At 38.7% G+C, this 129,532-nt stretch overlaps 2 protein-coding genes across 2 annotated transcripts; one reads left to right on the forward strand and one right to left on the reverse strand.

The window, feature by feature from the left end:
* Positions 1-5,871: 5,871 nt before the first annotated feature.
* On the forward strand, positions 5,872-61,630 carry BMX (BMX non-receptor tyrosine kinase). The gene is made up of 19 exons (XM_003805713.5): positions 5,872-6,005; positions 13,419-13,565; positions 14,403-14,507; positions 16,511-16,592; positions 21,185-21,304; positions 23,001-23,065; positions 27,410-27,651; positions 30,352-30,429; positions 31,096-31,149; positions 35,001-35,055; positions 36,356-36,435; positions 39,235-39,362; positions 41,370-41,444; positions 42,150-42,321; positions 47,019-47,235; positions 48,107-48,171; positions 51,893-52,011; positions 54,933-55,090; positions 61,184-61,630. The coding sequence occupies exons 1-19, from the start codon at positions 6,003-6,005 to the stop codon at positions 61,256-61,258; spliced, it is 2,040 nt and encodes a 679-aa protein (XP_003805761.2). The 5' UTR covers positions 5,872-6,002; the 3' UTR covers positions 61,259-61,630.
* A 1,357-nt stretch (positions 61,631-62,987) lies between these two features.
* ACE2 (angiotensin converting enzyme 2) lies at positions 62,988-106,110 on the reverse strand. The gene is made up of 18 exons (XM_008974180.3): positions 105,778-106,110; positions 99,884-100,042; positions 97,255-97,348; positions 96,739-96,882; positions 94,366-94,478; positions 92,783-92,888; positions 90,509-90,606; positions 86,261-86,430; positions 83,128-83,354; positions 80,709-80,853; positions 78,434-78,532; positions 77,268-77,390; positions 76,691-76,863; positions 75,362-75,420; positions 72,793-72,893; positions 71,316-71,432; positions 69,083-69,277; positions 62,988-67,101 (listed from the first exon to the last, which is right to left on the reverse strand). Exons 1-18 carry the CDS (start codon positions 105,961-105,963, stop codon positions 66,993-66,995), a joined length of 2,418 nt encoding a protein of 805 aa, XP_008972428.3. The 5' UTR covers positions 105,964-106,110; the 3' UTR covers positions 62,988-66,992.
* Positions 106,111-129,532: the final 23,422 nt, after the last annotated feature.

Raw genomic sequence — 129,532 nt, forward strand, 5'->3', positions numbered from 1 at the left:
AGAACAAGTCTGAAAAGGTAGAAGACTTAAAATGAGGAGAAACAAAGGTGAGAGAGGGAAGAATTCTTACAAATGAACAAAGGGTGTGTAATGTTTCACTGTAACAGGGTCCTGTTTTGAGATGAGAAATGTGACCCTGTATATTAAGCTTTGAGCACTTTTCACACCGTCATTGACATCCAGATCAAGATGTGGAGTAGGCGGCTAAATATATGAGTGTGTAGATGGACTGTTGATCACCTTTGGAATCTTGGGAAGCATAAAGAAAACTCATGCTGATATGACAATGAACAAAGCCTTCCCTAAATGATTCCAAATAACACCATTATAATCTTTAAAGACAACCACATTATTTAGGTACCTTGACTCTTTTCTTTTTTATTCACGAATTCCATTTTCCTCCTCTGTAAAACTTATTGAATTTCTTTTCAAATATACATATTATAGAAGTACATGGGGCCAGGCGCGGTGGCCTGTAATCCCAGCACTTTGGGAGGCCCAGGCAGGCAGATCACCTGAGGTCGGGAGTTCAAGACCAGCCTGACCAAAATGGAGAAACCCTGTCTCTACTAAAAGTACAAAATTAGCCAGGCGTGGGGGCGCATGCCTCTAACCCCAGCTACTCGGGAGACTGAGGCAGGAGAATTGCTTGAACCCAGGAGACGGAGGTTGCCGTGAGCCGAGGTCGTGCCATTGCACTCCAGCCTGGGCAACAAGAGTGAAACTCAGTCTCAAAAATGAAAAAAAAAAAAAAAAGTACATGGACATCTTAAACACTTCATTATTTTTGTTTCTTTCTTCTTCAAGCCATCAACTCAAAAATTCTTTCTTGTAGATTTTGTTAATTTGCCCTTCAGGGCAGTGTAGCTGCTATTCATTAGATGACAAATGTCTCTGAAATATTCCATATTATAAAGACTCAGACTCACTGAACCCAGGAAATCAATTGGCTCCAAGTCAAGGACTGATTATTTTATAAATGCTAGTTTACGAAGGCCATAAATACACTGGGTGGTTAAAGACATCCAAAGATATCCAGAAAAGATGAGCACATGTGACTCCCATATCCACCCTCATGAGAGCATTCTGCACAGACACGGTCTGTTCCATCGACCAGTGCTCTGACCAAGAAGCTACATGTGATCAGCTGTTGCATGAAACTCATAATTGTGTTTTTCTCTATCTTTCCCTTGGGTTTTTGGCAGTGTCTCCGAAAAAAAAAAATAGCTTATGACCCTTTCCTTTGAGCCACAGAACTTTCTAGAATCCATCACAAGCAAAATACTCTCAGGCCTGAAAGGCCAATTCATCTCTGAACCAGGAAACTGGAGAAATTTAGATGAATGATTCCCCTGATACTTACCTCAATTACCCTGATAACCTTTCTCAGTTTTCAGCTTTCGTAAAGTTTTGTCTTCTGGCTGAATGGAGGCCGCTTTCTAGATCACAGTATTGGAGTAAAAATTAAAAAATAATTTGAATAACTAACAACCTCTAGTTAATGTTATGTACATTAACTAGTGTTTATGGATTAAGTGTACTGATGTCCGCAACTTACTTTGAATGCACCAAAAAATAACAATAGCAGCAATAATAATAGGAATGACAACAAAGTGAATTAATGGATGAATAGAGAGATGGATAAACAGATTGATATATGACAAAGCAAATACAGCAAAATGTCAATTGTAGAATCCAGATGGTGGTGTATTGGTGCTTTGACTTTTTTTAACTTTTCTATATTTTGAAATGTTTCATGATACAGTCTTAGGAAAAAAATAATTTGAGTCACAGTGGGAATCAGAACTAGAAGGATTCCAAAACGTTATACCCCTTTGTCTACTTTCTTTGCTTCCAACTCTAGCACCTTGTACACAGTAAATGAAGTGACTCTCCTTTGAATGGAGCTGTTAAACTAAATTCCAAGCTACAAGATCACTTCCAAAGCTGGCAGGATGCTTCCAGAGTATGAGTTGGTGATTTATTTTTGTGAAGGCCAGATAGTAAGTATTTGAGACTTTGTGAGCATACAATCTCTGTCTCAACTATTCAACTCTGCCGTTGTAGACTGAAAGCAGACATAGACAACACTTGACAGTTTGCCAAGTAGAGGATACCATCAATGCAAAGGCCGTGGGGCAGGAATAGTGGCTGTGTTCCAATAAATTTTATTCACAAAAACTCATGGGGCTCATAGTTCACCAACTCCATGTAGACCACAAATACTTACCTCCGACTAGAAAAACAGGAGTAAGATTGACAAAATGCCAACAATCTATGTAAAGGTTTCATGGGTGACAGGACAGGACATGGGTGATAACAAAAGGAAACAACAAACATTTTTGTGTCTACCTCCACCTCCTACTCGCCCATTTCCTTTCATTAAAAACAGGGCAGTTTTTCCGGCACTGAGCCTGAGGTTTGATATGCAAGCACCCTTAGGAGAGGTGACATGTTAATCTTCAATTCTAGTAAGTGTGAATAATTCACATCTGATCCCAACTTACAAGCAGATTATTTTAGCACCAGAAGGAATACATGCAGGAGGTAATGGAGTGATGTCCCCAAAGAAGAGATACCCATGAGCAAAGTTCAAACTGCAGAGATAAGCTGTTGGAGCCCTTGTGGTCTCACTCTTTAGTGAGGAGAGACAAATAATAAAGGTAATAAATAATTAAATTATGTATTATGCTATAAGGTGATGAGTCCTGTAGAAGAAAGAAAACACAGAGCAGAGTAAGGGAGATTGGAGTGCTGGGTGGAGGGTACGGCTGTGATATTAAACAGGGTGGTCTGCGTAGGGCTATTAGGAAGATGCCATTAGAAGCAGAACCTGGAAATGAGGACACGAGCCAGTCAGATATCTGGGACAGTTTGCCAAGCAGAGGATACTGCCAATGCAATGGTCCTGGATCAGATGTTGCTCAGAATATTGGAGGAGTAGAAAAGATGCCAGTTTTAGGAGTGGTAAGATGAAGTAGAATAATCATGTGATGATGTTAGAGACAGTCCTAGGGGACCAGAACAGGGGGACAAGCGAAGAGTTCAGACTGGAGAAGTGCTAAGATGTGACTTACATTTAAAGAATCACTCTGGCCACTCAGTGGAGAATAGACTGCAGGGGCAAGAGTGGAAGAAGAACAGTCAGGAGACTAGTACAATATTCCCCCTGGGGGTGGTGGCAACTCAGACCAGTAGGTGGCAGTAGAGGTATTGAAAAGTGGCCAAACAGGGTACATTTGAGGCTAGTGCTAACCTTATTTCATGAAGGATTGAACGTTTGGTGCAAGAGAAGGGTAAAAATTAAGGATGACTCCATATTCTTTAGCCAGAGCAACTGGAGGGGGAGAGTTCCTATTAGCTGAGAAGAAGAAGACTGTAGGAAAAACTAGTTTTGGGGGTGGGGGGGTGGGTGTGAATCAGGAGGTCAGCTTTGGACAAGTTTTGACATATATATCAGATATCCCAAGTACAGATGGACAAGTTGACAGTCAAACATAAGTTTGGAATTCAGGGAAGAGGTCCTGGCTGTCATAAGCATATAGATGGTGTTTAAAGCCATGAGTCAAGTGAATTTTCTAAAGTGAGAGAAAAATACAGGTCAGCCACAAGCCAGAAGGACTCTGATTATCTCATTTTCTTTCTTCCTCTCTCTCTCTCTCTCCCCCCATCCCCCTTTCTCTCTCTCTCTCTGACAATGGATTCTACCAGGTTCTTTTTTATTTTAAAAATGTAAGCACAAGTAAACAGGCTTGTTCACATCATGAAGTCAAATTATCCCATGCCATGTCCCTTTAGCTGTGGCCGGCTAAAGGCTTGCATGAACAAGCTTAGGAGAAAATTCCTAAAATTCTAACTGAGTAAAGATGACAATGCAGAGTATAATTTGAGTAAATGAAGTCATATTATCGTAATAGCAGGTTGCCAAAAGTTAGGATGTAACTAAACTCATGGAAAATACAGAGCCAAAGAAACAGGAGAAGTGGCAGAGGAAGTGAATGAATAGAATAAAGTAAATAAATCTGTGACATTTTGCCTTAGAGGAAACCACTCCTCCCAGCTGCCCTTGGGTGTTTTATGCCCCAAGAAAGGATGGAAATCCCAAGAGATTGTGCCCAGGTGTTTCCACAGTTATACCAACTGTATTAGTCCATTTTCATACTGCTATGAAGAAATACTCAAGACTGGGTAATTTATAAAGGAAAAGAGGTTTAATGGACTCAGAGTTCCATATGACTGGGGAGGCCTCACAATCATGGTGGAGGGTGAAAGAGGAACAAAGACATGCCTTACCTGGTGGCAAGCAAGAGTGCGTGTGCAGGGGAACTGCCCTTTATAAAACCATCAGATCTGGTGAGACTTATTCACTGTCATGAGGACAGCACGGTAAAAACATCCACTCCCGTGATTCAATTACCTCCCACTAGGTCCCTCCCACAACATGTGGGGATTATGGGAACTACAATTCAAGATGAGATTTGGGTGAGGACACAGCCAAACCATATCACCAACTCCTCCTTCCCCTACCCTAAGTTTACTTTTTATTCTAGAATCGAACTTTTGCCATATTACCGTATATAAATTGTGAAGTAAATACAAATCGCCATGTGGAAAAGGAAATTAACTAGCAGAGTGTAGAATTAATTTATTTGGCCAGGTTGTTGTGCCACTCTTGCCCTGCTTCACCCTTAATTTTCTGAATGACTACCTACTATATTCCTAAAGAATGGAGAGCTACTTGGAATCCATCAGTGACTTTAATTTGCTATTAGAATGTAAGTTACAATCTTTTGAATTCTTCTGAAGGACTCCTTTCCCTTCCCAAAATTCTAGTTTCCAAACTGAAATATTAAAAAATATTTCTGCAAGTTATTTTTCCCATACTCTACTGTAATTAAACCACTATTTGTGGTTCCCCACACACACACACACATAAGCCCCTTGAAGATGTGGGCTGCCTCTCTTCTGTTTGCTCTTGTGTCTCCAACCCCTAACGGAATGCTCAGCACATGGCAGGTTCTCAAATAAGACTTGACTGAACGAATTAATAGAAATGATGCTAATTCCATGTACACTCAAAAGAATACCTCTTTGAAAGCCAGTAGCTTCACTCTCCTCTGCCAACCCAAGACTTCTTCACATCATAGATACTTACAAATCAGTTACAGTAAGCAACAATTTATAAGTAAACACAGTGTGTCAATGCATGCCAAAAGGATGATTACTTTTCTTGGCTATCCATAGCAGGACATAAAATATGTCCTTAGATTTGTTACAGATGGCCAGCCAGTATGCACCAGAGAAAATAGTGGAACGGGGGAAGCCAAAAGTTGTGAGTCTGTCATAATGATGTCAAGTGACACACTTTTTCATTGCGATCTAAGTGTACCATACCTTAGCAAAAACAATCTATTTTCCATTTCTGGATTTCTTAATAACTTAAACTATATAAGTAAGCTCCTTTTCCATCATATGAACTGTTCTTACATATTCTCTGGCCTTCCTTTGTCCAAATGTTGAGCTGAAGTTTTCATTGCATATTCTCTGTGCACTTTGCATTACCTAATGGTTTCCTGGCTCATGTGAGAGAAGTCAGCGTCAGCAGTCGGGTTTTGCCGAGATATTTTCTTGTCCTTTCCAGCATAGAGCTCTACAAACAAAGGCAGGGTTATCACATGTACCCGAGAGCTGCCTGGGAAAAGTGGGAGCTATAGTTATCAAAATTGGAAACTTTATGAAGTATGCTTTTGTCTCCGTTTTTGTTGCGTTCAATCAGATCAACAAGTGTTGGCTAAGTGTTGAGCGTGGTTTCCTGTGGGATTGTGTAAGGCTCTGTAGGACAATAAACGTGTTGGGGGCACTGAGTAATGTAGCCATTTCTGACCCGGCAGCCAGGAAAATGTGAAACAATTTGCTTCTGGAAACAGGACAGCCGGGGCTGTGTTCCTGCAAGAGCAGACCAACCACCGCGGCGGACCCAGGCAAGCACGGAACAAGCTGAGATGGTGCGTTTAAGCGGCAGGTGGCTACTCAGTGTCGTATACTATGGGGAAAATAGGTTTGGTTCCCGGTGTTGTGGGGCCTGAAGTTACAAACTTTGGGAAGCTCACTTTAAGAAAAATAGTACAACATTTTTAATATGAAATTGCCAGGGCTTTCTCTGGGACTTTAGATGGGACCAGGTAATTTGGAGGCCAACAGCTGAAACTGCTATAATTTCACTGTAAATTCACTCCTCGCTCAAAATCTCAGTTAGGGAAGCTCTCAGGTTGTTTATGTATCACCACCAGTTCTATCTAGCTTTGTGTGTATTCTCTGCTAATTTTCTCCATCCGCTTCTTTAGGTATTGCCTTTCCATAGCCTTTCATATTGGCCTCATAACTGCTTCCAAAGAGACATAGAAATGTTCCTTATACTTTCTTTAACTGTGTTTTTATGATGTTACTTTAGCTACAAATATTTGCTCTTAGGTTCCTGAGGTCTCCCTAAATCAAGTGCTTTGTGTATTTTAGATGGAGATAGACAGGTGGGAGGGAGGTGAACCATGCAGTTGTACTCATATCCATATAATTTTGAAAGATTTTGTGGGCCACAATGATTTCATTGGATTTGAAAAGGAGTACAACTTTGTGGTCCATGTAAGTGCTTCTCAAGCTTTCCTGTGCACGTGGATCACCTGGGGATCTTGCTAAAATGAAGATTTGGCTGCGCGAGGTCTCGGGTGGGAACTGAGAGTCTGCATGTCTAATGATCGCCCGGATGATGCAAGTGCACGGACCACACTTTGAGTCACATCCAAGTATTTATTTGTAGGAAATATGGTGGCACAAATACACAGTCAATAAGGGGATGGTTTAACCTCATTTTATGGCAACTCGTCTCAGGATGGAAAGTCTGCGACAAACCTACTATGTATGGACTGGTGTTTGTTGACATGGCAATACATGAGGAGGTCTTCCTGCCTCCCATTTTCTCCTATACCCAGGAGCTGGGGACAGAGGGATGAGAAGTAAAATTTTATCATTAAGGATCATTATTATTTCATTGTCTTTAGTTTTTTAACTTTTTATGGTCCTTTTTAAAACTTTGCCTATGGAGTGATCAGAAGGGACATAAGTTTTTAGAATATCTACTAGGGTGTTGGGCATTAGGCTACCATTTTCTCTTGACTACTTATAACCCTTCGAAGTGGTTATTGTTTCACTGCCTTTACAGATGGGGAAGCTGAGGTTTAGCTGGGTTAAGTAACATGACAGATTCCATAGAGACAGAGCAGGGATTCGAACCCAGCTCGGTGCTTTCACTTGCACTAACCGGCATCATGAAAGCAGTGTTACATGTTTAATTCAGCATGAGATGCTAGCTCATGGATTTATTACTTTTTGCTTTTCTCCTAAGGAAGGTGCCCAGAGAGAGTGCCCTAAGCAGAGGAGAGGGAGCAGAAAGAAAGAGGTTACTGAAAAGAAGAAAAGACTTAGAAAAGCTCTATGGGGCACTGAAGATTAATCTCACACCTAAAGCAAAACTTAGCTCCAAAAAGACTAGCATTAAGATTCTTGCCTTCTTTGTGAGAAAATGATCTTCCCAAAGTGTCTGGTTTTTATACACTCATTTTGGACCAATTAAGGTATGATGCTCCAAGATGCTGAGAATTTGACTGTCAATGTTAAAAGATTTCTGTCCATATCATGCCAAGATCAACTTTAACTTTCCCTCTCCTGCATAACATCATGTGAAATAAGGATCTGTCAGGTTCTGTGAAGCCAGTATTTGTCTTTGGCCAGCATCCTAAGACTTTTTGAACCACTTTACTTGATTCTCAGTCAAACTTTTTGTTCTTGTTTAAACCTACCATCACATTTTGTTCAGTTATTTAGCACGAAGATAAGCAGGCCTGGCATTTGGACAAATATTTGAAGATCAAGTTTGTCACAGGGCCCTCCAGTTTCCCTTCCAGATCCCACCCCACTTGGAGCGTCTTCCCTTTCTTTCCCACCCTTCCTGCTCTACTGCCCTCCCACCACATGTATTATTTTAACATCTTGACACCTACCAAAATCTTTAGCTATATGGCATGTAAAGTAAGAGAGGATAACTAAACCAAGTCAAAGGGTAAGGAATTGCTATCCTTATCTGTGAATTTTAAAAGATAAATCTTTAAAGACACCACCCTGAGCCAGTCAGGGAATACACTTCCTGGTTGAGGGAACTATCCAATGGCCACTTAACTAGATAACCCTGTCTCCCTTGGTATCCTGTTTCCTGCTCCCCTTCTGTACCACTGAGAATTTATTCCAACTTTTGAGGTTGTATGTTCTTACCTATTTTCAGAATGTGGTTTCAAATTTTGCTATTTAACACTGCCTTTCAGCAGGAGATTCCTATCGAAAGATTATAGGTAACATCTTTCTGATATTTCCAATAAAATGTCTCTTGCACTGGTCTGTTAAGACTCAGATTTATGGGTAGTTTCACCAAACTATGTCCCTTAGCAAAGCTGTAGTATGTTTGGCTGAACACACAGATATCTCCTACTCTGTTTACTGCCATCATGGAGTGGATGGTGTACAGGTATGACACCTGAAGCTGGCTCCCAGGGCCATGCCTCTTAGGTCACTGGTTAACAGTACTGGCTAAGTCACTTAGGCTGCTGGGGCTCAGTGTTACATCTGTAAAATGACTTCTAGGTTTCCTATAAGATTTGACATCCTATGACTGCCTTCCTGTATTTAGGTTAGAGCAGTCTCTGGTTTAGGAGGGTCACACAGCAGGCATGTCCTTCTCTAGCATTAGTAGCGTGGTCACAAATATGGGATGTGGAGTTAGACTGCCGGGATTCAAATCTAGCTCCACCCACTAGCAGTGTGACCTGGGCAATTTATTTATCTATTGCAGCTCCATAAGCTATAAGCAGGGAATGATGTTACAACTTACTCTATAGGGTGAATGTGTCACAACCTATCCCATGGGCTGGGAGTATCACAAAATATCCCATAGGGTGGGGGTGTTCTGGCCTACCCCATAAGGTGGAGGTGTCATGACCTACCCCATAGAGCAGTTGTGACCAGTAAACTCTAAACAGCCTGGCACATAGTGAGCCCTCCTTAAGCATTGGCTAGGATCATTATCATAAAATCACTCTCATCCTTCAAAGTCTAATTTCAATGTGCTCCCTTCTAAAATACCTTACTTGGCTACCTTAAGAAAAAAACAACTTTTCCTTCCTTGGACCTTTCATAGCAAAGCGAATAGCCTCTACTCTAGCACCTACATTTTTTTCCCCATCTTTTCTTTTTTAAAACATAGTTGGTACCCACAATGTGCCAAATACTTTCACCATAAGGTTTCTCATTTAAGTCCCGTAAAGTAAGAGAGTTGTTACCTATCTCATTTTACAGATCAGAAAACTGAAGGTTAGTGCAGGGAAGGGGCTTGGCCAGGGTGACACAGTTTACAAATGACAGTTCTGTAACCTCCTCCATGCGTTCCGAGTCTGCCACCCCACAGCAATCTTTCATATTAATTAGTTATGCAGCCCATCTCTCAAACTTGTTCATCGTCACTCAGGGCCACGGACAGCTGATCTTTATTTCTGGAACCAGTCACTCAATGTTGGACACACTGTAGGCTCAAAATCAAGCATGCCAAATAGAACTGCCGACTTGAACTTCTTACTCTCATGACATCATTTCCTTATAAATCCTAAAAAACGATAGTGATTACAAGTCATGTTAATTCAACACACACCTTTTATGTATGTAAGAGGTTAACGAATGGCTGCTGGCTTCCTTATAAGAAATACTATATTGATTTCTGCCAGGTTTTTGTGTCTCCTCTGTGCCTTAATCACTTTCTAGTTTCATCTGTTTATGGAAATAGGCAGCCTGGGCTATTTGGTAAGCAAATTGATAGGTCTATTCTATGTGGGTGGTAATATGAGAGTCCACCCAGATCCCACTAGCTCTTCTATGGAAATAGATTTCTTGTTAAGACTGACTGGGTTTAGGATCTCATTTTACTATAAAAGGTTTTTTGTTTCACCTTCCCAACTGAATTTTCCCTAAATAAGCATAAGAAGAGCAGGGTTTGCTAGTTGTTGGACAGGCATTTGACTTAACAGTAAGCCCTGTTTATTTATTGTCAAAATACGAGGGGAGAAGATATTGCATTTCTAAAAATTAATCATCAGCAACTATCCAACTATCTTTCTATATCAAGAGAGACCACAGAAATGTTTTCAAATTAGAATTTAGGCCATGTAGAGGAGAAAGGAGAAGTATAAGGAAGGGACAGAAGTAAATAGAAGGAGAAAGGCAAGTCCAAGCCTGAGCAGAAACCAAATGGTTTATCTTAGAAGAAACTGATCTGGAAATGAAAAAAGCTTGAGTCATCAAGGTGGGGTCCTTCAAGACTGTTAGGAAGGCTCAGTAGCCCAGCTTAGGGAGTGGAGCTTTGAAGGACTGTTCCTCTTGGATGGGTACCTCAAAAACGTGTGGCTTCAGGTGTTTGTTACACGAGAACAACATATTACAGACTCAAGTGCACAGTATGTGAACCCATCTTTGAGAAAATAAGCATATGTACATAAATATTTGAAAAGAAAAACATCTAGAGATGAGCTGTGTTTTTCTTTTCCCTGTCTGTATCTCTTGGCTTTATAGAATAAACATATATTGCATATGAATCTTAAAATGAAAGCAAAAAATGTATAAAGGGCAGGATTTTGAAATGAACAATTATGTTGAAATTTCACAAGTTATATTTCATCAGATGCAACAACGCTTGTAAACCCTTGGAGGTTTACTGGAGAAGGTGCTTGAGGGCTCAATACCTTCCTTTTTACTCAATGTTCTTCCTTTCAATACACAGAGGCAACTTTGTGAATTTGTCAGTGGTCTCTGTGACTCATCTTATTAATTTTTTATATAAAATTCCAAAAATTCTCACCTTTAGTGTGATGCACATAAAAGTTTTATTTTTCTTTTCTTTTTCTTTCTTTATTATTATTAATTTTTTTTGGAAGACAGGGTCTCACTCTATCGCCCAGGCTGGAGTGCAGTGGCGTGATCCTCCTGCCTCAGCCTCCCTAGTAGCTGGGACTACAGGTGCATGCCACCATGTCTGCTAATTTGTCAAAAACATTTTCTAGAGACAGGATCTCACTATGTTTCCCAGGCTGGTCTCAAACTTCTGACCTCAAGCGATTCTCCCTCTTCAGCCTCCTAATGTGCAATATGCTGGGATTACAGGCATGAGACACTGTGCCCTGCCTAGGTGTGAAAGTTCTATAGACAGAAAAATATGTATACCAGCACATAGTACTGGGAAAGACTGAATAGCACCTTGGACATTGGGATTTTTACATTTTTAATACAGTGTTGTTAATGTCACAAATCGATTCAGCATCTAAAAAAATTAAAAAGTAAATTTTCTATTCAACTAATCGGATCTATTTAATTAGCACTCTGCTTTGAGGAATGATGTTTCAGCTGTGGATATAAAAAATTGACAAGAGTTTTCACAGTTTTCTCCTTCTGCTTCATTAGTAAAATACAGAAATATAAAAGGCAAAAGTACCCTACAACTATGTCCAGTGTGATATTGCCTCCCCAAAGGAGGCTTTCACTCAAAAAAAGTAGACCCTCATTGTTTCCATAAGTCTCCGAGCAAATTCTCTTCCGGCCACAGACTTTGGATGTAGAAAATAAGCTTATCTGGGCAGGTGGATATGTAGAGTTTGCAATGGAAGCAAAGATAAAAGGAAGGCATGCTACTCTTACCTCCATAGGCTCTACTCTACCCTGATCTCTGCCCTGTCTTTGATCACTGGGCAAAGAAACCAGTGACCATGGCAAATAGCACCCATTGTACTCAGAAGAAACCCATTATACTTTTGTGAAAGAATTATCCTTTTTAAATAGCTAAAACAATATCCCAGGGAAAAAGTAACTAAGACTTTATTATATTGAATGGATAAGATTTCCACTACTTCTGTCTAAAAATCAAATAATGCCCTTGGAGGACATTTTAGGAATTAATAAATAATCTTTTGTTCTACGTAGTAAATAATAAAAGCTGGTTTTCTTAATTCCACTTTGAGAGTTGTGTGGTCTATGTTAGGAGGAAAGCTGGCTGGAGCCAACCATGGTTAATTCAATGCCAGGCTGTATTTCTTAGTCTCCCTTTCATTTCACTCTTCTGCCATAGTGGGTCCATCATACTCCCAGGCCAGTGAGAAGTGCCCTCTAGTGATTGGATGGGTTCGCTTGGCGCCCGCCTCCATGCAGACAGAGCAATGCCTGTGTGGGTGCTTCCTGATCAAGACTGATGAGTGGGATGCAAATATCTTCTTTTTAATGCATGACCCTGGCATAGCCAGAGGGAATATGAGTGATGGTGCCTCAAAGCAGTAACTTTTTGCTTAGAGCTTGAGAGTCAAAGTTAAGGACCCACACGTATACTTCGGCTCTAGCGAGTCTAAGGTGAGTAAAGCCTTCAGATTATCAATAAAGAAAGATTTTAACTATTGGGCATGTGAATTCAAATAACGATGCAATTTCACAAAGCAAAGAAGAACATAAGAAAGTTTGTTTCTCTGGCCTACTGCTCAACATTGCTACTTTTCATGATCAGACCTGATATTAGACTGAGGGTTGAAGTAACTGTCTTAGTAGAATTAGAAAATTAATGCATTTATTTTTCAGAAATACCTTAAGTTTTAATGTTTTACATGATTTTGGGATAAAAAGGAAGAGTCTTTTTACTTTGTAAATGTACTCATTTTTTCAGTTCTTTTAAATCTCTTTTGATAGCATCTGTTAGTGCACCCTCATACATTTTCCTCATTTTATCTTATCTTAGGCATTTACTTTGATTTTAAATTCTCATAGATATTGAAAATTATACCTGTGTAATTTATGTTAAAGATCTGGCCATGATCAGGGGCTGCAGGTGTTATTTACAATAATGTCAGTGTCTCATAGTGGTTTGGGTAATTTGGTCAAATTACAGGCCGTTACTTCATAAATTGTGAGCTGTCTGGAGTTAAATTTTCTGAAGTTTTATTATATCCAATTCAATTCAACCAACACATATAGAATGTTTAAAAAGTAAGGAGCATTTTGATAAGGTGGTCTGGAGAATGGGGCAAAGATGATGAATTTAATATCCACAGTGGGAGGAGTCAAAAGTATAAAGTGCTTTTTAAAAATCAACATATTTATAAAACCCAAAGCAAAGGCAGCAGAAAAACTGTAGCTATTGTGTAATTTATTCTATAATCCTACATCAGTCTCATTTATTAAAATCAGCATTTATATTATCCCTTAATAGGAAATCGTTGAGGAAAAGATATGAAGGTTAAAGAGAACTTACCTAGATGCTGCAAATACTCATTTTAATTATTTATTTTGTTTAGGATGATAATATGGATACAAAATCTATTCTAGAAGAACTTCTTCTCAAAAGATCACAGCAAAAGAAGAAAATGTCACCAAATAATTACAAAGAACGGCTTTTTGTTTTGACCAAAACAAACCTTTCCTACTATGAATATGACAAAATGGTGAGACATCATGTGTTCCATTATTTTTATACTATTTATTATTTTTCCTAAGTCTCCACAAAGTACTTGATCATAATGAAAGAATATCAGGTTTCTTAACTTACACAGTGAAGATCCTCTTCTATCCACTTATCACATGACCTTTTCTTAATGAAAGTATAATGAATTCAAGATAAAGGATTTTAAAACATTAGTTAACTTTACTAAGGCAAATTATAACTTTAGAACAGTGGTTCTCAACTGAGGGCATTTTTGCTCCCCAGGTGACATTGGGAAAAGACTGGAGATAGTTTGGGTTGTTCCAACTGGGGGATAGGAACAGTAAGTGTTAAAGGCATCTAGTGAGTAGAGGCCAAGAATGCAGCTAACCATCCCGCAGTGCACAGGACAGTCCTCACAACAAAGAATTACCCAGCCTTAAATGGCAATAGTGCCTTAAAACAATGCTAGAAATAAGACTATTCCTGTACAGTTGAGAATTCTACTATAGTAAAAACACTGAAATACTGTCATAAGACTGAGCCAAAATGAAGATGCTTTGCAGAAGTTAAATCTTGATTTTCCTGAGTATATTAACCACATGGTAGGTGATTTGAAACACATTTCAAGATAATCAAACAAGATTATTAACCACTGGAATATATGTGTTTGTGTCCAGACTCAAGGAATAGATTATGTTGTCATTGGATTTTGACTATTACAGGGTAATAGGAAGTGACTCTCCATTGCCCACCCCCCACCCCAATCTCCCTCTCAGGCATAACTTGAGCTTTATGCCTTTCCTTGTGCACCATGATGTATTGCAGGAAGTATCTTACATTTTGTTTTTTAATTCAGAAAAGGGGCAGCAGAAAAGGATCCATTGAAATTAAGAAAATCAGATGTGTGGAGAAAGTAAATCTCGAGGAGCAGACGCCTGTAGAGAGACAGTACCCATTTCAGGTAAAGGGAAGAACGACATTGCATTGGGTGGATAGTTCTTCCTTCAATTTTTCTATTGTGAACTCAGTATATCTAGGAAAAATAATGATATTTCAAAATAATCTAAACAAGGCTTGGAATATTCCCACATGGGAGTTGGGCATTTTGCTAAAATTCTGTCCACCAATCTGCCTTCCCTGGAGGGAAGGGAAGGGAAGCAAGACAGGAGCGTAAGTCACAGTGACCTGACCTGCCTCAGGTCTGATCATCTCTTTTAACAAACATTGCTGAGTATCTCCGATGTGGTACACAGTAGTAGGCATACTATGGGGAACAAAACACTGCCCCTACCCCAAGGCATTTACAGGGAAGTGGCAAAATAGACTAATACACAGACCATTACAAAGCAGTGAGGGTGAGAGTTAAGGTGGAGGTCAGCAGAATGCATCCATGGAGTCCCAGGATGTGGAAGCTTCATTCCTCACTCCAAGAGGCTAGAGAGATATTCTGTTGGAGGTGACACTCAAGTTGAGAAGGACAAGTAAAATTTAACCCAGCAAATATGAGAAGGACAGTGGGACAAAGGAAGCAGCAGGTGTCAAGGCACTGATGAGTGAAACAGTATGACACATTTAGAGAGCACTAAGTAGTCCCTATGAATAAAGAAGCCCATGTGACAGTGAAAGAGATAGCCTGGAGAGGTGACCATGCTAAGGAGTTTTCATTTTACCCTGAAGTATTTTAAACAATGGTATGGTATGTAGTGTATGCTGGTAGTACCTTTTGGAAGTGGCCTAATCTAAGTCATGCCCTACTTTTCTTATAGCATAAAAACTTACATTTCTGATCCAAAGGTAGATGGATTGTCTTTCAGATGGCCTGACTACCCACTGCTAGTATTAGGAACCTGTGGCCAAAAATGAAATACAATAATCCAGTTGATTAACAACCCATACTTCCCATTTGGAAAAAATATTACCAGGCCAGGCACAGTGGTTCATGACTGTAATCCCAGCACTTTGGGAGGCCAAGGAGGGAGGATCACTTAAGGCTGGGAGTTCAAGACTAGCCTGGGCAACGTAGTGAGACCTCATCTCTACATAAACATTGTTTTCATTAAAAAAATTACCCAATTGGGGGAAACCAGGGGAGGGCATGCTCATGGAAGATGCTGCAAACTCACCTCATAGAGGCATAGTGCTCAAAAGATCACAGGCTTTGGAGCCCCCACAGAGTTCCTAGTTCCACCACTTATACTTGTGCAACTGTAAACACGTACTCAACTTCTATTTCTCACAGAGTTGAAATAAGATTAAAATACTGAAGTAGCTAGGAAAGAGCCCAGCAACTAGTAAGTGTTTAACAAATGCTGTGTATATTTACCAACAAGAGTTGAATAAACTAGAGAAGGATCTGGAGAAGATATTGTAATCTTCAAACGTTTAAACATTTGTCTTAAGAAACAGAAAACTATATATTCTGCAGATTCCTGGGGTGCCACATGATGAAACAGATGAAAGTAACAGGGAAACATATTTTTACTCAATGTAAGTATGAACTGTATAATGATCAGAATATATGGATATTGGCAGAGATGACATAGCAGAGTAAAGAACATTCCATCCCTGAAGGTATTTTTAAAGATAGAGCAGTTAAACATTTTCCAGTGGGCTGTAAGGAAATCATGCACTGGGTAGGCAAATGGACCAGAACAATACTAAGACACGTGTAATGTCTAACAAATTAATGTCCATAGTCCAGGGTGTCCCTGATGAGAACTCAGTGTTCACCACTACTATGAGGTACATCATCGCTGTAATTTTCCAAAGTATAGGAGTGTCTGGGATAAAACAAATTGATAACTGGAGGATTTTTTAAGAAAATTTTTTTCATCTAATTCCAGAGCTGATGTATACTGTATAAGCAAACTCAAGGTTTCTTTTGGATGACAAAAAATTTGCAGGTGCACCAAAGTGAAGTATGGTGCAATTATATATAAACACACCAAATATTTTCCTTTCCAGATTGTCTATAAAGATGGGCTTCTCTATGTCTATGCATCAAATGAAGAGAGCCGAAGTCAGTGGTTGAAAGCATTACAAAAAGGTAATTCAAAAAAAGAAATGTTGAAAGAGAAAGGTCAAAAAAAGTCATAAAAGAGAGTCGTTTTTTGAGGCTTGGTGGAGGAAAGACATGGCAGTAAAAAGACTCAATGCCAAGAGACAATCTACTGATTTTCCTACCAACCTCAGGGAATGTGTCAGACTCATCCTCATTTTTGCTTTCTCATTGTTACATACAGGAAGCCTGTGGATTGGATTCCCTGGCCCGCACAGAGCCAGTATTGTGCCTTCCCAGCAGCTTAGGGGAAGCCAGGCCACCTGCTCTCCACTCAGTTTGCTTGCCTTTACCAGGGGGAAAGTCTAGGTCATCATGGGGCTATGTCAAGTCCTGTAGCTACCACACTTTTGATGTTTATAGAAAGTTACATCTAATACTTATACTGAGCATTTACCATTTGCCAGCTACTTTATCAAATGCTTATAAAACATTTTTTTAGGTAACCCTCTTGACAACTCTATTGAAAGGGGTAATATTATTCTCCATTTTTCAGACAAGTAAAGTTTTTAAAACATGGCCACTGTCATAGATACAGTAACGAGGGACTCAGAACTCAATTACCTAAACCTGATTTTTTAACCAATACATTGTAAATGCTAGGCGAAACTGAAGATTTAATGAAGCTTTTATTCAGTGATGTTTAGGCCGCCCTGGTAACAACTTTTAGTAGAAGGGAGAGAATCATTGTTAATGATTTGGCACTATAGTATTTCCCTCTGATATTTTCAAGATGGGTAATGGTGTGAAGACAATATTTAACTCAAATGAATGGCTCCATTTGTGAAATTTCAGGTATTATGCTCCTAGATGGAGGAAGATTTTATTTTATTTTATTTTACTTAAGTTTTAGGTTATGGTTCTTTCTTGGTACACCCCAAATTACACACAGTTACTCCACTTTGATGCAAATACACCCTTCTCACACATAGGGCTTAATTTTTCCTTTGCATAAAAAGGTTTAGCAACCCATTCTGCGGGTAGCAAGTGGTCCATTGGGGGACAGAAGCTTCCCTCTACCCACCACCAGCTAGCTCATTGAAATGAGAAAGGCAACCCCTCTAGAGTTAGACACACCTGCAGCAAAGTCCTGCTTTGCTGTGTCACCTAATAAAATCATCTACCATCTCTGGGTTTAAGTTAATCCTGACCTGTCAAATAGGAGATCACATTTCTTTTCTCCTAGAGCAGTCACGAGCCACAGATGAGACACTCATAAATATATTAAAATATCTTATGCACAAACATGAGTCACTGTGGTTACTGTAGGGCTTCTAGGAGGAGCTCTAAGATTCGGCTTCCCATTTAGTCTCCTTTGGTGGAATTTCCTGAGCGGTAGGTGCTATGTCCTATGTACAGCTCTTGGTCATGCCCTGCTAGATCTCATGTGTCTGAGCAGCTCATGTGAAGACATATGAAATGTAAAGGAAGAGCAGAGGAAGAAGCAAAAACACATCTCCTAGCCCCTCATAAAACTGCAGAGAGTCCCCATCACTACAGCTGCCATATGCACAATAAGTGGTTTGTCTCTATGCACAGTAAGTGGTTTGTATCAGTTAGTGATGTTTTGGGCTGCAGGTAAAAAGACATCAAACAGTTGCTGAAACAAATCCACTTTTGTTCTTCTCTCACAGTAACAAATGCAAAGATAGGCAGTCAGTCAAGGGCTAGTGCAGCAACTCAGTGAAGTCAGTAGGGATGCAGGCTCCTCCTAGCTTTCTGCTCTGTTATCCTTAGAAGCTGCAGGAGAGATTCCAAGCCTTCCCAGAAGCCTCCCTGCAAACTTGTGCTTATGTCACATCATCCAGAACTATATCTGATGGCCATTGATGTGTACAAAGGAGGCAAGAAGACAGTATCTTTTTTTTCCAGTCTCTGTGCTGGAAGATAGTGAGAAAGAAGGTGCGTGGGATTTGCTGTCAAGTTGGCCAACCAACCTGCTGCAGGAAAACAAAGAGGTTCTCCTGCTCAAATATTCTCCCCTACAAAGTTTCATTGTGCTATAATGGCTCCTCCTGCCTTTTGTGTCTATTATTTGGCTCAAGCATTATAAACTGAGGTAGACATTTAAGACAGAATTTTCCAGATATTAACCTACACTTGGAAGGTTTGGGCTGATTCAGTGGTAGCATAGGAGTGTGTGTCAATTATCATGGTTCTGAATTCAGCTAACCAGATGTGGAAAAAATGTGCTCTTCCTTCCAAAAATTAAAACAGAAGGGGGTTTTGCAGAGGAGTTGGCACCTGTACATCGTAATGTAGTAGAAAAAGCCTGAGGCTGAGTCTCAGGTCTGCTATTTATTAAGCTTGTGAACTTGAGCAATTGTACTACCTCTCTGCACTTCAGTTTACCTAACTCTGTGAGAGATGTAATAACAATAGCTACCCCTCAGGTTCTTGAATCAATTAAATTAGAGGACATATGTAAAGGAAAATACATAAATGTAAAGTCCTATGGATATATGAATATATGAGTTCCTCTTATTGTCGTTATTAGGTGGTGAGACTGTTGCAATGTAGACTTTTGGATTTGGTTGGAAAAAGAATTAGTTACCCAGGAAACCAAATCCATGTAGTAAGGAAATAATAGGAATCCCAACACGTGGAGGCCAGAAGCTTAGAGAGCAGGAAGGCAAGTAATGTGCCCAAGAGATTGCAATGGCCATTTGGAACCAAAATCAGAAACTTACGTTTTATAATTTTAACTCTTTTTGCCTTTTGTGATTTCTGTTATAATTTCCCTTTAATTCTCATTAGTAAAGTTTTTTAATGCCAGCATTTTCAGCTAAACTGAGCTAAGTTAAATTAAGGGAATGATATCACTAAAGCCTACTGTTTATTGAACACCTACTTACTCTGGGCCAAACACTGCTGGGTGCTTTACATACATTATCTAACAGCCTCCCAATGACCCAGCAAAGTAATTATTATCTCCATACGCTTCCTTGAGTCAGGACTGTAAGGATAAGCATAACTCTCCTGGGATCAACATAAGGAAATCTCAAGATGAACATAAGGTCAAGAGAGAAAGAGTTAAAGGCACATATAGAACCAGCCCTTCTCACCTAGATACTCTTCTTAAAATATACTAAGATCTTGTAGGTTTCTCTGTTGTATTTCAAAAGAGGCTAATTTGTTATAGATTACAGTTTCATTTATTTGAATTATACATTGCCCTATTCCCGTGGCTTTTTAAAATATGCACATATTCCTAGGAAAGTAGCCCCATAAACCATTCATTCCTTAGTATAAACATGTCAAAGTCACAGAAGTCAAGGAAGGGATGAGAAGCAGTTCTAAATTAAGGGAAACTAAGTGCCATGTTTGATTTTGAATTGGATCCTTGATCAGAAAAAAAGTGAGTGATTATAAAGGCCATTATTGGAATAATTAGAAAAATTTTAAAGATGAAATATATTTTAAATAATAAATGCAGCCATAAAAAAGAATGAGTTCATGTCCTTTGCAGGGACATGGATGAAGCTGGAAGCCATCATTCTCAGCAAACTAACACAGGAACAGAAAACCAATCACCGCATGTTCTCACTGATAAGTGACAGTTGAACAATGAGAACACATGGACACAGGGAGGGGAACATCACACACCAGGGCCTGTTGGGGGATGAGGGGCAAGGGGTGGGAGAGCATTAGGACAGATACCTAATGCATGGGGGGCTTAAAACCTAGATGATGGGTTGATGGGTGCAGCAAACCACCATGGCACATGTATCCCTATGTAACAAACCTGCACGTTCTGCACATGTATCCCAGAACTTAAAGTAAAATAAAAATTAAAAAATTTAAAAAATTAATAATAATAATAATATTGTATCAGTGTTAAATTTCTTGAGTTTGATAATCGTATTACAGTTATATAAGGGAACATCCTTGTTAATATAAGTTATGTGCTGAAGCATTTATGGATGACATTATTTAGGTCATACCATCTACTACTTCCTCATAAATTATTAAGCACAATATAATAATGATTTTAAAATTTAAAGAATAATACATATGTACAGAGAGAAAGAGATACAGCAGATGTGGAAATCAGTTAATAATTGGTGAATCTAGGTAAAAGGCATATGGATGCTCATTGTATTAATCTTATTCTTGCAACTTTTCTGTACATTTGAAAATTTTCACAATAAAAAGTAGATGGAAGTGTATGTTTATCCAGGCCTTTTTCTTTAGAACCTTTTGCTAAAATTTAGCCCCACCCTTCCCCTTCTGCCACAAGAAAACACCATGTGTTGTAACCCACTCACTTTCTTTACAGATATATCTCTAAAATCCTAACATCAAGCTGATCTGTATATGCATTTTACTAGTTATTTTTTCTTCAAAAATGATATGTAATTGTGTTGTTCTCAACATACTCATGGTTAGACTTTTCTTTTTTCTTTTTGGCTTATTAACTGTTGAGTGAAAGACCTATATCCTTCCGGAACCATTTGCTCTTACCTTGGTTGCTGGCCAAATGGGGTTGTTATTGTTCTGTGATAACAGCACTTACTGAATGTTTCTCCTCTTGGATCAACGTTTGCTAACGTCTTGTTTTCTTCCTGTCTGCTCCTCAGAGATAAGGGGTAACCCCCACCTGCTGGTCAAGTACCATAGTGGGTTCTTCGTGGATGGGAAGTTCCTGTGTTGCCAGCAGAGTTGTAAAGCAGCCCCAGGATGTACCCTCTGGGAAGCATGTAATGTGTGATTCCTCTGTTGGACTGGACGTTGGGTGGATAGTGCTCCATTAGGCTAAACCTGCCAGAGGCCAGAAGAGCTTGCCAGAAAACAAGATGTGCCAGATTGGTTGGCATCATGAAAATTCAGCCTTGCAGATGCTATGTGACAAATGAAATCTCATTCTAGGGTCAATTGAGTCATGGCCATTAAGATAATAACAATATTAACATCTGCCATTCTTTCATTTCATGAGAAACATTTTAAAAATTTGAATCATTAATCAAGCAATGAGCGGTTATTTCCTCCCATAATTTTTCTTGGTTCAAGATAAACTCCAAAAAGGTAGAATATGTTAGATATGTCATCATAGTTTAAACAGCTAGGTTTCCAGTTTGGTAAGAAAACCAGCTCGCTCTTCGTATAAATAACGAAAATCACAAACTGAAAAAACAACATTATTTTTAAAAAAAAGATATAATTTAAGTAACACTTTTCATCACCATATATACTAAAATGATGGTCAAATTTTAAAATATATATTTAAAGCAGTTTGCCATTCTCTATATGTGTGTTAATTTCTTAATGACATGAGAGAAGGGGCTGCTTTACGTAAAATCAGATTCTATCCAGAGTTGTACTCCCAGGGAAACAAGAGGGACTTATATGTATTTAAAGTTTATAATTATTTAACATAAAGTTGTTGATAAATACAAAATAGGATAACTTATTTTGGTAACAGTTTTACCAGCCTGGACAAAATATGCCTGGATTACAATGGCTTTAAAGAATTGAATGAGATCAGCTACAAAATAGAACTTCATGAACTGGAAAAGATACAGGCACATAAAATATTTTTTAAATTCACTTCATAACAGTATTGATACCCAACAATCATGTTAATGTTAATACTGGTCATTTTACCCCCAAAAAATCAATTAATAAATATTCATTGTGTTTTCCATCTTAATTAGACTATACAGTGAATATTTATTAATCTCAACTACATCACATTGCTCTATATACTCATGAATTATAGTTATTTAATGAACTATACAGATTGGTTGCACATGGGTCTTCGCTCCACTGTAAGGGACTGAGGAGTAATGTCTCCTTATGGTATTAATCATTTTCCCCAGTGGTTTTGTCTATGGTCTATTTGGTCTATTATCATTACCTAGCAGGTCAGATTCCAGCTTTGACAATGCCCTAACTTTCTGGAAGGAGCAGGAAAAAGGCCAGAGAGAGCACTGCCTTGGGATTGCCTTCCTAGGCTCTGTCTGGATGACACTCACCATGTGTTCTGGGTGCCACAGGTGCTGTGCCTCTGAGGAAAACTACAGAGTGTAGAGGTGTTGCAGCTCCTGAGCAGCTGTAATACTGTCTATCTGTCCAAGTATAATTTATTCCCTTGGCTTCTTCTGCTGAGCTACTGGGAAGTCCATGGGCATAACAACTAAAAGAGAAAAAGTTAGGTGTCTTTATTTCTTTTTGTCCAAGATGCCTTGATCCATCCTCTTTCCAGGATACATGGCCTACATAGGAGTTGGGCCTTATATAGGAAAGCTACAGAATCACTCCAGATGTTGTGTCTGGATTCACTTAATCTGGAGTATTGCTCACACAAGCTGGTTCATTCTTTTAATTCATAACATTGAGTGTTTCTCTTTGTTTTGTTTAAAGTTCCTTCTGATATTACTTTGTTTTAATGTTCAGATGCTAATCTGCATACTGCAGTCAATGAAGAGAAACACAGAGTTCCCACCTTCCCAGACAGAGTGGTAAGTCAACATTTTAAAAATGTTTTTCATGGTCAGGCTATATTAAATAAACCAAGAGTTGCCAGATTCAAGACTAGAAAATGTGGAATTCATTTAGACTTCTCAGCAAAGAGAGAAAAACCATGAGCTCTAGATAATAGCTATGGGTGGTATTGAATAGTGGATTCAAATATGGAACCATTGTAATATCTCATATTTTTGCATTTCATTGTTGTGTCTTTTCCTAGCCAGTAAGCCCATAAATAGTCACCAAAAAAAAAAAAAAGAAAAAAATGGGTGCATGCGGGAGATGTCCTTAAGATGGCATCACACATAACAGGCAGCTGTTATTAGCTGTCATTCTTTCCTTACCATCAACATGGCCAAGACTGCTTTGTGGAAGTATCCTGGTGTTGAAATGAAACTCAATAGGACAAAAGCAGAAAACAACATAATTCTTTCCCTCCATTATCCCTTCAAAGCTATTCAATGGGCTTTCTTCCCTGCTTCCAAATAAAGTCTTTGCCAGATTCCATAGTTTTGCAGTCACTCTCAAATGATAAAAATGTCCCCATTACTTGTAATCATGAGAACAGCCTCTGAATTGTTCCATCCAGTGTTATTATCACATGACTGCAAACATCATTCTAAGTTAAACATCCGTCACCTAGCTTGGGCCTGCATCACCTGGCAGCATGCTTTTGGGGAGGGATTTTGGGGGGGCTGAGATTCATGGCCCTTTCAGAGTTAGTTCCAAGGAAGATGAGGTCTAATTAAAAAAAGACACACATAGCTGTTTCTATCACGATTTGGTGGTGGTGGTATCGGAGTGAGTTTTCCAGCACTGATTCTTTATCTCATGGGGGACTTTTAGGAATTTCCTACTGAAGGGCAGATCCATATGTAGTTTTATGACAGGGGAGAGATCTTGATCCTCAGCTCTTGGATTTTCAGCCCTCAATCTTTCAAGATGGCTGTCAGCCAACTTTTTCCCAAGAGTGGAGTTGGCCTATAAGAAAACAAACAAAACCTTGATTGCTCTGGTTAATTAAGCTGTATGTAGCTCTCTCTCGAAGTACAGGCTACTGCTGTCTTTTTGCTCTACTCTCTTGGGTTCATAGCCACAGCCTTCTGTTTTTAGGGTTCCCAGGCAGGTGTGAGCCTCCTCAAATGCCAGGATACACAAAAAATGGCTTCCCATTGGTTCTCTGGAAGTTCACCTGAAAGCAAGGGGACATCTCCACCCATCTATTGGATCTATGGTGTCTTGGGTACTTATTTTCAGCTACACACATTCGCACACACTTCTCTCTTTCTAAGTAAAAGCCACATAATTTTCGTGAATCAACATGAAAGACAAAAATAATCCATTATTGTAGTAGACTGAATAATGTCCCCCAAATTTCATATCCATGCAGAACCTCAGAATGTGACCTTATTGGAACTAGGATCTTTGCAGACGTAATTAGTTAAAGATCAAGATGAAATCACGTGAAAGATGAGAGTGGGCCATAAATCCAATGACTAGTAAGATGAGAGGACACAGAGACATACACAGAGGAGAAGGCCATGTGAAGACCTAGGAAGAGATTGAAGTTATGTTACCACAGGCCAAGGAACACCTGTTTCTTAGTCCATTTGTGTTCTACTAAGGAATACCTGAGGCTGGGTAATTGATAAAGAAAAGAGGTTTATTTAGCTCACCGTTCTGCAGGCTGTACAAGTAGCATAGCACTGGCATCTGCATCTGATGAGGGCCTTAGGCTGCTTCCACTCATGGCAGAAGGGAAGGGGAGCTAGTGTATGCAGAAATTGTATGGTGAGAGAGAAGAAACAAGAGAGAGGGAAGGGAGATAGCAGGCTCTTTTCAACAACCAGCTCTCATGGGAAATCATAGAGTGAGAACTCATTCACTACCATGAGAATGGCACTAGGCCATTAATGAGGGATTCGCCCCTATGATCCAAATACCTTCCATTAAGCTCTACCTCCAACACTGGAGATCACACGTCAACATAAAATTTGGAGGGGTCGAATATCCAAACCATAGCAACTTGGAACCACCAGAAGCTGGAAGAGGTAAGGAAAGATTTTATCCTAGAGGCTTCAGAATAAGTATGGCAATGCTGAAATGTTGATTTTGACTTCTAGCCTCTAGAACTGTGAAATAATAAATTTTTGTGGTTCTAATCCACCAAACTTGTAGCAATTTGTCATGGTAGCCCTAGGAAACAATTATAATGGTTAGGAGTTTTTACTTTGTTATTAGCAACATTGCTGTTTGGGTTTGAAAATATGTTTCAGTCCTGAAGCTTGAAAAGTATGGCCCTCTAAAACACCTAGGAGAAACGCCCAGATTAGGCAAATCTATAGAAACAAAGGGTGATCAGTGGTTGCCTGGGACCAGAGTAGGGATGAGAATTGACTGCAAATAGGTATGAAGGATCTTATTGGAGTGATGGAAAGACTGGGCTGTGGTGATGGTTATACAAGTTGATAAATTTACAAAAGTCACTGAATTCTGCACTTTAAAAAGGATGAATTACCAATAAAGTTTGTTTTTGACAACTCTAAGAGCAGAAGATAATTAAGAGCCAGAAACCATTGCATCTAGTCTCCAGCAGGGAACTTTTTGGCCAATATATTGAAAATTATCAGCTAGGCAAATCAGTGGCTAAGGGTTCATAAGCCTGTTTTGATTATAAGCTTCCCAAATGAACCAGGGATCAGAGGGTATCATGTAAAGTATGTTTTTCTTTGTTTTGTTTTTTACCAGAGTATTCAGTAGAGGGCTTATTTTCTGAATGGAGGAAATAAAAATCAGCTCTCTAGTTGTTCTGTTCAAAGAGATTTCCTTAAATGATTTCCATTTAAGGAACTTCCCAGTGCATTTTTCTTTGGACATAGCCCACTTCACAGCTCATAAATAACACTGTCCTGCATAATTAAAATTTCCAGAATGTCAAAGCCTTAACTCCAAGTAAATGAAATTTCTGAAAAACTAAAATATAGCATGAAAAAATATTAAATGCATCTCTTTCTGTCACACATGCACACACAGACACACACACACATATTGTGAATTTTTAACTGAAATATAACATTAACATAGAAGAGCACACAAATCCTAAGTGTTCAGCTTGATGAATTTTCACAAACTGAACAATTCTGTATAATCCACCCTCAGATAAAGAAACACAACATCACAGAACACCAGGGACACCCTGATGTTCCCTTTCAGTCACTACTACCCTCCAAAAGTAGTTGCTAACCTGATTTATAACATCATAGATTGTTTGCCTGATTTTGACTTTTATATGACTGGAATTATAAAGTGTATAGTCATTTATTGTGTGTCTTCTTTTCTTCAATTTGTGAGATTCGCTTATTTTTTTAGTATGTGATTATATTTACCGTCATCATTGTATAGAATTCAGTTGTGTGAATATACAACTGTTTTGGTTTCTTATTACTGTTCTAACAAATTACTACACAAATTTAGTGGCTTAAAGCAACATACATTTATTCTCTTATAGTTTGGAAGATCATATGTCTAAAATGGGTCTGCACAGCTGTGTTTCCTCTGGAAGCTTTAGGGAAGATTCTGTTTCCTTGCATTTTCCAGTTCCTAAGGGGTACTTACATTTATTGGTTCCTGGTTCCTTCCCCTGTCTGCAGAACCAGAAGGCTGCAGCACCTCTGCTCTCTAACCTCTGCTTCCATCCTCACAGCTCTCTAATCTCTGACCACCTTATCTCCCTTTTATAAAGGCCATTTTGATTACATCAGGCCCACCCCCACAAAATCCAGAATAGTTGCCCCATCTCGAAATCCTTAATTACAATCTGCAGAGTCTCTTTTACCACGTAAGGTATTCACAGATTCTGGGAATTAGGACATGAACATATTCGGGAGACCATTTTTCAGCCTTCAACAACCACAACATGTTTATTATTTTATCCTCTTGATGGGCATGTCGGCAGTTTCTAGTTTTTATCTAATTAAAATAATTCTGCTATGAACATTCTTTTACAGGTCTTTTGGTTTCCCTGTTGTGTATATATACGTAAAATTTATGAGTCGTAGGGTATGACCAGATGCACATCCAGATTTACTAGATTCTGCAAACAAATTTCCAATGTTGTTGTACCACTTCATACTCCAACCAGCAAAAGTATGAGTTCCAGTTGCTCCATATCCTTGCTCATACCTTTCTTCTTTCCTTGCCTCTTTCCTTCCTCCCTTCCTCCCTCCCTTCTCTCCTTCCTTTCTCTCTCTTTCAAGAACTGATATACTTAATTGTCAGTTCCCGGTACCTGAATCTGTGCCTCACTGTGATGTATTAAAATCTCTTCCCCTCCAAAGCTGAAGATACCTCGGGCAGTTCCTGTTCTCAAAATGGATGCACCATCTTCAAGTACCACTCTAGCCCAATATGACAACGAATCAAAGAAAAACTATGGCTCCCAGCCACCATCTTCAAGTACCAGTCTAGCCCAATATGACAGCAACTCAAAGAAAATCTATGGCTCCCAGCCAAACTTCAACATGCAGTATATTCCAAGGGAAGACTTCCCTGACTGGTGGCAAGTAAGAAAACTGAAAAGGTAATCCCCAGCTTTCAGATGGGCTGCCCAGCATGTAGAGTAAACACTACCCCACTGCCCTGGACCTCAGCCTCAAAGCTGTTGATCCAGGTCTTAGGCTGTCCTCTCAGAAAATGTTCAGTGCTTGAGCCAGAAGCCTGGGGAAGCAGTGGCCCCACTGGGGCTGAGAAGCATAGATTTTCCATTTAGATTATCTAATCTAATGATCTCAGTAATGCCTGATCATTGTATTCCCTTCCCTTTCTCCTCCTTCTCCCCCCAAATATCTCCACATTCCAGAATACAGAATCTTTAAAAATCTATCCTTTATATGAAAGAGCTTAGGATGGGCTTACTTTTGTAATGTGCTCCAGTATCACTAGCCAAATGGCAAATAGCATTTCAAGCAAGGCCATGGCCTGTCTTCTTGGAATGTACAACCTCACCTCTCCTGACCTGATTAGTCTTCTCACAGTTTTTAGCCTAAAGATTCTATCTAAAGCCAGAATTGAAAATTCCTTGAAGGCAACATGTAAATTGTGTATGTATGTATCTCTTGGTATGGCACTGAATTTGCCCTACACTTGATGCCCAATAAATGTTTAATTGAATTGCAAGATGACCATATGGAAAGGGTCAAGTGACTCCGCTTCCTTATTTCCTGTCTCAGACCTCCTTCCTATCATGTTGTCTACTCTCTGCCATCTTCTCACTCAGTTATCAGCATCCCTGCAGGGAAGTCATGTCTGCCTTTCCCCACGATGGATACAGAGCATCTCTCTGACTCACCATGTATCTCTTTTCTTAGTTATTTTTCCCATGTCCTTTTGTTCCTTTGTTCTTTCCATCCTCATCGTTTTTGTCTAAAGCCAATTACTCAAAGTTTCAATAATACAGAGCCATACGGAATTTGAAATAATGTAAGTGTGTTCTTCTTGATTTTTTTTTCAATATACTAAGCCATGGTCCCTTTCATTCCAAAGTGGAGCTAGAATCCTAGTGTATTAATCTATACCTGGTGCCCAAGGCATGGGGTTACATTTGTGTGCCTGCAGCCCACCATTCTTGTGGAAGGAGAGGATCAGTAAACCCAGTTGCAAGGAGAGTGAAAGTCATGTTAATTGTGTTCCAGGTCCCCTTCCTGACAGAAACTCCAGTGATTCATCGAGAGAGGTGTGAGGTGAAACTGACTGCCCTGTTTTCAAATAACCAGGAAGAACTGTCGATTCACATGGGGTTGCTGCCATTATAGAGTTTTTGACACTCCTTTAGATTCGCACCTCCTTAGGTTTAGTCCCAACTGTGGATTTTCCCTAGAACTTCAGGAAGCTAGTTATTTTAACAAAGGATTGATTGATCACCTCTTAGCATGAGCAGCATTGCATCTGCAAGTGAATTATAATAATTGCTAAAAGGTCTTCACGGAGCTTGACTTTTTAAAGTGCAGCCATGATTCTTATCTCATATATGGGATAATACTTTTTATCAACTTTCTGTCATTCTTACAATCTTCCCTGAGCTTCTTTTTAATCTACTTTCTGTTTAGTAAGATAATCTATGCCCCCATTAAATCATTCAAATATTACAGAATATTCCATTTACATTCCCCTAAAATGTTTTCTATGCACATGTGGCCATGTGCATACAAAAGCAAGTAAGTTCTCATGATACAGTCTTTGTCATTTGTTCTTTTCACTTGACATCTTCAGCATTTTTCCTATTTGAATACATGAGGATACACCTGACTTTTAAAATTTCATTTTCATTTAATTTTGGTGAAATATACATAACATAAAGTTTACCATCTTAATTATTTTTGAGCATACAGTTCAGTAGTGTTAAGTACATTTACATTGTTGTGCAAATTGCCTGATTATTTTTAATGTCTGTAAGTACCAGTTGTATAGATACTAGGTAAACCTAAGTGATGCACTATTGATGGACATTCTCTAAGTGTTTTTAGAAACAACAAGGCTAAATAAAAGCTATTCTAGTGGGCAAGGCTCTTTGGGAAGGTGGAGAGAGAGGCATTTTAGAGTTTAAGGGCTTTATCTAGGCATTCCTTGAAATAGAGCCAGGGGAGCATTTCCTTGCTAAGGAAGCTTGTTTCTATGAACTGTGGTTTTGAAAAAAGTCTGCACTATGAAGGCAAACAGGAAATAGGTTCCACATTCCAGATAAAACAGCCTTTAGACTTTGAGAGGTAGGCACTTCTTCATGCTCTGCTTAATACCCCAAATAAAAGAGATAAAATGATCTATGGCAGAGGATGATGAAAATCCTCCTTATCCATCTGTGTCCAGAAGGAGTAAAAAGATCAGCATTTTCAAGAATTTTAATTGTAGTCACAATAGCTAAGAGGAAAATAAGTTATTTTAAAATATATAAGTGACAGAATGCTTGCATATATATAAGAAAATCAGGGCAAATCCAGTCAAGATGATTTATTAGTCTAGATTTTCCATTGTTTGGGGTAATTATGAGCCATTATTAACAATTTTCTTTTGTTTAGAAATGTTGCCAGACTACTGCTTTTATTGGAATGCCTGAAAGAACCAAAATGTGAAAGTAACTCATTAGCTTAAATTTCCCAAACAAGTGAAATGTGTGGGTCAAAATGTCAAATAAAGATAAAACATATCTGAACAAAATTACTTTTGTCATTTAAAATTTATAAGTAGACATATGTTTATAAACTTATAAAATGTCTCTTTTTTGCAGTAGCAGCAGCAGTGAAGATGCTGCAAGCAGTAACCAAAAAGAAAGAAATGTAAATCACACCACCTCAAAGATTTCATGGTAAATCAAATTCAGATATTCTTCTACATCCAGAATATGCTTCCATTTTCAGGAAAACTAACCAAACTTGCAATAATTTTGCAGCTAGGCTTTCTACTTAAGGTAAATATAAACCAAAAAAGTCTATGTAGTTTGCCTCTCTGAACCCTGAATGGATGGCTTTTGGGTTCTAGTTTTTCTTGCACTGACTATTCCTAGCCAGCATCCAGTAGTAGCACAAACATTAGTATACCTGACCCAGGCATCTCTAGCAGGGAAGAAAAGCAACCTAGAGTTGAATAACTCTTCCATAAGAATAGCTATATACACAACCCAATTTTTTTTTAACTTTATACTACAGCCATCTCTGAAGGAGTCTTCATCTATTTCATGAGCCCACTCTTTGGAAAAAGTCAAAGAAATATAAGTTCTTCTGGGGGCCTCCTGGGGATCTCCTGTATCAAAGAACCATTCTTTCATTAAAACTTGGCATAAGCCCAACTTTTGAGTGACTCTCTCTTTACTGTTGCTGTGTTGATACCTTGCCAGGTGCAGAAGGAGAAACCTAACAATCTAAATGTTATTTAGGTGGATAAAATCAGGGTGGGATTTGATATTGCATGGCTATGCACTTGGATTATTTCTTGGTGCTTTTTTGCACTCACGTGTTTCTCAACTCTTCTTAAGGGAATTCCCTGAGTCAAGTTCATCTGAAGAAGAGGAAAACCTGGATGATTATGAGTGAGTATTGAAAGTCTTCTGGGTTCTTCTAAAATTAGACATAGATACTTCTACTCTCTTCCTCAAAGACATTAAAACAGATGGCTGAGACCGTCTCAGGAGGCTGTATTTACATGGGTAAACTCACGTAATGTTCTGGGTCATTTATCTAGATGACAGGTGACAATGAGCTGGGTTGTTACCAATGAAAATATTTTCCCCAAAACTGGATTATCTAAATTGGATGCAAATACTCATTGGATTTATCATATGTCCAGCGTCACCTTCATTTCACTTTATCTTTGTAGATGTAACATATAATGTTTCTGCTCATTATTTCTTTCCTGGAGACCTCTAATTAAGGTGATGTTTGAAAGCTCTTATTAACATTGAGTAATATTTTTGGAGAAGTTGTTAATGATGCAGTAATTTTACAGGGTAGCACAAATGAGACCTTGAACATGGCAATATTTATGTCGACAGATCTCTATTCTTAGGATGACCTTGTCATTTTTTTTTTTTTTTTTTGGAGACAGAGTTTTGCTCTTGTTGCCCAGGCTGGAGTGCAATGGCATGATCTCGGCTCATTGCAACCTCCACCTCCTAGGTTCAAGCAATTCTCCTGCCTCAGCCTCCCGAGTAGCTAAGATTACAGGCGCCTGCCACCACGCCCAGCTAATTTTTGTATTTTTAGTAGAGACAGGGTTTCGCCATGTTTGCCAGGCTGGTCTTGAACTCCTGACCTCAGGTGATCCATCTGCCTCGGCCACCCAAAGTGCTGGGATTACAGGCGTCAGCCACCTCACCCAGCCAACCTTTTCATTTAACATCAAAATTGGGATACTTTTGAAAGAGAAAAAGTGCACTATTAAAAATTATACCCGTTAATAATAACTTAATTATACATTTTAAAATAACTTAAAGAGTATAATTAATTGTTTGTAACTCAAAGGATAAATGCTTGAGGGGATGGATACCCCATAATCCATGATGTGATTATTATGCATTGCATGTCTGTATCAAAATATCTCATGTACCCCATAAATATATATACCTGCTATGGTGAGCCGAGATGGCGCCACTGCACTCCAGCCTGGGCGACAGAGCAAGACTCTGTCTCAAAAAAAAAAAAAAAACAAACACAAACACATACACACACACAAATATATATATATATACACACACACACACATATATATATACCTGCTATGTACTCACAAAAATTAAAATAAAAATTACACCTGAACATTTGACATAAACTGGACTTCTGGGCAAATAAGAACGTGTGGTCACCCCAAATATGCTGAGAAGGTTGGCCTAAGTGGCTATTAAGGTTCTTTCCAAAATCTAAGGGTCTATCATTCTACAAATAGGGACAAATAATTGTCTCCTAGATGTAAAGATTACTGTTAAGAAGAGGTGGGAATAATTGAGCATATTGCATTTCTCAGACACTTGATACCAAATGGCACAGAATTCACTTGGACACTAGGATTATGCATATTTCCAGTTCTGTTTTTGTACAAGTGTTATATTATTGATTTATTGGTTACATGTGAAACAAGAGCTTTTACAAAGTACATGCTACTGTTTTCACTCCTCCTCTCATCTCTAACCCAGCCTGGTCCTAGCCATACCTGTTGCATTGGGGAAGATGTGCTGTACCCTCCACATCTTTGTGGCATGGTCTCTTTATCACCTTCTAGCTCTCTTTCGGCTTTACTTTCTTCCCTAACATCTATTCTCAGGAAAGCATTGATGGAATAATTCATACTAAGACATAAAAGACTGAGAATGACCAACGCATGGTCATTTCCAAAGATAATTGCCCTTTAATGAAACACAAAGACTTAAACCAATGGGAGTGAACCTCTAATTTTGGATTGTACTCTTTAGCATTTAAATAAATTAGAAGTCTTTCTCTGATTGGGTAAGCCCAGATATGACCATTTAAACAGTCTCTATTCCCATCTTTTCTGAATGCAAGTGGTGTGTGAGAGACAGACATTGAGGAAATTCTCAGGGAAGACTTGTCCTCTTCAAAATCAAAAAGATACCAAAAGGAGCTCGGGATTATAGGGCTATAGGATCTGGGACTCAGTCACCTCACGTTGTGCTTAATGCTCCCAGCTTCCTATTCTATCAGTGTCATGGGAGTTTTTGTTTTATGGCCATAACTTCACGAGCAATTCCAGTCAATTCCATTAAAGACAGAAGCACTAAGCCCTGAGATTTAGATAGAAAATCGTGTGTTAAGACTAGGCCTGGCCAGGTACAGTGGCACATGCCTATAATCCCAGCACTTTGAGAGGCTGAGCTAGGCAGATCGCTTGAGCTCAGAAGTTTGAGACCAGCCGGGGCAACATGACAAAACCTCATCTCTACGAAAATACAAAAATTAGCCAGGTGTGGTTGCCCATTCCTGTAGTCCCAACTACTTGGGAGGCTGAGGTGGGAGGATCACTTGAGCCCGGGAGGTCGAGGCTGTAGTGAGCCGAGATCATACCACTGCACTCCAGCCTATGTGACAGAGTGAGACCCTGTCAAAAAAAAAAAAAAAAAAAAAAAAAAACAAAAAACCTTAGGCCTAGGACTCTGCTGCTCTGTCATTGAATACTGAAATATTATTTAAAACAATAAGAGGCAGGCCTCAGCAAAATTATGACACAGGCAACGTTTGTATGTGTGTGGGAGGTATAATGTATAGGGTACATAGGTTATATCACCTTGCCTCTCCAGGCCTCTCTCCTGATTCTTGATTTTCTTCCGCCTATTCCCCTGTAGGTATATATCCTGTATCACAGCCCCTGAAGGGCCTTTTGATTAGCTAGTATTACCTTAAAATGTTGACTAATAAGAAAAACGATCAGTTAAAATTTCAAGTGTTAGTTATACAGTATCCATAATGGTAGAGTTAAAAGAGACTTTCAAACTTATCAAGATCAACCCTCTCCCTAGTTTTATAGGTAGGGAAGTCCAAGGTCAAACAAGGCCAAATGGCTTGTTCAAAGTCATACAATTACACATAGGGAAGTTATGCCTAGAACCCAGACCTCCAAGCTGGGTGACCTAAGGCTCTTTCTATTTTATTGAGCTGTCCACCAGCTGACATCCCTTCCCAAAACTCATACAGAGATTATACAAAGAACCACTTCCCATCCATTCCTGCCAAGTTCTGAGCTACCTTCTACATTGAATTTCTCCTATAACTCCTCCCTTCTACCCTCACCCCCCTCTTGTACTTCTTTCCTCTGCAGATGTTATCTTCTAGCCAGTGGGTCCTCCCACTCACCCAAACCCATGCTACATCCCACCTCATGCCCTACTTTTACTCATTTCCTAAGTAGGACATTCTGTCTAAAGCCCAAAGGCCACAGACATTATTGCCCTCACATGAGAAACAGCTCTTGGCCTGTTGAGCTCCACATATAAAGTAAAAGCATTTGATGTGAAAATAGATGTTATAATCAGATTATTACAAGGAAATTATATGATTGGAAGACAAGGGCTTTCATCCTTGGCAGCCCTGACTTTCCTCTTGGAATATTCTTCATAGGTCTAATCTCTAGCCCTTACTCAAAATGGTAAAATGTAGGAAAACTTAGAAGTCACCTAGAAGAAAACCAAAGATTCCTAAATGCCAGCCCATTTAAAAATTAGATGTGCAGACTCCACCCCAACATCAGAATTTGGTAGTGGGGACTTAAGCATTTGTATTTCTGAAAAGCTCCTCAAATCATTCTCTGGAGCAGTTAGGCTTGGAAACCCCTGAGGTAAGCCAATGCCTCATTTCACAGATTAGAAAGTTGAGTGTCAAGCTATACAATCTAAAACTTATTGATTCTCACATATAATTTTTTTTCCTTTTGCAGCTGGTTTGCTGGTAACATCTCCAGATCACAATCTGAACAGTTACTCAGACAAAAGGTAAATAGTCTTGTCTTTAAAACAGCCTCACAGAATCTCTTTGCATTTTGGGGTCCAGAGGTTGATGCATTTCTCATAGAAACCTTCCTGCTAATTATATAGTCAAGTCATTGTAGTGTTGCTTGTCCAGTCTGTGGGTTGCCTGACTCTTCATGTCTAGCCACTACTTCTGTGTCCATTATCTATTGCTGCATAATAAACCACTCCTAAATTTGGTGGCTTGAAACAGTGGGATTTATGATGTCTCATGATTCTGTGAGTCAGCTGGGCCAGCAGTTCTTAAGCAGGTTTTGCTTAGGGGCACTCCTGTGGCTGCATTTGGGTCGTGGATTGACTGGGGGCTTGGGTTTAGCTGAGGCAGTCAACTGGAGTTCCACAGTTCTTCCCCAAGCAGTCTCTCCATGTGCCTTACTTGGGCCTCCTCACAGCATGGTGATCTCAAGGCAGTAGTTGAAGAGGACGAGCCCCACAGTGCAAGCACTTTTCAAGTCTCTGCTTTTGTTGTGTTTGCTAAGGTCCCATTGGTCATAGCAAGTCACATGGCTCAGCCTAGAGTCAGTATGGGAGGGGACTGCTCACAGCATGAATAAGAGAGATGATTTATCGGAGGCCGTCAATGTAGCCATTAACCTCAGCTCTGTCACTGCTCGTTAGCACCTAGACCAGAGTATAGCAGATGTGATACAGAACATGTTTATCTGACTTTATTACTAATTGATATGGAATGCCAGTAGCAAACTCTTTTGATTTCTAAAAATGACACTTTGATATAGCTTAACCTGATAAAAACACTAAACATTACACTTATTTCTTTGAGGGGTGCTAGTGAGAATGTAGTGACTTCATTTGGTGTTTTGTCACATTCATAGTTTATAATCTGCTGTTTCTGAACTTTGATCTGCTTAGAATTAGCACAAATCATTAAGAAAGACAACTTGAGTATAGAACTTTATCAACTGATTTTTTCTTGATCTTTGGTTTTCTAAAACCTTCCAAAGGCATGATACGGTGATACACGGTTCTAAATTGTATTTCTTAAAGATGAAAACATTAGGCTTGCATAAGCACAACACCGAGAAAAGTAAGTGATAGGGTTAAATATTAATTGGAGAGGAAGAGTTCATACACATACACATACACATAGAGCAGATCTATAAAGAGACTGAGTGAGAAACCTGTGCCCTTTGTGATATATAAAGTCAATCTAAAAGATTTGTTTTCCAACTACCTACCATGCAAAATCATTTTCAAGAATGATGAAAATATTTTCTATTCCTTCTATATTTTCCTTCCTTTTCAGGGAAAAGAAGGAGCATTTATGGTTAGAAATTCGAGCCAAGTGGGAATGTACACAGTGTCCTTATTTAGTAAGGCTGTGAAGTAAGTATGATAAGGATTAATTTCTTTTCTCTTTCTGCATATATTCTTTGAATATGCTGGTCACAATCACATTTTGGGATAAGACTGATGGAATTTTAAATCAAAGTATTTCTATTGAATGTGACCATTTGTAGTTGCCTCCACCACTCTCACCCCACTGCCCCACCATCCTTGCCCCACTACTTTCAAGAGGCCATTCTCTGGCTAATCCTCTCCTGCCCCCCTCCAGGCAGTAACAGAGTGCCCAGAGCACAGCATGCCTCAGTAAATGTTTATTAAGAGACTCTCGGGTGATTCCCTTTCATTCAGGTCTAAGCCTGGAAAGAAAAAAAAATAGCAATGGAGCGTCTATACTCTCAGCCCTAGCCACCTGCTGAGCAAAGATGCCTACTCCAGTGTCCAGTTCTTAGTAAGCCCTTCCACTGGGTGCAGAGTTAGCAGAAGGTTGACTCAGTGCTGCTGTGTTCTCTACACAGCTTCCTTCCAGGGCTCTGTCCTCTTTGTGTGACTAAAAGTTCTTGTTTGAAGCCAAACTTCTAGATCCAAATCCTGGCTCTACTATTTCAATAGGGCTTTGTGACATTGAGCAAGTTTCTCAGCCTGTGTGCCTCAACTTCTTCATTTGAAAGGGGAACATAATGATTGTTACGTTCTATGAGTGGAGTGAGTTAATTAATCTATTATATCCAGAACAGTGCCTGACACATAGTAAGCACTTAATAAACTAATAGTACTTACTATTATTGTTGTTGTTGTTGCTGGGGAAGAGTAGTTCTACCTGCTCCACTCCCTGTATCCTAACACTTGGGCATAAAAGACACCCCACAGTCATCTCATGCAAATCATCATCAAAATCCTCCTCCAGAGTTTTACAAGCCACTTTCTTATTGGTAGTTAGCTCTTTTTTTTTCCTTCTAATCATCCTCCAAAGCAAATGGGAAAGCTGTTTTAATTTATACCATATTGCAGATGAGAGGATTGAGGTTCAAAAAGAGCTTATAAAGACCTACCTGGAGCTACTAAGTGACTAATTTGAAGCTGGGCTTCCAATAGCCAAGTCATGTTTCTTTATCTACACCTCTGTGTTTACACTGAACCCCCAATGTTTTGAAATGAGAATCTGGTCAAATATTGATTTGGATCTTCTTTTAAATTTCTATGTGTGCAACTCTTTTTTAGCAGCTAGATTGAATGATTGTCTGCCTTGGTGCCTTCCCCATGTGCCCTACCCCACAGTGCATATATGTATATTTATAATAATTAAGTAATAAAAACGTTATTTTATTTTGAAATTTTTTACAGAGTGCCTACCTACACTTGAGATAATAGGATATACCTGAATTGTCCCACAGCACTTTCCAGTGCCAGAATCCATGTCCCCAGTGTATCTCATATATTATTTTGCACATGGTAACACCTGGATGCTGGCTAAAGCCAACCCAATAAGAATCAGGAGAATACTTTGTTGACTGAGTATCAAAAGTTTTGTGGCCTTCTGGCCCTGCAGTTTCAGCCAAACCTGGTATCAGATGTCCTCGTAGTTGAGTTTCTTGACTACAGATTCATTTTTTAAGGTAGCCAAGTAGATAAATCAGCAAATAGATAAAGAATCAAATGAATACAGAAGCCCTCTTTTATGAAACTTCATCAATGGCCTTGAGTGAATTGTATGCTGACACCAAAAGCTGATTAAACATTTGCAGCAAAGAGAAGAACCATTTCTCCTTTTGTACTTGCAATTTTTACTCGGTTGATGCTACAGCAACAATTTTTTAATTTTTTTAGCTTTTATTTTAAGTTGATGGGTACATGTGACAGGTTTGTTATATAGGTAAACTCTTGTCATGCGGCTTTCTTGTAGAGATTATTTCATCACCCAACTACTAAGCCTAGTATTCAATAGTTGTTTTTTCTGCTCTTCTCCCTCCTCCCACCCTCCACCCTCAAGTAAGCCTCAGTGTCTACTATTTTCCTCTATGTGTCCATGTGTTGTCATCATTTATCTCCCACTTACAAGTAAAAATATGTGGTATTTGGTTTTCTGTTCCTGTGTTAGTTTGCTATACAGCAACAATTTATTAACTGTTTCTTATATGCCAGGCATAACCATACAGTGTAGCTAGCAAGTGATAGAACTACACTCAAAGCCTGGTTCTGGACCACTATGTCATTGTCTACAATCTAAGACAGGTGTATTATTCCCGATTAGCTTAAATCAACGTGCATCAATTCAGCATTATTGTATAAAAGCAGAGGAAAATAAAAAAGTGTTTTATGTGGAGAAGGTACAAGTTCACATGAGGAATTAAAGGACATCCTCACCTACTTCATTCTGCATGCCCCAAAAAAGCCTCCTCCCATGTTTTGGGGTGAGGATACCCAACAGCCTAATCACCTTTATCTCTCTCATTTCCACCTCCATTATTATCCTATAAGATAATTTATGTTCAGAATAATGATCCTGAAGAACTACAAGCCTCTCTCGATCATCAAAGGAAGATTCCAGTTTTATACACTTACTAAGGGAGGAGAAGCCTGGAAAGTTGGAATTTTACTGTACATGAAATCTATATGTGCACCAAAAGATACATTGAGTTCAGAGAAGAACTCTCTTCCATAATTATTTTATAGTTACAGCAGATGTCAAGACTGAGAAAAACACCAGATGCCAAGCCTGAGAAAACCTCCCTGACTTCCCTCTCCAAAATTTGCAAATGCATCTAAAATAATTATTTAACCCTTGCTTAATCAAGCTTTAATTGTTTATTTTAAATGTTCTAACATTCTTTCTGTTACTAGTGATAAAAAAGGAACTGTCAAACATTACCACGTGCATACAAATGCTGAGAACAAATTATACCTGGCAGAAAACTACTGTTTTGATTCCATTCCAAAGCTTATTCATTATCATCAACACAATTCAGCAGGTAACTTATTTTAGTTTTTCTTTTATGGGCCCTTGTTGTAAAATAGCAATTTTCCTGGATACTACTGATCCTCCTAATATTCTTAATTATATAGGGAACCATGAAAGTAGGAAAAAATCCTCTCAAGTCTTTTGCCTATCATAATTTTTAGCTTACATTCCCAGGAATATAACATGATTCTCTCCTTAATGCCAGAAAGAATGAAATTGAGTAAACTGGGTGACTTAGAAAGAGAAATTCTCTTTATAAAAATATTTGTAGGGTTTTTCTGTGTATAGAAGCAAGAGGATTATAAATTTAAAATATTATAGAAATATATACATATCGTTGGATCATGGACCAGTTGTCTATTATGACAGGGTTTTTTGCATGCTGACACTAGCACTTACTAATCATTACATATATAAATAGAAATTATATATTATGTATATACATTACATTTTTACAGAGATGAGATCATTCTACACATATTGCTCAGCTTGCTTTCTTTACTCAACATGTCTTAGAAGTCTTTCCACGCAAACACAAAGAGCTTACTTTGGTCTATTTAACAGCTGTGTAGAATTCTATCATAGTTACCCCATAATTTATTCACCTAGCCCTCTGTTGATTAGCAGTTGGATCATGTCCAGTATTTTCACATTATAATGGATGTTTCAGTGCACAATTCTGCATGCATAGCTCTGTCCATCTATATGAGGGGTTCTATAGCCAAATCCCTAGAAATGGAATTTCTGAGACAAAGGCTAAGAATACTTAAAATGTACAGATTGCCAACTGCTTTTCAGAAATGTACAATCCTACTAACAACATTTTCTTTCATCCTCACCAACACTGGGTGCTATTAGTCTTCTAAATTTTTGCCTAATCAACTGGTGGAAATACATCTAGAAATACCCTCTGTTTTCTAGAATAGTGCCACTTAAGAGCAGTGACTGGATGAATTTCCAACAGTGAGTAAAAATAAGCCATAAGCTCAGCACTTAATTTGTGCTACTTTATATGACTTGATTGCATGCATGTAGGTGAATTGGCCTCACTTCTGGCTTTCATTTTGGCTCTTACTGATGTTTTTCCTTTGCCCCAATTTCCTCAATTGTTTATTTTAACCTGTAGTACCTCAGAAGTACCTTTTGTAAAAGGTATTGCACAAAGAGATGCACAGGAAACTTCACAGGATATCAGAAGGAAATATTAAGATGTTTGTTTATATTTGGATTTTTATCTCATTCTCTTACATTTTCTGTTTGTGAGTTTATTTTTATAATTCACACCAAATATATATTTTATAGAAATGTACTAATTTTTACATTTTAATTAATTAATTTAGTTGATTAAAGGTAAAGGATTTTAAAAGTTTGGAGACCACTCATATAAAAACCAGACAAATATATAGAAAAAGGAAGGAGGGGAAAAGTACATGTGTGATAGGTCCCTTGACTTGGAGAGCATTCCACATTTAAAGCAAAAAACATATATACATATATTTTAATGGGTTCTTTCAAGCCACTATTAAATTTCATAATTACTTTAACCCAGTTTTACCATAACTAAATATAAACAATTAAAATGGCTTGACTACTTAATGAAACTTAGTAATAGGTTCAGTTTTTAAAAATTCAGATGGCTTATTATTTTTACCCTTCTGTATTGTTTGAATTTTTTGTCAAATGTATGTGCTGTGAGTATACATATTTTAAGCATAAGATTGTAAAGAGATAGCAAAAAAGAAGGGGGAGAATTTTAAAAGATTACATCATGCAATTAATTTCTATGGGATTTTCAAAAATCACATACAGTGTTTTATTCATTTAATTTTCGCTTTACATTAAGCTAATTAGTCAAGTTAAGCACAACTACAACTGAATGGATTCTCTCTCTGCATTACAACATTCTGAACTCTGCTTTTTCAGCCACTTTGGAGAGAGACTAGTTGTGAACCAATGTTACATAATGTGATGGGATATGATATAATGATGTGATGATATGATCCTGATTCCATTGCAGGCATGATCACACGGCTCCGCCACCCTGTGTCAACAAAGGCCAACAAGGTCCCCGACTCTGTGTCCCTGGGAAATGGTATGGATACATACTTGGGTTCTTAAACTCCATTTTCCATCATTTTTTATTGAAATATATGGTTAATTTACTGGCAAAAAAAAAAAAGGAGGAAAGACAGGAAGGAGGCCTCTGTTCAGATTGTATCAGGAAGGATTTTCTTTAAAAAAAAAAAAAAAGTCTGTCCTCTCAACCTAAATCTGTAAGCTTCTAGAATCACCAAGAAGATCATCAATTTGTTTTCTTATCAGACCCCATTATTAGCCTCCAGCACACCATTGTCTGTCTTATCTTTTTCCTGGATTTTGTGCCCACTGAGCAGAGCCAGTATTCAACCTTGTGTGTTAGGACGATCACATCCACTGCGATCACAGTTTAATTTTTTTATTAAAAAAAATCTGACAATGTTTCACCAATCTAAGGACATCGAGTACATTTTGATGCTGAGCCTCTCCAAGATGCCTCTGATTGGCAAATTGTTTTTACTCTGAGCCTTCTTGTTAAATAACTGTAGCTACTTCAAGAATAGTGTTGCCCTGGTGCCATTATCACGTAGCCACAAGACCACATCACTAAGGGTTTTTTTTTTAATTTATCAACTTAAAATAAAAAGTCTTGTTTATATTGTCACTGTGAAACTCCCATTGGAGAAGAAATCACTTGGGAAGCTGTTAGCCCCAAAGCTTTCTATGCTCGTCCTAAAGAATGTCCGTCTTGCCTTGTTAGGAATCTGGGAACTGAAAAGAGAAGAGATTACCTTGTTGAAGGAGCTGGGAAGTGGCCAGTTTGGAGTGGTCCAGCTGGGCAAGTGGAAGGGGCAGTATGATGTTGCTGTTAAGATGATCAAGGAGGGCTCCATGTCAGAAGATGAATTCTTTCAGGAGGCCCAGACTATGATGTAAGTTTTTCCCAAGGAATGGCTGTTTAGCCCTCATCATGGGAGGGCATTAGCACTAATAGGCCTGCTGTTAACTTTGCAAGGCCTAGAGCAAAAGTCCACATACTGTATCATAGACATAAATATTTAGAAGTTATACATTGAACTAACAGACTATTAAATCAAATCAGTCTTATGCTCCTACTTTGACAAATATACCTTCATAACAACCTGAAAGGCCATATTCAAATTGAGAATTCCCAAGACTCTACAAAGAAACCAGCCTCTGGCCTGTGGTCTTCCAAACTCCACCCCTCCTGCTTCTCCCCTCACACCCAACTCCGTCCTGCAGTATAAGGGGCCTCAGTAGTTATGTACAGACACAGCATTCAGTACACACAAGCTCCCTCTTTGTCTCCCGCAAACAATTATCTAGTGGCTAATGATCTTGGCTAGGGGTAGTGTGCTTTACCCTTAAGCGGACAGACCCCTTAAGGAAGAGTCAGCACAGGTCCTGAAAGAGGCCTCAGGACTATATGGTCGGGTGATTTCAGAGTCCTGGTGCTCTAAGGGTGGCAGAGAAAGGGACATATAGGGTCGGAGTAGGCATGTCTCCTTGGCCCTGTGGCCTCCTTGCCCTGTGGGGAGGTGCATGGTGGGATGAAGAACAGAGTGGGGCTACCACCCAGAACTAATGCAGTACTGAAAACTAATGCTCTACCAACAATATCCTTTTCCTTCTTGGTACCTTCAATACAGTCTAATACTCTTCCTAATGTGTCTCAGCTCCCAGCACAACAGCCTTCAATTATTGGCAATACATATGTATTCTCTTTCCCTCTGTGTCTTCTCTCTCTCTCTCTCTTCCCCCTCTCTCTCTTTCTCTCTCCCTCTCTCTCCCTCTTCCTCTCTCTCCTTCTCTCTCCCTCCCTCTCTCTCTCTCTCCCTCTCTCTCCCTCTCTCAGTTGTATATAATTCTCCCTCTTCTTGTCAACATAGTAAATCAGACTTTGTAGAGTGACCACCATTCAGGTTTGCTGAGGTCTGGGAGGTTTTAGCACTGAAAGTCCTGTGTCCTAGGAAACCTCCCAGCCCCAGGCAAACCAGGACAGTTGGTCACTCTACTTTTAGAGAATCAATCAGTATGGTATGAAAAATGATGTTATAGTAGGTCTCTGGTCAAAAATAGTTGAAATAAAAAAAATTCCTAGCCTGCTAGAGATTGAGAGCACTTTTTAAATTTTTACTTAAACAGTTATACTGTACAGTGTTTACAGGCATTTCTCTAAGCACTTTACAAATATTAACTCACTTAATCCCCATAAGAAACCTATGAGGGTTGTACCATCGTTATCTTAGATTTACAGGAAACCGAAGCACAGAAATGTTGAATAACTTGTCCAGAGTCGGCAAGCTAGTAAAAGTCGAAAAGCAGAGATACAAACTCAGGCAGACATTCTAGGGTCCATTTCTTTAGTTATTCTTTTATGAAGACCAAAGGAATTAGGAAAGTCAGAACAATCACTTTTACCATAATTGCAAAATTATTTGGAAGCAGAGATGCTATGTGAATATAGGCCTTTGGCCCTAGCTGGCTTCATGCGCATATGAGATCTGCACAGTTGCAAGGGCCTAGAAGTACCTAGTACCTAGAAGGTACCTAGAAGGGCACAGTACCTAGAAGGGCCCTGTGCTTGGTTTAATGCTCTGCTGTTGCCATCTTGAAGTAATACTTCATGATTTTTAAACAAGGATTCCTGCATTTTCATTTTGCATTGGTGCCTGCAATTATGTAACTGGTTCTGCCTTCAGCGATTGGACTGTCATAAAACTGGGAAGGGGGCCCCTGATATTCTCCTCTTGTAAGACAGGAAAATCTGGCAGAAACTTTCTGCCAGATTTTTCTCATGGTTACAGGCTCATGATGTAACCTCTGTGTCTTGGTGTAACTTTAAAACATATTTTTGCCATTACCAAGCTGGTATCCATAAAAAAATCACAAGAAGTCATTTAAAAACATCACCTAATCATAAAGAAAAATGTCAAACTGTGCCACAATGGGAAAAAGTCTAATCCCAAATGTAGGGGTCAAGCTGAAGCCTATCATGTGGGGAATATCAGTTAATATGGCGCCCTCACCTTGAGCCACCTGGGCAGTGACTGAATTTGTTCAAAGAATATTTCTTTATTGGGTGATGGACCTTTGTGCCATCACAAGCTTTCCCTTTGAAGGGAGCAGGGTTGAGTACCATGCAGGTCTCCAAAACTGCTAAAAGATGAATACTCCCAAGCTCATCAACTTAAGTGACATGATAAGCATTGTCCCTATAGTTAAACTAAGAAGGAAGAAAATAACTAAAAATTTAATAAATTCTTATTAAAATATTTAAAACTTCACATGTTAAATTTAGATTTCTTTACACATTTGAACATTACAGAAAAATCCTGTAAATTGTTAAAATTAGATTAATCATATAAGAACAAGTTAATGAGCTTGTAAAAACTGAGTGTCCCTTCTCAAAAGAAGACATTTATGCGGACAACAAACATATGAAAAAAAGCTCATCATCACTTGTCATTAGAAAAATGCAAATCAAAACGACAATGAGATACCATTTCACGCCATTTAGAATGGCAATCATTAAAAAGCCAGGAAACAACAGATGCTGGAGAGGATGTGGAGAGAAATAGGAACGCTTTTACACTGTTGGTGGGAGTGTAAATTAGTTCAACCACTGTGGAAGACAGTGTGGTGATTCCTCAAGGATCTAGAACCAGAAATATCATTTGACCCAGCAATCCCAGTACTGGGTATATATTCAAAGGATTATAAATCATTCTACTATAAAGACACATGCACACATATGTGTATTGCAGCACTATTCACAATAGCAAAGCCTTGGAACCAACTCAAATGCCCATCAATGTTAGACTGGATAAAGAAAATGTGGCACATATACACCATGGAATACTATGCAGCCATAAAAAAGAATGAGTTCATGTCCTTTGCAAGGACATGGATGAAGCTGGAAACCATCATTCTCAGCAAACTAACACAGGAACAGAAAACCGAACACCGCATGTTCTCACTCATAAGTGGAAGTTGAACAATGAGAACACATGGACACAGGGAGGGGAATATCACACACTGGGGCTTGTTGGGGGGTGGGGGATAGGGGAAAGATAGCATTAGGAGAAATACCTAATGAAGATGACGGGTTGACGGGTGCAGCAAACCACCATGGCACATGTATATATATGTAACAAACCTGCACGTTCTGCACATATATCCCAGAACTCAAAGTATAATTAAAAAAAATAAAATTTAAAAATCAACTTCTGCGTGGCAACAAAACAAAATAAAAACCCTATGCAAACTAAAAGACAAATGACAAACTGGGCAAAATTATTTGTAATTCATATTATGGACAAAAGACTAATCTCCCCAAAAAGGCTAATACCTCCAAACTCATTAACAACTACACTAATGCACTGTTTGTTTGTACAATGGATCACTCAGAGTCAGCTCAGAATCTAAGAGTAAAGTACATGTCAATCCAAAAATGTGTCCAAATTCACTGAAATACAATGTAGAACAGAAAAGAAAGAGTAATTGGAGTTGCTAAGTACTTTCAAAAGGCTTTATGCTTAACCGTGAAGACAGTAAAGAGAGTAAAGCAGCAGTTCGGGAGCCTGTCTGGAGAAGTAAAGGTGATATGGCAGCACACTGCTAGAGACTCCGCTAGACATTTAGCTTAACCTATGCATCTCACAAATGGAAAAAAAAAAAAAGATAGGTGAGAAAAGATATCATGAGAAAGGTAATTAAGGTAGAAGAATCACACTTTACAAGAAGGTTTGCTTGATTTCTTTTAAGCTCTAGGCTAGTACAAAATTTAAGATTGGTATTACTTAAATTAGTAAGAAACACTAAAGGACTCTTCAATTCGCAAGATTAAACACTTCCATCTGGAACATCTGATTACTAAATAAATAGCCCATAGCTACATTACGCTCCATTTTCTTCTACTTAACTTTATCATTTTAAAAAGGGTGCTGGGAAGAGGTACGGTAAAACCATCTGCCATAATAAAATGAAAATTATCTCATTAAAAAAAAATCTGAGTGTCCATGCCATCATGACCTACCAGAAGTGCTACCTCATATGGTTAGTATTTTATAAATTTGTTATTCAAAAATAATGAAAACAATAATGTAAAATAATTTTTTTAAAAAAGAAAAAAAATCAAACCTCATCTAACTTCATTTAGCCTACATTCTTCGTATTCTAATATACTTTTTTAGAATGAAATATTTAGATGTGAAAGTTAATAAAAGAGAAATGATTGTTCTTAGGGTGTGGCTTCCTCTAAATAAGTCATGGACGTTCCCAGGATGCCATGAGACTAAACAGGGTTTCCAGTGCAACAGACCATTGCTACCCTGATTCTCTGTAGGAAAGTTGAATACAGCATTCACAAACTGCTAAACTGCTGCTGAAGTCACCAATGTCTGATATGAGATAGAAATTTTTTTTGCCTCCAAAGATAATTGTGCTTGAAATATAAGATCCTAAACTTTTCCCTCTCTTTCTCTGTTCAAGTGAAAGAGGGTAGGGGTGGGAATTAAAACAAACAGAAATCTGAGAGCAACTCTTTTTCAGTACATGTAGAAAATGGAGTGTGGAGCATTGAACTTTGAAAATCTGTTATTTCCAGGAAACTCAGCCATCCCAAGCTGGTTAAATTCTATGGAGTGTGTTCAAAGGAATACCCCATATACATAGTGACTGAATATATAAGCAATGGCTGCTTGCTGAATTACCTGAGGAGTCACGGAAAAGGACTTGAACCTTCCCAGCTCTTAGAAATGTGCTACGATGTCTGTGAAGGCATGGCCTTCTTGGAGAGTCACCAATTCATACACCGGGACTTGGTAAGCAAAGCCATTGGAATTTCAAAGAAAAGAAAGCAGTCCATGGCTCCCACTTCTGGAGATGGGGTCACTGGTAGGGAAGGCAAGAAGGGCACCATCACTTCTACTTTGCTCACTTGTGACTTGTTTAAGCAAATGACATTTTTACAGAAATCAATGTAAAAATATTTGAAGTATGGAAAGAACAATGAGAATAAAATAAGCTGTTAAGGTCTACATAGCTGTGTTGTCGTACGAAGGAGAACAGATGGAAAGGAAAGACTTTTGCCAATTTAGTGTCTCTCAAAACCATTAAACCCAAATTGACCTTTATTTCAGGAAGGGCTTAGTGTTAAAGCAGCCATTTGATACAATAACTGAAAATGAAAAAAAAAAAGGAAATAGAATTTATGTGTCTTTGGATCAGAATGAGAGTGGGGAATGCTGTGTTTGGTATTCACTGGGATTTATCTTTAGAGATTTTCTTGGGCTCAACAGTAGACCTGCATTCACACTAGGCCAGCACGTTCCCTAAGTCACAGGTGCAGCGTTTATGCCTTCAAAGCATCTGTGAATGCACGGTATCTGGTGGTGGAAAGGGAGATTCTAGAAATTTCTCATCTTTCCTTGATAAGCTAAGGTTCTGTGTTTAAAGTGTAATATCTTTTCATGTTGTTTGACAAGGATGGATGCTTGGTTGAAAGTACTCATGGGAGAACATTTTTATTTTGAAAAATTGAAAATTGCAAAGGAAAGAAAAGACAACTTTAGAGCACTTGGGGGTTGTGCTAGGTAATCTTAGATTTTGCTGAGAATTCTACTGAAAAGGAGGAAAATGTCAGGAGATTCTTGGTCACTTTCACTACTTGGTGATTTTGTTTTTCCTTTAAAGGCTGCTCGTAACTGCTTGGTGGACAGAGATCTCTGTGTGAAAGTATCTGACTTTGGAATGACAAGGTAAGCCAATTCCAAAAGGGCAACCAGTGAAAGGGGGATTTCCATTCACATTTGAACACCATCATAATTGAAGGCTTTGTGGGGATATAGAAGGTGCTCTGAATTGGGGGCTTAGAAACCTAAGTCCCTCCCATATTGCCTCTAACTACCTGTGAAACATGTTTCACCTCATTCCTTTACTTATAAGATGGGATTGTTCTTCAGAAATTATCTGACATCACTTTTAGTTCTTTCAACAATCTGATACCTTCTAAACTTCTAAATAAATTCCATGAAAGATCCTAAATTTAAATACAATATGTTACAGCCACATTATTGGATTTTTTTACTTTCTTTTAAATTTTTTTATTTTTAATTTTTGTGGGTACATAGTAGGTATACATATTTATGGGGTACATGTGATGTTTTGATACAGGCGTGCAATGTGAAATAATCGCATCATGGAGAATGGGGTATCCATCCCCTCAAGCATTTTGGAGTACTACTCAGCCATTAAAAAAGAATGGATAAATACTTATAATTTTTTAACTCAATCAAGGATCTGCTAGCTGTTTTTGTCTGTCATTAAAAAAAAAAACCTGATGTTCAAATGGGTAGAGCACTCACACTAGGAAAATTTTTGTTGTCACATCATTAGATTTTCTGCATCACAAAGTAAGGCATAAAACTAAACTCTGAGATTCTCTTGATGGGCATTCTACCACCACTTAATGATGTGGAACAATTATTTTGATTACGATCGTTTTTTTAAAGTCTTCTTTTACCTTAATCCTGTATCCTAATACTATTTAAGCCTCAGAGCAAATTTTCATAGTTTTGCAAAGAAAACGAAGACATACACATTAACCTTTCTATTCAACATTTATTGAGTGCCTACTGAATACCTCAGTCCTGCAGGAGATACTGAAATGAATAGGATAGTCCCTGCTCTCAAAATGACCACAGTTTAGTCTAGAGGGTAAGTAGATATCCCTGACATTGAGACAAAATATAACTATAAAGTTGTGCTGACTCAATATGTAATTCTGAAGGTGAATAATGCAGTTTAAAAGAGATCTGAAGAGTTGACAAAGGCCAGGTTAATATTTAGCAAACATTGCCCTAAAATGCCATAGGAGGATCTGTTTTTTTAATGTCTTCTCCAAAATTCAGTGTTAGGGGATGCTTTTTGACCCTTGTGGCACATACCGTGGAAGCTATGGTAATTCCTCTGGGAGCCCTAAATATTGGCAAGATGTCCTTTTAGCTGTGTACTAGCTACCGTCACTCCAACCACCATACACTGAGTCCCCTACACTGACCCTCCAAACATGTAGCTTTCTCAAGAGCAAGAAAAAAAAAATCTGCTGACAGGTTCTTAAAGCAGGGAGAAGCTCCCAGGTCAAGGGAACTGATCCCCACCTTTACTCTAAAAGCAAGAATATTGGCTGTTATGCCAGCATCCAGGGAACATGCTTTCACGTTCTCTGTAGCTTTGGAAAAGGGAGACTTTTCCAAAAAAAGATCCAAAGAAAAAAGAGATCTTGCTCTGAGTAAGAGATCCTGGAAGCCATGTACCAGCCCTGTTGGTTATGAAGCTCTGTGGCCACATCAATTAGATGCCTGTGACTTCATTTGCTCCTACTAGCTTGAAGGAAGGTTTAAGCCACGAGCATCCCCAAACCAGGAGTGCCAGGGTAGTGTCTGGGTATCTGGTAGTGTCTGGGGAGCTGAGGGGTTCTGGGGAGAAAAGTATGGAATGTACTGTATGTAATCCTATGAAAGTGTAGTTTATTAATATTATTGTTAATATTTAGAAGGATGATCTTCCCAGCCAGCTATTTTAAATTACAGTGAGATCTCTAAAACATTTGGTGTGTAAATTATATCCAAAATTCCAATTGCCATAACTCCTGTTGTTCTATTTTCTCTAATTAAGAGTCATTATGTGTTTGTTTTTGTTGTGGTTTTTGTGGGCAAATATATGATGTTCTCTTTTATTAATACTATAAATAATATGTACTTATTATAAGAAAAATAGCATTAGTGTAGAAAGTAAAAAGTAGAATTGTTAGCAGCAGTGAATCCGTAAAGGTCTGCAGCAACTCAATTCTTGCCTCCTCAAAGGAAAGGATTCATCTGAGGGGCATAAGGCAGAGAGAGAGACTGAGGCAAGTTTTTGAGCAGGAGTGAGAGTTTATTAAAAAATTTTAGAGCAGGAAGGAAAGGAAGTAAAGCACACTTGGAAGAGGGCCAAGAGGGCAACTTGAGAGATCCAAGTGCCCTACTTGGCCCTTGACTTAGGGTTTCATACATTGGCATAATTCCAAAGTTTGCATCTTTTCTCCCCTGATTCTTCCCTTGGGGTGGGCTGTCTGCATGAGCAGTAGCCTGCCAGCACTTGGGAGGGGCCGCACGCAGTGTGTTTACTTAGGTTGTGCGCATGCTCATTTGAGGCATTTTTCTTTTACCAGTCGAGTATTCTTAGAGGAAGGTCATATACCAGTTAAACTCCATTATTTTGCCTCTTATTGCGCATGTTTGACCCCAGTTGCCCAACTCCTGAGATCATATCAGGAAGCTGTTGATCATCAGCTTCAAGTATTTTCTATCTATTGGGAGACTGCCGTTCCCTGGCACCAGCTGCGACCAATTATTATTTTAGAGAGACGGTTAACAACTGCCTGACTATTACCTGACGGTCACCTAATATTCCTGGGTTGGGGGTGGGGGATCTCTCCTGCCCTGCTCATGTCTGCCTAGCTACCTATTCTGACAGAATCTGTCCCTCATTTTCAGTGCTAGGAGTAACCACTGCTCAGATGTTTGGTGGGTATCCTTTCAGACCTCATTCTTAAGTGTATCCAATCATATACACAAATATGCACATTTACTACTTGTTCCCACACACAAAAAATGGAATCACATTATACACACTTTCTTTTGCACATAACCATATACCATGAGCACCTTTTTATTTTGGTGAAGAGTTATCTCATTTTTGAAGGGCTATGTGCTATTCTATTGTATGAGTGTGCCATAATATATTTAATTACTCCTCAACATTGGGAACATTGAGGTTGCTTTCATTTTATCATTATTACAAACAAAGAGTTTAGTGAACAATCTTCAACATGTATTTTGGTCTTGATATCTCCATAGGATATTTTTGTTCATCATTATTCATAACAGCAGAAGATTAGTAGCAATTTACCTGGTTAAATAAATTATGTTTAATTCCTTCCATAAGAAGAAATAATAAGAGGGAATGGTATTCAGCCATTAAACATGATGCTGCAGTAGAAATGTAACCGTATGGGGAAATGCTCATGATATACTATTAAAGGAAAAATAAAAGCAAATCTCAATATAACAGAAACCCTATTTTGTTCAACTTATATATGTGGGAAATAAGATCAGAAAGTACAAAGAAAAATGTATTTTGAGTGATAGAATTACAGGTTATCTTTAGGGTGGGTTTCTGAGTAATTTTATCTTTACTTTTTTGTGTTTTTCTATATTTACCAAACATTTTGCATTGAGGTTTTGCTATATTCAGTTAGATATTATTTTTTAAATGCTTACAAACCATAAGCAGCCTCCAGCTAAGCCCACACATTGAAAGGAAGCAAAAGTTCCAGAAAACTGAGGTAATCGACTGAGACTCTGGGTGGCTTCCGTGTCCTTCATCAGCCTGTACCACCACGGCTTAAGGTCTGTGTTGATGTGTTTTCCCTGGCAGGTATGTTCTTGATGACCAGTATGTCAGTTCAGTCGGAACAAAGTTTCCAGTCAAGTGGTCAGCTCCAGAGGTGTTTCATTACTTCAAATACAGCAGCAAGTCAGACGTATGGGCATTTGGTAAGGATGTGGCCACATACGACCTGGCCCTGTTTCATAAGCTTACTTCCACAACAGGAAACCACAAGAGTAGCAACGTCCATTTTAAAAGGGCCCTTGAACACTTACGAAGTTACACATATAGCCTGAGAGAAGCAAGCTGTTGAAGAAGGTGATTTATGTTCTTGGGTTTGGTATTAGGATGTCTTCTACACATCTTGTAATTTACATCCTGCTAGCACTTTCTCATAAAATCAAAAGGGATAAATCTACTCAGAGGTTGAGGTGGAAGGATTGTTTGAGCCCAGGAGTTCAAGTCCAGCTGGGGCAACACAGTTAAGACCCTGTCTTTAGAAACATCAAAGGGGATGAAAGTTTTTCCAGTGAAGATTTCAAATAGTTTTTTAAAAGGAGTCATTGAAAGCTAAATCTGAGTTTTTGCTGAGCCCCAAACGTTGAAAAGACATCAATTTTCTGCATGAAAATAATGGGATAGCCATTCCCTTCTGCGCTGACCAATTCTTAGTGTAAACACCACACATGACTTGGTACTTTCTTTGACTCGTGCCTAGTTTCAAGTAGTCTCCTCTCTGTTAAAATTTATATTTTAGATTGGGATTGGCAAACCACAGCCCAGGACCAGGTCAGTTGGTTTTTGTAAATAAAGTTTTATTGGAACACAGTCATGCCCATTCATTTATGTATTATCTATGGCTCATTTTGTGCTACAACAGCAGAGTAGAGTAGTTGCCACAGATACTGCATGTCCCAAAAAGTCTAAAATGCTATGTGGCCCTTTATAGGATAAGTTTGCTGACTCTTATTTTACTAAAATATCTATATTAAAATTTAGTAAAGGTCATTAGAAAAGGGAAACAATTCTTAAATTGTGACTACATTTTCTGATATTTTTTCTATGTTGTGAGAATATCAAGGCTATTTTCAATCACTGTTGGATGGACCCAGGATAAGTAATCCAAATGTGACTGAGACCTATTTCATGCCTTAGTTCATAAGTGTAATTTGATTTACTGCTTGTCACCTACAAGACTGCCTTTGAAAAGGGGAAAATTTAGTTATTTATTTCTCTATGTGACACAATTTTTAAAACTAACTATTCCCTTTGTAAAAGTGTCATTGTTCGTTGTTTTAAAAAAAGATAATCAAATACACACAGAAAAAGAAAAAAAAATCACAAAGATAGCATTTTGGTGAATACTTGATGCCATGTTGTACTGATTAACTTTTGTACCTTGTTGTCAAAATTAGTTTTGAGGCTGAGTGCGGTGGCTCATGCCTGTAATCCCAGCACTTCGAGAGGCCGAGGCGGGCAGATCACTTGAGGCCAGGAGTTCAAGACCAGCCCAGCCAACATGGCAAAAACTCGTCTCTACTAAAAACACAAAAATTAGCCAGGCATGGTGGTGCACGCCTGTAACCCCAGCTACTCGAGAGGCTGAGGCACGAGAATCGCTTAAACCTGGGAGGCAGAGTTTACAGTGAGCTGAGATTGTGCCACTGCACTCCAGCCTTGGCGACACAGCAAGAGGCTGTCTTAAAAAAAAAAAAAATTAGTTTTGATAATCATGCATCAATTATAAGTGATAGCAAAAAATCAATGCCCTAATTTAATAATTACAGCTTGTTTTTGACCAAAAAATAGTATTACCCAGCTTGATTATTTACCGTAAGCCATAGAAGTTGGCCCCAGATATTTTCCAGCTGTTTATAAACACTAAATTCATTCTTAAACAATACATCCCAGTGAGGATACCCAAAATGAATCAGGGCCTCTGATAGCAATTCCCAAAAAAGAACCCCACAGATATTTTGAAATAAGTGTGTAGCCTTCCAAAGAGAAAGTTATGAGGAAACTGCATTCTTTTGGATTGTTGTTTTAGACTGTGTGATTTAAAAGAAAAAAGCAGCCATAAAATTTATAAGGTTGCTTTATTATAAATATTTGAAACTGGCTGACTGTTGAAATTTTCTGACCTTGGCCAGCACAGCACAACTGCCACCATTTAGAGAGCACTTGAAACATCTCAGTGCTCTTTTAAGTGCTTTACGTGTTTTATCCTATTTAATCCTCACAGCAAGTCCATGAGGTGCAAATACCCCATTTTATAGACGGAGAACCTGAGGCTGAGAGGGGTTGAGAAACTTATCCCACCTGTAAGTGACAGAAGTCAACTTCAAAGGCCATGTCTAACTGATCCCAAATGCCATCCTCCTGACCACCATGACCAGAACCGAGATTTCTTAACCTGGGGACTGCAATTTCCTGGATGAGTTTTGGGGGACTGTGAACATCCTGAAACTGAACACAAAAATGCTGTGTATTCACTTTCCCAAAGGCGGCCAGTGGCTTTCATCAGATTCCCAAAAGGGTGCCTGGCCCATATGAGATTAGGAACCACTGCAGCAATAGAAAGGAGAATGTTGTCAATGATTTTATCTCGAAATTTCCACTGAAGTGTAATCTGATTGTGCAATGAAATTGTTGCACGCAGCTGCCAAAGCCGAGAGACGGAATGGGTGAGGACATCAACCACTCATTCATAAGGGTTGGGGCAGGGGCTCGCTACACAGGTAGTTGTCACTGTGAGGCTGACAACTCACACTTCACAGGACTAGCGCAAGAATTGTGTCTTGGCCCCAAGAGGTTCCTCCGTGGCTGCCCTTGCCATTCACCCACTTTCCAGCAAGCACAGATGTACAGGTATCAGGGAACATGGGGAAGAAACCCCAGGCTCCAGAAGCAATGGCACAGGCTCACCTTCCAAGCTCTGCTCATTTTGCTGGGACTCATTTCCCAGGGATCCCTCACTCTGACCCATAGCCTTCCTGACCTGTTGTGTGAAACTCACTCCACAAACCCTGTACTTTCTGATAACAGCTCTCTTCCTTTTTTATCTGGGCCACCTCTTGGTGTGGTGCAGGGATCCTGATGTGGGAGGTGTTCAGCCTGGGGAAGCAGCCCTATGACTTGTATGACAACTCCCAGGTGGTTCTGAAGGTCTCCCAGGGCCACAGGCTTTACCGGCCCCACCTGGCATCAGACACCATCTACCAGATCATGTACAGCTGCTGGCACGAGGCAAGTGTATTCTCTGGGTGGGCTGGAAGGGGTCTCAGGCACATCTGGGGTGATTACTGCATCACCACTGGGACAAAGCTTTTTTGAGGGAAAGCAACTGGTACAGAGCAGGAGAGAATGGTCCTCAGCCCCTGCCCTAAAATGTTTGTAATCTAAAACATGCGGGTGCCAAACAATTTACTGAACAACTTACATACAGCAGTGTTCTAAGAACACTACAAATATTAACTTACTTATGCATCAGGAAACACACTGAGGTAAGTACTATCATTGCTGAAACTAACAGAAGAGTAAACAAGGACTCAGAAAGGTTAAGTGACTTGTCCAAGGTCACATAGCTAGTAAGAAGTAGACTAGCTAGTGCCAGCGTCCCTGTTCTTAACTGCAACACTATGGAGCTCCTCAAGTAGAAAATAAGTAGCAGAAAACATCTAACCACACGTAGAGAACACATAATGGACACTATCCCGTCTTCTCTCCCCCTGCCTCCCAAACACTGAATAAAAGCATTCCATGCAGGTAGAAGATAAGGGTATCTTATGGGGAAGACATGGAGCTGAAGCTTCAGGGGATTAATTTGCAAAGCATCCACTAAGTTCATAGAACTAATGGAGGTTGTTAAGGAAGTATGAGGCTCCATTTGTGCCCTCACTGAACTCAAAGTCTTAACACACACACACACACACACACACACACACACACACACACACACACACACACAAATAGGACTGAAAACACCAAGCAGTTTATAATTATGTGCCCAAATTAGAAAGACAAGGTTTTTGCCATAACTTTCAATGGCAAAAAACGTGATTACTTTTGCACCAACCTAATACAAGAAGCGCTCAGAGGAAAGAGAAACCAGCTTCCTGAGAGAAAGCAGCTTCTTGAATGCATTGGTACCTGAGCTGAAGCAGGAAATCTCTACAAAATTTCCTAAGTATGTGAGTGGAGACATTGTAAAAGGGTGTCCAGGTGAGAACAGCACAAGCAAAGGTGTGGAGGCAGGAACGAGCATGGCACGCTAGGCTGGTGCTATCGTTGGAAGGGCTGGAGATAAGTTTGGAAGAGTAGGTCTGGTTCAGGTTCTGCAAGGTGAATAACAAGGAGACAAGTGAGAGTTTTGGTTTTTGTAGGCGATGAGGAGCCACTGAAGACTTTTGAGCAGTAACATGATAAAAGGAGGCTTTTGAGAACATTATTCTAAGAGCCCATGTTCATAATCATTATATGGTACTTCCTCAATGGCAAAGGGCCTAATGCTGCATTCATTTATTCACTAGTAAAAGGCAAATTGGTGTAATGGTTAAGCCTGTGGGTTCTGGCATCAGAATACCTGGGTTGAATCCTGTCGTGATCACTTACTAGTTATATGACCTTGTACAAACCTCCTATTATTATCTCTGTGCTTCACTGTAATGTAATGCTTACCTCATAGAATTTTTGGGTGGATTGAATGAATTAACATTATAAAGGCCTTAGGACAATGCCTGGTACACAGTGCTGTTTTTCTGTTATTAATATTGTGTGTGTGTGTATATATATATATATATATATTTTTTTTTTTTTTTACAAAGCACCTATGCACCAGGCAGTACGCTTGGTGTTAAGAATAAATTGACGCACACAACTTAAATAGTTTCTAAACTCTTGTACCGGAGCCTAGAGTCCCACTTTGGAAGAGTTGCTGATTGCATCACATAACAATATTTTTCGTTTAGCCTTAAATTATCACCTGGAATATGAGCACTCTGTAATTTCCCACCCTATGGCATTTGGAACAGTATATAAGGTTTCCACACCTTTTTCTACCCCAAATGTTGACTATGGGAACTATGGATATGGACAGAGATATGCAGACTACAGTGGCCAACAGAGCACTTATGGCAAGGCATCTCGAGGGGGTGGCAATCACCAAAACAATTACCAGCCATACTAAAGGAGAACATTGTAGAAAACAGGATGAGATGTTAAAGTAACCCATCTTGCAGGATGACATAGAAGATTGGTCTTCTGTTGATCTAAGATGATTATTTTGTAAAAGACTTTCTAGTGTACAAGACACAGTTGTGTCCAACTGTATATGGCTGCCAATTAGTTTTCTTTGTTTTTACTTTGTCCTTTGCTATCTGTGTTATGACTCAATATGGATTTGTTTATACACATTTTATTTGTATGATTTCATGTTAAACTTCAAATAAATGCTTCCTTATGTGATTGCTTTTCTGTATCAGGTACTACATAGCTCTGTAAAAATTTAAAGTAAGCAATAATTAAGGCACAGTTGATTTTGTAGAGAGTATTGGTCCATAGGGAGAAACTGTGGTCCTTTATAAATAGCCAGCCAGGGTCACCCTCTTCCCCAATTTGTAGATGTATTCTATGCTCTTAAGGTTTCATCTTCTCCCTGTTAACTGAGGTTTCTACCACATTTTTGAATAATGTTCTTTCCCCTCTGGTTATCTGAAGACTGTCCTGAGAGGAAGACATAAGTGTTGTGATTAGTAGAAACTTTCTAGTAGACCATGTTTCTTCTGGATTGTAATAAAATTGTTAGTAGCTCCTTTTGCTTTGTTCCTGTCTCTAGAAAGCCATCTTTGAATCATTAATTACTTTGGCTTTAATCAGTGGTCACCTAGAAAAAGCTTTGTAATCATAACACCATGACTTTAATTCTTGATAAAAATTCAGATGCACACAGGAAGGAGCACTGTAAAACTGGTAGAAGCTATGGTTTAAGAGCATTGAAAGTAGTTATAACTCAAGGATTTTGGCAGAAAGGTATGAGTTTGGTCAAAAGTTAGATTAAAATTTGAAATAGCGGCAAAATAAGATTTAGTTGTATTTTGTTTTCTCACAGCCACCACAAGACTGAACAAAATATTTTCTGTTTGGGCATTCTGAGGAAGCTGTATTACAGTTAACTGTTAATGCTGTGTGAGTTTAGAAAAAGTCTTGATAGTAAATCTAATTTTTAACACAGTTAGTGCATGAACTGAGTAGTTAAACATTTCCATATTCAGAGAGGAATAGTGGAAAAGGTATCTTAGGTGCGTTACTCAATCCAAATGTGACTGAATCATTACAGTGGACCCTCATGGTGCATTGAAAAGAAACCGTTTTATATCCAGGTTTCAGAGGACCTGGATAAATAAAAGCTTTGGATTTTGCATTCAGTGTAGTTAGTTGGATTTTGGGACCTTTGCCTCAATGTTAGCTACTGGGATTGGCATATGTGTTCACAGGCAGAGTAGTTGATCTCACACAACGGGTGCTCTCACAAAACTGGTGTAAGTTTCTTATGCTGATGAGCCCCCGCTTTTTTTTAATTTGGTGCCTACAACTTTGTTACAATGATTGTACTTGCTGGGCTATCAAGTTAACAATGCTGTTGGTCTTTTTTGCTGCTGTTTCGCTATTTGTCCTTACACCTAGGCCAAGTACCAATGTTAGCTGTTGGAAGGGATTCTGTTTATTCATTCAACATGCAACTATCTAACTTTAGGGAATGGAAGGAAGTTCATTTTTAAGTTGTGTTGTCAGTAGGTGCAGTGTCTAGGATAGCGAATCCTGTAAGTTCAAATTTATGATTAGGTGACAAATTGACATTGAGATTGTCCTTTTCCCTGATTAAAAAATGAATAAAGGCTTTTTAAAGAAACAAACAAACAAAAATATTGTGTCTAAGATTATCAGGCAGCACTAGAGGGTCAGACTAGGTCTGGGTAGAGTTGGTCACAACCAGGCTGACTTAATGCTGTCACCTGTCAGATGAAGAAGAGCAGACAAGGGTTTTTCAGTTGAAGCCCAGAACCTCCCTGGCCCTCCCTACTCTAGCTCCTGGGAATATGACTGCACCATAGGATGGACAGGGGCCCTGAGTCGGGAGGAACTGCCTTCTTCTCATGGTTGGTTCATAAAAGCATGTGAATTGTGGCAGAATCTGTGAAGAGGGGTTTGCACTGAGACGACAATATCCAGTTAAAACATTGCACCTAATGAGCAGAGCTTATAGATTTGGGTTTTCCCTCCTTTTTTAGATTTCATTTTGTGACTTTCTCAATTCATAAAGAGATTGAAAGAACATTCACAATTTTCATTAGATTTTGATTCATCCTTCTGGTATTTCTGTACGCAAAAACAAGCATATGTATAGATGTGTGTTTTCTTGCTTCCCTTTCTCTCTTACAAAGAAAAAGTAGCAGATGAACTTCTCCTCTCCATAGGCGTTGCCTCACTAGCAATGTAAGAGGGTACCTATTTTCTTACAACCTCACCAATGGAGTGCATTGTCAAGCTTTTGAAGAATTCTTGCCAATCTGATAAGTGAAAGCTTGATAGCATCTTAGTGCAGCTTTAATATATATATCTTTCATTATGAGGTTGAGCCTCTTTTCATGTTTTTAAGGGTCATTTTGTATCTTTCTGAACTATCTGTCATGTCTTTTTTCTTTTTTTCTATCAGGTTTTAAAGATCTCTTTACAAATTAGGGAGAGTAATACTTTAAGTTATCAGCATTATTTGATTGAGGGTGGGTGGGGTTTTTTTTCTTTTTTTGACCATGCAGAAGTTTTTCTTAATATAGCTGAATATATCAATATTTGTTTTCACTGCTTCTGGAAATTGTCATAGATAGGCTTTCTCATGCCCAAATTATAATGACTTTTGCCTGGATTTTCCTCTAGTACTTTTATGATTGCATTATTTTCCATTTATGTTTCTGATATAGTTTGTGTTTGTTATGGTATATGGTATTAAATATGGCTCTAAATATATAATTTTATGTGACTATTCTGTTGTTGGCAGCCCTATTTATTAAAAGACCATCTTATCATCAGGAATGAGATACCACCTTAATGGTGGTGAAATGCCACCCTAATATTATACTAAATTTCCATATGTACTTGAATCTATTTGGAGACTTCCTCTTCTGTTCTTTGGTCTCTTTGTTCATGTGCTAGCACCACACTGCTCTGATTCTGTAGAGACTTTATGATATGTTTGAATACTAGGTAGGCTAGCACCCCTCATTGCTCACCTTATTGTATAATTTCTTAGCCATTTTTACATATTTTTTAATTCTATAAACCAAAGAATCAATTTATTTAGCTTGAAACAAACTCATTCATATTTTTGAGGAGATTGTATCTAGTTTGTATTTTAAGTTGGGAAATTTGACATCTTTATGATACTGACTTGTCCTAGTCTAGAACGAGGGAAGCTTTTTTTTTTTTTTTTTTTTTTTTAAGACAGAATCTTGCTCTATCACTCAGGCTGGAATGCAGTGGTATGATCTAGGCCTACTGCAACCTCCACCTTCCAGACTTAAGTGATTTTCATGTCCCACCCTCCCGAGTAGCTTGGACTACACTTGTGCACAACCACAGCTGGCTAATTTTTGTATTTTTAGTAGAGACAGGGTTTCGCCATGTTGTTCAGGATGGTCTCGAACTCCTGGCCTCAAGTGATCCACCCACCTCAGCCTCCCAGAGTGCTGGGATTACAGGCGTGAGCCACTGCGCCTGGCCAGGGATGCTTTTTTATATAGTCAAGTCTACATTTGCATTTTTCAGCAGTGTTTTAAAGTCGTCCCCATTTTAGAGGGGCAGACTTTTTTAGTGTTTTATTTTGGTGGTGTTGCTATTATAAATGGGGTTTTCTCTTCCATGATAACTTCTAAGTGGTTACTGTAGGTATATGTGAAGGCTATTGATTTTGTATGTTAATTTTATATCCTGCTCTCCTAGTGAATTCCTTTATTCTTTAAGTCTGTTCTAACATTGATACTCTCAGATTTTCCAGGTATACACTAAAATGCTTGCAAATAAAGAGACTTTTTCTTTTCCAATTATTGGGGCTCTAATTGTTCTTGCTTTCCAATTGCATTGGTTAACACCTTCAACATAATGTTAAGAGTGATTATTATAGTGAGCGTCCTTGCCTTATTTCTGACCTCAATTGAAATGTCTGTTGTGTTTCCACATTTTAAAAGTTGCTAGCTTTAGGACTTAGATGTAAATATTTTATATATTTTATCATTGATCATAACTCTCATCATCTAAAACATTGGGTTTCTTGTTGTTTTTGTTTAGCTTCCAGAAAAGCGTCCCACATTTCAGCAACTCCTGTCTTCCATTGAACCACTTCGGGAAAAAGACAAGCATTGAAGAAGAAATTAGGAGTGCTGATAAGAATGAATATAGATGCTGACCAGCATTTTCATTCATTTTAAGGAAAGTAGCAAGGCATAATGTAATTTAGCTAGTTTTTAATAGTGTTCTCTGTATTGTCTATTATTTAGAAATGAACAAGGCAGGAAACAAAAGATTCCCTTGAAATTTAGATCAAATTAGTAATTTTGTTTATGCTGCTCCTGATATAACACTTTCCAGCCTATAGCAGAAGCACATTTTCAGACTGCAATATAGAGACTGTGTTCATGTGTAAAGACTGAGCAGAACTGAAAAATTACTTATTGGATATTCATTCTTTTCTTTATATTGTCATTGTCACAACAATTAAATATACTACCAAGTACAGAAATGTGGACATTTGTCTTAATATTTCAATGTTTTCAAACTTCAGTAGGCATGATAATCAAATGCAGAGTTTATGAAAAGATTCCTAGAAACTACCTCCATAAAACCTGGCGGAGGAGGTCTGAGTGCAGCCTGTGAATTTGTATTTTTAGCAAACTCCCAGATGTTACTGAAGAAGTTGTTCTGAACTGCCCTAGGGGACCTCATTATATGGTGGGGTATCATTAGGTGGTCCATTACCCAATCCAAATGGCACAATTCCCGTCTAATATCCAGATTAGTACAATGACTCTTTATGTCATGTATAAAACTAAAGTTAAATAATATTAAACAATACATTAAATATGTTCACATAAAGCAAATTTTTTAAGATGCTAAGGTACAATTTCTAGAATTAATTACATTGTTGCTTTCTAATCATCTTTTTTATTTTATAAGTAGACAGTTTATTTGGGTCAAGTTTAAGGATTATAACCTGGGAGCAAAGACTCAAGTTGCCTGGAATCTACACTTTGATTAGCAGCAGTTGCAAGAGGAGTTGTAAAGACAAAAACAAAGGGACAGAGAGTGGGCTGATACAGAGTTGTTTGTCAGAAATTTTTATTTATTTAAAGAAATAACATTGGTTATTGATTAGATATATATCATTATGGTTTAGGGTATGAGATATAGTGTCCAATGTGGTATTATTAGTTTAATATATATCTACTTGTGGCAATAGTGAACAGTTTCAAGAGATGAATACATAATTTAAAGGGGGAGAATGACATAACTGCACGTTCATTTCAATGTCTGAGTTTGATAACCAAAAGTACTTTCATTTTTTAGATAAAAATTTTCTATTTCCCAAGTCTCAAGACCTGGATACAAAATGTAGAGCTGCAGATTTAAGGCCTGAATGGCTGGAGTAGCAGGTGTTACCTGCACATTTGTGAACATTTTACCAAGAGAAAAAAGGGGAAAGTGGAGATTCTCATGTCTACATGTGTACTCAATGAACACATGTTACTCTGATTAGGTTTGTGGGCCCCATGGTCTCCGAATCAGTTTCAGGTCTGAAGATAACAAGAGTCATTGAGGGAGATAAAACGACTGATTGTTGCCCAGTGAAGTTGGTAGAAATTAGGATGAACTATGTATGACATGGTGCTGTAAATTCTTCTACTTGTGGACTAATTTTGGTGACCATCTGTCTAATCATCTTAAATCCTTGAGTTTGGGGATCTGGGGCTTCTGGCTAGTTTGATAACTGAAGTTTCTATTTCAGTCTGCTATCTTAACACAAAAATACAGAAGTACTATTTTAGCTTCTCATGCCTATTACTAAATAGTATTCCACCTTTAAAACAGTACCTGCGGATGCCCTTCTTCACGGCCTGCTACTGAACCCACAGGTTTTAACCTCTTTCTGAGTATTCCATTGTCTTTTCTATAATGTCAAGAAGGGAGAGACAGATTCTGTAGAGGGCACCATTACAATGAAGAGACACCCCAATTAAACCCTGCTGCTATTTTCCAGAGATCAGTCAATAATCTCTCAGAGACACTTATATCCTCTCTCATCCCACTCTGTCCTTCAGCCACCAGCTAGTTTCAATGCTCCCTCTTGCTTGTTTCTTGACATTTCATTAATAATTCCTTCATTTCAACACAGAATTGACACTCGTTAACAGTCTTCTATTTTTTACAGAGGTACACAAATCTCAATTTATAATTAAATGTAACTCAAAATAATCACCAGGGCATTTGTATATTTTATTTTTGTGGGTTTTTTTTTTTGTAGTGTTGACTGTATGCTAGGTTCTTTCCTACCCAAGAGAAAAGAAAGAATAGGTGACCCAAACCCTCTTTCTCAATGGACCCACAGTCCGATGGGGGTGCCAGCCTTTCGTGCACCAAAGACTGTTTCCCCACTCAGAGGATGAGCTCATGCACAAGCTGCATCTTTCTGGTCTCCCTCTTGAAGATTTTTTTTCCTTTCTTCTTCTTATTTTTGTATATTTACCTTTTAAAAATAATCCTCTTTATAATAAAATACACGCTTGTTGCAAAAATTGTTTACTATGAAAAGAGGCCAAAGCCCTGCTTAGAAGCCTAGCTGCAAAAATCAAGTCAGGCAGCAATTTAAGGTACCACTAGAGGTTTATCAGAAAACAAGTCCAGTGATGCTAGGAGGAGCCAAGTAAAAGAACACTATTCATAGTATTTCAAACGTGCACAATGATTTTTTAATGCTGTATAACTGTGTTTAGTGGTGATATGCAGAATTTATTGTTGTTATCTTAAACCAAGTGTCTGCCTACACTCTTTTGGCAGTGAAGAAAAAGGAAGACTATGTGGTAAGAAACTTTCCCAAAGGGCAGGCTGCAGAGCAAGTTCAGATAAATCACTTGCTAGGTAAAATCCAACAGATGCTCCCTTGTCTTGCTGAGCATTTTCTGACCTACCAGAAGTCAAACACAAAGTCAAGAGGGTCTGGCAAAACTCACCTCATATCTACTTGAGTTCATTAAGATTCCAACACAGTAGATTTAGCAAGTTGAGTTTCTCAGTTTTTATTCTATCTTGAGAGTGGGTTTATGAGGAGGAGAGATTGGACCTAAGGCCCCATCTTTACCTAAATGTGGAGGGAGGAGGGTCTCAAATTAGGAAGAATAGTTCATTGAGAGACACCAGAGAAGAGGAAGCTAGCACCTGCCCTTTCTGGCCTGATCACTATGTTTCTCTGGTCTGTGAGCTCCACAATGCCCCTTTTGCATTTGCAGTTTCATTTAATCCTTGCTTCCGTATAGCCCAGGGTTTGGCAAAGTTTGTCTGTAAATGGCTTTGTGGGCCATGCCGTGTCTACTTCAACTACTCAGCTCTGCTCTGTAGCATGAAAGCAGCCCTAGACAATATGAAAATGAATGGGTGTGGCTGGGTTCCAATAAAACTTTATTTATGGACACTGAAATTTGAATTTCATATCATTTTCATTTATCATGAAATCTTATTCTAATTTTTTTCAACCACTTAAAAATGTAAAAATCACTCTTAGTTCACAGGCCAGACAAAAACAGGTGGTGGGGTGGCCGGGCGCAATGACTCAGGCCTGTAATCCCAGCACTTTGGGAGGCCAAGTCAGGCAGATCACCTGAGGTCAGGAGTTTGAGACCAGCCTGGCCAAATGGTGAAACTGCATCTCTACTAAAAAATACAAAAAATTAGCTGCGTGTGGTGGCTCACACTTGTAGTCCCAGCTACTCGGGAGGCTGAGGCAGGAGAATCACTTGAACCCAGGGGGCAGAGGTTGCAGTGAGCCAAGATCGCGCCACTGCACTCCAGCCTGGGCGACCAAGCAAGACTCCATCTCAAAACAGAACAGAATAAAACAAAACAAAAAAATGTGGTGGGCAGGATTTGGCCCATGGGCCATTGTTTGCCAGCTTCCGTCCTAGGCCCAGGCACCGGTCCCTCTTTGTAGAGTCTCCATCCTTTCAGAGGATGCTGCTACACAGGAGAAGGACCACAAGCGTTACCTGGTGGGCACAGTGAGGACTGTTCTGGAGAAAACCCCAAAATTAAGTTACGGAAATAAGCAGGTTTTTCTTTCTGTGTTACAGTTGGACACTATGTCACATGCACATGGGTCCTTTGCCATGTCTGGGGAGGCTCTTTTGAAGGTGTTAGATGATGAAATTGGTTCCTGCAGAAATTATTCTTGCACTGTGTTGAACCACTTCATAAAGATCTTGTGGCAACTACAAAGGATGTTTAGATAGCAGTAGCTTGACAGAAGATTTTCATGATGTATTAGAGAAGATGGGACATATGCAAGATAAAAGAAAAAACTGTCTATGAAATGGTTGCTTAGCCAAGGAGTAAATTATATTGTATGTTGCCCCAAGCTGTGGGCCCAGTGAATGGCAGGATGATGCAGATGGTGATGTGAAATGTTGATTGTATCTCGTAAAATAACAAAGAACTCTATCTCTGCTACCTGGGTATCAGATAATTAAGACATCAAAGAGCCTCAAGTGACCCTTATTTTGAGGTTATTTTATAGATTATGAAAGTCATCTTCCCTTCACTTGGCTAATTGATCCACCATTACCATAGAGAATTTATGAAGTACAAAGTCATTGTAACATTATGCTGGTCACCACATAGAATGAGTTAATGCGTAGAGTTTAGATATGTTAATCTATTTAATCTAGTTTTAACCAATCTTCACGTATCTAAGAAATGCTGTGCTCACACTGGGGTAGTGACTGAGAAATATAAAAGCAGCATCAGGTTTGGTTCCTAACCTGATGGTGTATACACTCTGTACACAACTTTTTTGGGACTAGTTTTACAATTGCTTTGTACAATAAAGCAATCTGAGGATTTGCAATATATCACGAGACATTTGGAAGGCCAGGAGCCCCAGACACTCAGATGATAACTTTGTTCATAGAACTGAAAAGCAGACAAAATGTAAAGAAGCCCCAGCACATAAGTAAGCATAAGGAGTGTGTAAATCTAGCATTTATTGAGTGTCTGCTTTGTGCTCAGCACTACTCAAACACTGTGAGCAAATACAAAAGATTTAAGAGACTGGGTACCCACTTCAGAGGGTGAACATACAGTTGGAATTTCCATTCACTCCACAGTTAGAGAACAGTAGAAATGAGTTTCTATCAGGCATGCTCTGGGAGTTCACGGAGGCCCCTGGCTCTAGTTTTGTGTTGTCAGGGAGATGTTGATCAAGCAGCTTGGAAGTGAAAAAGCAATGTCCTCTACCTGTTCCCTGGATTCTTCTCTCTTTAGACCTGTCACCTTGAAGAAAGCATGATCGATTCCAAACATAACTGTAGGCAAATCACCATAGTACTTGAACTGAGTTACTGTGAAGAAAGCATGTCATCCTTGACAATGGATTAAATGAAAGTGAGCTAATGCATGCCATTCTCAATCCTTGCAGCTACACCAGTTCCCAGGCACTGTCCTTACAAGTGATCCATCCATATTCCATACAAGGTCCAACACTTGCTCCAATGATATATCCTTGTTTTCAACTTCAGAAATTCAACGACATTTACATTTAGATTATCCCTGAACAGCCTGTGAGACCAAATACACACTTTCCCTAATATACTCTAATACAAAATCCTTATTAAGAAACAGAACAGAAGTCAAATCCAGAGACAGAAATAAATACTGAAAGCAATGTCAATGAAGATGCTCTCTCCTTGGCCATGTTGTCTTTGGACAATTTTTTTTCTGAACAGAGTCATAGTTTTGACATTTAATGATATCTTTATCATCTTATATTTTCTATACCATGAAATTAACATTTACATACAACAAAATCACCTCAAGAGGAAAAACATAGATTTTTCTAAAAGGAAGTCTGAACATCATCAGTGTTTTGGAATCCTGGATTATTTTCTCCTTTGCTAGTATCGACGGAGGCATAAGGATTTTCTTCACTTCTTGCTTTATTTTTCCTGTTAAATAGAGCAAGGTTGCCTTAATATACTTATGTTAAAATCAATCGGACTGATGAAAATCAAAACGTTTCAGGGCAATCTGTGTTAAGGAGGCTGGGAGGGAGGAACAGGAAGTTTCATAAACTGTTGATGTGAGTATAAATTGGTACAGCCGCTATTGAGGGCAATTTGGCAATATTTATCAAAATTAGCAATTGCACGTATGCTTTCACCCAGCTTTCCCACTGCTAGGATTCATCTTAAGGGTATATTGGCATACTCAGGAAATTACCTATATTAAGCCATCACTTTTTTTAAGTAAACACAAATATTTGGAAACAACATAAAAGTTCATCAATAGATGACTGTTTATCAAAATTACAATCCATTCGTGAAATGGGAAATTATACTGCCAGAAAAAAGGAGAAGTTTTTTGTGCAACTAATGTGTAATGATCTCTAAAACACATTAAGTGGGCTGGGTGTGGTGGATCACACCTATATAAATAAAAATTAAAAAAAAAATCAAGTGGAAAACAAAATATGCAGAACATTGTTTATAGCCTGCTAACATTTGTATACTAAAAAATGAGATATACATATGCACATACACACATATATACACACTAAAAAAGTATATATTTGTATACGAAAAAGGAGATATATATATGTCCGAGAAAAAAGAAAAAAAGACTATATATATGTGTGGTGTGTGTGTGTGTGTGTGTATCTCCAAGGAAGTGATAATTTTGTTTGGCTTTGGGAAGAGAACTTGGAGGCAAAAAGTGATAAGGAAGACTCTTCATGTTCACCTTTGTATTTTTTAATTTTAACCATATGAATGTATTACATATTGAATGCCTAATATTTTAGATGGAGCTATTTTGGAGAAACGAAAAATCTCTATAGTGAAGAAAATCGAGCAAAATAGACTAGCAAATATAGAGATTCAATCAAGAATATGTTTAAACAACCTGAGGTGTGCATAGAGTTTTGTTAGGTGCTATAAAATATTAACCTTCATTCCATAAGCCCAGCAAGAGTCAATTTCTTAAGGACAGAAGAAAAACATCTAGTAGCAAAGCAAGACTAGAAATCAGGTCTCTAGTAATTTAAATCCTCAATGAACTTTGATCTTCAGTTCAGGAACAAATTAGAACGTGCCTAACCATGAACTAAGAGAATGACATAGAGTCTGAGCTACCCCATGAGAAATAAAGCTGAGTAAAGAGTAGCAGTTTGGGCAGGGCATGGTGGCTCACGCCTGTAATCCCAGCACTGGAGGGCGAGGCAGGCAGATTGCTTGAACTCAGGAGTTCAAGAAAAGCTTGGGCAACATGACAAAACCCTGTCTCCACAAAAAATACAAAAATTAGCTGGGTGTGGTGGCACACCCCTGTAGTCCCAGCTACTCAGGAAGCTGAGGTGGGACGATCACTTGAGCCTGGGAGATCGAGGTTGCAGTGAACTATGATTGCACCACTGCACTCCAGCCTGGGTGACAGAGCAAGACTCTGTCTCAAAAAAACAAACAAACAAAAAAACCAAGAGTAGCAGTTTCAAAGAAATCTCACAGCCCATTCTTGAACAATTTCACGGTTCAAACCCATCAGCAATCCAGTCTCCAGCAATCCAGTCCCCACTTTTAGACTGAAAAGGATTCAGCAGTGAGAGCAGTGAAAACCATTCCCTGAGCCCACCCATACCTGCTGAGTTTGCAGTGCCTCTTTGTAGGAGGGAAATGACACTGTGGCTGGGATGGAGTTTACTAGGGCATGCTAATAAATCCCAGGCCAGATACTTACTGTGTGGGCTTACTAGGAAGATGAACTGCTGATGACATCTAGTAAATTTCTAGGGAATGCATCAGAGTATTTAGTTGCAAAATTGTCCAACTAAGTAATTGGTCTATACAATCTACCACTTACTGAAAATTTTCCAGTTACTGTTCTCTAAATCTTTCTATTTTTGGATAGTTAAGTCTAGGAAAGGCCACTTACTTCTTTCGATCTCTGATCCCAGTGAAGATCAGGATGACAATGCCAACCACTATCACTCCCATCACAACTCCAAAAACAATCAGCCATATGGAAACAGGGGGCTGGTTAGGAGGTCCAAGTGTTGGCTGTATCCCCAGAAACTCCAGGCTGTTGTCATTCAGACGGAAAGCATCATTGATACGGCTCCGGGACTTCCTATTTGCAAAAGCAAAAAACAGCAAAGGGGACACTTAGACAAAATAAAATTGCATGTAGTTATTTGCTGTTTATATCATTGTTCCTGAAAGGATATAATAGAGCTTATCATAAGAATATACACCTAGCCAGGCATGGTGGCGCATGTCTGTAGTCCCAGCTACTTGGGAGGCTGAGGCAGGAGAATCGCTTGAACCTGGGAGGCAGAGGTTGCAGTGAGCCGAGATTGTGCCACTGCCCTCTAGCCTGGGTGACAGAGCAAGACTTCATTTCAAAAAAAAAAAAAAAAGGAATATACACCTAAAATCATAATAAGAGCAAAGTAAATAGGTCTAATTAAAGATATAAGTCTTTGACAATTATGCATCTTTCATGCCTTGCAACCTAGATTAGGTTCATCAACAGCTCCACTGGAAAATTGAGTTGCAAGTGTGGAAATGTATAAATGGTTGGCATTTATTCATTTGTGACTGCTGTGTTTAAGGGCAAAGTTAACATATTTGGCAAGAATTTCCCTTCTGTCAGAGTACATCTACAATGACTTTATATCAAATAATGGAAACGGATAATTGGATACACCTCTTCTATTATACAAATGAATCAGGTCCTATAACCAAGTCTCTATAGTAATATTTTCCAAATAAAAGGTATTGGCATTTGGAGGTAGCACTGGGGAGGCACATAAGAAAGGGACCTTTGCCAGTTTCTTCAGCACTGGGATGGGAAATGGCTTACTTTTATGGAGGCAAAAGGATAAAGATTGTTTAAAGAAAAAAAAAAACCAATGATATGGAGAACATTCTGGATCAAAGACCAAAGTGTCTGGCATCTCATCTTCCTACCCTTGGGTATAGCCCAGGTCAGGAGGTCAGAGTCCACCAGAGAGAGAGAGAGATCAACGCAGAATTAGTCAGGTAACCCCTGGCAACCTCAGCCAGAAAAGATCTGAAAAGAGTCATCCTGGAAGCAGAGAGTCTGAGGTCCCCTGTAGCTTGCAGCTGAGTATCCAGGAAGGCTGAGCTTTTTCATAAAGATCTCAGCCAGAAGTTTTTCCCAAGACAGACACAAGTCTTCTGGAGGAAGTGAGTGAGTCTCTGGGCACAGTTGGGTCATACACTCCAACCAAGCCAGATTTTCTAGGCACACCCTGCCCAGCAGGTCTTAGATCTGCTTCCAAAGTTAAACAGGACTCTGATGCAGCTCGAGAGGGCCACCTAGTGAGCTGCCCAGAAGCAGTAGGTATATTAAGCCTTTTTATAATGACAGGAAACCATCTGCAAGGTCAATCCATTCTTCACTCCTGCTGTCTGTTGTGGGAAACAATTGAGGCAAATTGGACAAACTGTTTCTTCTAAACATTCATTGCAAGTCCCTCACCTAGCGTAGAGGCCAAGCAATATGTAAGGAATCCTGTACTTGCCTACGTTGTTTCAGGATTTGGGCAGTTAAATGAATCCTACATCAAAGTCCTGAGAGCAAATGATGGCAATACCTGTCCATGTCCCTTCTGCACTTACTATTTTCCATGCGTTCTAGCCAGACTTTCTTCAACCAGCACCTGCTCCCCTTTACCAGAGAGCATTCTCAGACCACAAGATCTGCCCTGCCTACAGGGCTGAAATGCTGGGGAATTAATGCCACCTGGAAGCAGTTCTCAGCCAATAACTGATGGGAGGTGGTAAATAAATACCCCAGCTTCCTCAGCCCTCTGATGGGACGATTCAGGTGCACATTCTACACAGTCTCTCCACATTTCCCAGCAGGACTGAGCTCTAGTTGCCCATAGTGGTAACTTGCTTGATAACATGTAATCTATAGTTTTCCTTCCCTTTTGTAAGGGCCTACATCTGGCGGAACTCAAATCAAGATTATTCCCTTGCTGTGGGATCCTTCTGGAATTACGTGGAGTTTGTAGCATGAGGTAACACATGTAAATGACTCAGAATAATGCTTGGCACACAGGAAGAACACACAAAATACTGGTTATTGTTGTTGTATTTGGTAACCCCCTCACCCTTAGATGAAAGTAAAATGTCACCTGATGGCCTTTTCAACTTCAGTTCTAGGAATGATGTCAGACACATTTTTAGGTGCAGTGACAAAGAAATTAAAGGAGATTCTTGGTTTCAAATTAGCCACTCGCACATCCTCCTCCCTGTTGAGAAACAAAACAAACATCTTCACTTGTGGCACAGAGGACACAATAAAGAGAATGAAGACTTCCCCTGCTGGTGAAAAGGAGATTAGAGAGAGGATCACAGGAAAGAGAGACATGGGGGAGGGCAAACAATGAGAGGATGTAACTGTCAAAAAAAACATTAATGCTGCCCAAAGCACATGAAATCAACTACATAAAAATTGTGATATCAAGTTTTGGCACTATTTGTTCTGCCTTTATATAAAACCCACATCTTTTTCAATGATAGAAAATTTCCAAACTGAAAACAGCAGGAGAATCAACAAGGAATAATCGGTGGCCCAGGACTGTGGCAAACAATGTGGTGGGCAGAGATGGCTGAGTACCACACACAGATTTACACCCACAACCTGGTCCTACCCAGCAGAAAACGTCGTGTTGCACCCATGGATGAAGGTAATGAGTGGGGTCTACCATATGATGTGACAGGACTGTGCTCTCACAGCTGTCAAGCGATCCTAGCACAAAATAAGGTAGATCATGTGGCTCATAGCCCTTGAGTGACTACCCATCTAACTCAGAATAAAAGCCAAAGTCCTTAGAATGGCCTTCAAGGCCCACATGACCTTTTGTCTCTCCCTCCTTCCTCTATGCCCTAACATCGTCCTGGCCATGTCTCCACTTGTCTTCTAATCTGTTCCAGCCACACTGGCCTCCTTGCTGTTCCTTTAACAGGCTGAGGATAGTCCTTCCTCAGGGTCTGCACCTGCTGTTTCCCCCAGCTGAGACACTTTCCCCATTGTCTGCATTGCTGGCTCTCGCTCTCGCTCTCGCTCTCTCGCTCTCTCGCTCTCTCTCTCCTGCTTCATATACTTGTTCAAATATTAGTGACATCTTTTCTGACCATTTTGGTTAAAATTGACCTACCCCCTGCCCAACACACACACACACACACACACACCAGCCCTCCCCAGACCCTTTTATATTTTTCTCCTAGCACTTAGTACCTTGTAACTCTATATTTCACTTACATATTACACACATAGACACATACACAACATACATACTAGAATATAGGTCAATGAAGGCAGGAAGTTCTGCCTTTTTTTTCTTTCAGTGCTGAGGGTGTATGAGAGCATTCTGAGAAGAGAGTGACAGCTGTTTAGTAAGAACAATACTCTTGCAATTTACCAGTCAAATAAGGCACGATCAGCCCTCTATGGAGTCACCCAAATTCCACAATACCAAAGAAGTATAAGTTACTAGGAGATTTTTATCAATTTCACTTGAAGAAAAGTTTAGGCACAGTATCTCCTCAGACTCAAGAGTAAGAGAAATCCTAGTTGGAGTAATTTGAGAACCCAGCAAATCAACTCACCCAAAAAGAATCATCTGATTTTTTACTTTTAAAAAGTACTGCCTCATAGCATATGCAACAGATGATCGGAACAGGTACATTTCATTGTCGTTCCATTCATACTGCAAATTCAGAAGAAAGACACTGCTCAGAGGGACTCGTAAGACACATTTATAATCTGATACTCCTCAAGAATTATTCTTAATATTCCAGAGATTCTTGCTATTCATTAAGCCAGTGACCTTCAATGTAAGTGTGCATCCGTATCACCTGAAGGGTTAGTTAAAACACTGCGTGCTGGGTCCACCCCTAGAGCGTCTGATTCAGGAAGCCTGAGATGAAACCCAATAATTTACATCTCTAACAAACTCCCAGGTGGTGGTAATGCTGCTGGTCAGGCAACCATGCTTTAGGAACCATTGGGTTCACGGGTCCTTTTACTTTAGTTTGATGTAAACTGAAATTAACACCTTGAGTGTAGGTTTACCGATGGGAGTCAAACAAAAGTTGTGGGTTTTGTAGCAAAATGTCTGTACCTTGTGGACAAAATCAGTTTTTACTATTTTTATGGTACGTTCTCAGAAATGTACTTATCTATAAGTGTAAAAGAAAAACTTGACGTTCAAATGAAAAATAACACTTTGTAAACAGCAAGCTAATCTGTTTGTTCTTGTTTTCCAGTGCTAAACAAATAGCTTATGTTTGCATAGCTTTTAAAGACTTAAAAGAAAGCATTCACTCTTTCCTCCAGTAGCTGGCAGTAGGAATCAATGAATGGCACTAGTTGTATGTTTCTCCTTTCCCTTTAAAAAATTATAATATTTCACAAAAGAATTGTTACATTCACTTCAGCTTGGTTTCACCGAGGTTTAGAGGAGTTCCTTTAATAGTAATAATATTATTAATATTGTTACTAATAACAGTCTGGCTACTATCTCTATAAATATAAAATATAAAAGATTTTAAAGGCTGAGTTCTCAAAATAATGCCATAGATCCATTGGAATTCACCATGAAATAGTTTGAACTGAGCAGATATTCTGACCCTGTTGTGTAGATGCACTAAATATATGATCTCATTTCATCAAAACAGATTGTTGCTCAGTGAATTGGCCTCAGAACATTACAGAATCAAACTCCCTGAACACTATTTACCAACCCTCACTGCATGGAAAGAGGATGAGTATAAATGTCAAGAAAAAAGATAATTGAAAATATCCTGATCTGCCGAGACTAATTAAAATGTATTAAGCCAAGGAAGAGCTAATAAAAATATGACAGAGAAATAGTCCCACAATCACCCAATGATTATTATGAAATAGGAACTTGAACTCTTAATGATTGGAAAGAAATGCACTTCCATTTTCATTTTTTCTTTCTTGAATGTTAATCTTTTTACTCCTGAGTTATTTATGTTTTGATGTCTTAACTATGAAAATTATACTAAAAGTGTTATTGAATCTTGGACAATGTTTAACTTTTCAGGAAAGGTAAGGGGGTAGAAACACAATCTTTGGATCTATCCAATGCAGACAACAATTTGCTGTAGCATCTTGGACCATTTTATCCAATAGTCCCAGATTGACTTCTAACCCGGCAAAGCCTTCAGGGTGTCATACCCACTCTCAGGCTTTTGAGCCCCATCTACCCGAGACTACTCTTTCCTCTCCTCTTTCCCAATCAAAGCTACCACTTCCTCAGACTGGATCATCTGAGACAGGTGTTAACGACAGAGCAATAGCTAAGTAAATAATTCACATTAAGGTGTAAATAACATAATTTCCTGTAAAATATTTTGTTACCCCCAAAATGCATTTCCCTAAATAAGTGGTTCTCAAACTTTGCTGTGACTAGAATCACCTGGGGAGCTTTAAACACTCTTGATGCCCAACTCTTGACTCCATACCCCAGAACAATTAAATCAGAATCTCTGGAGGTGTATAACCTAGGCATTAATATTTTTTAAACTTCCCATGTGATTCCACTGTGCAGCCAAGTTTGAGAAGCAGTGTTCTAAATTAGAGCTTCCCAGTCTTGATTGTACGTACAAATCACCTGGAGGCTTGCTAAAATGCAGATTCTGATTAAGTGGTCCAGGGCTAGGCTTGAAATTACGCATTTTTAACAAGCTTCCAGGTGATTCAAATGCTGCTGGTCCATGGGCCACACTCTGAGTGAAGCCAGGATACAGGTGATTGACTAAAACAAAACAAACTAAAAAAACCTAACTGTACTGCTTCTAAAAACAAACTACCTTTCAAAATATAACCATATTCTCTTTCTAGAATAAAAGTAATGGTGACAAGAGTCAATTGAAAGGATTGGTATCTGATATTTAAGGATTGATACAGATATTTTCTCATTGAAGTTCATAACACCTTCAAGGCAATAAGAAGTAGGAATAGCTTATCCAATAAGGAATAGGTTACTTTAAAAACCCAAAGCCAAAGGCCAGAATCTGGAACTTATAGTTTTGAAAAGAACCACATGGCCTCTCTTCTTTCAGTTCACACTGAAATGGGTTTATTGTGTCCTATTTAAGTGAAGACTGTGCACTCAAAAATAACCAATTCACTGTCCAGAATACTCACTGCTTTATCTCCAAGAGCTGATTTTAGGCTTATCCTCACTTTGATGCTTTGGTCTGCATCTGATTAAAGAGAAATAGCAGACTGCTGGTTACAGACGACAGATTGCCCACATGTGCTTATTTCCTTTTCCTCCAAAGATCCCACTAAAGTGATAGTAAAGGGATCTTTTAAAGGTATCAACAGGCTTTTGGAAAACGAGAAATGATGAGACAGGGGTAACTGCTTTCTCAGGGACAGGAAGCCATGACCTAATTTGTACACAGAGGAGGCACAGACCCACAAAGAGCCAAAAAATCCAAAAGAGGTTTGGAATTCAAGCACAGGTGAGGGTGGGAAAATAATACTGGGCTGAAAAGAAGAGGAATGGAAGTCAGGGTGTGGTTAAAACCACTTTGGAGAACAGTTGATCCTCCTACCCCTTGTGCCCCTGCTTGGACAGTCTGTTGGAGGCTATGCTCCAGAAAAACAAGAGGTAATCCAAGAAAGAAGACATGGAATCTAGGAAGCAGGGATTCAACCCAGGAGAACAACAAATGTTGGGAAAGGAGAATATAAGACTCCAAGAGGGAAGTCTCTAGGGGAAAAAAATGAGACTGAAAAGAATAGATATGTTGAAATATTTGGGAGAAAAACAAATACAACGTAGATAGCAAATTAGGTAAGCCGAAAAATTCAGGCAAGTAGAAACTTTGAGACAAACAACAAGCCACATAAGAAAGGACCCAAAATAATACATTACTTGGCTCTTCAGGCATAGTGATGTAAACATGGATAACTGTTTTACTAAAAATCATTATAAGGCCTTATTGGAAGAGCAAGAAATGGAAGTGGAAGAGTAGACCAAAACGAAGGTTTAAAACTGAGCAATAACAAAATAGCAGTATAAAAAAATTATTTAGAAATATGAAAGTGACTGCCAGAAAGAAGAGATAATAGCATTAAAATTGTTTTAAAAAAAAGTATTTGTCTTTGGAAAGCAGGATTCGAGTACAGTTGGTTGGAGACAGTTATAATATGTATTTTAAAGATGAGACTAATAAAACAGACTTGAAAGAGTACACACTCTTGTATGTGTATGCACACATGTGCATGCATCTGTGTGTGTTTGTCTGTACAGTTGCTTTCACTATGTCTCATACATAGGTGCTCAACAGTTGTGATTTTTCTCCCATAAAATGGCAGCTGTCACCATAGCAGAGAAAGAAGCAGGTACTATAGAGAAAGAAACATTCTCAGCTGTGTCACAAGTCCTCATGAGACTGGGGCCAAAGGAGACTAGACGAAGTAGACAAGGAATGGGTGTGAAACTTGTCAACTGGGTGTACTCACATGGACTCCAGTCGGTACTCCATCCCACAAAAGAATTCTTGTTCTGGTCTTTCAGCCAGGTAAATAAGGGCTCAAAGTAGTTGAGCAGTGGCCTTACATTCATGTTCTTTGCTCCTACAACATTTTCCAATGCTAGGGTCCAGGGTTCTGATTTTCCAAGCCTCAGCATATTGCTACACAAAAAAAGGGGGTTCAGGGCCTTTTGAGGGGTTCCAGATGTACATTTATTTACATCTATGATCTATGGTTTCTTCTCTTTGACTTGGCTAAATTTGCTTCTGGCAGATAAGAAAAGAATGCATATTAACAGATATATTCCTCCCTAAACCGCTCTTTCCTTCCAATTACCAGGAAGAGAGGGCTGTAGTTATGATAGGGAGAAAAGAGGTGGCCCACCCAATTGTTGTATGGTCTAGGTTCCTGTCTGACCACAGATTAAATGTTTGGTTTGTAAATGAGGACATTTTGAGGCCATAAAATTTTCTTTTTAGAACAAAGAAATCAAATTCAAACCTAGGCATGGAAATGAGTAATACTGAATACTAGGAGAGGTTCAACATTTTGAGGTATTTCTTACAACAGTTTCTGTCCAGCTTCTGTAGAGTTTGAGATGTCACATTTGTGCAGAGGGCCTTCATGTTTAGCTGCTTGACAAAGTGCTTCTTGAAACTGGAATTGGTAAAGGGTCCTTGTGTAATATCTGCACAGGAGACAAAGAAACAAAAAAGCAGTCCCGTGTTTACTTACTGTCTTAGAGTTATAGATTAGGGCATATATTTAAATCTGGAGCCCAAGTAACCAAAGAGATACTGATCAAATCTCTGAAATCTCTTTCTCCAGACATGAACTCTACACTCATCATAACCTATTTGCGTTTTATGTATCTGTTGATAAACATGGCAATATTACTCTGTTAAATGTTAGCTAACATTTGTTTTGTGTTTTACAGATTAATAGCCCTTTCACATAAATGATGCAAATCCATCCTTATAACAGGTCAATAATATTATTTTCATTTTACAAATAAACTGAGCTCCAGCAAATTCAAGGACTGGGGTTACTAGGTGAAGAACATATGTTTTTGGACTTCAAGTTAAAAATTCTCTATCACAATGTACAATAAACTGCCAGTAACAAGAAGACAAAACTACTTTTTATTTCTCCCAATGATACTATTGATTGCTGATGACGGGGACAAGATCTTACACAAGTTTAATTTAACCCAATAAATTGTGTTAGTTTAAATTGAATTGAAATTGATCATCTATACAGACAGTTCCCAACTTACAACGGTTGGACTTTTGATTTTTCGACTTTACAATAGCGCTTTCAGCTGTATATGTTAATGGTAAGTACCCAAAGTTTTTCACTTTCAGCACAGTATTAAATAATTACATGAGATATTGAACACTTTATTATAAAATAAGGTTTGTGTTAGATGATTTTGCCCAACAGTAGGCTAATGTGAGTGTTCTGAGCATGTTTAAGGTAGACTAGGCTATGCTTTGGTGTACCATAGGTTAGGTGTATTCAGCGCATTCTTAAGGTATTTTCAACTTATGATGAGTTTATTGGGATGTAACCCCATTGTAAAGCAAGGAGCATCTGTATTGAGCTTGGTAGTTATGGGTGGAAATAGAAAAATTATAATTATCACTTCATTTATCCCTACTTTTTGTCGTTATTAGCACAGCTGTCCACAAACCCTAGAAGTTAAACAGAAACAAGAAAACTGTAATTTACCGAATGAATGAGTAATCATTAGAAACATGGAACAGAGATGCGGGGTCACAGTATGTTTCATCATGGGGCACAGGTTCCACCACCCCAACTATCTCTCGCCTTTGGGGAGAAAAGAAAACAATACATTAGCTATGGATCACCCATCACAAGCATCACAAACAGGTGGGCATAACTAGTGCAGTTTCATCAATCAAAATTTTTTTTTTTTTTTTGAGACAGGGTCTCACTCCGTCACCCAGGCTGTAGTGCAGTGGCATGATCTTGGCTCACTGCAACCTCCGCCTCCCAGGTTCAAGCGATTCTCCCATCTCAGCCTCCCAAGTAGCTTGGTTTATAGGTGTGCACCACCACATCTAACTAATTTGTGTATTTTTAATAGAGACAGGGTTTCACCATGTTGGCCAGGCTGGTCTCGAACTCCTGGCCTCAAGTGATCTGCCCACCTCGGCCTCCCAAAATGCTGGAATTACAGGTGCCACCATGTCCAGCCAATCAATGGTATTTATATTAGAAATGGTTGTTGGGTGAAATAGAAACAATGTAAAAAAAAATCACCTACAAAAATAAAAAATAAATAAAAATTTTTTAAAAATCAGACAGTAAAGCTCATTATGTAGTTATCTCTTAGTTTTAATTAATTCAGCCAGAATATACCCTTGGAAAATAGCTATGTCTTCAAAAGGCTAATTTAATAACATTCATAAAGTGCATTGCATGGCCAAAAATGTACAGTGAAAGCCCTAATAATTCCTCTCAGGCACCACACTTCATGTACTCCTGGCAGAGAGAATTTAATAAAATTGAAATCTTACTTATTCTCCACGCCCACCTAGCTCAAGTGTTCCCTCCTCTGTGAAGCCTGGCCCTGATCCCATCCACCTTCTGGCAGAATTAACCCCTCAATCTCCTTTGCCATTTATCTCCCCGTTTTGTAGTTATTCAACTATAGTAACTTCCTGCCCTAGAGACTTGAGCTCCTAGAGGGTGGGGCTGTGTCTTGGTCTTCTCTCTAATTCCAGTGTCAAAGATGGTGCCTGACACTACGGAAAGAATTAATTTATATTTATTGAACAAAGGAACAATTGATGCATTAACGAATCACTCTAAGGATCTGATTCCATGTGCCTTTAAAATAAGCTAAGAGGGATCAAAAGATTAATCCAACCAGAAAAAAAGGTATCAAAATCATGTATTTGGCTTTGATTAAATGGAATACATTTTTCCTTTAAAATTGCAGGATCATTGTAGACATAACTTCAGTAATATTTAAACACTGGCAACAGTTCTTATAGGTGCTGCGTCTTTCCTCCCAAGTACGATTTATGTTAACAGAGAGAATCTTGACAGAAGAAGTGTACTGTTTTAAACCTGTGCATGTGGAACTGCTTGTTACACATGAGTTCTTCACTTCAAAAAGAAAATATAAGAAAAATAAAGAAAGAAATAATTGACCAGGGTCTATGATGGTAAAAAGAAGATAGATTTCTTTCTTTTTTCCATTCTCTCCCTCCCTCTCTCCTTTCTTTTTTTCCTTCTTTTTCTTTTTATCTTATAATTCCTTCATCCAAAAACCTATTTATTTCATACTTGCATGTGACAGGCACAGTGTGAGGCACTTGTGACACAGCAATGAGTAACGTAGTGCTGCAACCATGGAAATGGTCACTGTTGCCCAAATGTGTCAGGTTCTCTCTAGCTTGGAATTCTCTGTGTTCCCCTCTACACCCACACCTTTCTCAGGGCTTAAATGCCTCTCCTCATCTGACACCCCCAGTTGGGCTTTGGATCTCCCCTGGACACTAACGGACCCTGTACCCTCCCATCACAACACTACAAATTGCAGTGGTTTAATTTTCCACATCCTGCCATAAACTAAACGTTTTTTGGGGTTGAGGACCATACCTGAAATTATTAACATTGGATCCCCAGTGCTTTGCCTAAAATGTGGGGTCACCGTTTTGTTTAAAAGGCTGGATAAAAGAATATGTAAAATGAATAAATTGATCACTTTCAACATAATATCATAGTTTAATGAGTAAGCCAATACTTAAGAATATAGAGTATGAAGTAGTGTCACCTGACCCAAGGAAATTTTATCTGAGGAGATGGTATCCAAATGGAGACTAAAATATAAAATATAACAAACTAAAAATACAAAAAGTAGTTAGTTAATGTGTGCCTCTGTGTGTGTGTGTGTACACGCCAGTCAAATGCTTTTAAATACACAGCAAACTCATTAGAAAACATTTTACTGATTGCATATTCATTGACTTACTTCATCTCCCACCACTTTTTCATCCACTGGTCTTTGGGAATTTCCCCTTTAAAGACCATCCACCTCCACTTCTCTAACATGTAAGTAAATGGCAGAGTCCCAACAATCGTGAGTGCTTGTTTGAGCAGGAAGTTTATTTCTGTTTCTGAAAGTAAAATAGAAAAGGATAAATATTACGATGAAGATGACAGTGGATGTTTTGTGTTAAAGAGAATTTTCCTAACCTCAAAATATTATTCCTCAAGATGTACTTACTATAAGGATACATGAGAAAAATTGACAGTATTCATAATGATATGTATATATTTATTTTCTCAGCTAAGGGATTTGGAGTAGGTTGAAGCCCTGGAACAGAACAGGTAAATAAAACCCAAAGTTACTTCTAATCCTCATTTTCTTCATTAGTTTCGGTTTCCTCCCTTAAATACCTCTGATCAGAGTCCATTAGAGCTATTTCATCCACTTTCCCAGTCACACTGTTTATTCTGGAAAGCTCCATGAAGTCAGTGACTGTTAATGTCTCATTTAAGACTGTATAACTTAGTCCCATGTCTGCTACGTGATGCCTTCTGTGAGTCTTTGTTAAATAAGCAAATACTAAACAGATTCAGTGAAAAGCCTGTAAACCAGGGAGGGGAAATAAAACAAAAGAGCCCTCCTGGAGGGCACTATCCACTGGATGGTGAAAAGTACAATGTACTTTAAATGTAAGGATATCTTCCTTACCAAGAATTTAAAATGCTTTAACAAATCATGTTATTTCATTTTATCCTTTATTAGTGACATAAAGAGGCAGTGGAGTTCATCTCTAGTGTACGAAGGAAATGCATTGAAATGTAAGCAGGGGATGTTATCTACTTTTCACATCACTGTGTCTCCAGTGTCTAGAAAAATGTCTTGCACACAGTATGTGCTCAACAAATATGTTTGGAAGAAGAAAGAAAGAGAAAGAGGGAGGGAGGAATGGAAGGAATAAAGGAATTTATTTAATATTATTCACAAATCGGGCAGAGTCAAGAAAAAAAGCAGGAGTTTTCCAAACCGGTGGTTTAACCATGTCTAATACCATCTTTTAAAAAAAAAAAAAAACTTTTATTTTAGGTTTAGGGGTATGTGTCCAGGTTTATTATATAGGTAAACTCGTGTCATGGGGTTTGTTGTACAGATTATTTCATCACTGATCTAATACCATCTTAAGAAACATAGTCATCAACCATTTTTACCTGCTGTCAGGGAATATTTAAAAATAATAAAATATCTGTTCATTGACTTGAATTAATGATATTTTAAAATTAGGAAGCAGGTATGGTTACTGTTAACTACCTTTGTTTGTTACTGTCTTCATGGGAGGATGCTGCTACTGGTCTGTAATCCACTAGGACTGTGCTTACAGTAACTATTTCAAACATGATGATAGGCTTTACGCTGGCTCACTCCCAGGCCCTTGTGGGATCACCAAGTATCTGGAACCAGAGATCAAGGCAAAGTGAATTGTCTACTCAAGGATGGAGCTCATGACCTTGACCTCATCGACCAAATGCTCCAGACAGAGGAGCTGATCTTTATGTCACAAATAACTAAAAATAGGGGAGAGAATATACGGAAGAGAAGAAGGTATTAGGCTCTATTTGTCCTCCATTTATGAGGAAGAATCAAAAGCCATGGCATCCTCACTGAAGAAATTGGATCTCCTGAACATTTGTCATGTTCCATCAAGTCCAAGGCATCTAAAAGGAAATGGGCTGCCTCAGGCAGAAATGTTGAAGGATAGCACAGATCTAAGGGGATGTTACAGGGGAAATTCACGCTTCAGCAGGATGAACAAAATGTTTCAATCCCTTCTAATCTTGATATTAAACACCTGTTCTTTAAGAATTCCAAAATTTAAAGCTACACTTTGCTTTGCATAATATTATGGAAAAGACTTTAGATTAGGGCTCTTGTTCTGGTTCCGCCACTACATTGCGTTTTGACTTCAGGCTACTTTCCCTCTCTTGTCTTCAGTTTACTCCTCTATAAAATGGTTTTTAGAATCTATTCCAACTCTAAAGTTTTGGGAAGTTTTTACCTAGAACCAGAGGGGTCTAGTTAGAATGCTGACACTAATTGGACAAGCCATTTCAGTTCTGTGAGACTGTTTCATCATCTTTAAGAAAAAAACTTCTGTTAGATATTTCACAGGATCCCAAGTCCATTCATTCAGTTACCTCTCTTATTCCCTTTTCAATAATACAAAACCAAAAGTTGACATGTTCTGATATATACTTAAATTTTTTCACCAGTAGTAATTTCCAGTTACCCATAAATACCTCATACCTTATGTGGCAAAAAGTAAATATTTCCTACATAAGATAATAAATACCTTTTCCCATATCAGGTTAAAGAACCTCCAAAACAAGCCATGAGAAAATGTCCATACCATTGTCTTCTTGAAAATCGGGTGACAGAAGACCAATGGATTTTAAATGCTTAGGTGTGGCTGCAGAAAGTGACATGATTTCCCCAACAGCTTCATGGAATCCTTCATTAGCTCCATTTCTTAGCAGAAAAGGTTGTGCAGCATATGCCATATCATACTGGATATGCCCCATCTCATGATGAGCTGTCAGGAAGTCGTCCATTGTCACCTTTGTGCACATAAGGATCCTGCATGAAAATGGACAAGATGAAAATGAATCTCACTGACTTTCATTTAACCATTACAGTGGAGTTGTATGGGGTTTTGGTAGCATGAATCATCTTTCCAAGATTTATTCACCAGTGAATCTTGAGTACCCACCTCTTATGTCCTAGAGACAGTACTAGTTGCTCGGTATAAAGCAATGGGCACGGCGGAATCCTGTTCTCTTGCTCATAGACTAACAGGAAGACAGATAAGCAGAGTTCTCCGCTACAAGAACTCTGAGGCAAGTACTCTATAAGTGATCAGTACACACAGCCTTGAGCATAAAAATGAGTGAATGTAGGCACAGTTCCCTAGAAGCACCAAGAAGGGCATGACTGAGGATACAATGAGCAATTTGGACCTTAATCAATGTGCAGGAGTTTGCCCGGTAGATGACATGGAAGTTGACGTTCTAGTGCTCAATGAGAAAGGCTTAGGGGCAGGGGGGTGGAAATGTGGCATTCAGGACACTGCACGCTGTTTGGTATTGTCAGGATAGAGAAATAGTAGAAGGGGCTGCAAATTGAAACTTGGGAATCATTAGCATGTAAGTTGGGAAATAGATATGATGGGCCATGGAACAGGAATAGAATGCAAGAAAAGAGCACCAAAGATAAACCTTTAGAAGGTTCAAGTCCTAAGGAGTGGGGAGAGGAATATTATTCAGGGGAGACGGAGAAAGTACAATCAGAGAGGTCAAGGAAATCTGGAAAAGAATGACAATGTGGAAGTCGGTTAAAAAAAAAAAAAGCATTTGAAAGACAACTTGTAAATCTTGTCTAATGCTGCTATAGCCCAGTGGGATAAGAACTGCATTTGGCAATGAGATGGTGGTCCTTTTTAACTTAGCAAGAGCATTTTCATTCAGGTGGGTGTAGGGGTCATACATCAGTAGATTCCTAAATGTATTTCATACCACTTGGATCATGTCACCACCCCCTCCAATATCCTGCGAGGCCTCCTCATTGCTCAAGAATAAACTCAGCCACCTTTTATACACCAATATGACCCTGTAAACCAAAAACTATTTGAGATAGGTCTCAATCAATTCACAAGTTTATTTTGCCAAGGTTAAGAACATGCCCAGAAGAAAAGAACACAGAATTCATAGAAACAGTCTGTGGTTTGTGCCTTTCTCCAAAAATAATTTTGAGGGCTTCAACATTTATAGGAGAAAAGTGAGCTGGAGGGGATAATGGGAGGGCATGGTAATCCACACATTGCAAGAGAAAGGGGGAAGGTAAGGAAATATTCAGTTATGTATTCATCTCATGCTCAGTAAATCTATTTTCCTTTCACAACCCCAACCTACTTTTCTAATTTGGTTTCTCTCTATTCTCTTTTGAAATAATTATAAAAATAACTACTATATATTTACTGCCTACTGTATGTAAGATTCTGTGCTTGAAAACTTACTTATACTTTCTCATTTTTAAGCCTCATTCTAGTACTGGCATCAGTAAACTATGGCCTGCTGGCCAGCCATTGTTTTTATAAATAAATTTTTATTGGCACACAGCCACATCCATTTGTTTGTGTATTGTCTATGGCTCTTTTCATGTCACAAGGGCAGAGCTGAGTAGTTGTAACAGAGATCTGCAAAGCTTAAACTATTTACTATCTGGCCCTTTACAGAAAAGGACTGTAGATCCAATCCCTACCCTAGTCAATGCTGGTGCGGGCCTGCCAAGACTTTATCCACCATCCCCTAGCTGCCTGAGTCACAGCTGATAAGGGCCTACAGCTGCTCCCTTCACTGCCTTTGGCTAAATGGGGGTTATGCTCTCCCATACTCTGGGGCAGTCCACAGCCAAAGACTGCCTAATATAAAAGGCTAGCCCCCTTGTCTTGAGGTGTGGCCTAGTCTGTGGCTCAAGTTATGCTCCAGAGAGCTTCATGGGATAAGGATGAGGCCAAGTTTCCAGTAAAGATCACATCCTTACTTACCTCCCTCCTTTGTCCCAGCCTGCTTCCCTCATTCCCCTCTGCCTCAGAGCTCTCCTCAATGAAGCACTTGTAAAACGATCTCCTTTTCAAGCTAGGGAATCCAACCTAAGGCTCTCACAAGCCTGCAACCTGGGAATTACTGTTCTACTTTATAAAATAAGGAAACTGAAACCAAAGAAAGTTAAATACCGTGTCCAAGGTTGCATAGTCATTAAGTGACACACCTAGGATTCTGAAGCCTGCGCTCATTCTGCCACATTACACAAACTCTCCTTCACTTATTTCTCATTCTAGCCTAACTTGCCGACTTCAGTATGCAGGTCAGGTCCTGCCTCTCTGTATTTGATCCTGCTGTTCTCACAGCTTGGGTCCTCCTCCCGACTCTGTGTATCTGAATCCTTCTTGTCTTTCCAAACCTAATTCAAATCCCACTTGTAAAGCACGGTCTGATCCTATCTCCTATTGCAAATGTGGTCAGTTTTCTTCCAGTTCTCCATAGAGCATGCCCTGTGTCTCTCTTACGACATGTACCACTTTCTCCCTTCGATCCAAGCTTATTTATTCACCTATTCTGTCTCATTCACAAGAGTGAAACATGGAGGGGAAGATCAATGTGTGATTCATATGTCCATCTTCCAAAAATCTTAGCACCAAATCTTTCCTGATATGGGTGCAACCATCCCCACTACCATACAACGCCAATGGATGCATGATATTTCAAAGAAAGCAGATTGTCCACAGGTTCAAGATAGAGCCTGCTGGCAATCCTCTTTTCCTGGGAAAACCCAAATGTGCTCTCCTGGACTCCCAGCCTTAGTTCAAGGAGAATTAACTTATCTTTTCTGTGCTCAGAAAAGCAGAGAAAGAATTCAAGTTAAACTTCAGCCTGCCTCTGTTGTCTCCCATTTAGTATTAGTTGTGTAAGTATCAGCCCCACTACCTGAAGTCGCCCTTCCCCAGGTCCCAAGCTGTGGGATGGCAGACTGCTTTCTGAACATTTCCTGGGTCCGTTAGCATGGAATTTTCCCAGAATCCTTGAGTCATATTAGGAAGACCAACAGATACAAAGAACTTCTCGGCCTCCTTGAATATTCTCTGTGCATCCCAGGCCTGGGAAAAGAGAACAGTATTAATTCCAGCATCAAAACAACAGCATTCTTAAATTAAATAAGCCAGGCACCGAAAAACAAATACCACATGTTCTCACTTATGTGTGGAATCTAAAACAATGGAACTGGTAGAAGCAGAGAGTAGAATGGTGGTTACAGAGGCTATGGGGTGGGGGCAACGGGGAGATGATGGTCAAAGCGTACAAAGTCTCAAACAGGATGAATAAGTTGGTTTTATTTTTTTGAGATCTACTGCACAGCATAGTAAATATAGTTAATAATAGAATATTGTACATTTTGAAATTGCTAAGAGAGTAAATTTCAAATGTTCTCACTGCAAAAAAAGTATGTGAAGTAATTGATATGTTAATTAGCTTTATTTAATTATTTTTCATTGTATTCATAAATCATGAAATCACCGTGTACCCCATAAATATATACAATAATAAATGTCAATTTACAATAAAATTTTAAAATGGAAAAAAGTGCTAATGTCATTTTTAAAATAGCAGCATTATTTCTGTTGGATATATACATTGGCATAACCTTTCCAAAAGGTAATTTGATAACACACACGGATAGCATTTGAAATTCTTCTCTTTGTCTCAGTAATGCTGTCTCTAAGGAACTAACCTAAAAAATTATCAGAAATTAGATTCAACAATTACATTGAGAATTATTTTTAATAGAGAAAAAAGTTGAAACGACCATCAGAATGGTTAAATAAATAATGATACCTTTGAAAAATAGAATAATGTGCAGCCACCCAAATTATATTTATGAAAAATTTTTTGGTTTATATCCAAAAGACAGGCAATAACAAATGCTGATGAGGGTGTGGAGAAAAGGGAACCCTCCTACACTGTTGGAAGGAATGTAAGTTAGTACAACCACTATGGAAAACAGTTTGGAGGTTCCTCAAAAAAGTAAAAATAGAGCTACCATATGATCCAACAATTCCACTGCTGGGTATATACCCAAAAGTAAGGAAATCAGTATTTTGAAGAGATATCTGCACTCCCATGTTTGTTGCAGCACTATTCACAATAACCAAGATTTGGAAACAACCTAAGTGTCCATCAGTAGATGAATGGATAAAGAAAATGTGGTACACATACAAATTGGAATACTATTCAGCCATAAAAAAATGAAATCCTGCCATTTGCAACAACATAGATGGAACTGAAGGTCATTATATTAAGTGAAATAAGCCAGGCACAGAAAGGCAAACATTACATGTTCTCACTTATTTATGGCATCTAAAAATCAAAAGAGTTGAACTCATGGACATACAGAGTGGAAGGATGGTTACCAGAGGCTGGAAAGAGTAGTGGGAAGGTGGCAGGGGCAGGTGAGGATGGTTAATTGGTACAAAAAAAAAACAGAAAGAATGAGGCTGTGTGATTTGTGACTTTGGGCAAATCATTTACCTGAGCCTCAGTTTCCTCACCTATAGCATGGAGCTGTCACAATACCTATCCTGAGTCAGAGATGACAATAGAAGAGACGGGTGTAAAAACCCTTTAGAAAGACTAAAAATCTACATCAAGATGGCCCTATACTGCTGCTCAACTTCAAAGTGGAGCTAGAGCAGCTACAAGAGTTTAGAGGCCCTTGCAGTTTCACTTTTTATTCTGCAGTGGACTTTTCCCAGGAGTATGTTATGTATGTGAAGATGTTCATTGCATTGCTTCTTACAGATGTAAAACTATTAACAAGCAAAGGTTCAACAATGCACAAATAGTAAATTATGGTGCAATTATCTGAAGAAATTTTATAAGGCAAATAGAAATATGATTAGATATTCTACTCAGAAACGCAGAATTTTAGTTGAATGAACAAATATACATAATTATAACTATAATACCATTTCATCAACAGAAGGGAACACAGATAATTTTTTTTTTTTGAGACAGAGTCTCACTTTGTCACCCAGGCTGGAGTGCAGTGGCATGATCTCGGCTCACTGCAACCTCTGCCTCCCGAGTTTAAGTGATTCTCCTGCCTCAGCCTCCTAAATAGCTGAGACTACAGGCGCACACCACTATGCCCAGCTAATTTTTTTTTTTTTTTGTATTTTTAGTAGAGACGGGGTTTCACCATGTTGGCCAGGCTGGTCTCGATCTCCTGACCTCGTGATCCACCCACCTCGGCCTCCCAAAGTGCTGGGATTACAGTTGTGAGCCACCGTGCCCGGCCTGATAATTTTTTAATTTTAATTTTAAATTCAGGGAGTACATGTGCAGGTTTGTTACAAGGGTATATTGTGTGATACTGATGTTGGGTTTCTATTGGTCCTATCAACCAGATATGAACATAGTACTCAATAGGAAGGTTTGTATTTCTGTGGGATCAGTTGCAATGTCACCTTTGTCATTTCTGATTGTGCTTATTTGGATCTTCTCTCTTTCTCTGTTAATCTAGCTAGAGGTCTTTCCATCTTGTTTATCCTTTTAAAAAACTGACTTTTCATTTTGTTGATCCTTTGTATGATTTTTTAGGTCTCAATTTCATTAATTCTGCCCTGATTTTAGTTATCTCTTTTTTTCTAGCTTTGGAACTAGTTTGTTCTTGTTTTTCTAGTTCCTTTAAGTGTGGTGTTAGATTATTAATTTGATATCTTTCTAGGTTCTTGATGTAGGCATTTAGCACTATAAACATTCCTCTTAACATTGCTTTTGCCACATCCCAGATATGTTGTTGGTATGCTGTGTCTCTGTTTTCATTTGTTTCAAAGAATTTTTTGATATCTGCCTTAATTTCATTGTTTACTCAAAAGTCATTCTGAAATAAGTTGTTCAGTTTCCAGGTTATTTCATGGTTTTGAGAGTTCCTCCTGGTATTGATTTCTATTTTTATTCTACTGTGGTCTGAGAATATGTTTGGTATAATTTTAATTTTTTGAATTTATTAAGACTTGCTTTATGACTGAGCATGTTGCCAGTCTTAGAATATGTTTCGTATACAGATGAGAAGAATGTATATTCCATAGCTGTTAGGTGGAATATTCTATAGATGTCTCTTAGGTTCAATTGGTCAAGTGTCAAGTTTAAGTCCAGAATTTCCAGAATTTCTTTGTTAGTTTTCTGCCTCAATGATCTGTATAACACTGTCAGTGGGGTGATGAAGTCCCCCACTATTATTTTCTGGATGTCTAAGTCTTTTCCTAGGTCTAAAAGTGCTATGTTTATGAATCTGGATACTCCGATGTTGGGTGCATATATATTTAGGATAATTAAGTCTTCTTGTTAAATTGAACACTTTATCATTATGTAATGACCCTCTTTGTCCTTTTTTACTGTTGTTGGTTTAAAGTCTGTTTTATCTGATACAAGAATAGCAGCCCCTGCTCTTTTTTGTTTTCTATTTGCATGATAGATCTTTCTGCATCACTTTACTTTGAACCCATGGGTGTCATTACACGTGAGATGAATCTCGAAGACAGTAGAAGGTTAGGTTTTGTTTTTCTCTCCAATTTGCCACTCTCTGTCTGTTAGGTGAAGCGTTGCTGTCATGCTGTTGTTAGCTGGTTGCTTTGTAGTCTCGATTGTGTAGTTGCTTTATTGGATCTACGGGCTATGTACTTACTTGTGTTTTGAGGAACCTAGCACATTTAAATAATTAAACCAAAGTAGTAATAAAGATGTTACTTAAAATTGTTTTAAAGATTCTTGTAATATTTTTAACACTAATAATTTTTTAAATATGCAAAAATCCCCTCATAATATTCTTGTTTTTACTATCCATAGAGATTACTGGCTGGTTACTTAGCAATGACAAACTTTGGAACGAGTGATACCAACCAGTTGACAATTCTACATCTTACCGCTTAATGGAAAACTCAGGTAATCTCCATTTCAAATACCTTTCAATGAGATCAATACTACACCTGCAATTCAAGGTATCTGAGGCCATTGTAAACTGCTTTTCCATGAAAATATAGCTACATAAGAAATAAATTTCAATTAGCTTAAATTTTTTATTTACATGGCTTCACATAAAAATAAAAATAGAAGGATGACATAAAAATAAATAAAGTTGAGAATTTAGATTTAGTTTTTAAGGGCTCTTTTTCCTACCTGGTCCACCATTGCATCAGTAACATCTATGTTTGGTTTCTGTCCAAAGGGAACTGTCAAAGAGTACAGATTTGTCCAAAATCTACCCCACATATCACCTATTTTTAAAAAAGAATCTGTTAGTATATGACAACACAGCAGAAATGTAGACATAATTTATTAAATATATGGACCATCATTGACACTGTAAATTAGAAAGAGATTTCTATAATCTACCATCCATGGTACAAAATATTACAAATTAAGCTGTTAGTAATTCCTAGTGTTGGCTTCAAAAGAGATCATATAAGATCATCATTCAGGAACTTCTACTAACTGGTAACTAAATTCCACTTTTATTCCTATATTCGTGTACTTAACTTGGTGACTTTGTAAACATCTCAAACAAATGTTAAGTTGTATTCCAAGGCCAGGGACCATAAAAAAGAAGATGTATCTAGAAAAAGTCAATCTAAGAGCAGGACCAGAATCCTGGTGCCAAAAAAATGGGGCAACAAACTTCATGAAGAGTACTCCTGTAATCCCAGCACTTTGCAGAGCTGAAGCAGGCAGATCACTTGAGATCAGGAGTTCGAAACCAGCCTGGCCAACATGGTGAAGCCCTGTCTCTACTAAAAATACAAAAATTAGCTGGGCATGGCAGCTTGAGCCTGTAATCCCAGCTACTCAGGAGGCTGAAGCAGGAGAATCGCTTGAACCCAGGAGGCAGAGGTTGCGGTGAGCTGAGATCAGCCACTGCACTCCAGCCTAGGCGACAGAGCGAGACTCTGAAAAAAAAAAAAGTACTCCCTAAACTTATATTTTAAAACATAAAATTTAGTAGTGATACATGTGAAGTCCTATGCTTAAATTTTAAAGAAAAACCTATCCATCATAAAAACATATATGTGACATCAGGCTAAAGCACAGTCCACATGTAAAAGACCAAAAATGAGCCAACAAACAGTATGACCTGGCTTCTAAAGCATAAATGTGAACCTGAGCGAAATCAATAGAAGTATAGTGTCTAGAACAAAGGTAGTCATGGTACCATGTCTTTCTTTATGCTGGTCAAACCTCATCTGGAGTAACTGTTCATCTCTGAGCATGATAATTGAGGAAGGACATTGACAAAGTATAGCTCATCGAAGGGAGAACAATTATAGAAAAGTGAGGTTTTAAGGAATGGTTGATAATGTATAAGATATTTAACTTGACAAAAGAAAATAGGGTAAACATGACAATAACAATAATAGTCACTAAAATGTATTGCACCAGGTACTATGCTGTATCTTATATGATGGTTCTTTATGAATATCTGGAAGGTCATCTTGTAGAACAGGAATTGACATTCTGGGTAACCTCATAGCATGGAAATAGGACTAATGAATGGAAGGCATCAGAGGGGTGTTGCTTAAGTTCCACATAAGGTAGAATTGTATTACATTGGTTCCATGTAGCAGTAAATTAGTCTATATTGGAATGAAGAAATTATCCCATCACACCAGACAGGTTTAAGCAGAAACTGAATTACTAAATAATGCTTGCCATTGACATTGTAGGAAGGATTTCCATATTACTTTAGAGTTAAAAGCCTCCACAGGTCCTTTCTCCACATTCTCTCCTGCTGACAGACACGAGGTTTGGCTGTGGAGATTAGCTTCCAGCAACTTAGTTTGACTACAGTAGAAATGCTTTGTATGCATGGCATGAAATTTTCAAATATTTATATTTTATTTGGCCTCAGCTGCTGCGGTGGGAGAGGTGAAGATGGTCACTTTCATTCATTCTTCACTTATACGATTCCAAGCCAAGCACTTTTCAGCAAGAGTAATTGGTGAAGTCTAGAATGAACTTAGGAAGCTTTCGCCCAAGCTATAACCTTCTGTTACCCCTGACCACCCCCAGCCAACCAAGCTCTGACAATATGATACTAAAATCTCAAATTCCACCTTAAGAGCTTAGCCAACCAACTTGAATACTAAAAATTATTTTCCCCATTTCCACTCTCATTTGAGCCTGTAATTCTTTCTCTAGTTATCTTAAATAACCCCTTTATCATTTGAATTGCAGCCAAAATAATAACTCTTTATGTACAAAAAAGTAATACAATAGAGAATTGTTTAAAATAGACTTTTGGTTGAAGAAAATGCTTTCAAAATGCGATTTCTACAATGTTACTAACCACTTACAGAATTTTTCAAAAATTTTATGTTAAGGCTCACTCATAAAGGCAATTTTATTGTTAGAAATAACAAAGAGCCAAGTACACGAAGAATTCATGGGGCTTCTTACCAAGCAAATGAGCAGGGAGGCATCCAATTGGACTGATATAGGATGGATAGGCATTCATCAACTTTGCCCTCACATAGGCATGAAGATGTTCATATAATGGTTTAATCTGAAAAGCCCAGGAAGAAAGTTTAAGACAAAGAGTAACCAATTCTAATTTCCATTCCACAACACTAGAAATAGGAAATTCTTTAAACAAGTAGAATTTCCCCAAATTATAATTCTTCTTCTCTCAAATTTCTGGAAAATTTAAAAGTATTCCTTCTTCCTAGAACTTGATGATAACTCCACTGCATAAACCAATAAACATACTTGGGAGAACACAGGTCCCAAAATAAAAGCAGATGCAAAAAATATATATTCATTTTTAAGATTGTTACCTACTTCCTTTGTTTTTACATTGAGGTATAATTTACATACTATAAAAGTCACCCATTTTCAAGTGTGTAGTTCCATGACTTTCAATAAATTAAAACTACCGGGAAACCATCACCACTATCTAGTTTTTTAATATTTCTATAACCACAAAAGGTTTCTTGTAGTCAGTTCCACTCCTATCTCTGGCTACTCTGAGTATATCAGAGTCTGTTTATTCATTCACTAGTTGAAGGACAGCTGGGTTTTCCAGTTTGGGGCTATTATGAATATTGCTGCTATGAACATTTGTGTATGTCTTTCTATGGATAAGGACGTATGTTTTCATTTATTTCATATAGAAACCTAAGAGTCATGGTAAGTGTGTGTTTAACTTTTTAAGAAATCGCCAAACTGCTTTCCAAAGTGACTGCCCCATTTTACATTTCTTCCTGCACTGTAAGAGGGCTCCAGCGTCTCCACATTCTCCCCAATACTTGGTATTGTCTATCTTTTTAATCATAGCTATCCTGGTGGGTGTGGAGTGGATTTTCATCATAGCTTTAATTTTCATTTCCCTAATAACTTTTTATTTGCCATTTGTGTAATTTCTTTGATGATGTACTTATTCAAGTCTTCTCCCCATTTCCTTTTTGGGGAGTTGTTTGTCTTACTTCCATTTTTGATAGCTCTGCCAAACTATGGCTGTGACAAGGTAACTCACATCAGAAGTTTGAAGGTTCAGGTAAAGGGGAGGCATGGCGCCAAAATGAAGGAAAAACATCCATGGGACATTTCTGTTCACAAAACTCTCTCTTCCCTATGAAGACTAGCTTACTCAAAGTAATAGTATCAATTGTCCTGAGGAAGAAAGCAAAGTCTATAGCTCTGCTAACACAGGAAGACAGTGCCAGCCCCAGGTAGCTCAAGAAGATCATTCCTACTTATAATCTAAAGGACCATTTCTTCTTATAATACTTCATTCTTATAGTCTTTCTATTGGTAATTAATGGTCAGTGACTGAAAGAAGGAGGAAAGCAGCGCAATTCTGATCATCTGTAGGGGCTGTCTTATTATTCTCTAAAATCTTTCAAACTCTAATATTCCATAACTTTATGAGGCCTGGGAATGGCTGACCAATGTGTTAAGAATGAGCCAGAATGCCTTTAGTCACTGTCCCTCTTTCCCATACACTGCGCCACAACTGTTTCTGTGTACAGTTCCTTGCTTACCTCTTCAAAGGTATGTTCCACATCTTCAATCAACTGGCCGCGGCTGTAGTCATAGCCATCTACCCCATTTACTTCATAGTCTCCTCTCCAATAATCTCCATAGTCCTCATAATCTGTTTGTTTTTTTTTTTTTTTTAAAGAGAAAGGGAAGAACATAAGGGAAAGAAAGAGAGAAAGCACAATATACATAGATTAGCCTTGCTGGGAGGTTAAAATAAATTTAAAGGCTTATCACATTTTTATTGTGATAAACATCAACTCAAAGGGATGCAAATGAATAATAACAGTAAGTAATCTCTGTTTAAGCACTTGCTCTGTGCCAGGAGTTTAAATGTATTATTTTATTTAATAAGCACAAGAACCATACAAGATTGTCATTATTATAATTCCCACTGTGCAGAGTAACAGCCTATGTTTATTTTTAAATAAATTTTATTGTGTATATTTAAGGTGTACAACATGATGTTATGAGATACTTATATAATAAAATGGTTACTATAGTAAAACAAATTAACATATCCATCATCTCACATAGTTAAGCATTATCACCCCCATGGAAGAGCAGCTAAAATCTACTCATTTTGCAAAAATCCTGAATACAAAACATTATTACTAACTACAGTCCTTATGTTGTACATTAGATCTTTAGACTTGTTCATCCTGCATATCTGCTACTTTGTATCCTTTAACCCACTTCTCCCCATATCCCACCCCGCTCCACCTCACGCCTGGTAATTACTATTACTCTACCTCTGTATATTTGATTTTTTTGTAGAATCCACTTTTGAGTGAGATGATGCCATATTTTTCTTTTTATGTCTGGATTATTTCACTTAGCATAATGTCCTCCAGGTCTATCTATGTTGAGGCAAATGACAGGATCTCCTCTTTTTTAAGGCTGAATAATATCCCATTCCATATACCTAACACAGTTTCTTTATTCATTCATCCCTTGACAAACACTTAGGTTGTTTCCCTATCTTGGCTATTGCGAATAATGCTGCAGTGAACATGGCAGTGTAGATATCTTTATGAAGTGGTAATTTCATCTAATTTAGGTATATACCCAGAAGAGGGATTGCTGGATCATATGGTAATTCTATTTTTAATTTATTTAGGAATCCTCATACTATTTTTCCATAACAGCTTCACCAGTTTATATTCCCACCAACAACCTGTGCTTAGAGTGGTTAAATCACTTGTCCAAGATCACACAGCTGGTAAGCGAAAGAAGCACACTCCTAGTCTCTTAACCCTGGGTGTGTACTCTCTTGATACATCAGTTTGTATCTTTAGCTTTAAAATATGTGACTGGATCTCTAAGTTTTTAAATTCTTCTTTTGTTCAGGGCCTTTTATTTTTAGATCAGACCCGACTCATCTTAGACTTTGCCACAGTGAACCTGTGTTTGTTTGCAAATTATATGTATCAATAGCATGTTTCTATGTGCTTCCTTTAGTATCTCACCATCAGAAAACACAAGCTTGTGTTAGGATATTAGCTAATAAAGTTTGTAAACATAATTTAATAATTTTTATTTTTATATTCACATTGGCAATTAATGATCAGGAAGATGAGGAGAGAAATAAATATTTGGATGAAAGGACATGCAGGATATTGTTTTAAAAATGGTGATAAGCTATTGTCTCCAGCTTGCCTAAGGCTTAAGAATACTGAATTTAAGTGGCAGTGAAAGAAATGTTAAAACAACAAATGCGGGAAAAAAATTCTTCCTTACTCAACCTCAGTGGGCAGTAAATCATCAAAGCAAAATGTGAATCATGATTCCATGACTTCAGCTCACTATTCAGGGAAGAGAATAAGTTAAGAGATATGGAAATTCCTTCCTATGTTAAGATTTTTTATGACCGCATAATTTGAGATATAATTACAACTGCAGAAAATAATACATTTCCAGCCTAAACTAATCTGATATTTTTTCTTTCTGGGGTATCACCCTAAGGTAGACACACAAATGACCTTTGAAAGTGAACTGTGGGGGCTTTAGACAAAACACAGTGACTCTGTCTTTCATCCTGAGAAATGGGATCCCCCCCTTAATCCCCAGACTCCCTCAGGAACTTTTAGGGGCCTGAGATCTTCCTAGATTACTTATAATTCATAATTCCTGGATAATTTATTTTAGGCCTTGTAGTTGAGTCTCATTCTTGAACTTCTTGAATTGTAGAATGCCAGTGTACCTTTTCTTTTTCCCCAGTAATTTCTTTTGAAAACAGGTAATCTGAATTGTTGAGGACATGATTGTTAATTGAGGGGTATCCCTGATATCAAAGGGCAGGCTTGGTAATGCAGAAGAAATAGCCCTGCGGCCACACAGAGAGCTTCAGGACCTCTACAGATCAGCAAACTTACGATTTGCTCTTGCCATCTCATTTTTCAAGACCACATACTCTTCATATAATGGCCTCAGCTGCTTGCCGACCTCAGATCTCCAGCTTTCCCAAGCCCAGAGCCTCTCATTGTAGTCTAAACTGTTTGCCATTATTTCATTCAAACCTGTTATCCCAAAGCACACAAAGACAAGAAAAGATGCCTTTGTAAAAATTTTATTTGTAAAGAACTACATGAACTTTAAAGAATTAAAAGTAAGGTTGGAAGACATCAGGTCATAAAGTGGTTAAATAAAATCTCATGATTCATTCATGCCCTTGCCCTTATAGTTCCAAAATATGTCTGCAGAGAAAATAAACCACTGAAATGACTTACTTATTGACTTGATCAAATTAAGTAAATGTGATACAATTTACAAGAAAGTTTTACTAAAAGTTAAAAGAGCATCTATGTGTTGAAACACACATATCTGCAATCATTTTTAAAATTTGAGAGAAAAGTAAATTTCATAATCACTACTCAAAATTAGTAGCCTACCTGGTTCAAGTAATAAGCATTCTTGTGGATTATTTGGGTTACAAACTTTTCCAGTACTGTAGATGGCGCTCATTGTATTTAGAATTGTGTTCAACTGCAAATTTAAGATAATAAACAATGTTAACAATGGAAATTTTGCTGAAGAGAATGCTAATATAAAGATATCCTTTTGACCACATGATTTTTTGATTACTCAAAATACAGTAATTTACTTCTTTGCCGTGTATCTTTCTGTATGTGGAGAAGGAATAGCCCAGTTAAGTTTCCCCACTGTCAACTAGCACAAAGTGCTATAAGCACATAATAAATATATATGGAGTAATTGAAATAACCAGATCTACCAAAACCCAAAGAAGTTTTCTTATCTACACATACACAGAGAAGTGCATTTTTTGTTTCATTCAGCATTTATTGAACCTGTAATATGTCCTACACTCTGACAATTCTGAAGTGAACAAGTCAAAGACCATAAAGTCATAGGACAGTGAGGCAGCCATGAAATCAATAACTATTAATACATAACAGAATGACAAGTGCTATAACTGTCACCAAAAAGTGATGCGGTAGTATAGGAGCAGGGAGAAATTAATAACTAATAACCTGGAGATTCAAGAATGGGTCCAAAGAGAAGGGAAGATAAGAGCTGTGTCTTGGAGAAGAAGTAGGCACTGGTCATGTAGAGAAGGGAGGTAGAGGGAAGAGTCTAAAAGATGGAAGGAGGTTGGAAAAGACAAGGCATTCCCAGGGGACAGTGAGATGTTGAATGAAACTGGAGCAATGGTGTTCATTAGGGGAAATGAAAGACATGAGAATGGAGAGACGAGCAGGGGCCAGATCACGAGGGACCGTCTATGCCATACCAAAGTTTTTAAACTTTACCCTGCAGATAAAGTGAAGGTGATAAAGTGAAGCAGTGCTACTCCAGGTGTAATCCGTGGACCAGTGCAAGTGACAAATAGTTTGTTTCCATTCTGTGATAAGTACAGGAATTAAGAGAATAAAAGTTTATAAACTTTGGAGAACAATTTGATATTTCCATGACATCTAAGCATGTAATCAATGAACTTAAGCAAGTATTGATCTGCAATGTATTGGAAATAAAGGAATAAAGGAGGGAGAAAGGAAAGACGGGAGGGAGGAGAGAAGGAGGGAAGGAAGAAGAGAAAGAAGGAAGGAAGGAAGGAAGGAAGGAAGGAAATGGTTCTCTCCCTCAGATTGATTTAAGAAGCACTGGATTAAAGGATCTGTTTCTCCTTCTCCTATTTCCCTTTGGTTCTGCCTTGAGAGTCATCCTAAAACATGAAATAGATCCTATGTTTAAAACTTCCACACGATCCCATAGTCCAAAGGAACAAACCTAAATTCCTTACCATGGCACAAAACCCCTCATGGTCTCTCTCTACCTCTTCTTCAATCTCCACTGCTTCCTCTCCATCGAATCTAAGCAACCTCGAGTCCCTCCTCTTCCCAAACACTTTAAGCTCTTACATGCACTTCAGTGGTTTTCGGTCCTGGCTACACATTAGAATTATCTGGGGATTTTTAAAAAAATAGAATTTCTAGGTTCCACCTAGGCTAGACCAGACTGTCTATATGCGAATGGGCAAGGTTTCCTATAGTGTCCTTGTTGGGGGAAAAAAATGGAGAAACATAGAATGGATAAAGTAAAGTGCATTGATAATTAGTTGGATAATTGGACCCAAAGAATGCAGAAAAATAAATGTTAACTTGTAGAAAGATACATTTCACATGGTTTTATCTTTGCCTTTTTGATGCACTTTTATTTTTATATTCACAGATTAGAACATACAAAGTTCCAGAGGACAAGCAACTGAGAAAGAAGACTTTCTTTTTAAATAGCTAAATATTTTAGGTTAAAAACATTTCAATAGGCTATATCAGAGGTCTGCAAACTGTGTTCTGCAGACCAAATCCTGTCTGCTGCCTGTTTTTGTAAAGTTTTATTTGAACACAGCCATACTTGTTCATTTATATATTAGCTACAGCTGATTTCCTGATACAACAGCACAGTTGACTAGTTGCAACACAGACAATACCTAAATACACAAAACCTAAAATATTTACTGTCATCTGTTCCTTTACAGAAAAAAAAGTTTGCTGTTGACATTGTGGACAAGATCATTCTTTGTTGTTGGGGGCCATCCCATGCATTGTGAAATGTTCTGCAGCATCCCTACCCACTAGATGTCAACAGTATCCCCATTTGTGGCAACCAAAAACATCTCCAGACATTGTCAAATATCCCCGGAGGGCTAAATCACCCCCAGTTGAGAACCACTGACATAAACTAACTGTATTCTTCAGGCTGCCTGATCCTTCAGGAAGGTGACCTAACACTAGGGGGTGTCCATACACACCACAGTGCCAGGGACAATCTCAGTTTAACTCTGTGTTTGAATACAATTATTACCAGTGTCTTTCACTCTCAAAGATTCCAGTTTGAATAATAAATTATATGGGCACCTTACCTAGGCATAGAGAGAGATTTTTCTAACATCAGCATTACTATTTTTTCAAATAAAGGCAGCTGCTGTGGGTGATATTAATGTTTAATATTTCCCAAATATTTCAACTCTTGGGATCAATGCTAAAATGTTCACAAACGTACCCGTTTGCTCTTGTCTTCTGAGAGCACTGAAGACCCATTTTGCTGAAGAGCCTGCAGCTGAAGCTTGACTGTGAGATTCTGAATTTCTTGTAGTGGATACATTTGGGCAAGTGTGGACTGTTCCTTTAAAAAGGCAGACCATTTGTCCCCAGCATTATTCTGAAATGACAGAAAAGAAAATTGAAGTTGGAATGGCAAAGCTTGAAGAGATAGAACAGAAGATATAGTCCAAATAATATCTGGTGAAACATTTAATATTTCCTGAGTGATTTAGTCCTCTACTCCGCTGAAGGTCAAGGTTTAGGTTAAGAGTGACCAGGCCACTTTTGACCACTCTCTCTCTCTCTCTCTCTCTGGCCTATTGCCTGGTTTTCCCAAGGGTCTTGTCCCCAGAACTGGAAATGAATTCTCACAGATAATCCACATTGTGGGGCCCTGGAATTTATAGCCTTAGTGCTGTGACATAGATGAGTTGGCCAAGAATTCAAAGACGAGTGCTCTAAAAAGAGAATCCAGTAGAGCTCAGAGTGGACTTAATGAGAATACAGCCCCCTAATAACAATGGAAACCATAAGAAATGAGAACCGGTTCACAGTAACCTCCTAGCTGCCATGACTTAGCCCAGGGATTTTGATCTTAAGTTAGGATTCCCAAAAAAGGCTTCCCAGAAAATGGCCATTGGTAGCCATGGTGATTTTCTACCAGCAAAAGAAATCATCAAGCAAGTGATGATGCCAGGACACATTTCCCCCCCTCCTGAATCTTGAACATCAGTTGGAAAGTGGACTTCTCCAAACTACTGTAGTGTAGTCTTTTCTCAACGTACAAATTCATTTCCATTTACCAAAGATCAAAATGAGCAACTACTTGGTATATTGTACTGCCCTAGACCACACAAAAGAGATAACATTTGAGGAAAGTAAGAATTCTGCTCCTGGACTCAAGTACCTTAGCCTCTCTGAGCCACAGTTGTCTTATCTGCAAAATGAAAGTAATAATAGGACTTACCTCCAAGGACTGTTGTAAGGATTCGAAGAAGTAACAAAAAAATGAAATGCTTACAAGAGTGCCTAACACATCCTAATCATTCAACAAATGTTAGTTATTTTATTATTTATTTATTATTTATTATTATGTTATGATTTATTTTATATTTTGTTATGTATAGGGGAAAAGTCATTGTCCTTAGATTGCTTTCCATTTTATCAGACAGATAAGATATGCATTATAAATGTTTCATTAATGAAACATAAGAGTATATAATAATGTATAAATTATGAGTGGGCCAAGCAGTTTCTGTTACAAGAAAGAGGAAATTCATGCAGGTGACCATACTTGGCCAAGCCCTCATGCAGAAGTTGCAACTTAAGACAGACCTGAAAGTAGGTAGCAGTCAGATGAGTAGAGAATACTTTGCAAAATAATTTACCTCATTTGATTTTCTTAACAACACTATGAGGTAGAAAATCACTCTCTCTCCTTTTTTGTACACACAGAAAGCGGCTGAGAGAAATAAACAGTGGAGCTGGCAATCAGCCACCAGCATTTGATCCTGGCCCTGTGGCAGACAGACTCTAAGAATGCTCCCATGATCTCTGCCTTTGGTGGTCACACCCTTGTGTGATCCCCTCCCCATAAGTATGAGCAGACCTGTGATTTACTTTCAACCAATAGCATACAACACAGGTGACAGGATGTTCATGTTTACATTACATAAGATTTTAACTTTAATCTTGATAGAAGACTCTCTCCTTTGCTGACTTGTTGCAGCAAGATGCCACGTTGTGAGCTACCCTATGGAAAAGGCCACATGGCAAATAATTAAAGATGGCCTCTGAGTAATTGCATTGGCTTGGAAGTATATCCATCCCCAGCCAAGCCTCAGAAGAGACCATAGCTCTAGCCAGCACCTTGAATGCAACCATATGAGACTTAGAAGCAGAAGAGCCAGCTGAACTGTGCCTGGACTCCTAGCCCACAGATACGGTGGGATATTAAATATGTGTTGTTTTAATCTGCTAAGCTTGTGGTAACTTTTTACACAATAGATAACTAGTACAGCTCCCACAGGTAGAACTTCAGGCATGATTGCACTTTCCAGGCCAAGGAATTTCACTTTTACCCTCTGAGAATTAGGCAGTCACTGAGGGTTTTGACTACGCATGTGACATGACGGAAATGGTGCACGGAAGTGGCAGTAATGAGCCACACAAGAGACAGAGAAAATAATGGCAGTGAAAATGGAAAATAGGCTGTGTGTAGTGGTTCATGCCTGTAATCCCAGCACTTTGGGAGGTTGAGGTGGGAAGATCGCTTGAGCCCAGAAGTTTGAGACAAGCCTGGGCAACAAGGCGAGACCCCATCTCTGCAAATAATACAAAAACTAGCCAGGTGTGGTGGCTCGCACCTGTAGTCCCAGCTACTCAGGAGGCTGAGGTGGGAAGATTGCCTGAGCTTGGGGAAGTCGAGGCGCAGTGAGCCATGATCGCGCCACTGCACTCCAGCCTGAATGACAGAATGAGAATCTGTCTCAAAAAAAAAAAAAAAAAAAAAAAGGAAAGCAATTTCTTTCTTTACTGAACACTCACAATCTCTCAGAAACTGCTTTTTGATTAATCTTCACAACAACCTTGTGAGGGAGTTGTTATTGTCTCAACTTTACAAATAAGGGAAATGAGGCACACAGCAGGTAACTTTCCCTAGGTCACACAGCTAGAAATTAGAAGAACCAGGGCATCAACCCAGTGTTTACTTCCGAAGCTAATGCTCTGAACTATTATCCTACAGGTTGTATTTGACACATTCTAGTCTTCTCTCTAACATGCAGGAGTGGGAAGAAGTGAGCTATGGGAAGAGGAGTTTGGTCTGCAGCACAAACTCATCTATGCAACCCACCTGACTCACTTCTCAATCCCTACCTGGCTTCACCCAATCCAGATGATTTACTGTGAAGCAAAATTTCTGGTAAAACTTTCATACCAAATTATAGGAATAATTTTACTCTCTATCTATAGGAAATAACTCACTACCTCCCAAAGGCCTCAGTCTTAGAACATTGTTTATCATACTACATGTAGGAATTTTGAGGCTATCCAATTTTATTTTAGTTATCATTACCATCCTACATGTGTTATAATTATATCACCAAAAAAAATCACTTTGTGTTGCCTTGCATTTTGGCCCCTGAGGAGGTATTATTCCTTGCCAAGCTATTCTTTTAATATCATTTACAATTTATTCTGTATCCTTACCCTAGGGCTCCCAAGCCTAAATAAAACAGATAGCTTAGTAGTTATGCAAAGAATCAGTCAGTTCATGCATACCTATCAGATAATTTAGTGGTTGATAGCTATATTTAGACTGAATGATGAATGGAATGAAGCATATATAGCAGCTTACATAGCCCCAGGCTTGAAAGGAACCATTACAGATAAAATTGGTGGCATTCCACACTACCTCTGGGCAAAGGCAGGAGAGAAGCAACTAAAACTGCAACAGTTTCTGTAGCCATACAAGGGAGTTTTGGGAGTAAGGAACACGTTGTTTGAGATAATCACAAGAAATTAAAACAGTCTCTAAATCCCATCCGTAACTGCAATGGATAGCATATTCCCAACTTGAGAGAGATCCTTTGTAATTTCAAGGACTGTAGGCGTAAAATCCTAGATTATATTTTAAAACATTCAAAAAGATACTCTGCTCTTTTTGGCCCTAACTATATGCATAAATTAAATACATGATTTATCAGGCCATAGGTCTGGTGGTCTTTACCCAACTTGTGATAATTGTATTTAAACTATTAAAATCCTTTTGTAAGAAGTTGTTTGAGATTTAAAGTATTGACAACTTATTTTCTCTTTTTCTATAGCTCACTATCACCTAAACCAGGCTATATACTTTTAGTAACCTTTAAACCATTTCTTCCCCTGTAGGTGTGAGAGTTCCATGAAGACAGAAAATGAAAAACTGAATGGAATCTTTAGCATCTATCCAGTACCTTGGAGCCCAAATCTCCCAGGAAAACTTTCACCCTTGGCTCCCATATGCTGGCTCAATTTCCAGATAGAGCTGTCAAAACCACATCAGGTTCAAAGACAAAAGCTGCCTTGGTTACTTTCTAAATATGCCCAGGTACTTGCATATTAAAAAAAAAAAAGTCTTCCATTTAACAAAATAGGTAATGTAAATTATAAGAATGTGAATTCCATAACTCAAGCTTAGGATTTAAGAAATTATTTTTTCTTTATTTTAGATTGGGGGTTTAATATTTTAACATTTAAAATTTTTAATCTGTATGAACATTTTTATTTTTTCCTAACTTTATCTCATGGGAAAAAAAAGTGCTCGCCCCTGAATTTTATTTTATGTGCTGCACAGTGATCTTCCCCGACTTGTACCTGTGTGTAGGTGTTCATGTGTATTAAGGGGCATGGGACAGACTCATTAGAGACAGGGATGAAATTTCCTTGGGTATATACAGAATAGCAGTTTAGAATTACCCTGGTCTGAGTTCACTGTGACTCTATCCCTGGAGACAGGAATAGGTTCAGAAATGGGGCATGCCCAAGACCCTAGGGACCCTGGCAGCAGGGGGGCTGAAGAAGCTCTAGAGACCACGCAAAGAGTAAGTGTGGTAGGCTAGGTGCAGTGGCTCATGCCTGTCATCCCAGCACTTTGGGAGCCTGAGGCAAGAGGATCGCTTGAGCCCAGGAGTTCAAGACCAGCCTGGGAGACAAAGTGAGATCTCATCTCTACAAAAAAAAATGTTAAATGATGCGAGAGGATCATTTGAGCCCAGGAGGTCAAGCTGCAATGAATCATGATCATGCCACTCCATTCCAGCCTGGGCAACAGAGCGAGACCCTTCAAAAAAAACAAAAGTATAGGCCTCATGCTCTCTCTTCACAGCTTCTGGTAACTCACCAAGAAATAGCTACAACGTGTCCTTGCTTTTGTTTTTTGGCCAGGAATTGCTTGATCCTGAAAGTCTTGTAAGAAAACATGATGAGAAATGGTCAACCACACATACCACAATGGCAGAGAAAGGGAGAGAGCTTTGGAAACCTGTTTTAACCAAGCTTTTTTTTCCATATCTCTATCTGATGGACCTCTCCACACTTCTACATCAGCAGCTTTATGACACTATACTGATCAAGTTTGGATGCCTTCTATTATTTTGAGGTATATTCTCACAGCTTGACATAAGGATCACCACTTAAGGATACTGTTTTGGGATCTGTGAGAGAAGAAATTCCTAAATCCTTGCATTTGTTAAAGCATCTGGCTTTCCCAGAGCATTCTGATATTTGTCAGAACTGGTTTAATCATAGTTTTTTTGTTGTTTGTTTTTGCTTTTGTTTTGGAGGGCTCTGCCTGGATTCTGTGACCTTTTGGAGTCCCTTGGAGGTCTGTGACAAAGAGGAAAGGAATTCCCAAGTCCAGCCTCACCCAAGCCCTGATTAGCTTAATTACTAGTTCTTTCACTAAGCCTCCAGTTGCATTTTTCAGTTAATATATCATTTGTAGAGAATCTTTAGATATTCCTATTGATATTGTAGGCTAAAGGAAATTATTAACTCAATAACTTATGGCATTTCCATGAAATGCTTTGAAATCCTAACTGTGATGAGAATTATGGTGGTAACTTTATAAAGAATATTCTCTTGTTTCCAAGCATCTGGATTGAGACCAGTGAATTATTTTGTAACGATTTTCTGAATGAACCCCAGGGTCAATTAAGTTTAGTTATCTGGGACTCCAAAATCCGGGATATGGAGGCAAACATCCAATCTCACAACTCAGAGCATTTTTTTTTATTTCCCTTTTCAGTTTCATGGGCAGTAATCTAATCTTTAAGAGGCAACAAATAGCCCAATAGAGCCATGAGAACTCACCATGTTTTGGACATTCTCTTCAGTAATATTGGTGTTATAATTCCAAGAAGCAAGTGAACTTTGATAGAACAGGTCTTCGGCTTCGTGGTTAAACTTGTCCAAAAATGTCTTGGCCTGTTCCTCAATGGTGGACTGAGCAGCAGTTACAGCAACAAGGCTGAGAAGGAGCCAGGAAGAGACTGACATCGTCCTCTGTGAGCCAAGATCACATCCACTGAATGACTTTCCCTAGACTAAAACCTCCTCATGAGATTTTCTCTCTTATCAGCCTTTGAACTTGGGTTGGGCGCTGAGCAGGAAAGACCAAAAAAAGAAAAAGAAGAAGAACACAGTAAACAATCTGCTGAGCCAATATAAAGTTCATCCTGGAGAGGACAGATATGTAACAGATTTTAGAATAATTTTTTAAAGTGAATCAAATAAGAATACGTTATTCTTTAATCCTAGAGAACCTTACCTCTCCTGTCACTTTATGGCCAAATCAAAACCGGTACTTTTGGTTAATATTTTCCTAGAAAGCTGTTAAAGATACACGGAAAATGTTATAATTTTACAGTGACCAAAGAGGTCTAGAACTAGGGATCATGAAGATAATGTTGGTGTTTGTATGGTTTTCAGACAATTTCATTAATAGGTTATCTCACATTTATTTTTATTTCAAGATCATATTCCCAGAAACTCTCTACTTGGGCAACATTTTCCCTTCCAAATACATGACTTTGCCCTTGTCTTTATGGAATTCATATTTCTGATCAGTTTTTGTTTTTTTTGTTTTTTGTTTTTTTTTTGAGACTGAGTCTCGGTCTGTCGCCCAGGCTGGAGCACAGTGGCGCGATCTCGGCTCACTGCAGGCTCCGCCCCCTGGGGTTCACGCCATTCTCCTGCCTCAGCCTCCCGAGTAGCTGGGACTACAGGTGCCCACCACCACGCCCGGCTAAGTTTTTGTATTTTTAATAGAGACGGGGTTTCACCGTGTTAGCCAGGACGGTCTCTATCTCCTGACCTTGTGATCTGCCCAACTCGGCCTCCCAAAGTGCTAGGATTACAGGCGTGAGCCACTGTGCCCAGCCATTTCTGATCAGTTTTAATTTCCATGGCCATTTTTTAAAATTATGACTACTCTCCACTCCACAGGTCAACTCTCCTGATCTGCCTTTGCAAAACTTAAAAAAGCTCATTTCCTATTTCTCACACTGGTTCTGTGGCTGACTTATTTGAGTGCCTCCTTCTCCTTCACTTACCTATTCAAAACTCAGTCAAGGTCACGTGGAAGTAAGAAAGCCTCCACATGGTATGAAATCCAAAGAGTATCTATGTCAACTCCTGATCCTCTGTAGCCATGGGATCACAACAACATAAAATTCAAAGAGATTTTAGTGGTTATCTTGTCAAATTTCAGAAGCGAGCTCAGTGTCCTCATTGCCAGAGTGTATGTATGAGTGCCACAGATCAAAGAGAGGAGCACTTTAAATGGCAGGGTTCAAGGGCCTACTTGACGATGATTGTGAAACTCTGACACAGAGAAAATATTTCTTCACCCAGAAAAGCAAGTCTTCCAGGTTCAGGTGACATTGCAATAATCAAGCCTTTAAAAAAATGTCCGCTGCTTTTCCTTATTCCAAAGTTGTGTATATTATTGTAGAATAGGAAAAAAACAATTATAAGTAACTATTCAAAGTGCTTTGTGTTATAATATCTCATTTGAGCATCACAAGAAACCTATAGGCAAATATTTTCTCACCATTTTATGAATTATGAAACTAAGTTTAAGTAAATTGCTATATCTCACTCAGCTAACAAATGATGGAATCAGAACATGGATCTATGTATTCTGATTCTAGAGTATAGGCTCTTAACTAACTTGTAGTCAACAGTCTAAAAGCAATAGTGGAGGCATAGATAAAATGTGACAGAGGGCCTTGTGCCTCAGTGAAGATGACAGATTTAGTTACACTGCATCAAAAAGAGGTGGACTCTTACTTCCCTTGATGTGAATCAAAATATACTCTCCTTTTAAAAAATAAAGCAGCTCACAAATATAAGTAATAATAATAAAGAATTTTAAATGAAAGTGAGATGAGGGTAAAAAAAAAATCAGTGCAGAAATTTCAGAAAAGCTCCTCCCACATTCCAGGAAACCTAGATCCACTCACTCCTTGCACACAATAGGAGAAAAAACAGGCAAGAAAGAGGACAGCACACGAGTATCTGAAGAAAAGGTTGAAATGTTACTGTAATAAAAGCGGAAATAAATTTCTACACAGGTAAGTTCCTAAATGAAACACGTGGGTTTAGTGGAAAAAATGGGAGTAGTCCAAATTCAATTCGCTGAGGCAGAAAATACGATTAACTTGATCAAACTGAAATGGAGAAAGCAAGATATAAAATCTGAAAGCTAAGAATAAATGAACAAGGAGCCTGGGACAGCAGTGAGGCAGGCAGGAAAATGCTAGAAGCCAAGAAACTTTGAGAAGCAAGGGAAAAGGGAGAATAGTCTACAGTGATTCTGTAGAAAAACTAGCCCAGAATGGCCAACTGCAAGCACTGACTGAATTATTGGAATTTTTGTTCACACTTTTTTGAGAAGATATCAATGTTCTGATAGTTCCCCAGAAGCGTTCTCTCTGAGCCCATTCCGAGAATGGAAAGAATTCACTGAAGACTCAGGAGATGAGACCCAGAAAAACAATTGGTCTAAAGGAATGTATTGTCTTTGAGAAAAATTGGAGAATCAGAAAAAATTAGAAGACCAAAGATGCAGGAAAGATGTTCTATGTTTCAAAAAGATTGGGGGAGGGGGTGGATTTCATAATGGTAAAGGGAAGTTTGACCTTAACACCTAGTAAAGCTATAAAGTAAATTTTTTTTTTTTTTGAGACGGAGTCTCGCTTTGTCACCCAGGCTGGAGTGCAGTGGCGCGATCTCCGCTCACTGCAACCTCCGCCTCCCAGGTTCACGCCATTCTCCTGCCTCGGCCTCCCGAGTAGCTGGGACTACAGGCGCCCGCCACCATGCGCAGCTAATATTTTTGTATTTTTAGTAGAGACGGGGTTTCACTGTGTTAGCCAGGATGGTCTCGATCTTCTGACCTCGTGATCTGCCCGCCTCGGCCTCCCAAAGTGCTGGGATTACAGGCATGAGCCACCGCACCCGGCCTAAAGTAAAATTTTTAGAATGTGATTTGCACTTGGAAAAATATATCTCTGGTCCATTAGGAATTCACTAGGAATAAGTCAGATGCTGCCTGCCCTATCTCCTCTCTGATAGAATACAATAGTAAAAAAATATATCCAAAGATGTAGTGTATCTTCCTTTTCAATAAGGGATTTAACAAAATGTAAAATGCTATGACTAGACCCAAATGTCCCCTGAAACAATTACACAGTACAGGATTAGGCAGTCCTCTGGTAAACAACAATTCATGTCCAAAACAACAAGAATCTTGCTTCAATCATTGTTTATTGAATACCTACTATATGCCAAACACTATTCTAGATATTGAATGTAAGCTAATAAATATTGTATTATATGAGGTGAGAATAGAGGGAAGACAAAAATAGTGATAAATGTCATGACTTATAATAAGCAAGAAATGGAGGATAGAGAATTATGGGGTGGGGAGAGGGATTTTCTATAAGGAGGGCCTCTCTGAGAAGGTGACGTTTGAGCAAAGACCGGAAAGAAGTGATGAAAGGTGTGCGGATCTCTGGGTGAAGAAGTTTTCCTAGGGAGAGGGAGCAGCAAGTGTAAAGGATGTAGGCAGATTTCAAGAACATCAGAGGTCTTTGTGACTGGAGCTCAGTGTGCAGGGGAAAGTGGCGGGAGGTGAAGTCAAGGAAGAAGCTAGGGTCACACCAGGGGGGTCTTAAAGACAATTAACTGTGAGACTTCAGCTTTACTCTCAGCAACATGGGAAGACACTGGAAGGCTTCAAGCAGAGAAGTGATCTAGTAGAAGCTTTAGCAGGGTCACTTTGGCTGCTGCTTAGAGAATGGACACTAAAGGGGTAAGGATGGAAGCAGGGAGGCTAGTTAATGAGCTACTGCAGCAGCCCAGTCAAGCTGGTTGAATAAAAGCTTAGTATGAGCTTCAAGATCCAACTAGGAGGCCCAGTAAAAATTACTGGGCCTATAATTACATCTTATACTATATTAGACTTTGCTAATATAAGCATTAGATACAAAATAATCTAGACTATAACATTCATTTCTGTGAACCACAATTTTAGAGACACACAAGAGAGCATCCAGAGGAAAATAAATAGGAGAGCAGATGGATCTAAAATAATATAATTTGGAGAATGGTTTAGATATAGAAGAGAAGACAGGGTGGACAGCTTTCTTCCATCATGGTACTGCCATTTAGAAGAAGACTTAGCATAGTGGATTTACTCTGCCACTTGTTAGCTGTGTGACCTTAGGCAGGTAATATCCTCCCTGCACCTAATTTATTTCAAAGCCAATGATAGTTTTATATCCATTTCATAGGGATGTCATATTACTTGAATTAATACATAAGAACACAGAGAGTAATGCTGTAAGCCTAGTAATAAAAGCCACAGAAAATGAAAGGAGCTGTGTAATAATTAGAGAACTTCCACACTGGAATGTTTAATCAAACCATCTGAAGGTCATCTTTCAAAGACACTGCAGCAGACAGAGACTGGCTGGGAGTTTGACTCAAAGGTCTGTTTGGACTATAGGACCCTGCATTGTAGGAGAAGTCTGCTAGTTTGTGCTGAAACAGCAGGATGGAGGAGCTCACCAATGGAATGAGTAGAGTCATATATGAAAGGAAAGGGGAGTCAGCCAGTAGTCTACATGAGCCCAGCCATAGAGAACCTCTCAGCGTGCTTTCATCACCCAGTCATGGTCAGGTCCTGGTATAAAACTTCCTACATACAGAGAAGAGAAAACTTGAGTCTGTCACGCTATCTTGAGGAAGAAGGGGAAAGTCATAAATGTAAATGACTCCCTCTCAATATTTACAGATGTTGTATTTGTTGGTTGCATATGCTTTGTACCTGGTCCTGTATATAAACTCTTCACAACAACTTTACAGGTAGAAATAGTGAGATCCATTTTATAATTAAGGAAACCAAATGTTCCCATGATTAATTCAAACTTCCACAACTGATAGGCAATGGGGCTACATTTTGATCCCAGATTGCTTAAGAGACCTTTTCTCTCCACAGAGTCATGGGTTCAGTTATCTGCTAACTTCATGCATGTCTAATAAGTCCTCATCAATCTGTCATATTCTGAGTATAAGCAGGTCCCCATAAGCAAAATTAAAATGTACTGCTTTGATTACACCAGTTATACATTTTTAAACCGTTTTAGTTAGAAATTTTTCTTCAATATATTCCATCCCGATCGCGATGCTGCCTGGACATTAGTTTAGGGTTATATTTCAGATGACTCAGTGTCATCATCTTAAATAATATTTACTGGCTAAGCTATAATGTGACAATGTCTTCAAGGCTTTACATTAAATGACTCAACAGCTTTATTGCTATTAATTCTGCTGTTTCTGCACATTCTGAGTTCACAGTCACAGTATCAACTTTCAGTAGCCCTGCTCTCCACAAGTCCCCTCCCTGTTTCTGATCTGCTATCTGCTAAAACCTAAATGGAAACTAGATAACCATGGAGTTCAACTAGAAACCTCCCTTTTCATAGGCTGAAATCTGAGGGTGGGTCTTTATTCTGCTAGAGCAAAGTACATAGACTTTGAAATCCATATTTCCCTTACTGTTCAACTTTTTATATCCTTCCAACTGAGTCACAAATGCTGAGGTTGCCAAATAGCTATAGGAGAAACCTCTTCCAGTTCCCCAAGTTGGGTGGATAACTTTGGTAAACATCAGAAAAGAAAGGATGTTTTGTTCAATTTCTTATTGATTAATACTGCTGACAGAACAAGGAAGGGTATCAGGAACACAATGCATAGAGAAATTCAAAACTTTGCATGGTCAAGAACTATTTGCATTCAGTACAATTGATTTTGACCACATGTTTATCACACAAAGTGAATTTATAAGTGCTTTATAGAAAATAAATAACTAGTTGGGCTTTCAGCCCAAAGGAAAAGCTAAAGCTCTTTCCTGTTTACATTTTTAGTTGCATAGCAGTCCCTTTTTTCCTAAGTGTAAAAAGTAAAGTAGAGGTTCCTCTTCAAAGACTTTCCTCCCTGTCTAATTACGAATAAATAATAGCTTCTCTTAGAAGCAAAATTCATTCAAAAACCTGTGCTAACATTCTTAAATATCTGCTAGCCATAATAAAAAAAAATCAATGTACTTTATGTTCTTAGCTCCCACAATTTAACCTAAATATTTGCCCTGGCATCCTTAATACTGGCCCAAGCAAGCATTAGGTCATAGCCTGTTCCTCTTCCTTATTTGAAGGGGTTTTTACCTTTCTCAACATTCCACAAGTTACTTCCTCCTTCCTTTGTTCTCCTCTGCCTTTCCCTCTTTTAGAAAGTTCTAAGTTGCTAGCCAGTCAAGACAAATACAAAATGTGAGGTCCCGTTCCAGCCAATAAGAACCAGACACAACAGTAGGGTAGACGCGTCAAGTTATAAATAACCATATCTCCTTTGTTCGGTATATTCTCGTAACAAAACTACTGGCAAGTGGACCCTTTCTACAGAAAGTATAAAAATAGCCTTACTAAAAAAAATAAATCTATGTTCAAATACTATTTATTTATGGCACCAGAAAACAAACATTTCAAACACTAAAGATACAGCAAAGATAATCTTCATTAACCAAACTGATAAACAGTTTCAATAGACAGAGTTCAAATTTGTGAGAATAAACATTGGATTCCAAGAAGGTTATACTGATTGTTACTGGCCTGAATTTATGATAGTACAGTGCTTGCCACAGTAACCGTAATTTATTTTGATACCTATACTGTACAAAATATCAGATAGCACTAGAGCAAGGAACTCACTAGTATAAATTTACATCTAAGACTTTAGAAGCAAAACATGAGCATTTATCCTAAGTGAGATGGGATGCATGGTAGAATTTGAACAGAAGAGTTACACGATATCACTTACATTTAAAAGAAATCCTGGGCCTGGCACAGTGGCTCACACCTGTAATCCCAACACTTTGGGAGGCCACGGCGGGAGGAGCTCTTGAACCCGAGAGTTCAAGACCAGCCTGGGCAACATGGCGAAACACTGTCTCTACTAAAACTACAAAAAATTAGCCAGGTGTGGTGGTGTGTGCCTGTAGCCCCAGCTACTTGGGAGGCTGAGGTGGTAGCATCATGTGAAACCAGGAAGTTGAGGCTGCAGTGAGCCGTGATCGCACCATGGCACCGCAGCCTGGGCGACAGGAGTGAGACCCTGCCTCAAAAAAAAAAAAAAAAAAAAGGAATCCCTGTGGCCACTACATGAAGAACAAACCACATATGGGGCAAGACTACAGTCAGAGAGACCACTGAGGAAGCTGTTGCAATAATCCAGATGAAATATAATGGTGGCTTGGTGGTAACAGTAGAGTTGATGAGACGTGATTGGATTTTTAATACATTTTAAAAGTAAAGCAAACAAGCTTTGCTGGTGAATTGGATGTAGGCTATGAAAGAAAGAGTCAAAGATCACTCCGGGTTTTTGGATTAAACAGCTAGAAGGATGAAATTAACATCAATTTAGATGAGAAAGATTGCTGGTAAAATAGGCTTAAAGGGAAGACTGAAAGTTTAGTTAAGTTTATGATATCTATTAGCAACCCAAGTGTAGATGTTGAGAAGGCAATTGGATATACAAATCTGGAGTTTGGCAGAGAGGTCAAGGATGGAGATACAAATTTGAGAATTGTCAGCTAGAGATGGTTAGTCAAATATTGTCTTTCAGCTAAAACTAAAAAGAAAACATCTTACCTCTTCAAAATCCCAGTGTACTGAAAAGTATTAAAGTCTAGACCTCAGGAGGGAAATTGGAAGGATAAATAGTGGGGGAAAGTTACTTGAAACAACTCTCCTTAAAAGAGACATCTGTGAACAGAGACCTCAGAAATAAAACCACACATCTACAACCATCTGATCTTTGACAAATCTGACAAAAACAAGCAATGGGGAAAGGATTCCCTATTTAATAAATGGTGCTGGGAAAACTGACTAGCCATATGCAGAAAACAGAAAGCCAACCCCTTCCTTACACCTTATACAAAAATTAACTCATGATGGATTAAAGACTTAAATGCAAAACCCAAAACCATAAAAACCCTAGAAGAAAAACTAGGCAATACAATTCAGGACTTAGGCATGGCAAAATATTTCATGACTAAAACACCAAAAGCAATTGCAACAAAAGCCAAAATTAACAAATGGGATCTTTTTTTTTTTTTTTTTTTTTTGAGATGGAGTTTCACCCTTGTTGCCCAGGCTGGAGTCCAATGACTCGATCTCGACTCACTGCAACCTCCGCCTCCCAGGTTCAAGCGATTCTTCTGCCTCAGCCTCCCTAGTAGCTGGGATTACAGGTGCCCACCACCATGCCCAGCTAACTTTTTGTATGTTTTTAGTAGAGACGGGGTTTCACTATGTTGGCCAGGCTGGTCTCAAACTCCTAATCTCAGGTGATCCACCCACCTCAGCCTACCAAAGTGCTGGGATTACAAGCGTGAGCCACCATGCCCAGCTCAACAAATGGGAACTAATTAAACTAAAGAGCTTCTGCACAGCAAAAGAAACCATCATCAGAGTGAACAGGCAATCTACAGAATGGGAGAAAATTTTTGCAATCTATTCATCTGACAAAGGTCTAATATCCAGAATCTACAAGGAACTTAAATTTACAAGAAAAAAACAAACAACCCCATCAAAAAGTAGGTGAAGGATATGAACAGACAATTCTCGAAAGAAGACATTTATGTGGCCAACAAACATGAAAAAATGCTCATTATCACTGGTCATTAGAGAAATGCGAATCAAAACCACAATACGATACCATTTCACACCAGATAGAATGGCAGTTATTAAAAAGTCAGGAAACAATAGATGCTGGCTAAGCTGTGGAGAAATAGGAACGCTTTTACACGCTGGTGGGAGTGTAAATTAGTTCAACCATTGTGGAAGACAGTGTGGCGATTCCTCAAGGATCTAGAACCAGAAATACCATTTGACCCAGCAATCCCATTACTGGGTATATACCCAGAGGATTATAAATCATTCTACTATAAAGACACATGCACACGTATGTTTATTGCAGCACTATTCACAATAGCAAAGACTTGGAACCAACCCAAATTCCCAACAATGATAGAATAGATAAAGAAAATGTGGCACATATACACCATGGAATACTATGCAGCTATAAAAAAGAATGAGTTCATGTCCTTTGCAGGGACATGGATGAAGCTGGAAGCCATCATTCTCAGAAAACTAACACAGGAACAAAAAAACAAACACCACATGTTCTCACTCATAAGTGGGAGTTGAACAATGAGAACACATGGACACAGGGAGGGGAGCATCACACATTGGGGTCTGTCGGGAGGTGGGGGGTAAGGGGAGGGAGAGCATTAAGACAAATACCTAATGCATGCAGGCCTTAAAAACTAGATAATGGGTCGATAGGTGCAGCAAACCACCATGGAATATGTACACCTATGTAACAAACCTGCACGTTCTGCACATGTATCCCAGGACAAAAAAAAAAAAAAAAGCCATCTGTGGAATGAACAGGAAGGAGAAACGGGAGTTTCAGGATCTTGGCCAGAGCATTGTAGTCCTCACTGGTTTATGGCAAAGTAGAAATATCTCAGAAGAACAGGGTGGTTAAGTTGAGGCAAGGTGCCAGTTCAGGAAAGTCAGCTGACATGACAGATAGTCAAAGTCAAGGGCTTAGACGCAATCCAGGTCAAGGCTGCAACACTGGTGGGCATTTAAGGCATAGAAGACTTATTGTGGAACCAGCTCTGGCATCTCAGCTAGAGTCTGAGGGTGACCGAAGAATTTTATACTTTGGTCAATGCTTCCTAATTGACTCTAAATATCTTAGAAAACCCCTTTATTTTATTGGCCTCCACCTCAGTCTATGGATTGTGTATAAGAGTCATGTTTTCTGATCCAACTGGAAATGTTCAACAGTAGTTGTCTTCTTGAGGTCTAGCAGGCTCATCTTGGACACCTCATTGTATTCCTCCCTCCTCGTCTTCTAAGGGATTTGTCTGGTCTGAGCCATCAGTGGAGCTTGGTCAAGGTTAGTTACAGACTCCAACCTCAACCTTCCTATTCACTCGTAGAGTCCCTTCTATCAAGTTGGAAGAAGAGACCTCACAGAGAACTAACAGAACAATAACTCAATAGAGCCAGTTTTACTAAGTCCAGCATTGGTCCCAGGAATGCTGGTCAAGGCTATAAAGTCCCAATTTTACTAAACACTGTTTTTGCCTCCTGTCAATCTGACGACTTGAATTTTTTTAAATATTATGATTCTCTTTTTTAATGAGTCAAGAGTAAAGTTCAAGCTACCCAATCAACTAATTAAAATTTATCCTCCCTATCACCACTACATACACATATAGTGGCACTATTTATACAACTTCCATCCTTTATTTTTTTTCATGACACTTACCACCATCTGCTACACGGTACTCATAATTACATGTTTTACTAATGTATTCCTTTATTATCTGTCTCTCCCCACTAAAATATAAGCTCCAAGAGGGCAGAAACTTTTCTCTATTTTGTTCACTGCTATATCTTCAGCTGCTTAGAAAAGTGGCTGGTGCATTATAGGTACACACAATAAATATTTATTGAATACAGACATTGTTCAGCAACTCAGTAGTAAGGAGGAAGAAGAGGGAAAGCTCAGTTGTCTACCCTGTGTGTAGCATAATTCATTTTCATATGGCATATTTCATCTGTTTCTTTGCCCATCCACAGAATGTGATGGATAGAGATTAGTATCAACTGAAAAAAAGGTGGAAAAATTTTCTGGAACAAAATGAGATTTGGAAGCTATGATTCAAGTTACTATGGTAAAAGACGTGAGAGAAAAACAGCATGATTACTGTAAGTCAGGCATTGGGCTAAATGCCTTACATGTGTTGTCACTGAATCCACCAAATGACCCTGTAAAAATGGTATTGTTACTACCTTCTTATAGATGAAGAAAATGAAAGGCCCAGGCGCGGTGGCTCAGGCCTGTAATCCCAGCACTTTGGGAGGCTGAGGAGGGTGGATCACCTGAGGTCAGGAGTTTGAGACCAGCCTGGACAATGTGGTGAAACCCTGTCTCTACTAAACATACAAAAATTAGCCGGACATGGTGGTGTGTGCCCGTAGTTCCAGCTACTCAGGAGGCTGAGGCAGAAGAATCGCTTGTACCCAGGAGGTGGAGGTTACAGTGAGCCAAGATAGTGCCACTGGACTCCAGCCTGGGTGGCAGAGCGAGACTCCATCTCAAAAAAAAAGCGGGGGTGGTGAGAGCATAAATGAAGTTTACCTCAATCAAGCTGCTGCTTCTCCCAAGGTCATACTATTATTTACTAAGTAGCCAAGCCAAGTGTTGAACACTGGTTAGTCTTTTCCCTGAGCCAGATATCTCAGCCCACAATTAATGTTTTAGGCAACAAGAGAAATGAGGACACTCCAGCATTGTATGAAAAGAACCATATTTATGTTGCAACTACCATGATGCCAAAGCTCACTGATGACTGAAAGTGGGTGTCAAGGAATGAGGTAACAGCAATGGAAATCCCTCCAGTTGGTTTCATTAATAATTTTTATTTTATAAAAATGTATTCTGAAATTTATTCACCTACTTTTTATTTTAATATGACATTAATTCTTCACTCCTACCCAATGCTGGCCCATCTGTGGCCATAAACTAGAACTGATTTTCCCATAGTTGTGGTTATCAGAATCCCTAGATGGTGAGATGTGGGATATTGTTCTAATTGGGATATCAAAGTGGAATATTCCATAAAATAATAGTATTGTAGGATATAAATATAAAATGGCCTATAAAAATAAGTATTGTAGATCAAGATTCAGGACATGTAAACACTCTTTAAAGTGGGTCAGCAAAACATAGGGCTGGTAATTCTAGCACTGCTAATTTATTCCACAATCTGGAGGGCTCTGAACTCAAGAGGTTAGAATGCTATCAAGAGTCCATGCCATTCCTTGAGGAGCTGCTATTTATTAAGTGTGGTCCTAATAACCAGCCATTAACTTCAGCAAAGATGAGATAGTCAAGTAGTCACAGACACATGCAAAGAGGCCAGAATAGTGGCTAAACCGAGAAGCTGTTTTGGCAGCCATGGTGGATGCATTTTTTTCCCAAACAATGTATCAAGAGAATTAGGATAAGATGATTATGACTTGGAGTTCTCAGACATGCCACTCCTGTTAACAAATTGTTATATTAGTACATCACAAAAATAATATGCCAAAAGTCCTGAGAGAGAGAAAAAAATAATGATTGCAAAGACAGAATGGCATGGCAGAATATATGATAATTATTCTACAAAGTATAAAATTCTCTTTCCATTTGTGCCCCTCTATGACACACAATGTCCCAGATAAGAACTTATTAACACCAGTGGTGCATGAGAAATTGTAAGCTTCAAGGCTGGGAACTACTTTGGAGACATCAGATCTCTGGAAAGGTAGAAGGACCCGGGTGAGGCTCAGAGGGAAGCTTGCTGGTCTGGTCTATAGTAAGAGAAGGGATCTTAATTGGGGCTTTGAAGTTTTGCTCTAGATTATTCTATAAGACGGGTCCCCTGCCCAAGGATGCTATTGTTTATTTGATTGAAGGACTCCTTTGTTTTCCCTGTATATAGAACCTAAGCAAGTGGTTAGTGAGGGAGATGTGGGGGAAGATATCAGAGGTCATAGAACCATCTCATTTCCAAAAATTACAGACATAGGGAATGCGTAAGTTACTTTGTAAATTTTCAGGTGCTTAATATCTGAACTTCAAAGAGGACCAATCTGAAAGTCAAAAGTCAAAGGGTAAGGGCTTTAATTTTATGCCACATGAATACATGCACTTGAAATTATAAGAACTTTTCTGAGGTCTTATCGTGTATCATATTTTAAATAAAAATCCCTTGGTTTTTGATGATGCCAGAGATGTAATGTCACAATGATAATGTCACAATGAATATATAAAAACTAGAAGCTAAGTTGTGTAAGAGCTTTACTCCTACTTCATTCTTTGCCACCAAAGACCCTCCTAAGATTTACCAACTTGTCTTCAATCCCATCAGGAGTGTTCTTTGGCTGCAAAATATGTTCAGTGCCTAGAAATTACACAGTGCAAATTCTAGGGAAGCCTTTCATCTTTTCTGGGGACAGTCAAAATGTGGTAGGTCTTAATAATATTAATTTGGATTCAATGCAGAAAGGAATTGGGGCCCTGTTGCCTTGAAATTTGGATATTGCCATCATGCTACAAGATGTTATTTTTAGATCTTGGTGATTACCAGTGTTTTTCAACATTGGTTGAAAGGCAAACAAGGACTGAGCAACCTCTACAAGGATGAAGTAATGAAGCAATTATAAAAATTGGAAATTTGAGAACATAGCTGGAGGAACTCTCATGGTGAGTGTCTTTCTGTGCTTAGCCTTTTCACTGGATTTGGTAGTTGGTATTGTGCAAAGCTTTTTTGACCTTCCTAGATCATCTTTATGAATTTTGCCTCAGTCTTCAGGGGAGCTTCCATGTTAGTACCAATATCATGCTGATGTCTCTACCTACTGACTACATATGAAATAACCAGATAAGAGAGGACAAGAGGAGGAGGAAATTCTGATAAGAGAGGAGAGAGTTCCCCAAACCACTATCCAATTTTGTATAGGTATATAGACCCCCCCAAGTGGTGTTAACAACTATTTACCCAATTTATGAGGTGGATGAGAAAATGCAAATCATGTAGAACATGTAATTTATGGCTCACACATCCTTGTGCTATTGGGAAATTTTATTCAGATGGCCCAGATAAAAGATAATGTGAATAAGCTTTGATCTATAAAATTATAAGACCTTTTATGATTTCAGAGATAAAAGAGGTCAAAGTGGGCTCAAGGAGTCCAGCAGGCTTTCTGACGGAGATGAGACTCTGAATTATAGAGACTACTACTACCTCTAGCAATAATAATATCCAAACTTTGTTGAGTGATTATGTGCCAAACAGAGTTTAACTGCTTTACATGTGCTCCCTTATTAAATCCTCACAAAACCCTATGAGGTGAGTAATAGCATCATTCCCATTTTTTAGACGAGGAAACCGTAGCACAGAATCAAGGTCACACAGCTGGAAATCAATGGAACTGGGATTTGAACCTTAGCAATCTGTCCTCAGGCCCAGAATCTTTGTAGTCAGAAAGGGCTTTTTGAGAGAATTCTTATCAGAGACATGAAGGAGAGGGACAGTTAAAGCATAAGGAAGCATAAAAATCTTTGGTTCCATGATAACATCAAACTTGCATGAATTACAAATATAGTTTGTCCTTGCATTTCTTATACTGCATTTTTTCTTTTTGATTTTCACTGAAAGGAGACAACTGGTGCTCTATTCTATCTTGGTAATAGGCTATGTTTTTCTCAGTAGGGTCAGAATATTCAGGATAGAGAGTAATTAGAGATCACAGACTCACAGATGACAACCTCAGTTGGTATGGCAGTAATTTGTGCTCTTCAAAGCACTATATCAGAGATATAGAACAGGGGTTCTCAACCAGGGTGATTTTGCCTCCCAGGAGACATGTTTGGTTATCACACTGAGGGGAGAGTACTACTGCATCTAGTTGGTAGAGACCAGGGATACTACTTAACATTATACAACATGCACGACAGCCTCTCACAACCAAGAATTATTTGGCCCCAAATGTCAAGTACCAAGATTGAGGAGCTCTGATCTACATAGTGGTAGAAACATAGTGTTCTCAGGAACTAACGTGTGTGCATGATTCCAGCTCCCCACATCTCAGTCAGGGCCAAGGAGAATAGTAAATCACCTATTCCTAGTAGCAAAGCTCCCAAGGCATTCAAGCACGAAATAGCTAATCCTTTTGGACACGTATACATATGTATAAGCTGTGGTCTCCATAACAAGTAGAAGAAATCAGAAATAGGCCAGGCACGGTGGCTCACACCTGTAATCCCAGCACTTTGGGAGGCTGAGGTGGGCAGATCACTTGAGGTCAAGAGTTCGAAACCAGCCTGGCCAATATGGTGAAACCCTGTTTCTACTAAAAATACAAAAATTAGCCGGGCTTGGTGGCACATGCCTGTAATCCCAGCTACTTGGGAGGCTGAGGCACGAGAATCGCTTGAACCTGGGAGGCAGAGGTTGCAGTGAGCTGAGATTGCACCACTGCACTCCAGCCTGGGTGACAGAGTGAGACTCCATCTCAAAAAAAAAAAAAAAAAAAAAAGAAAGAAAGAAAGAAAGAAATCAGAAATAACTAAATAAAACATAAAATATCAGTCCAGGTAATTAGCCCTGACTAGAACAACACAGTGGGGATAACTAAAACTTCAAGTATTTACTACATTCAGGGCACAAATGTACCTTACCTCACTGAGTGTTCACAACCACCTTAGAGGAAGTTGTTATTTTTCAAATCCTCAGCAAGGTTAGTAACTAGCTCTGTGTCATCCAGTAAGAGAACTGGGGTTTAATCTGTCAGTGTGTTTTCAATTGCAACCCCTGCCTCTTTCTATGGGATGTGGTAAAGGTTCCGAAGAGCTAGTAAGGTTATTAAAGAAGAAAATAATTATCATTTTAAAAAATAGATGAAAATGACAGAGTACTTTTGCCTTGAAATTTGTTGACGTCAGTACATAGGAGATATTGCCCAGATAGCTGTTTCTTGCAAGAAAAGAACAGGAGGAAATGTACTGAAAGAACACAGTGAAACCCCATGTTTAGTCTTCAGGGAGAATCACTTCACAGTTTGAAACATTGACGCAGACTATTGAAGGATGTTGTGTAATCTGCATCTCTGGAGGGTTTATAGAATAGATGCTCTGCTGGGGAGGGTTTGAGTGTGGCCCTGACCAAGGGCAAGGACATGGGCTGCCAGGGCTCCACTCAACTGCTTCTCTGGTAATAATCCCTGACCACAGCCCAGTGTGGCCTCTTCCCCCGCCCCTCCACCATGCCCACTCCCACTTTGTGAGGAACTCAGTTCAATAGGCAGTCTAGCCCACCTTGCATTCCATCTCTAACAGTCTGATCTGGTAGGTCCTCTCTCTTTTCATTCCCAACCCTCCCAGGACTCCATCTCTCCAAGCCCTTTATAATGTTAGTTTTGAAGTGTTAGATCAAATTGGTAGATATATGGGTGTTCATTGTACTGTTCATCCAACTTCTCTTTATGTATGACAACTTTTATAATGAAAAATAGTAGGGGGTTCACAGGGGTTGAGAAAAGATTGTGTGGGGCCTGGTTACCATTTAAAGACTTTGGCTTCTACCCTGGGAGAGATGAGGAGATATGGAGAAGTTTGAGTAAAGGAATGATATGGTCTGGTTTTCTGTTTTAACATATGTCAGGGCTTTCTTTCTCTACTTAAACCTGGCTCAATACCAGGAGGATGAGGAGTGTTGTAGTTCTCGACATAGTCTTGCCAGAGTCTCTGAAATATGTCCTGCATTACTCACAAGAAAAGCATAAACAGCCGGGCACAGTGGCTCACGCCTGTAATCCCAGCACTTTGGCAGGCCGAGGTGGGTGGATCACCTGAGGTCAGGAGTTCAAGACCAGCCCGGCCAACATGGTGAAACCCCATCTCTACTAAAAATACAAAAATTAGCCAGGCATAGTGGCATGTGCCTGTAATCCCAGCTACTCAGGAGGCTGAGGCAGGAGAATCACTTGAACCCGAGAAGCGGAGGTTGCAGTGAGCTGAGATTGCGCCATTGCACTCTAGCCTGGGCAACCAGAGCGAAACTCTGACTCAAATAAAAAATGAAAGAAAAGACAAAAAGAAAAGAAAAGCATAAACAAGAAATGGCTTCAATCAAGGTATAGCACAGGAATAGCCAACAAACAATTGACCAGAGTGCTATGTAAATGCTAAGGCACAACTATAATCTGCATTTTAAAATGTCCAGTTGTGAAATACACCCAAATTGTCTAAGATTCTGATTTCTCTCTATGCCACTGCCCATGGTTCTGTGTTTGGTTTGGATCAATACTCACTCTGGCAACCACACTGCACATTATTCAGTCATGAGTTTGCAGACATTCCAATCCCAGTTCTTATTCTCCATTGAGTATACACCTGGTATGGTGAAGATGATATCTTCAAGTTATTCCAGGAAGAGGAGTTGATGACTGCCTTAGTCCATTTTGTATGTCTATAAAGGAATACCTGAGGTGGGGTAATTTATAAAGAAAAGAGGTTTTGTTGGCTCATGGTTCTGCAGACTATGCAAGCATGGCAACAGCATCTGCTTCTGGCCAGGATCTCAGGAAGTAAAAGCTTTTTGGATCCCGACCCAAATGGTGGAAGGGGAAGGGTGAGCAGGAGTGTCACATGGCAAGAGAGGGAGCAAGAAAGAGGAGGAGGAGAGGTGCCAGGCTCTTTTTAATAACCAGATCTTGCGTGAATTCATTACCATGCGGGAAGGCACCAAGCCATTCATGAGGGATCTGACCCCATGACCCAAACACCTCCTACTAAGCCCCACTTCCAACATTGAGGATCATATTTCAACATGATATTTGGAAGGGACAAGCATCCAAATCATGTCAATGACAAAGTATTTTTTAAATGGGCATAAGGTAAAAATAGAACAATAATAATTTAAAATAGAAACAAAAACAATCAATCACTATGAATCCTATAACACAACCTATGAACATTTTTAAATGCTGTATGATTTCAGGCAACATATTTAAATTCGCTTAGCCTCTGTTTCTTCTTTTGTTGAATGCAATTAGTAATACTTGCCTTATCCCTTTGGATGGAGATCCAAAGAGATATGATATCCATCCAAAGGGATAAGGCAAGTATTACTAATTGTAGTTAGAGTTAAATGAAATAATGAAAAACAGTAAGAATTAATGAATAAAATGAGGCCTGTGAACAATACAAAGTAATATTGAAACTACTCAAGTCCACAAACTAAAGGAAAAAAAAGATTTATTTAGGAAACATATTTTACTTTATATATAAATATTCATATCCTCAATGACTAAACCTTGGAAGTTAGATAACCTATCCATCTGGAAAGACACATAGATCTCGCAGGAAGGTGGTAGAAGGGAATACGTAGATTTATCAGGTATCTATTTGAATTCTTAGCACAAAGATAAAAAGAACTATGAAACTATGAAAAAAACTGCCAAGTACATTGATTTCTAACCCCCCACAATACCCTCAACTTCCCACCTCTCTCCCCACAAAAGGACTCTAGCATAATCCTTGGGGAGGTTTTGTAAATTGTGTTTTGTTTGCTGATCTATTGAAATGTGCTGTGTCAAAGCAATGCGTTCAAAACTGTAACCTGAGGCTTTCTGCAACCATTGCACTACTAAAATGAACCTTGGTATTCCCCCTTTATAGCTGTACAGATGATAATCTAGTAAATAAATATAATATGTGATGGGAATTTAATAAGGGCCTCGATCGCTCTTGCAATGATGGCAGAGACATTAACATTGGGAAACCTCTATCACTTTTGAGCAAGCAGATTTTAGTTCTTACATTCATTGGTTTAAATTTCCTTTAGCTCTAAAAAGAGCACATTATATCACCTGGAATTGTCCCAAATGAAAGCCAAAAGGCTTGTCATAGCAATAAATTGTTCCCCTGCTGGCTTATGGCTCTGTCCTCTCAAGGACCTTTGAGTTCTTGCTTACAGGAGCCCCAAGCAATGAAGAAATAGAACAGGTGAGTCATCCCCCACATACCTGGCAGATAAGTCAGAGGCACCAATCCTCAGTATAAGAGAGTCTAAGTAGCATTAGAATTTGACCAATCCACAAAGTTTTACCATATTGACTAGTTAATTTAACAAAATAGCTTGTCCATCCATCAGATAAACTTTTTTTTAACTGAATTGATTGGGAAGCCAGTTGATTCAATAAATGTCAACTGGTGCAATGATAGTCATGGTCAGAAAAAAAAGTAATCATTTTAAAACATGGTCATCATTACCTGATTGGATGGAAGTTAATACTGGTGTAATTAGCTTTTCAATCTCTCTTGCACGTGCTCTCTCTCTCTCTCTCTGCAGTTTGTTTTTTGCAACTATACTAGTAGAGTTTTGCAGTGTCTTGTTTAATTTCTTTGTGTTGAAAATTCAAATAGATACATTACGCTCCCTAGCAGAGCAGATCAATGTGTGGTTGCATTTTTCCAGATGGATAAGTTATCCTACTTCTAAATATTTAGTCATGATAGGAACAATTATATATTCATATAGCAAAGTATTTCCCTTAAGTAAACCCTTTCCTTACTTCTTTATGGCCTCAGGTTGAATAATTTCAATATCAATTTTAATAAAGAAAAACTTCACTTACAGATCACATTTTCTTTACTAATTTTATGGTTTAATATTATTTCATTCTACTCTCACAATAACTCTTTGGGCATATAGAACAACTATTAGTTCCTTTCTAAAGACAGTCTATTGATATCAAATGGGAACTAGTTCTTTCACTGGATTGCCTTCTCTCCGCTTTTATGAAACCTTGCTCACCTGGGGCCACTCAGTTAGTAAATGGTACTGTTAGGATTAGAATTCAGACAGTGCAAGGTAATGCTGTACATATGCTGTATATTCATCTACTCCAGTGGGATCTGGGATAGCATCCTATCATCAAACACTTGAATATTTCTGCATTCAGTAATATGATGGTATCATTTACTACAATAAATAAAGACCATTACACATAATAAATGAAGATCATAAAGAGCATTATGTCTGCTCAGGTCAAGTGTTGCCACCAAAGAGTTTTTAGAGGTTTTTGGATTTTAGAGTTGCATATAAGGGATTGTGGATATGTTTTCCTCTGGTCCTCATGCTCTTTTTCACTATGTGAAGCAACCAGTCATTTAATATTCAAATAACTACCTACATACTTTTTTTCTCTTACTTCAAAGCTTCTCTGGATAGCAATCAAGCTATTGGTGGTCAGCAGACAGAACCATTAACCCCAAATATTTTTTCCATTGTCTTCATTATGCACAAAATGCAATTCTGTTCTTTCTTTCACTACTGAGAGCTCAACTACACTTCACACAATATTACTCATAATTTTTCACCTGTTTCTTTCTTTCTCTTTCAACTTTTTCCCTAGCTTCTTTAGAAATGGTCCGGGAGAGAGACAGAAGAAGTAAAAGGATGAGGCCATATCCCAGAAGCCAAGAAGGCAGATTCTGTCGAAGAGGGTGACAGGGTGCCCTACACTGTAAAATGCTTCAAACAGATTTAGGAGAGTGAGGACCAAAAAGCTGTGACCTTGACAACCAGAAATTCACAGTGACCTCTGAGGAAACAGTTTTCTCAAGATGTGGAAATGGAAGTCAGAATGCAAAGAGTTGAGGAGCAAGTGCATGGTGGTGAAGCCAACCTATTTTTTAATTAACCAGGGTCAATGTACTTTAAAAGTCTTCAGAATGCCTGTAAGTTTCCTTTACTAGTTCCATGTACTTTCTTGTTTTCCCATAAAAATCTGGATTTGTGGCAGAAGAGAATGAAAAAAATTAAAAATTAAAAGCGCTGCTTTTCCTTAAGCACTGACAAAATACAATAAAAGCTGATTCTTATTAAATTGTGTTCTCTTTTGCTTGTTTTCATTACACTGCTGGCATTATAACAGTTTGTATTCTAATATTTTATGTATAGATGTGCAATATTTCAGATATATTGTGAGATAATATGTTACTGTGATTTGGCCTGATGGCTGTATCAGCATAAACCTATTTATATAGGGAAATATCTTTCCTAAATTCCAAAGGATTGACCAGCAAACTAATAGCTTGAGGCATTGCCATTTTGTGGGTCAAAATGATTATATAGCAGTAATTTTATATAGTTCTACCTCACAAGTTTTCAAATGCAACCTTGAGACAAACTGAATATTGCCAAATACTTCATAAATCATTAAATGTGGCAGGCTATGAGCCAATGGCTTAGGATGACAAATGGAGTCCAGGGGACTCCAAGAACCATTAAGACATGAATCTTAATTAAACTTTTGCTAAATTTTGCAAATAAGAGCCACCTGTTCACTGTAGCAAGGCACTGGACAATGGCACCTTCCAGGCTTGCTTGCCTGTGGTGGCTAGCGCTCACCTCTGCTCTATGCCATGCCCAAGAGTTCTTGTTCCACCCTTTCCAAAGGTCTTGGGTATGCCCTAGCTCTGTTGTTCTGGGATCCTACTGCCAGATTGGGTCACAAGACATCAGAGAGTTGAAAAATGTACCCTCTCTGGATCTGATTAAATGTCTTCTTTCATCCAACACCTCACACGCATATTTATGTATTCACCAGTTTTCAAAAAATATAAGTGATATCAAGGGGTAATTATGGAAAAATTACATCTAGAGACACAATTGTCATTTTTTTATTGGCCAAACTCTCCCCTACTGGCCTGTACCACTATAAAGACTTGCACAAACTACTTGCATCCCCCTACTGCCCCTACTGTGTTATAATAATTTTTTAAAGATGAATGTCGTGTATTATAAATTGGCTCTTATTCTGTGCTCAGAATAAAAGTCCTTTTAGAACAATGTTATGAAAATAAAGAGCAGAATGACTCAGTAAATGACACCTAAAAATTATTCATTCATTCAAGCCAAAATTTTTTTAAAATAATGATATTCTTAGTAATTAACTTAATTTTATCATAATTAATGAATGGGTCCCTTATAGGACATTCTTTCTCTATATTATCTGAATCTAGCATGGTGTCTTCAATAAAGTAGTGGGACATTCAACACATTTTTAAGGAAGAGAAGAAGAAAGGAAAGAAAATGTGCATTTACTCATGTAACTAAACTTGAGAATATTTTATACAGGAAAATAAGATGTAAAATGGGAAACAAAATATTATGCTAAGGGGCCCCATGAATTGAAATAAGGACTGAGAATTTGGGCTCTGGGTTTCTTTTTGCTTTTTGGTTTTTAATCTGTGTCCTCTCCTATTCCCTATTTCTCATCCAGGAATGATGATAAATGTACATAATCTGTGTAGTGATACTCGTATCTGGAGTCTGATCATTATCATTCTATATGCAATAACTTGCTTAATTCTTTTATATTATATTTTCTAATGGTTAGTTCTTGTGAAAAACATAGATGATGAAACTACACCAAAAAAAAAAAAGTTATCTGCATTTACATTTCTTCTGTGAAGCAAATCCAGATATCACCATCCCAGTGCATTTTCTTTCTGTAGTGAATTGATTTTCTGTCCTTCCAGTTTCATCAAGCAGTTTTTGCCAGGAACTTGGAAACTGGAATGACAGCTATATTTCCACTTCCTTTACAACATTTTGTTTCCAGTACATATCACCTCACAATATGTTCCCTCATGGCACATTACTGGATCATTAAATTAAAAGTGAGAGGTGTGGTTGATGATTGACTGCTCTCTAATTACCCAGAGTGTTTGTCAAAGGCAGTAGGCAGGAGATATAAGCTCTATTTTGCTGTTACATTGATTGTCAAGGTTACAGAACATCTCTGCTAGCATAGAAAACTTTTCCAATAAGGATATTTAGTGGAACAGACCTTCTCCCAGTGGAATACATTCCCTCCGCAGCAGAATAAATAGTGAAGAAAATGGTCTCGTTATCAAAACAGGTTTGTCTCATGCCTTCAAAATAAGAAACATCTAGAATCAGTGTTTCTCAATCTTCTTTTCATTATTGTGGCCTTTTAGACCTTTTTCTTAATAGTTATCCCATGAAATTTTAATATCTTAGATATAGTTTATCTGCTTACATACTCTGATCATTTGGAGGACTACTGATATCATCTGGACCTGTGTCCTCATCAAATCTCATACTGAATTGTAGTCTCCAATGTTGGAGGTGGAGCCTGGTGGGAGGTGGTTGGAACATCAGGGTGGATATCTCATGAATCATTTAGCACCATCCTCTTGGTCCTGTTCTCATGAGAGTGAGTGAGTTATCATGAGATCTGGTTGTTTAAAAGTGTGCAACACCTCCCCGCTTGGTTTCTCTTTCTCCTGCTCCTGCCATGTGAGACACCTGGCTCCCCCTTTCCCTTCCACCATGATTGGAAGCTTCCTGAGGCCTCCCCAAAAGCAGAAGTGGCTATGCTTCCTTTATAGCCTGCACAGCTATGAGCCAATTAAGCCTCTTTTCTTTATAAATTACCCAGTCTCAGGTATTTCTTTACAGCAGTGAGAGAATGGACTAATACAACTACAAACCACTGTAATATCTCGAATTTTTTCTCCCCGCCAAGAACAATTTACACCCTGTTGAGAATGCGTATCTTGGATTATGCTTCCTAGCACACACTGATTGAATTCAGCTGATGTTTCACCAGTTAAAGACTTCTCTATGCAAAGTCAAACTACTCTCCTGAAGTACACCACTCGAAAGAGCGTAAGATAGAGAATAATTATTTAGTAACTCATGTCTTGTCAACCAACAGGTCAAATCTCATTCCTTTTCTAAAAATAAGGAAGCCTACTAATATTAAATACCATATGGTTCCCAAGTCAAAATGGCGTTCAAGTCAAAAATCTTCTACCCACATATTCAAACTCTTCC

The sequence above is a fragment of the Pan paniscus genome, chromosome X (assembly GCF_029289425.2).
Source record: "Pan paniscus chromosome X, NHGRI_mPanPan1-v2.0_pri, whole genome shotgun sequence".
Classification (NCBI taxonomy): Eukaryota; Metazoa; Chordata; class Mammalia; order Primates; family Hominidae; genus Pan; species Pan paniscus.

Coding starts and splice junctions, on each gene's coding strand:
- BMX (XM_003805713.5), top strand. Junction 39,363..41,369: donor TCATCAACACAATTCAGCAG/GTAACTTATTTT, acceptor ATTCCATTGCAG/GCATGATCACACGGCTCCGC. Junction 41,445..42,149: donor CTCTGTGTCCCTGGGAAATG/GTATGGATACAT, acceptor TTGCCTTGTTAG/GAATCTGGGAACTGAAAAGA.
- ACE2 (XM_008974180.3), bottom strand. CDS start 105,963: ATGTCAGTCTCTTCCTGGCTCCTTCTCAGCCTTGTTGCTGTAACTGCT. Junction 94,479..96,738: donor TGAGATGGCAAGAGCAAATC/GTAAGTTTGCTG, acceptor AAAAACAAACAG/ATTATGAGGACTATGGAGAT. Junction 78,533..80,708: donor AAAAAGTGGTGGGAGATGAA/GTAAGTCAATGA, acceptor TTCTCCCCAAAG/GCGAGAGATAGTTGGGGTGG.